Source organism: Halichoeres trimaculatus, unplaced genomic scaffold, assembly GCF_033239565.1.
Source record: "Halichoeres trimaculatus isolate MK-OKI-2021-1 unplaced genomic scaffold, fHalTri1.1 fHalTri1_scaffold_23, whole genome shotgun sequence".
NCBI lineage: Eukaryota > Metazoa > Chordata > Actinopteri > Labriformes > Labridae > Halichoeres > Halichoeres trimaculatus.
In genome coordinates this window covers 13,516,951-13,661,129 of record NW_027437201.1, presented here as the reverse complement: position 1 = coordinate 13,661,129, position 144,179 = coordinate 13,516,951, and the positions used below count along the sequence as shown (strand labels likewise).

The window sequence follows — 144,179 nt, the reverse complement described above, 5'->3', positions numbered from 1 at the left end:
ATGTTTATTATTTTCATTGTAGAGCTGTCATTGTACTTGTCTGCCCTTTTACTCTTTTAATGTGTTGATTGATCAAAGTTGCTATAAATCTACCTATCAGTTGTAAAACTAATAAAAAAGCACTATTTCAAAACCTGAGGTGTTCCACAAGGGTCCGTTTTGGGTCAAGCAGCAACCTACGGGTTTAAAAATAAGAGACAATGCGGAAACATCTCCCGTCAGAATCGCCAATTTCACTATTGGTTTACACTGTATGGTGGGTGAATTTTTTCTAACTTGGCATTTTAGAGGAGATTAAGATCGCAAGTTGGCCCAATCAGAGGCACAGCTTAGCTCATGTAACTGACAGGCGTCCTATAGCTGTACTCAAAGCCCCCGTCACTCCCAATATGGCTGCGATAGCCGATGTGCTTAAAAAAATCTGCTCCAGAAACAGACGGGATGTCAGGGAGACTACGTCCATCATTTATTCACTCCATGTCCATTGGGTCCACTGTTTTTCAATCTCAGGGCAGAGGCTTTTATTTTAAGCTCTGTCCACAAGTTTAGAAATTAAGAAGTCTTTTATGGTAATAGTGATTTGGTTGGTTTTTAACCCTCTTTGATTAACGATGCCCTTAAATGGATGACTGAACCTTCAAAGTATCAGTTTTTCGAATGTCAACTCTCGCAAAACGTCTGCATTTCGGTAAGTGTATAATGTTCTTATGATTGGTTTTGGTGCAAAAATCATGAAATGCTAATGCTTCTTGTAACTTTGCTTTTAAAGTTAGAACTTTGTTTATTAGAGGAAACTTTCTCCGTCCCAGAAGTTGCTTTCTTGACTGTGAAACTTTGCATATTAAAGAGAAACGCTGGAGGGAAGCAAAGGGTCACTGACCAAGCTGCTGCATTTGATGTGTTAGGAGTGGGGATGTATTTTATCTTGTTAACAATAGGTCCACTCAGTCCTCACTACCTGTAAGGCCTCGGCTCCACTTGCTACAAGTCGGAGCAGAATGCTAATGTGCTGCTCTTCAAGAAAGAAAGAAAGCGGAAGTTGCTGTTGAATGTGATCATTAATTCTGAGCCACAATGGCGTCCATATGGGGAGGGCATGGCTGTGCATAAAGAACTTCAGCGCACAATGAGGTAAACATCTCACATCGTCCCAGCCTGTCGAGGGGAGCGAGCCGTACTGTACTGAGCAACAAAACTGATTAGGCAACAAATCAAACATCAACAATATGACATTGTGTGGAATTAGAAGAGGAGGAAAGGGAGGAGGAAGCGGAGGAGCAAGTGGAATACTTTGACCTGCAGAAAGGAAGAGGTGCAGCCCCACTCAGAGTGTAAATTATCAGGGCTGAAAAGCTGCCCCGTAAAGAGGCGGATTCTCACGCACAGAGAGTCTGGAGGACAGAGACAGACAGAGCAGAAGGATGTTTAAGGTGATGCAAACAGTCCACTTTCTTACCACAAACAGCACTGTTACATTCCACCAGTCGTGTTTCCAGTGCTGCTCCTTCAGAGAGGAGTGAAGCAGCCCTCAGAGGATCAGAGTTTGGAGTCAGCATGGAAACAAATCATTCGTGGCCAGCGAGTGGAGGTTCAATTAGATGCACTGCCTCGAACTGACTAGAATTCAATTATGTAAAGAACGAGTTACGGTTGAAGGATGGAAATAAACAAGGTGCTCTGATGTTTTATTCATCCCACACCCCAAAATACCTCCTGCATTAAACAACAGCGGCAGTCGGCTTTAGCTCCAGAGTCAGGCGCTTTTCTTGCCACCGCTGTTTGCATTAGTGCTCAAATTTAAGGGGCAGAAATTCTCTCACTGCCGAGATTATTGTAATTTTCAGTATTGTACTGCTTTAGAGTAATAGAGCTACACAACCAGTGCAGAGCTGTGATAAGAGAGCCTGCACTTAAGAAAGATTACCCTGCACAATAATTCAATACAGTGACAACTTTGAGTAAGGGGATTCTCTCTGGAACATTCATCAACCCCGAGGTGTACATCAAAAGTGGAGCCTGTGTCAACTCTTTCGACGCAAATCCACCTCTGAGTTTATAAAAAGACTCAAAAACTGTTAAATTAAGGTTCAGAATACTAAAAAGTCTTGATTTAGTTTAGTTTTCAGAAAATGTGAGTGTTTATCAAAGTGTTATACACAAACTTTTCATTCTGTGCTGTGAGAAATTCACTCCATTTCCTGTGACAACTAACCACTACAGCCACCTGGTACTTCACGAAGTCTGTGCTTCGAATGCCAAGAAGCAATAATAAGATCATGAAACTGCACAAAAATAATGATGGCAGTACATTCTGCAGAACTCTTTATGATTGACTTGTGTACAATCCAGCACAGGGATGGAGCTACCAGCTGTACTGATGGCTCAACAAACTGCAAACTGAGCTGAAATACATATTTAATCTAAATCTATGAAATCGCATGCAGTGTGTGAAGCAACACACTTTTAGAGCAGAAATAGTCATGAAAACCCAATGTGCAGAATTGTGTACGGACTGGTCCTTTTTTGTGTATGTCTGCATAATTGTAACTCATTAATTTCAACTGGGGCAGTAATTTGTGCCAGCATCACAAAAGCCTTCTATACAAGTCAGCATGAGAGCCTTTTGTGGAGTTATTACCCAGCTTTCTTGGTAATCACCCAGCTGTGGTTCAAATACTTGAATCTGATTGGTAAAAACCTTGAATAACAGTTGTTTATTCCAAACAAAAAGCTCCATATAAAGGAGTTTAAGCACATGCAATAAATGTATTTAAACTGGGAGTTCAGTTGATGCTCCAGTGTCTCCTACTAGATTCTGGATCAACTAGAAACCAGCTAAGAGGCCACAGCTCAGCCACCTGACAGCCAACTCAGGCTTGCTTCGAAAATCTGTGAATGACACTTGATTTTGATCAACCAGAACATGCAAGTTCAGAAATATCAAACCCCAGTCCAGCTGTCGAAAATAAAGACATAGGGTACAAAGACCACAACTACGTAATTCCCCATACTGTAAATCTGCTTTTAAAAAAGGAGCTAAGTCAAACTTTGAATCAGTCAATGGAGATCAGTCAATCAATCTTAATATAAGTTCAGAACAAATATTGTCCCAAGATGCTTTAGACTAAGAGCCAGTCTAGACTTCACTATTATATCATATTATTTACAAAGATGGGACAAGATCCAGTCCCATCAATAAGGCAAGTCTGTTTTATTTCATCTTAACACAAAATGAGTCCAGACCTTCGCAGCATTTATCAAGTGACAGTGACCAGAATAAACTTAAAAGAAAAAAACTTCGAGCAGACTCATGTTAAAAAGACAGCTGCTGAGAATGTATGGGGATTGGAAAGACGAACAGAAAAACAGCAACAGCTCATTAAGATTTACAGTTACACACTCAATCATAATTACTCTACTTGCAGGAACTGAAAATCACTGGTAATAGACTGAGGTGTGTCTCCTACCTTCTGGTAAACCCATTACATGTCTGACCTGACAGTCAGTTTGGCCACACCAACTATTCACATCTAAGTTTAACTCTTTATACTATCTTTATACGATCTCTCCGGCTTTGGGACTCAGCCCTTGGTGGACGCTCACAGGACTGCTGTTTTTCACTTCTCTTTCCACAAAAAGATTGATTATAACACAAATATTTATAAAGCTGCATGCATTAGTTGAATGAATAGTGTTGTGTATTTATTTAATAAGTGCACTTTTAATTTAATAAGATTGTTCATCATTTTCAAACCTCTCCATTGGTGACGAAAGCCATCAGATGCTGCTAAAAGCTCCAGAATAAATCAAGGTGGTGTTTGCGTGTGCATGTGTGGGTGTGCGTGCGTGTGTGTGTGTGTGATATGGGGTATGCTGTCGGCCTGTCTTTCAGCTCTCTCCTCCTGACTGTGGAGTCCTTTTCCTGAGCTCGCTGCGTGCTGACCCTCACCGCCTGTGGCGTCAGTTTAAGATGCACAACAGCAGCTCTCCAAACGCCCACCACCAATGAATCATGCACACTCTTACACACACACATACACAAGTACACACATACATGCACACACACACACACACACACACACACAACATTCAATCTCATCCACATAGCCGACAGCTCGTTAATTTTACACTCCATAAAGGCGTGAAGAGCATCGCATCAATATTGAACACAATCACTTTGCTGAGACCAGCAGATAAAGCACACACACACACCCAAACACACACTCGCACAGAAGTAAATACAATAGTTAATCATCATAAATAGTGTGTGCTGCATGTTGTAAATTCTCTTTGATATAAGTGTGTACAGTATGTACACCTTCAGACTGGTTAGGCTTTCACTTTGATTACACGGGCTTCAGGGGCGAGGTGGAACATGTTTACAGCTCCTCTTCTGTAAATGTGATGCAGCACGGCGAGCGGCAGAATGACTGAAGGAAGCACCCAATGATAAACACTTCCTGCTCGGAAACCAGCACGTCCATCAAGTCCTGACAGAGGGAACAACATGTGAAAGTAAAGGAATGAGGAAAGAAGGAGACACCTGAGCAAAGCCGGCGTGGGACACCTGACAGAGGTGACATGGAAATAAATTCCTCCACTACAGTGGACCTGTGTGGTCTCAAATATTTGTGAAAAAAGCAAATGAATGGGAAATGAACAGCATTTACATAAGGACATGCGGTCTAAAAGATTCATCTTTAGCTAGGATAACAATTTGGTCAGTAACAAGTTTACAAATAAGTCAGAGAAGCCAAATTTTTTATTACAAACCTCAAAAAACTTAATCTATAATTAAAGGCTGCCAAGAGCTCATTTCTTAAACAGTGATTCATCTTAGAATTTCTATTCAATACAATTTAATTTTTTAAAACTAAAAATCAGGAGGAGCTGGTGTCTGTTTGCAGCTTCTCAGATTTTCTATAAATAAAAAGTTTCTCTTAGCGGTTTCACTCAACTCAGCCTCACTCCTGCTGGTTTCTGTTTTTTGTCTTGAGCTGTTTTTCTCCTCCTGGATGTTTTTCTCCATTTTTTTTTTTTTTTACTGTTGCTGGATTTATGAGACTCCACAATGATATAAATCTCAAAAATTGCCGAATTGCTTCTGTATTCTAAAAATAGTATCTCAAATATTTATCATGTAGTTAAGAGGGGGTTGGAAACAAGCCATGGCTGGACACTTCTTTGTGACGCATCCACTGTGTATGGGTGAATAATTTGTCATTTGTCAAATAAATAAGAAAAGAAAAATGAAAAGAATCTTAGAATATAGCATAGAAATGGTTTTTTTTTTCTGGAGGGAAGATTAGAGTATCAGTCATATTTCAGTGCTATGTTAAGCTGTGTGGCTTGCAAAACAAGAGTTTGAAGGAAGAAAAATGACATTTCTGACTGATGTCTTTCACGAACATTCCTTCATTCAAACACATTACGGGATTGTACAAGGCAGCCGCACCACACACTTAACGCTGGGGCTCACGTGAGAAAACGTGATGATGGAAGATCAACAGGACACAAAGGGCATGAATTTAGTCATGCAGCAACAAAACAAGGAAAAGAATCTGGGTAAATCATGCCAAAACCTGCTTTTCTCCTTTGGTTTTCCACTTGGTTCCACTGATTACAGTTCAGTCTATGTTCTCTGCCGTGCACGTGAGCTGAAACAACTGGTTAATGACACTTCACAGTCTGCTCCTCTCATGGTTATTACTCTGTTGGAGGCAGTCCAACCAGGAATCATAAAAACTAAACATGTTTGATATTAATAATTCCAGATCAGGGAGGCTGTGCTGCAGTCAGAAGCGGCAAAGTAGTCATATTTACGCCGCATACTTGAGTATAGAGGGATTATCAGTCTACGTCGTCATAAAGATGCACAGAAGCAGCATTTAGCTCCATTCATTCAGAGGAGTTAGCGTATTTTTAACACTAATTTCAACCTGTTAGAAGCATCAAAATGTACGGTTGTTCTGTGGACAGCTGTCAAAAACAATGCAACACAATAGAGGCAACTTCTGTCAAGTTTTGACCGTTACAGCACAACCGGTGTTTCGGCGTTAATAGCGACCATGCTAACTGGCGACTTTCAGCCAACGGCAGCCGTGATTAACGGCCGAGAGTCACCAGTTAACAGGGTCACACTTTACACTGATACACCAGCGACCAAACATGGACTCAATACAGTAAATAATGAGTGAACCTATAAATAATGTTTAACAAAAAAAAAAAACAGATTTTATGACCAAAGTAAAATTAGGGAATATTATGAAACAATGTTTACATCCTGGTATGTCACAGTCTGATAAGTGTCCATGGATAATGCAGTCATGAGCATCGAGTGAGAGTTGTGTTTCCTTTCTGGGTACACGCTAGGTTTCTCGGCTAAAAACATCTGTCCACCTAATATCTGTCCACTTGATGATCTCTTCTGTCCACTCACTGCTATTTCACAAACCTGGGAGCATTCTGCTGTTTGTCGAAGTGATGACATTAAGTTAAAAAAAATGTTTTTTGGTGGTTAACTCCTCCACATTGGTCGACAAACTATTTTACTAAGTAGTGCTTCTGCACCCAAGTTGCGTGCGCATCCGCCATTGTTGATAAACAAATGATCCCTCTATAGGGCTGCACGATACGTCCTAAAACCAATATCTTGATAATTTTAAGCTACAGCCCAATCCACAACATACATCTTGATATTCTGATTACTCCTCTGAATCACTATTTTATTTTAAAGTCAACCCTTTGATGCATTATATGACACCTGTAAAATGGTTCAAGCAGAACCTTCAGTTGAGTTTTTAAAATTTGTATTTGCAAACCCAAAACCGGCAAGTGACTAGATATGCAAGTTACTTTTACCCCTCCTCTCCAAATACAGACACAAGCATGCACAGGGGAGCCCCCTTTCCTACTCTATCGACTGTCCTCTCGTCTATCATTGAAGGCATGAAAAGCCCAAAAAACTTATTTTTTTTAAAAAGTGTTGTTTGGACAAACAATGGGTTATGTTGACCTTGGATCAGATTATCCTCTGATCACTGAGAGATGCAAATCAGGCCCTAAATCTGGCTTAAAATCATCTGAGATGGATATCAGCTTTCTGAATTAACTCTCCAGGGTTGACAAAGAAACATATTCATGTCTAAAAAATGAATTCTCCAGAGTTGATGGAGAGGAAGCAGGAGATCCAGGGGCACGATGGGTGAGCCTTGAGGTTTGATTGAAAACCAACAGTTGACAGAATCATGAGAGGACTGACCTTCTCTCGCCGCCCTCTGTTCCTCAAAGGCATCTCAGCAGCCGTCAGTGCTGATGATTCATTGGCTTACAAAGTGATAACAATACAAATACACACCACACACACACACACACACACACACTTACACACATGTATTGTGGGAGCCAAGCTGAGAGATCACCTCAGAAGGTCAGTGTATGGAAAGATGGAAGGTGACACCTCCTGACACCGACCGCACCCCCTCGCCACCGCTCTGCAGCCTCTGATCACAAAGGAGCCGGACAATGAGGAACTGAATCTCGCACACACATACACACACGTCCCAGAATGAATCCTAATCAGTCGCCCTGCTCAGCTTGACATGCTCGGGAGTCTCAGGTTGATGCAGAGCTGAAATCCCATCCACTCCATTACACGGTCAGGCAGATGTCAGCAGCTGTGCACAGGGCTGCTCATTTTCCTGCTGATGGCCACGCCAGCAGAAAGCAGCTATTGATTTGCTACAGCAAGAACTATCAAAAAGAGATAATATCTGTGGCCCTGAGAAAAGGCCAGCACATGGGATGAGGGGAGGAAATAACACCGAGTGGATGTAAACACTTGATATGCAACGTGATCTTGCTGAGATGCTGCTGAAATGCCAACTAGTGGAGGAGAGGTGGAGCTGCCTGAGAGCAACAAGCAAACTCTCCTCCACTGCCAGCTGAATAATAGACAGTGTGTTGTATTTCAAATACTCCTCAGGTTGTGTCAGCTCTTTTCTTTTAACCCAACACTTTGAATAAGCAGAGAGAGCACAGACTCTCATCCTTACAATAGTTATATAATCCAGAAACTAGTCTACGCTCAATTTTGCACCTTCCTCTGCCCCTCGGTTAACTCCCTCCACAGGGTTTCCTCTTTCGCCTCACCTGTTATTTCCCTCCCTCATTTCTCCTTCCACTCCACCATGTCTGCTGTGTCCCTCCGTTCCCCTCTGATCTCCTGCCCCTCCACCCCCTCCTCCCCCTCCATCAAATGGTAGTATGTATCTGCTCGCCCACTGCCGTCGGCTAGGGCGGCGCTTTGAACCCAAGGATGAAAGCGCTGATCCTGTAATGAGAATCCTAATGCCGAGGAACTGTTTGGCTCCAACACACACACACACACACACACACACACACACACACACACACACACACACACACACACACACACACTCTGACGCAGACACACACTCTCCAGCTTTGAAAAAGTGAATTTTACAGTGCTGCTCTGCTCACAGCTCGGCTGCATGTCTAATGCGAGCTATTTTGAAATTCTGCTGCTGCATGAAAGTTGAGTTAAAGTGGTTATGTAATTTCAAAGTATCACTCTCTCTTTTCGGGGATGGATAGCACGCATACGTTCGGAGCTTTCTGAAGAAGTAAACATCTGACATGGTTGTTAGCTCTGTTATAAACTAGTAAACACTGAGGCCACACTTATTGGGCATGAGAAAATCTACTCACATCACAAACTCTGGAATATTCTGCCCCAAAGAGAAAAGATAAATATGAAAGAGGATTTCGATTTTGGCATCCACTCTAAATAAAATTGTGTTGTGTTTTCTACATGGACTTCATGTTTTTCATTAAACTCAACAGGATCTCTGGTCAGTAAAAAGCCTGCATCTTGATTTTGTTGGTTTGCTTTTATGTGATGATAATAAACATTGAGGGTAAACTTCTGATGGTGATCTTCTTGGGGTTAAAATCGAGAGGCTGCAACATTGGGTCAGTTTTGGATAGTCTTCGCTTGTAGTCATTATTTCTAAGCAGGGCTGCAGCTAACAATTATTTTAGTAATTGACAACTACATTTACGATTAATCGATAAATTGGGGGGGGGGGGGGGGGGGGGGGGGGGGAATGCACCATAGTCAATTTTGCTAAACCAAAAAGACACACCATGCATCTCACAACATATAAAAGGAGTGTACGTAGGATTTTGCTGTTGAGCTCATTGCCAACTGCTAAATAATCCAACAAAAAGGAAGAAGACAAATAAACTGAAGATACAGTTTCATTAGTGTCACAGCACAGTGCATCGATTATGGAAAAATTGAAAAAAAAAAAAAACACTTTTACTGATCAATTTTTATCGAATGTAAACGGAAAATGAGGCACATTGGCTATAGCGGCCATATTGGTAGTGGCAAGGGCTTCGCATACAGCCATAAGGCGCCTGTCTGTCACGTGACCCTCAGTTGTGCCTCTTATAGGGGAGCTCAGGATCTTAATATCCTCTGAACGGCCTGGTTAGAAAAAAATTCACTCCCCGTACAGTGGTTGCCGATAGAAAAATTAACGACTCAGACAGGAGACGTTTTTTGAGCCAGGCTGTAAATAGGTTAATTTCTGCTTTGAAAATTGATTTTTTGGCTTAGTGTGTATGTGACTTCCGGTACTTTCAGAGCCAGCCTCAAGTGAACACTCTAGAAACAGCAGATTTTAGCACTTCCGCATTGTCTCATATGCTTAGACCAGAGGTTGCCACTTGGTTGCAGCCCTAATTTTAAGACTACCAAAGCATGCAAACTTTTTATGACATCAAATAAAAGTTTGCACAAGCCAAGGAGGTAGAAGCATTGCTCTTGAATGTGTATCAAACAACTGGCTTTCAGAAATGTGGAGAATGCATGACGATGGTTACCTGTGCACTCAGAGTCTAAGAGCTCACGTCATTGTCAGACTAACAAAGGAGAAAGTACTGAGCCCCGGCGTCGTTATGTTTCTGTTATTGTCAGATCCTGTAGATATGTTCTTTCAAAGCTCAGCTACAGTCTGCACAGGATACATGATGTACTGAATGAGAAACAATGTTCAGTATGAGGAGTCACATAACAGCAGCATAGAGAGGTTACAAGTCAAGGAAGACGCTAGAATTGATTTTGGAAAAAGTTTGAGGAGTGGAGATGAAGCTGTCTGTGTTAAGACCTGCTGAGCTAAGATCTGAGGCTGGTGTTCTACGGCCGACAGATTTCCCAGCAGCACTTGCTCTTCAGGAGTCCTAAAAGCAGCACAGATGTGAATCTTTCCATTCCACCTTGACCTTTGCTGAATATCGTGTTACGCATCAGGATGCCATTTGCTCTCTGGGCTAGTGAAATATTTAAAAGATGGGAGAGGGCTGCTCGGTGCCGAGGCCTCTCTACTGTCTTCTCTGAGAGAGAAATATAACTGAAGCCGGAGCTGATGGCCCCGCTTCTATTTTCATGTGGGCCATAAATGAAACATTTCTGTGAGGCGAGAAAGCCTGAACAAGCATCGAGAAACAGAGAATTTGTTTGAGTCTTAACACGAAGAATTCAGAGTAGTTCATTCCTACTGCGGTGTTTCATTCACGTGTCTCCAATCAGCTTTTATTCAATCAGTCATTTCAATTATTAACAGGGACAGGAGACACTGATGGACACTTTCATTCCACTCCTATGAGCGAATGCCTGACCACTCCATCCACTAGAGAGAGAAATGTTGTGGTCGTGAGTCATCTTTGGGCGGATGGCTCTCTGTATGCATACACATTCATGTCACATACAGACACATAGCAACCATCACATCATACTGCGGTTTCTCCGCCCTTCCATTTGACTCAGAGGTGATCTCACGCACTAAATCACAGTGACTTTGCAGGAACAGAACTGGTTATTCTGTTGTCATAATCATTAGTTACCAAAACATTCACAGACATGTGCCTATGGAAGGTGGTATGACCTCTCTGTTGGGCATTTTTGTGCTGGATTTCACAACCATGCCAAAGCCTTCATGATTGTGTACCATCCTCTTTCAGCTCTCCAGGAATCTGAAAAATAGCTTTCATTTAGAGGACAGGTTTGAGTGTTTTCAAATAAGCCACAGCTGAGTGTGGGAAGTATTTTGTACCAGACACATATGGCAGAGCTTTGAAAGCTAACAGGGTCACATCCTAACTTTTAAATCAGTGAAATTCCTTTATCAGGTCTCAGAGCTGCTTTCAACGCTAGTACCAATTACTTCATATCAATCCTCAAAGAATAGAAACTCTGCCCAGAAACAGCACAGATGCACCAAACATTAATGACATGAGGGTTTGGTCTTCCTTACACCAACCACCCCTCCCTCCAAACTGATTCTGTATCACTATTACAATTTGTGAGAAAAAGTCAGCCCGGTGCTGGAGTGACCAAAACAAATGCAGCCTTATCTCTACGGTACAGAGGCAAGAGCAGCTACACACAAACATCCACACACAGAGGCAGAGATTAGAGCGGAGACTGTGCCTGGGCTTCCTATTATTAGAGTGGAGGTTTATGGTCGGAGAGAGCTGCAGGGAATCACTGAGATTAAATTACACAGACGGGGAACATCAAATACAGGAGAAACTTCCCAGGCTCTGCAGAGAGTGATGGGGTTCGGAGGAGTCGGGAATAGAGAGGAAGATATCGACGGGGTGTGAGAGAGATGTACTGTTGCTCACTACCCACCAGACTGTCTCTATCAGCTCCTTTATGCTCAAGCATCAACCTTACAGCAAGGTGACTGTAAAATCATACAAATGTGCCTCAAAACAAGACAAACTGAGTGAACATCTAACAGAGACACCAGCCTGTTACCTAATGTCAGAAAAACTACTCCTCTAGAGTTAGCACAGTGATTTTGTTAGAGTTTCTTAAATCTGAGGTTAGAGTAAATTGACTGTATGTCAGGTGATAATATACAGTATAGTTTTAAAAGTGAAGCCAATTTAGTAAGCTCTGCAACGCACTGCTTCATGCAGGGGATAACGACGAAAAAAAGGGGCTGGATATGATCTAAAGTCTTGATACAACAGTTCATGATCTCTCTTGATTTTTAACATTGGTTGATAAGCTTTTTGACAATATTTTTACCTTAATTCCTGGTTTCAATGCTACATCTTCATGTTTATTATGTAACTTATAGCCCCATCAGTTATTATGGGTAGAAGAAAAAAATGGAAATACTGATTTATATTTTCTATTTTTTTTTATAACTGACAGCATATACCTTCAATATTCCAATGTTATTTTATTGAAAATCATTGAAAAATACCTGTGAAACAAATAAAATCTTTATGTTTTAACTTGGCTGGCTGTCAGACCTTCCCGGAGGTATATAAAATCAGTTTTAAAAAAAAAATAATAAGGAAATTGGCACCAAGATGGATAGGTGCATGTCTAACAACATCAAAATCGTGATTCTTTGTCAAAAAATCATTTTGTTTTTATTTTCAAATTCAAATTCTGCATTTCAGTCTTTTTTTTATAAACTAGATTGGAAAAAAGTTACCACTTTTCTCCAGCAAAGGGTGAAATGTTTTTCTCTGACTCATGTGATGTGCATTTTATGTGAAAACATTGCTCCTGATATAGTCTGTAGACATCATCATGATCATTTAACTTTTTCACATGGCCTAGAGAAAAAAAAGCAAACTAAAAATCACAAAAATTGTAAAATATTGAAGAATCGCAATTTAAATCAAATCGGCAGCCCAAAAATCGTAAAAGAATCAAATCGCAAGAATAGCATATTGTCCCAGCCCTGTTAGTTATATCAAGCAACATCCCGCTGTCACCACTGCAAAAGTGATAAGCACTGCAGTTCCTTGAGTGGCCACTTGAGGCTGGCTGCAGAAGTGCAGAATATAGTCTTTGGTGTCTGTAAAAATACTGTTTCAATCATTTTTCACTCACACTGTATTCTTCTTCTGTAAATGAACAGTAAAAATAGAGATGAACTCATTCCCCTCATCTCTCAGACACGTGCAGAAACTCCTGAGTGTCATTTCCACAGTGATTATCTGCACAGCAGCAAACTCTGGAGAGAGCCTGAAGTGTTTTCTAAACCTCCGCCTTCATATTAACAATGAATCGGCAGAGCTTAATTCAACAGCTCCTCTCTGCTTCAGCGAGCCATTATCAGCAGGAAAGGTGAAGGAAATGTGTTGTCATGGCTACATGGTTTGCCATTTCTGTAGCCAGAGAAACATCTGTACATCGCTCTCTCCTTTGTCTCCGTCCCTGCTCATCGTGCCGACCTGCCTGCTTTTCCAGCTCCTCTTCATGCCTCTGACTTGAGAGGGCAGCATACTCTGCATAGCTCAGGAGCAGGACCCACCCAGGCTGCTGTGGAGAGGAGTCATGCCTCTGCAGGCGTTACGTCAGTGCAGGTTATGATGCAGGTGTGAGGGGAAAGAATTGTTCCATGCCGTATTAGCATACAAGTAGTCCCTGCTGTGAAGTGAGGCACGGTTGGCTGGTGAGGAGGAGGAGGGAGGAGGGTAGAGTGCGAGGCGAGGATTCTCCTAGGATGACGCAGGAACCCTGCAAGGTCTATTTTTAAACCTATTGAAGTGTGCAACACCCTTTCGGTACTGTAACCTTCAACTGTGCCTTCAAACCAAAACAAACAGAGGAGAGGCAGAGGTGCGGAGAGAGAGCAGAAGCAACAATACATTCCTGTTTTCTCCTTCCTCTCTGGCTTATAGAGCCACAAAGACATATGGATTATGACTCCATATTGCTGAGATGTGGAGCTCTCAGGTTGAATGATTGTCTGGCTTGGAATAAGAATAGGGTCGAATGGATGATCCCTACTAAAATGACTTGGCAGCACTTGAAAGCAGCGACTGAGTGAGGTTTGGTCCTGGCCAAACTCAGAACAGCCTGCATTCATTAAAGTCTCAGCTCAGGGTTTATCAGGGAATAACACAGACTGGATGAGGCTTTTTTATATCCTCTTTATCTCCCCCCTCTCTCTGCTCTTTTTTTCTTAATCAAGAGAAATGTTGAGCTTCCCTGAAATTGCAGATGTGCTTCCCGCACGCGTGGCAGTTTCTCCGGACCATGAGCCTCTGAAATGTTCCTGCAGGGCCACACGTGCCAAACTCAATAACCAGGAACAGGTGCTAACCTCTCCTCCCAAAGTTTGTGAAGCAACAGCTCTGATCACAGGCTTTTAATAGAACAGAGAGGGCTGATTAAAGTCAAACACAACCAGCACCTATCTTCTCAAGGTTTTATCTTTATATGTTTAACATCATGTAACACACTTTGCTGATATGAAATCTGCTACCATGCAAAATCCAAAACACGACAGATTACACTCTCTGCTCCACTCTGCGCTGGAACACTTGGACCCATCTGTCCTTGCTGGAAGCCGTATGATCCACAGCTCTGTGATAAAAACACAGCTGAAATGTATCATCTGCACTTTAGTATGACTCACTCCGGTTTGCCCTTTGCCTCGTAAGTACTGTATTTACAACACTTCGGCCATTTAGATCTTCAAATTGAAGCCTCAAATGTGTGGTTGTTTGAACAACAGAGAAAAGGTGAGTGTGTGCAGAGATGTCATTCAGCTGAGCACACGCTGCTGCGGCTGTTTGAATGTGAAATAAGTGTCTGTTTGAGCTGAGTGGTCTCAGAAAATGTCACACAAACAGAATACTGTTAGTGAGATCTGTAACCTTATTGCTCACTCACTCTCCTGCCTCTTCTGATTGGTTAAAGGGGTGAAAAATGAATTTGCCCCAAACCAGGAGCAATGTCACAAAGTCTTCTTTTCAATTCAAAGAAAATTATGATCTTGTAACTGTTGATATAAGATGAAAAGTCATTCCAACGAGATTTACATGAAAGCGATGAAAATCCAAACAGATGTTAAACTTGTAACAGACGTGGCACCTAATCCTGATATAAGGTCGGAGCTACATTCCTACAGCATTAGAACACATCGATACCGGCATAATAACCTAACAGCCAGTTAGCTTAGCTTATCATACCTGAGATCTATCTCCAATAAGATGGACAAGCTAGCCATGCTAACCCAGCAACAGAGGGAATACCAGAAGGCAGAGTAGCATCATGCTATTCACAGACATGGCTAACGGAGCTAACATCAGACACCAACGCCACATTGGAAGAGCTTTACCAGCTGTGAGCAGACAGGATCCAGGAGACAGAGATGGAGCATGACTGAAGAAGCTCAGTCCTGGACTCTGTGGAGGTGGAGGCTGGCTGAACTGGAGAATGATGGACAAGCTGTCATCTATTCTCTTATGGACCTTTTTGCACTTTCTGTGCACTTTATTTTGTTTTCTTGATTGCTGCTGTGACTTCAATTTCTCTGCACTTGTTACAATGACAATAAAGCTCTATTCTATTCTATTCTATTCTATTCTATTCTATTCTATTCTATTCTATTCTATTCTATACACTGGAAACAAGTGAAGACAGCAAGCATGACGCTGTCCAAGTCCTTAACAGCGATCAGTTCCCAAGCAACCAGCCCTGACTCAAGAAAGTCTGCTCCCAGCCAAGAAGAGTTGCACATTCAGTTTCCTCTTGACAATTATTTGTTTATACCACTCAATTCATGTTCAAGACTAAACAAAAACACAAATCGAGATTTTAACAAGTGAGCTTTGGAGATGCTTTTGTCACCTTTTGACAGAGCCAAGCCATCCGTGACCCGCTCTTCCTGCTCTTACTAGATAAGACTTTATTAACCAAAAGGACGTTAAAATGTAGCCAGCGTTTTGTTTTTTGTGGCACATACACCATAAAAAGTATCTTTATTCTAAAACAACTACCCTTTGAACCAGATGCAGCCCTCATCATCTGTCTCACCCTTTGGGATTGTGGCTCAATGATTCTCAGAAAGAGAACAAAGATAATGGGATGTATGACGTGCATGTCAGGTTGCTCTGAGCAACATTGTTCTAACTTTAAACCGGCTCAACGAGAATTATGTGGTGATCTATTAATAGCTGGCTAACATTAGGGAGCAAATGTTATGCAGAGCCTTGACATAATAACCAGGAGACAAAGTGAATCTCAGACAAAGCAAAGGCTCTGTTCATCCTGTTCAAACACTTAGTGAAGCAACATCATTTTTTATGTGAATGTTTTCAGACTAGTGTGGTCTTATATTTTCCAGACTATACATTTATTATAATAATAACCATCTTTTGGTTTTCAAGATGAACAATTTGGAAACATCACATTTAAGAAAAAAAAAAAAAGTAAAGAAAAGATGTAAAAGCATCTCTGCCATGAAAGTAGGAAATTATACCCCTGGTGTTGATTTCGATCCAGTCTTGTTTTGCTTTGGGCTAAAGAATCTAGCATAGATGGTTTCGATCTTGGTCTACTAGACACTGCAGCACTTCTCTAGGATCAGCTGAGCAAATATGGCGTGCTTCAAGGATGCAAGATGATGCATTTGAAATTCATTCAAGCTGGCCTTTCAGACTAAAAAGACAGTCGGCCAATTCCTGAAAATACCAGATCCAGTTAATTCAGAAAAGAAGAGCAGATTTTTGTCTTCTTATGCGAATGCAATATGCTTTTAAAGAACAAAATCCCTGATGTAGAAAACATCACCTTGTAACACAAAGCAAACTTCAGCAAAAACATAGCCCCTAAAAAGATTAAAAAGAGCAAGCATACTATCAAAAGTGGACAAATATTCATGTCTCCAGTCAATGCTAAGCTAGCTCCATATTTACTGTCTACATGTAAATTCTCACTGACTTTTTGGCAAGAAGCAACAAAAACACTTTCATACTTTCAAAGTGTTCCTCAAAACTGCCTCACTGCGTCTTAGTGTCACACCTTAATACTGAGTTAATGTCAATACCTGTCACTGCTGAAGCTGTTTTTCATGTTTACAGACTCAGACAGACTCTGCAAACTGCTCTCAGGCTTTAGCTTACAGCATCAGACTTAACAGATATGTCTTAATATTTATCTCATAGAAGACGAAAGGGTTGGCAACTCATTTAAAAATATGTCAGAATGTTCCTTTAAGCTGCATAATTGCTATAAATAACAGTTTAGTATTTATAAATGAGAGTTATAAGGGACAGTCTTTGCTCTCTTGGAAATCTGTTGCTGTTTTGATCTCACTTCATGTTTAAGCACAGCGTTCCCCTCGGCTTGCAGGCTCAGGAACACCCTTCAGAACAAACACAGGTCTGTGTGTTGTGTGCACAGCCCTGCAGAGCATGTGTGAGAGATACAGTATGACAGAGACCTGCGTGTTGTACGTGAGGCTCGTATCAGGAATGTTTCTCTCTGAAGCAGGGGGAGAGCACGCTCTGGAACAGACAAGATGGAGTCACAGCAAGGCAACACCCCACACCCTGGGAGTCTCCCAGATGGTGTGACACCAGACCATCTGTGGGCCTGTTTATCCCAGAGAGCTCAGCTAGTCATGTGGAACTGCGTGTGTGAATAATTCTGCATGTGTGTACGATAGTGTGTGCGAGTGTTTTGAATATTTTTGACTGCGAGGCTTGAAAGACTTCAGTATTAAAAAGTAGCAAATAGGGCTGAGGACTAAAATAGTTTCTCTGGTACAGGCCGACCCAGTTAATAACAACAACACACACTTTGGGAACTGGACTTTGGTTTGAATAGTTTAAAGCTCCTGAAATAGCACCTGACTGGATTTATACCTCTGAATATTCACTGACCATCACAGCACACTTTAACTAAACTTAAATAAAAGCTGTTTATAATAAACCACAAAGTCTCTTCCCTTACACAGACTGACGGCACTGCTCATAATCACAACATCAACCAGGAATATTTTAGGCACAGCTGAGAAAAACACTTTTCCATCTAATCCTCTGTAAACTCTCAAGAGGTTCAGGAAGTAAGCTGCAAAACTGTGGAGTTCCTGAGAATTTATCTGACTGGCTCATTTAAACTTAGATTTATGCTTCTTCAGCCAAAACACAGATCTAAACAAACCTTACCTGCTAAATAAGGTTATTTTTTTGTACCAGATGTATCTCAAACTTCAACTCAGTGATCTATAACCTTTTTGGTTTGTGATTGGAGACAATATAATGATTGTTTTGAGGTCAAAGTTTAACAATATTGAGCAAGAAACAGGACTTAAATATTCAGTTTGAGAGTGTAGCACTGAGCGTTGAACCTGCTAAATGAATCTTTACATATTTGTTTTGCTTGTGCTTCAAATCCAGTCAACAGTATACTAATAGTTTACCTTGTATCTATCACTCACATGTACCTTACATGTTGCTTCATTACAAATGTAAAGAGTAAGAGGAGTTACATAACAGGGATATATAAATGTATGTAGTGTGTTTATTTGTCTCTGTCAGGCCCTAAAAATGTAAGCACAAGAATTTATTTACAATCATTCAAACAAGCTGTAAGTGTGTTTAGGCAGCTATATTGACTCTTGAGTTGATGAGGAAGTAAAGAGGACGAATGGTCTGAGCTGTTTTCCTCCTCAGACCTTTAAGTCATACATGATTGCGAATGTGATTATGTCTTTGGTGAGTTAGGCTGCTGGAACTCTTGATGAATGTTTGGCTTGTTCTTTGACCCTCTCCGCCTTCACATGACATCCGAGACCATGATCAATTCAAACAGAGTAATTACTAGACTCTACCATACTGCTCCTGGTGTTTTCAGGCTGTGGACACAGCTAACAGTAATGTTCTGTTCAGTGTCACACCATAAGTAAATGTCTGTTGTACATTTAAATCAGAAGCAGAAAGCCCTGATCTGTGTTGTTTGTTCTCAGGCTGATGATTTGTACACTTTGTGTGCATCATTCTTCACAATGCCCATTCCTGATGCTTCAAACTTGTCAAACACTCTTCAGTGAGGTTAAAAAAAAGACAGCTAGGTGTATCCACCTTCAAAATAAACAAAGCTAGAAGCCTTTAATGAAAGGCGATACTTCATAGTGCACCAGTGAGTCGACAGGGCAGAAATAGCGCTCCACCTGTCTTCATAGCAACACCGTCATGTGGCTCCTCCTCCTCCTCCCGGTTACAGTGAAATTAACCCCCACCTTTAAACCCTGAACTGATCCACAGGTGACACTTTATAAGCTTCAGCTTTCTGACTGTTCAAACAGTCGAGTGTACGTTAATAACCTCAAGTTGCCCTCATGACACAGAGAGGCGACTCCAAGCATGTGACCAATACCATCATCATCATCTGCTGCTTCTGACGATTGCCCAACAGCCAAATCCTCTGCTGGTTAAATATTAAGAACAGAAGTCAGAGTGTAAACAAGCCATAAAAAATGAATCCGCTCAGCACATCTCATGTTCAACTGTAATTTATTTTATTAAAAAGACCAGGGTGCAAATATGAAATTAAAAAAAATAAAGACAAGCATATAATTTTTAAGCATTTAATACAAACTTAACAATATAAACTATTTCAGTCCCTCTTGACATGTAAGACACTGACTCAAAATACTTTGTTATACCGTATTTTTTATCAAGTATTGCACAATGTAGGTACAAAATTAATATCCATACGATTACATTTTGTCCATAGTATAGCAAAAATCTTTTTAACCTCTTAACAGAAAATACAATTCATCTCTCAGAAAAAAGCAAATATTCCTACACTTGAATTCCACCACTAAGGAATACTCTGTACACAATCTTCAGAATATTTGATGTATTTTTTAAAGATGGATTTCTTTAACAATTATCTTTAAAAAAAGAAAAATAAGGAAAAGCTGCTGCAGCCATCACAGATCACTGGAGTAGTAAAAAGATATAAATGCAACACCATGTCATAGAAACAATATATACTCTGATATCTTACAAACTCTGTACTAAATTAAATTATACAATTAGAAAAAGACCAAGTAACCCCACTTAGTAGTGCCAATTCATAAAAATTAGCCTTGTCTTACCACCTGTAAAATACTGTAAGAGGCCAAACTTGAAGCTTGTAGGTTTTTTTTTTTTTAAGTTTTTGGAGAATTTTCTCAACATGGTAAAAAATTTTGTGCTTGGTTGGCAAAAAGGAAAAAGAAAAACAAGGATGCATGTTGAATTGAAGTAACCAAGCTTGGATGTGTTTGTACAACAAGCTTTCAGTAGAAACAAACTCAAGGGGGCACAGTAAAAACACCCTTGGGCACATGCGCTTGACTGACTAGACTATATCCTTGAAAGTCCAGTTTCTAAGTGTGCGTTTTGTTTTTCCTTCTCTTTGAGCCACCATCATTCATAAATAACATCTTGATGATGAGTTTAGTTAGCCATGACTGGCTGGAATTGCTGGTTAGAATACTGCATGTTGCTCAGACTGAAGTTGAGGCCATCCATAAGGGACTTGTCATTGAGGCTTCCATAGGCCGCGAACATGTCAAAGGCATTGTTGTACTGCAGGGGGCCGAGTCCCAACGAGCCCTCCCCGGGGAACACTGCTCCGGGGCTGGCCTGGCCCTGCAGGCTGGGGAACACAAACTCCTTGGCGTTGGGGGAGAGAGCAGAGGCCTTCTGCTGCTGCTGACCCAGGCCCAGCCCGTACAGTGAGTGCATGGAGGTGGAGATGGCTTTCTGCTTCAGCAGGGTGTTGACATTCAGACCCAGGTTATTGGTAGGGGAGGTGCGAGCCACCTTGCTGCTACTGCTGCTGTTGGCGTTGTTGCCCCGGCCGCTGCTTTTCATCTTAGTGGAGCCAAATTTGGTGGCAGCAAAGGTGGCAGTGGTGAAGGTTAAAGGCTGGGTGGAGCGTGGCATGAAGGAGGGGCTCACAGCAGCAGACTGCCCGAAAGGAGGGGAAGGGGAACTGGACTCTGAGGAAGCCCCAACAGGGTCGCTGATTGGCATGAAGACCTGCGCCTCAGGATTAAAGCTGTTCTTGATCTCTTTGTCCAGCTCTGACCCATTCTCATTATTATCATCCACATATAGCACCTTGACTGGTCCCTTCTCCCCAATCTGGTATGAAACCTCAAATGGGTCGATCCACACGCTAAGGTCCTGAGGGAGGTTATTCCGGACATCTTCGATGTCCAGCCCGCTCTCTTTGGCTGCCTGCTCCACCACAGGGTCTACCTTCTCCCCTACATGGATGCACCTGAACCCTGAACCTTTGTATGGCTTATCTGGATACCAGTGGCCTTCATATTTCTTCTTCAGCTGCCTCTCAAGCTCTTCACCAAAGATATTCACACGTCGTCGAGGGAGTTTGTTGTATAAATAGGAAATAATAAAATTGAGTGCTACTTGAATTTCAAGCTGCATAGCTGCTTCAGTGGCGAGGGTGATTCTTTTTCTGTCACAGAGTTTCTTTTTACGAGTGTTGCAAAAACCTCCAAGGCAGCAGTGATCGGCTGAAGGAAAAACTGATTGAGCGCTTCTGTCCAAAATGTATATCCTTCTTGCAGCAGGGTTAGATTCAGGATCCTGAAACAGTCAAAAAAGGAAAGAAAAACTGTTATTAATTACGTGGAATTGTTGCAGAAGCCACACATAATGAATTCAACACTTGGGCTTCTAAATTAGCTTCTAGCACTTCGTTTCCAGTGTTCACTCCCCCCGCCTGAGCGCAGCACTGCTCCATCTCAGCTGCACAATATCAACAGCTATAAATAAACAGAGGCCACTGACTCAGAGACGGTGTCAGCAGTGTGTGTTCCCCAGCGGACTACTGTGACAGAATACGCAAGCGAGGTTGACCTCTGCGGAGGGCGGTGGATCTGATAGCAGGTGTCAATACTCATAAGGATTCTCAATTGACTCATTTTGGCACACGGACATGCCCAGGCAGGACCCCCCTGTGCCTTTTTTTCTTATAACCGAACAAGGATATTCTTCTTCTCCTTCTGCTGCTTGGCGCACACTGATCCAGCTACAGTAGATAGAAGAGCACGTACAAGCTTGTTGTTACATAATCCGCATTCAAAGTCTAACCACGACCATAAAGCCAGAGCACAAGACATTCACTTACTGGCATTACGACAGGGACAATAAATGCAAACCTGACTTGCTTTCTCATCACGTCCAGCCTGATACAGCTCTCCAACTTAACGAAGGGTGTGAACAGAAACGTAGCAGGCTAGCTATCTGGACGCCAGATCCTGTTAATGTTTAGCCTGAGCAGCTGGTAATCAGTGTTTCCTCGCTGTGACATTGTGTGCAGCAGGGAGAAGATAAACGAGCACTGACAGCCTTAGGAAAATAGCGTCACTATTGACAGCTGTGATAAAACGGAATTCGCTTTAACCGACGGTGGGCTACATTAAGTAGCATTTAAATAAGCTAGGTGGCTACAGGCTGAGGATATCTCAAATGACTACCGCTCTTTATCACTGCTTTGCGTTATTTCGATGATTAAATGGATATAAATCTTTCGTTTATCATAAAACACCGCTGTATTGACATAAATATTGACTTACATGGAAATTCACAGCAGATCCTTCTTGCACGACCCAAACTCCGTCCAGACAAACGACACGGGTGTAAGCCTTTCGAAATGTTTTCTCCAAGGAGTTAAAAAGGTTGTTTATAATGCTCCAGGCAAATATTCTTCGGTATATACTCGAATCCCGATTCGCAGGCTAGAAAGCCAACTCCCCACAGCCTGGGAGTTTTTACAACTCTGCCCTTTAAAACTTGGGCTGATTTGTTTTTATAGTAGTCCTCCGCCACGGACATGGAGGGGGTGGTGATGCGGCTCGCAGAGGTCAACACCCAGTACCGTGTTTCTATTGGCCAAGAGCTGCTTCGTCATCAACAACCGTCCGATCAACCCATGTGATTGGATGATTTTGTACTCAATCAACCGCACGGTTCTATTTACGGTAGTGCTTTGCCTTTCATGTGCTGAGGACTATTTAACGCAAGCTGTTTTACCGTCAATATATTTATAAAGCGTTTTGAATATACCACATCACCTTTAATGTCATTATTAAATGTCAAAAGACAACACGAATAAAGACGGAGAGATGACATATCTGTTTAATGTGAGGACGAGCTATTTCATAGAGCCCTTTAGTAAATAAGGATTGAACAAGAAGTTCATTGTAGCCTAATGTTATTGCTCAAGAGTTTTTAGAGCTAATATTGTGAAATAACATATGCCTCCTCTCTTTGCATTACAGGGTTAAACTGAGCAGGATAGTCTCTGTGGCGGAGGGACACACCTGACACTGCTTGTGTTCCTGCTCCTCACCAATGACATTTTGATGTTCCCTGAGCCAGCTGAAGCGGTGTGTCTTTACAGCCCTGTTTAATGATACAGCACAATCTCATCCACTTTCTAACAAAGCAGATGGAATCTCATAATTACCATCTGTGTAAATATTGACATTCTTATCCTGCTGTGTACCTGTGATAAAATTCTCTTCATTACAAGGTCTGTGGACTGTGAAAAGGAAATGTTACACAATGGCTTCTCAGTTGCTGTGCTGTGCAGGGCTTAAGCTCTCCCCTGTCAGGCCTAAGGTGTTTGACGCCACAGCCTGTTCTTACCTAACATGGGCTTTTGCTCTGTGTGTTTGCACAATAAACACAATGCCACATGAATTATACAGCTGGGAGGGAAGTGATAGCGCAAGAAAAGGAGACAGCCTGTTTTTTGAGGGGGAGATTAGATACAGAAGTATCTTCTATTGACTCAAAAATGTCATGCTAGTGAATGATGATCTTGAGCACTGTTTTAGAGTCCAGCTGCCTGCTCCTTACAGGCTGGGAGTCAATATAGCTTCAGAGGCATATATGAGTTGTCTAGATCAATAACAATTTACTCAGACAGTCTGTGGTCCAGGTCATGCTTCTTATTTAATTATGATACTAGAAGTAAAAAAAAAATGTAAAAGCTCCTTTCTTCTCTCTGCTGAGCTGAAATGAACGTATTCGCTTCAAAGTACATTATTCATAACAGCAAACATCAGAGTAGCTTTAGACAGTCTGCCATATCCCCAGTGAAGAAATTGGCTCTAGCATATGTGGCGTAGAAAGGGAAGAGAAGCAGGTAGGGATTATTTCATCAGTCACATAAAGCAATCCTCTTCTTTTAAGTGCTTTTCTTTTCTCATTCCAGTCTGCAGTTCTGACACAGTTAATTTTATTTAGGTACACTGTGTATTGAGGAGTATCAAGGTTTTAACACAGCAACAGTGGAGTTTTAGCTTGCTACAACACCCTAGTGCCATAAACAAAGTGCTATAAAATGCAGTCAGATTGTAGCCAAAGGGCTGCAGGATGCTGCAGGTACAACGGAGAGTTCTTCCAGCCTCCAGATTGAGTCTCAGCAGGGGTGAGAGATGACTCCCCCCACCACAGAGAATCTTGTGTGATAGATGACCTGTGCACAAACTTAACACACCATGGGAGCTTTGGAGACACACCAAGGCCACCAGAGCAGGGTCTGTTTTTTTCTCCTCGCAGCACAGGAAATATGTATCTATGACCAAGTGCTCTGACAAGTTTCCATTTCCACTTAAGACCACATCACAATTCCAAGGAATTACATTTTCCCAGGACTTCACGAAATACCAGGAGCAGGTCCAGAATCTATCTGCTCATGCCCCCACTGAGTCTGCTCAGTAGTAGTGTTAGTTTTGGCTGTGGGAGGGTGGTGCTTAACAATGACCTATTTGTTATTCTCCACCAAAGTATGGATATAGTGAGTAGCAAAAGTTTCCTCCTGTTGTTGTGAGTCTGTCTGGCTGGGGCCTGGAGGTAAACACAGCTAATGAAGTGAGATGTTTTAACATGACTCATGCAAATTTTTGAGTGAAGTGAGTTCACAGAGACATTTTTCTCCCGTCTCCTCACAAACCTGTGAAACCCCCCCCCTCTTGTTTTGTAGCTGAGCAGAAGCCCTGCTTGAGTCCCAGATGTGGTCTGTGTGCTTTAATCTGATATGTTAACATCACATGCTCAATAATACCAGGAACAGAACAAAAAAAAGTGCTTTTATGAAAAGAGGCCTGGCACATTGAGCCAAAAGAACTCATCACTGCTCGTGTGAACATGGAGCCTAATGAAAGCTGTCGCTGGCAGCATTCATTTCTTCTGGTTATTTGACTAACAAGAGAGCTCACATGGATTTATGAGATTCTTTTCTTTCTCGTGGACTTCAAAGATCAAAGTGATTGAAAAGGAGGCTTCTCTCTTTCATGCTTCACCAAAAAGGTCTCTCTTGACATTTAAAGATAAAGGGAATACTTTTTTATTACCCTGTCAATTTAAGGTTGTGGGAAATCTTGTACCACTTTATTATCTTGTTGCTTCTTTACTGAGGAGACGGAAATGTTGAATTTAAAATACAGACTAAATAAATTGAAAAATACCAAGGTCTTAGCCTTTAAGCAGTTTTTATATAATCCTGTGACATTGAAAACATTTTTGCTTCATATATTACTTATTTTCTGACTTCTACCACAGTTAACTTAAAACCAACCGGTGTAAAGCTAAAGACCCAGACTCTAAGAACTGACTGCATCAGGAGTCTGAAAGTTTGGGGACTTGAGAATATTAAATACTGACTTGTTTTGGTTTGTACAAGGCTCAGAATAATTTATGTAGTTCAGAGCGAGGGCTAGCATATGTTCACCTTTGCATCTGTTCTGAAAGACACCACATATTTGCTCTGAATGATCTTACTGAAATTGCAAGCAAGGGAAATGTAACATGAGATATGTAAAAGACTAAAGCTCAAACTGAAACAGACATCTGCCCAGGATTCACCACGAGATGCTATAAATAGTCCACTTTGAATGACGGTTATGTTACTGTTGACAAGTTAACTGGAACACTAGTAACTCAAGTGACTCAACCACAGTGTCCAAACTGCTTAGTTGGTTAATATTCTGACTGAATAGCCAATAAACGGGAGGTTTTTTGAGATCTGAGTGATCCTAGGTGGGTATTTGCCTACATTATTTTAAATTATTTGAACTTCAATATTTGCCAACAGCATAAATCAGATTTTAATGTTAATAAGAAATGCAAGTCTACACATCTAATAAGTCCCACCACCTGCCTTTGCTGAAATGAAATGTGTGCTATGTGAAAAAGACAAATATAAAAAAATATATATCATATCAATACCAAATAAGATTTAAAATCTGTTCTTTCAATTTTTCTTCCAAAGCCAGTCCTTAAAACCCATCAACACATTCCCCTCTCCACCTTTCTTTATTGCAGGAGTATCTCATTTAATGTTGTTGGTAGTGTTATTTTATATAACATTTCATATTACAGGGAAAAAACTTTTTACTTGATATCTTGAATCTTCAGTGATTTTCTATCCTCTTACTTTCCATTTTGGATTATTTTAGGCAGAGTTGTTTGCCAGAGTTGTGTCTCAGCTCCTCTCTTTCAATCTGAAGTGTCCCAGCAGCAGGCTTCCTCTCCTAACTTATCTTTAAAGAAGTTCCCCAGGCGTATTTATCATTTACCAGCTGAATAAATGTGATCCTGCGTGCAATAGAAGTTTTACAGCTCTGTTATTGAAATACAATTTCACCCGAGGAAGAAGAGGCGGTGCTCAATTAGTATTCATAGCAGATCTGTAGAGATAGCAATCTAAGATTGTGCTGCTCACTGGAATTTATAGCTCCATGCACACATGCACAAGCACCTACTTTGTTTTTCTCTTCTTTCCAAAGAAATGACTGTCTTAAGACACCAGCCTGTGATGATAAAAGTAGACAGAGAGTGACTTATTGGCAGTATGTATGAGCTGCTTGGATTATTGCATAAATGATTTAAAGTCCAAATCTTTCCTCGGTACATTCCAGTGGTCTTTGGTCGGGTGTTTCTCAGGGCTGGGCATTGCTGCTTCCTCTAGATTTGTTTACAAATTCTGTGGCAGGCAGATGGAGTTTTTTTTCACACCAGAGCCAGGAATGCCATTAATATAAGCAGTGGTAATATTTGCATCCACAGCCCCCCTGACACTTTCTCATACCTGAATGCATGGACAAGCACAGACATTTCTTGGTTAGCCTGAGCCTCAGCTTACTCTCCGTACCTCTGCAGAGGAGGTGAAATGGTGTTTATGTGCAGTAGTAGCATATTCATGCCATGTAGCATCCAGCAGTTTTATATTTGAGCCGGGTTACTCTGTTTTGACCCCTGGAAAGATTCATATCAAGCCATCTGGAGGAGAAGAAAGGTTACACAATAGGGGATCAGCTGTGCTCCTCCCATTTAAATACCATTCTGCTCCACTATTTGGTTTCATGTCGGAGGATTATGTTTAGCATGCCGGGTGCTGTGTCATGAATCAGCCAACAGAACAGAACAGAGTCGCATTAAGCTTAATAACATGAGTATGGCACGAAGACAGAATCACAGAGTGTTGTTGCAGCTATCCTGCCTCAGACGGTGCGCTACATGGCAGAGCTGTGCCCTTGCAGTCAGATCGACTTTTAGAGAAATTCAATTACGCTCTGAAATGAACAGCCAGTGCTTGTGGATGGAATGGGTTTTGGAGTGAGAGCCATCCATAGCAGCAGGAATGTGTCACATTTCCATGAATACTGAATGGAGTGTGCTACAGCAGGCAGGCTGTCCCTGTCGTTGTGATTTGTATTTTTATCCCCGTCTGCACATCTTCCATTCGGACTATAACCTTCTCCCCCGCACCCGCTGCACACTCCTTTAAACAGATTTCTGTCTACCTTCTCTGTCTGTGTGGGTGAGATCCATCCCTGGGCAGGCATTGCACTGGATGATGTCAGATTATGCAAACAACGTGCATCATCATCATCACAAGATATTAACAGAAGCACCGGCTTACACAAGCTTAAAGACATCCTCCAAACACGGCTTTTTCACACGAACCCCCATCAATGCGTACGCACAGCCTCAATTTGCACAGACCTTCTATTGAGAAGCCCTCAGTCCTGTTTGCCAGAAATGATGTCAATGTAGTCATGGCAACTATTCTTACACATTACCCCATGCTCCTTCACAGTTAGAATAGCACTAAAGTGCTATTTTTCTGACAAATGTCAGATCTCATCTCTTAAATGGCAATGAATTTTTCTTCTTTTTACAGTTGCTAGTTGGAAATGCAGAGGTGGGAGAGAAGTGTGTGGGCTGCAGACAAACGTGATGCGGAAGAAAGGAAGCAGCTCTTTTAAGGTTAATCTGTTCCTTCATTTCACCTTCAAAAGCAGTTGACCAGGTTGAGAAGGAATAATGAGCTGGAGGTCGTGTCCACTCATGTGCGGCGAGGCTAATGATGAATTCTGCTCCATGCTCCCTCTAAGAACGCAATAGAAGCATGTGAAATGCAGCTCAATTAGCATATCATGTACATTCAATGTCCTGATTCACATTGGTAAAAAAAACGGATTGTAGAGATAAATATGTGCAGTGTTGTAGCCTCCCCTCCACCCACAGCAGCAGCAGCAGTTGGTGCTCTCTGGTTCAGAAAGCTGACACAGTGCAGTTGGAGTAACTAAAGAAGGTGGAGCCATATTTCGCTGATGGATGTCCTTTGATAGAAATGGAGAAAGGTAATAGGCTGGGCAAAAAGAGCGTGAGAACACAAAAAAGAGCCTCGGTGCAGAAAAACGTGGTGTTTCAGGGAGCCGCTGTACTGTATGCATCTGCATCAGCAGCTCAATGCTGTAATCTCTGGGGACCGGAGACGGAGAGTAATTGTGACATTGCTCTTTGGCTGTGAATTGCTACTCAGTGCAATTCAGCCCAGTAATCAGAAAGCATTGGGGTGAATACTTAACACGGTCAATTCAATCAATTCAGCTGGTTCTGATGATGAATGGAAAGGGCAACACGGAACCGCAGTGAACCTGATGAAGCTGTGGGACTCCTTAAAGACAGCCCTGATGTCACACATGGAGGGAAACACTTCCTTTCAATCTTCAACTTTTAATGTCCCTTTTTATTCATTCTATTTAATCTGTGTTGCTATTTGTTATGTAAAATGGTTTAGGGGTCAGTTTTCTCATTGAGAAGGTCAAATTTTTTCTTTCCAAGTTGCATGTGGATAATTTCTTTTTCATTGGTCCAGCTTTTGACACTCGAACTACTCACTGAAGAAACAGCCTGATATGTCATTTATCAGAGTGAACACTGACAAATAGCGTTTGCTTCAACTCCACCGGAGCAGCAGCAGGAGGGTCAGAGGTAGATACATCTTTAAACACAAACTTTCTGAAAAGATAAATCCCACTAGATGTTCAAGAAAAAGTTCAAGACTTTAAATATTCCCTTTCTATCATCTCTGAAGAAGATCAAATGAAAGAGTTGCATCACTTTAACGGCTATTTGCAAAAAAGGAGGAGGAACCAGGGCTTTAGCTTAGATTGGCCAAACATGAAGAAACAGCTCCTTGTTGTCTTCAAAGTAACATCAGTTAACTTTAGAGAAACTCCAGCACTCATTGCAAAACCTGAAGTGACTTTTAATTCTATTTATTTAAGATTTTGAGATGATCAAACCTCCCAGTTGTTGGTTTTTGGATATTAGCTTGTATCTGTTAAAAGCTGTTTTGTTTAGCTTACACTCCTTATGCCTAACCAAAGACCACATCTTTTAACTTAAGATAATAATCAACTGGAAAATTGATTGGTTGCATCAAATACATAACTTTCAGCTCCAATGTCTTTATTTACATCAACCTGGTGTTTTAAAAACCCTCATTATAACCTCTTTGTGAAACTTTGTTTGAGCAGCTGTCACTTTAAAGCTCCCCACTACACAAACCCCATCCCCTCTGATTGGCCAGCCCTCTGGATGCCTGTCAGGACCTTTGTGTTTGAGGTCCGGCCCTCCCATGAGTCATGAACCAGTTAGGAGATCCAGATCTTGTGAAGGTCTCAAGCTCATTTCGATCAGTTTACAGACAGATTCAGGGATTTCTACAGCATAAGTATATGCGATTTGAAAAGCTGCACATGTTTAGTAAGAACATCCAGCTTTGTTACTTTATGTTTATGCTTAAAATAAAGGAAAGCAGAATACCCCCACTTAAAAAGATTGATAGAGTCATCATTTGAGCAAGATTGAGTTTAAACATAAATCTGGCAAAAGCTAAATCTAATCATGTTTCTTCATTCTGTTGTGAAATTTAAAACCTTTTATTATCAAGCTCTTAAAAGAGAGGATAAAAGCATTAAAATAAAGTAATATATGGTAAAAAAAAAAAAAAAAAAAAGAAAAGAAAAAAAAGAAAAGAATCAGTTCCTGGAAAAGCAAAATCATGGATCACGTTTAGTCGTAAGCACATTCGGTTCATTTACTTCCCCGTCTGGGTGATGACTCTTTGAAGAAACTTGCTGCTCTCCTCCTCTGCTTAGTGAACAGTCAGTGCAGAGAGTCACAGCCACAACAGATATATTGGCAGCTCTTATCAAGAAAGTAGAGTTAAGGTCTGGACAAAATGTAGCTGGCGTGTTCTTCAGAAAAAAGAAAGCAGCTCAAGGGGTCTTAAAAGTTGCCAAATCTAGGAAAAAAAGAAAAAGAGTCACCAACTTGGCAACCCTGGGTCCAGCTTTGTGTTTAACACACAAACATGAGAGTGGCATTCATTTAATGCAGACTGCAGCAGGAATGTTATACAGAGGAAGAAAACTAGTCCCTGAAGTCTGTATATGAGCAGCCTGTTTTCAGGCAAGCTCTGAACATATTCTCCAACCCATCTCAGATTCTCCACGCTGAGTTTGAGCTCGTAGCCTCTGGCGAAAAATATAGTGGACCCTAAATGTAAGCACAACTGTTTCCATAACTAATATGAGCTGCTCCATTCAGGTTTTAAACAATGCTTCGGGCTGGAAAGGTTGTGTAACAGAAATCTTATTTTCCATGGATGTATTCATTCTATAAACTGGGTGATGTTACAGTGACTGTGTTTATAGCAAAGTTTTATACTCATGTAGCCTTTGAACAGTCTGAAGCTTGACCTGAGCAGGTCAGCTCCTCTCTTCCTATCTCTTACAGCCCAAAACTAGCGTCATGTGTCCCTTTGTTACGCCACCTCCCATAAGTACAACACAAAAGGCCACACAAGGCAACTCCAGAGCTCGTCACAATACAGCTGAGCTGTGTCAATCCTACAAAGCTGCCCCTGTTGGGAAATATCCACTGCGTAGCTGGACACAGGGACTCAGTCTCCACACCAGCAGCTTAGCTTTCACCGATAAAAAGGAAATTCCTACATCCTGGTCTTTGATGTGGCACGTTTTAGAGAAAATATGACTTTATTTCACTCACACAGACTTGTTTTGTTTAGTGTCTGTGGCATAGCTGAACACATCAATGTCATCTTTGACTGTTTCTAATAGAAGCATCACAAGGTTATTAATCTAATGTTGTTCCAGCCAACTGTTGGTGCTGTCTCTGTAAGATTTGGGAAGTGGGCTGTTCTGGGTAAGCCCTCTTATGTACACTCAGTCTATTTGCTGCTCTTTTATGTGTAGTTTTGTTTTGACTTAGCGGTAGCTATGCACCACCACACAGATACAGACACACATAACAGAGAGTAACGCAAATAATTGAGCTAGCTGATACTGGGTGTATCCCAAAAAATGACTTGTTTAGAGAACTGATCATTCTAGCTTTCTATTTGTCAAGTTTTCTGCAATTTCCAATGAATAAATACCCAATGGTTCATGATAGATTGTGCTTTTGTAGTAAAGATTATTGGGCGGAATTAGACAGTTATCCTATCATAATGGTTATCCACTGTTTTACCTACAGCACACATTAATCTCTGCACAAAACAAAAATGGTAACCGGACAGTGATAAGACATAAAACTAACTGTCATTCAGGCCTATATTCAGTTATATTGTACACATGACAGTCCACAACTGGCAGGTATTTCCCAATGAGCACAGTGAACACAGCTTTTGCCCAGATGACAGACATTACGGTTTATGCTATCACCCAATAGTTGCTTGGTTGCTGCAACTTTCAAACCAGTTACACTCATTTCGTACTCTTCTTTCCACCGTTGAAACATGGCTACAGAAAAAAGATTTTCAAGACAATTCCAACTTGTGAGTACCCAGTCCCCGGATTTGGGAAAAAGGATGGTCTAAAGACCTGGTATACCTCAAATGATTTAAAAAATCAACAATCTTTACTTCCAGTTAACATGCTAAATATGCTTCTTTTGTGCACTATGAAACACTTGAATGTCAACAAAGATAAAAAAAAAATCCAGCTAAGTCAGCTACTTGAGTATATTTTTTACTTTTCCTGCCAACACATCACAGAGTGTGTCTTACAGAGAGATTAGTCCTGAGTCCATCCTGCAAAACAAGTGTTAACTTCATGTGTGAATAAGCGTTAAGAGCGTGCCTCAGCTTACAGAGGTGCAAATAAATAAGCTTTCTGTGCAGCCTGGTGAAGCTAACCTTTCCCTCAGAGCTGAGGCCTGACAGGCATTTACTTAGCGCTGTGTTTACCGTCTGCCATGACCCGCAGTGTGGGCGGGGAGACACCCACAGCTATGAACTGGGATCGGTTCTAGAAACAGACAACAGATCAGGAAGAATGTCACAGGGAAGTGGTGAGTGATTCCATGTTGGTGTGAAAACCCATTAATCACAAGTTTGCCCTGATTGAAATGAAGAGGTCAAAGAAAGAACCTAAACATGGCTCTGGATCCCCTTCTCAACTGCCTCTCTGCACCTCTTTGTCTGTTCTTTTCTATTTCTTCACTTTGTGGTGAAACCGGCTTCTTCTTTACACTTTGCATGCAATATTTGTTCTTATCCTGGAGACAGTTTGCTCTTCTTATCAGTTCTTTTTCCATAAAATGTTCTATATTTTCCCCTCTCAGCTCCTAGTCACAGTGTGAGTGGCTGCAGTCTGGAGCAACGCCAGTACAAACAGCTTGGGCAAACCTGCTTTCAGAAAAGGGTCCACGAGAGCATTTCTCCCCCACTAACTCACGAGTCTGTGTGTGTGTGTGTGTGTGTGTGTGTGTGTGTGTGTGTGTGTGTGTGTGTGTCTGTGTGTGTGTCTGTGTCTGTGTGAGTGTGTGTGTGTGTGTGTGTGTGTGTGTGTGTGTGTGTGTGTGTGTGTGTGTGTGTGTGTGTGTGTGTGTGTGTGTGTGTGTGCGTGTGTGCGTGTGTGTGCGTGTGCATGACGCACTCCTATGACTAAGTCCAGGACATGGTGCCATGAGTCTACCGGGTCAACATGTACATTCTAATTTGATTTAAATAGAGCAGATCATCTACTCATACCAGTCTACATGAGCTCCCTTGGCACTGAGCTGCAACAGGGTGTATGTGTATGTGTGTGTGTGTGTGTGTATTTCATATTTAGAGTACATTGCACACACATGCTGTAATAATAAACTGTATAACTGATATCTGCTCAGAAGTATGCGCATAACTCAGGAATATAGCCCTGAGATAAGAGAGAAGCACAGAAACACACCGTCATGGAATAACTCTTCAAAGAACAGTTTTCAAAGAACTTAGAAAGATAAACACCAATAAGGGCTGTGTTTAACAGTCTATCTGTGTTTAAAATATACGTGTTCATTAGAAGAATTTGATGCTGAATAAAATGAAACTTTTCACTTTTGTATGCATAACTCAAACTGTTCAAGTACCTCAAATACTTTTCAAAACTATCCATTTGAAAGAATATAATTTGTTGACAAAGTACATTTTTGGATCACATAAGGACTGTCAACAAAAGTCAATATCACATGATGTTATCGTGGTGCCACAGAATAATATTTGCATTTACAGTGAGTGAACCATGTTTCTGGCAGCTGGATCATATTTTTTATTCGTTTTAAACCCTGCACTGGTTTTTATGGGATGTTTTTGAACACCTGTCCCTGGTGTTAAAGCTTTAGTCCTCATTTCTAAACCAGAACTAGTTCTTTTATAAATTCCAGTCTCCAGACTCTTGACATCTCCCATCTATCCTCTACACCTGCGCATGCAACATGTGCGATGTGCATCATTTGAGACCAACTGTTTTGGTCTTTATTGGCAAGAATTACTGAAACTTAAGCAGTCTCTTTTATGCAGATGATGCCTTACTCTACCTGTCTTATTTCCAAAATCAGGAGGAGATAAATGAATTACCAAACAGTCTCCCTCTAGTTTAGTCACACTCTTCTCTGCTTTCATGAAAAGAATTCTAGTCCATCCTTCCCCTCCTCGGTTTCACTGGCACTCCTTTCGTCCTCCATCAGAGCGAATGTCAAGAACCCTGGAGTTCGAATCAAAGTTTGAGAGTTGGGAAACTTGGGTTAAACTTCAGCTCAGTGTAGGACTCTAACATCGACCTCTGATCCACAGAACGGTCAAGGTCAGAGGACTGTGACACCCTCCTCTTGTGTATTTCTCAGGTTGTGGTTTCCTGTTTACAGCTAATTCAAACTGCAGCTCAGGTCCTAACAATGGTTCAGGAAACAAGACAGCATCAGGCCTGTTGGAACTCAGTTATCAGTGATAACATCAGAGTTCTGTGGATGTCTATCAGTTCCTCCACGATTGTACATTAAACATAAAACTAAACATTATAAACATCTTTCAGCTTTGTTGCTTGTTATTTTGAACCATGATTGATTTTGTATTTTGGGTGAAAAATTTACTTAACTTAGAGCTATATACTGTTTGCTATCTGGGTGATAGTGTGCGCTTGAGATCCTTTAGCTAAAACAGACTGATTTAAGAGCTGAGACTCACTAAAAAGAGAAAAGTTTAGCTGAGAACGAAACAGGAGCAGAGAGTTGTGAAATGTTTTGTTGAGTTGATTTACTTATCCTCCCCAGGGTTCATCAGGAATAACTTTGCATATGAATATTACTGCAGTTTTGGTTCTGTTTCACATAACTGGCTGTTTGCTGGTAAGAAGCTGGTTGGGGATCTTTTTTAAATGCAAATTAAAGCCTCCAAACGTTGGATCTGTCTCATATGTATACTAGCATTAAAAATTCTTTTCAAACTAAGTTTTATAACTTTAAGATGATTTTTATTTCTGCTAGCAAAAATGACAACGACTTAATATTTGAGTGGGTATTTTTGCAGTGTTGTGTAAAAAGCTGAGATGTTGGCACTCTCATCTCTCCCTGGAGATAATTCTGCCTCTCAATCAACCTGTTCTCTCTTTTGTAAGAATAATGATAGAAATACATGAATGCGGCTCCTGAGAGTAGTAATCACACTCAGCAATCTGCAGCCTGTCTTCAAATCCAAACCTGCATCTGTGCTCCTCAACAAGACAGATTGCTATCATTAATGCAAAGCACAAATAAAAAAAAAAAAATAGCAGAAGCGGGGATGTCACTCAAGCTGCTTAAAAAACCACCTCCAACAACGGTGAGTCATCACGTCAAACTGTCCGACTGCCGAGAGGAGGAGGGAGGAAGAGAGACAGACTGTCACATCATCATCAACACCCTCGACTCAAACACAAGGGTTTGATTATTATTTGTAATAACACACTCAAAGCTACTTTCTCTGCTTTGAAGTTGGAGTTTTGGCTGTGAATTCTGAAGCAGCTTCTGAGTGTAAATTTTCCTGACATGAAAACCCAGAGGGCAAACTCAGCCCGTGAGCTGAGAGAGGGAGCTTTAGTCCTCACAGAGAAACCCAAACAACAGAGATGTTACATCTTATTTCATGCTGCTAAAGCCAACACTGCATGTTCAAGATTCATTTAGAGGACGACAGCCTGACAAACAGGAAAAGCACCGACTCACAGTGAAGACGCACACTTTCTCAGCTGGACAGTGAGCAGCCTGTGCATACTGAGCTGTACTTTCAGCAGCTGTTTGTGTATCCATGTATTCATCATCGAGCAGAGGGCAGGATCAGCTCAGGATCATAACTGTGTGCAAGCACTGGTGAATGATTTCAGGAGGAGTCCTCTGCAGCAGAGTGGAACCGAGTGGCCACAATGCAGCATTGTTCTGCTGTGTGCTGATATGAGCTTTCCTCTTATCCTTTTTCACCTCAGCAATAAAAAAAAAATATGGAGGGGTCGCAGAGAGGAATCAATAATATGTTTCTGGTGGGAATCAGAGTCTTTGATGAGAGAGGTTTATATTTCACCAGGCCAGACCGGGGTGAAACTCCAGCCCCGGCCCGGTCTCAGAGGGACTGAGGCAGAGCAGGACTGAATACTCCCTATTCATGGATGATGTCCTCTCTCTGTCTGTCTCTCTGACATGTTAACTGTCTGATGCCTGCGATGGACTTAAGTGTGATTGGTATGGGGAAAGTTCAGGGAAATGAGACAGTTGGTGTTTATGGGCTGAAAGTTTCACAAAGAAGAGAGGCCTGGAGACATTGGCGATAAAACAGATGAGAAGGTAAGAGACAAAACTGAGTGTTTTTTTTAAATAATTTAACATTTCCAGACTCAAAGCTTTCCCAGTTTTTACTAATAGTAATATCATACCAACACACTGGTAAAAAAAAACAGACTGTATCCTGACCCCAGCTAGAATTAGAAAAGCACTCAGAGAGCGCAGACCTCCACTAAGCATATTGTGATTATCGTGCAAAACTTTAGTCCTACTTTAATGTTATACTCTCTTTCAGCAGACTGTCTGCTACAATTTGGTGTTAGTTGCAGGTTTGTATGATAATTTGTTTCCTGACAGTGTTGAAATTATGTTGATCCATACATATTTCATATTCCGGATCTTAGTATCCAGAAGATTTCCAGGATCTGGATTGTACTTTTTCATCTGTCAGATATTATTGTGACCTTGTCTTGTATTGTTTTGCAAAGCAATCTGACCATTTATCATGGCGTTATATACACATATGATAAAAACAGCCCTATCTCACAATGATAAAGAATCCTTAAAAAAATTCAAGGATCCAGACGGTGATCCAAAATTTAATCATGTCTTCCTTATCCCATTTTGAACATTTCCTGATAACTTCATGAAGATACGTTTTTTAGTTTTTGAGTTATGTTGTTCACAGACAAACAAACAGACAAACTCTCCCCAAAACACAACAACAACATTACTGACTTGTTATAAACTAGGATTAAAATGTTGTTATGTTGCGAACACGAACATTTTTAACAGCTTTTTGCACATATTTGACCTTTTGGCCCACCTTTAGTTGATCACTGCAACGATCACAGACTGAATGTTTTTATCTTAATGTTCAAATAATCTAATTTACTTTTCCACAAGTAACTGCTTACTTGGAAATTACATTTATTTACTAAGGACAAAGCTGTTGGACAAGGAAACAGGTTTATTTCTGAGCCTGGAGAATCAACACATGCTGACTTAAAGTTTCTGTGAGGACTATATGCTTTTCTGGGACGAGAACTCCATGTCCCATGAGCACTGGCCAAGCCAGGCATTTGTTTTGGAGAGCAGATCTCCTTTTTCTACTTCTTTTCTTTGTTAAAGACAAATTTTCCCAGGATACAAAGAGACAAGGTAATATACTTATTTGAAGTTATATAGCCCTATTGTTTGAAACATGACAACAAGCAAACACTGGATTCTTAAAAATGATTTATCAAAACAAACTTGCAAATATTTCTACAAAGTCTGCTTTGTTCTGTGCTGCTAAATGTCCACTGTACCTTTAATGCAGTTGTTTGCATGTTTTTGTTCACTTGTCTTAACTTTTAAACTTGTAACCTGCTTCTCCTTATTAATGATTGCTCAGGCTGTTGCAGATCTATAGCCAACAACTGAGGAAGTTACTGAGCTCCGGATGGTGCCAAGCAGGTGGTTCAGGGTTGTTTTGGAGCTGAGGTTTGCTGCATAGTGTCTCTATGAGCTACCTCCTTCATGTTGCAGATTTCTTTATTGCTGATACAAAAGTGTATGAACTCATATAAGTGCTGCCACAAGGTTTATCATAATGCTGAAGGCTGATCTTCTTTTCCTAAATGGTGAAAGAGCTCATGACAAAAGCTCAAGGATCTACAGAGACACACCGTCTGCATATCTGAGTACACCCTACACTCTCATGTGCGTCTATGCGTGTGCGTGTGTGTGTGCGTGTGCGTGTGTGTGTTTGCAGCGTTCAGCATGAGACACTGGCTACCTACTGCGTCCCTCTTTAGTTTCCACCCTGTGCTCAGTTTCACTCTATTTCAGAGTTGGCTAATTAATCATGCATTATTGAGAGACAGAACCAGGGAGTGTAATAGCCTTCACTGCAGTCCCTGCACAATACAGAACCAGGTCTTAATGACTCCAGTGTGTATATGTGTGTGTGTGTGTGTGTGTGAGTGTGTGCGTGTGTGAGGGGCACTCAAGGTCAGGCTGACAGTAACTTTGAGTGCTTTTATTTTTCCTGGTAGCAACCATGAGAAGGTGAGTTTCTTTAAAACTGATTAGATTCAACAACATGTTGTTGAATATAGTTTTCAGTGTGTGTGTGAGTGTGTGTGTGTGTGTAGGCTGCTCTCATATTGTTGGTGTTTCCTGATAACATACTTCTTTGTGCAGACTGAAAACAGGAGGGAGGGACTAATCCCTCTGTGTCGTCTTGCAGGCTGTGGTTAGCTGTCCATGACCAGCAGCCTGGCAGTGCTTGAGGTCACTTTCTGTTTTATGTGCCTCCTTCATTTCTCTCTTTCTCTCTCTGAGCTGGCTGACAGACTGAGTGTCCCCCACACAAACACACTCACACACTCACACACACCCCTCCCTCCCAACCTCCTCCCCCTTTCCTCCCCTCTCCCCTGGTGGATAACGTGGGGCAGCGTACACGTGCAGACAGAGCTGCTCCGTGCCTCCCCTCCCCTCCCCTCTCCTCTCCTCTCCTCTGCCTAACACACAGACACACACAGACACACTCTCTCCTTCTGTGCGCACACAGGGGTTCTTGCCAGGATGAAGACCTTGCTTCAAGGGTTTAATCAGACTCAAAGGGACTCTCGTCTGTACGCCATCGCTCTGAGAAATAACACAGAAACCCGGCGGTGGAAAGAGTTATGGCCGCCCACTTTGTAATCAGACAACATTTTGAATACTAATCTCACATGAGGCAGAGACTTTGGAGGAGCTGTCTGCTCCATCGATTAGCAGGAGACCACAGACACTCCGGGCTGCGATGGTGGGCATGACGTGCACCAGAATTTCAACTGACTCTAGTGTAAGACAGGAAGTCTTATGAGGTCTACATGTAAACAAAACTCATTCATTGATTGTTGGTACCTTAAACAACTTAGTCTCAAACTGACAGATCTCCAAAGTCTGACTAACTCACAGAATCACATTCTGCAAAGTCTCCTGCAGAGATTAAAACCCATCCTGTTGTGTCAGGAGTTTACAAGAAGAAAAAATTACACTGGAGCAGAAACAGGAGCAGCGTTTGTGTCTGCCATGAAATACTCAGAGCTGGCATCATGAGCTAACCGCCTGCTATCAAACCTTGTTGTATGTACAAATCTCCCTCCTACAAAAAGTTGCTCCTGTTCACAAAACTTGCAGAAAATTCTTAGAATCATAACATTTTCTTTGGTTTTGCACCAGAAGGTAAGATAGAGATAAGACTATGATTAATTCACAAAGCATCTTCGCCCTTAAGAGAGCTCGTAAGGTGAATGTGGACGATCGAAAAAGTTTTTCAAGAAGAGGAGAAAATAGTTACAGTGAGATTGAGAAGTGTTCTCCACTGAAGGACTGTTAGTTTATTAATACTGGAGTTTACATTGTGCAGTCATCAAACAACATCACCAGTAAGGGAAGTGACCAAACATTAAGATATTTAGCAACCAGACAAAGGCGACAGTTTCCCTTCAGGTTTCATTCTAATGACACATAAGCCATGCAAAATAAGTCTTGTTATTGATGATGCAAAAACTGAGTGTGTGCAGCAAAAAAAGGAGGTAACAAGCTGCACAGTCAATGAAAATAATGTCAGGAGGTTTGGCTTTAACATGAGATGTGGCACAGTACATTTAAGGAGAAAGAGTCATCAGCAGAGAGGTGCAGCACAAGTACGGATCACTTGGTTAGTCTGATTTACTGATCTAAGAAGCTAATCGTATGTAGTCTTAGATAGTACTTAGAAACCAGGGATGGGAGACACAATGGAAATTGATATATTTGTATTGTTTGTTTGACAATATCAAAAATTGAGATTCTTTGTGGAAAATTGTTTTTTTTTTTTTTTTTCAAATTCAATTTCTTCATTTCAGTCTTTGTTTACAAACTGGACTAGAAAAAAGTTACCAGGGTGAAATGTTTCTCTCTGACTCACATGATGTGCATTTTATTGGAAAATATGACTCCTGATATAGTCTGTAGACATTATCAAGATCATTTAACTTTTTCACATGGTCTGGTGTTAAAAAAGCAAAGTAAAAATCGCAAAAAATCCTAAATATCGAAGAATTGCAATTAAAATCGAATCAGCACCCCAAAAATCACAAGAATAGCATATCATCCCAGCCCTATCAGATACAGGCAATGTTCACATGTAGTATCATGGAAACCTCATCTATTTTTATACGTTCAGGCCTGTCATCCACACAAAACAGCAGTTTTACAATACTAAAATCGATGTTCTCTGAACACTCCAGCTAAAGTGAAGATTTCTGAGAACTTCCGTGAAATGGTTTCATGTATACACTGGGAAACAGAGTTTTTAGTTCTTGAACGTCTGTCAAATATGGGTTTGGCATACTCTGAGGTGCACTTATCGAAATATTTTCCCAATGCGTGTGAATAAAAGTATTTCAAAAAACAGATGAGAGGGAGGTATTCGTTTTTGAAAATACAGCGCTAAGTGTGTACAAGGCCACAGACTCACCAGAGCTAGGCCTAATCTCTAACAGGTCTAGTTCAGCTCTGAATGTACTGAGGCTGCTGGTTTGACTCTGATCCTCTGTCTTCCAGTCTCTGATCAATAAAGACAAAAATGAACTTATACAGCTGATTTAACTCGAATGAACTGCATCCTAACATTAAGCATATTACATCAAACATTTATTGCATGCTGATGTTTAATTCCTACCAGCTCTAATCTGAGAATTTTTATAATTCAAACCCTTTTGTGTCAGATTTCTAAATTAAAAACCTGCAGAATGAAAAAAATCAAACTCCCCAAACTGTCAAAATAAATACTTCTTGTAAAGGTAGAGTCAAACATGTGAGTTTTAAAGTGGAGCTCCCCTCTGTGTTGGTCAGTAAAAGCGTTCTCTCTTTGTTTACTACCCTGTTTTTTTCCAGGCTCATCAGATGACCTTTGACCTCTGATTCACATGATCCCTCACAGCTAAAGTCCAATCTATCTTTCACACTCCAGCTTCCCTCCCTGCCTGTGTGTGCTTTTTCCTCATTTGTTCAGCTGTAAATGAGAGGTCAGGACCGTGTTTGGAGAAAGCCTCACCCGACCTCACAACACGCAGGAGGCACGCAGCCCCGCTCAGCTCCTCATAATCTGCAGTCAGGAGCCAAAGTGGAACAAAGTCAAGCTCACAGAGCGAAGCGGCTCATCTATATGTCAGGATCCAGTTACACGAGAGGTGAGCTGGCTTCACGGTATTTCTGCCTCGCTGCTCTCCATCTCAGGAAGTGGTCAAACGGATCGCTGACAGGGGGAGCGACCTGGAAAACGTGACTCGCTAATAAACACGCCGGAGTGTCGACCTGAGTGTGTAACGTGAGCCGCTGTTGTTTTCTGCTGTGACTAATTGTAACCTCTGTTCTCCAGCTGAGGAGAAACGTCACTTCAGAGGAATTCATGGAAGAACCAACGGATCGCTCAGCCTCAGATCATGAGGGAGGTGTTTTTCTGTCTTTTTATAGCGCTGAGTGGAGATGGGGAATCCTATTCTTGCCAGCCATGTGTTGGGTTACCGCAAAAGATACCCCAAACTCACTGCTGCTGACACACACATCAGGCAGCGTGGCCCCCAAACAGCCTCATGAGCTGCTTACAAGACTGTAAAAGATATATTACAAGCATTTGAGCCATAAAGCTGTTGGAGCTGGAGGCCTGAGTAATAATGGGCTCCGTACAGCTGTAGGCAACACTTCAGACATTAATGAGAATATGATTGATCACATGTGGAGTAATTGAAATTGATTAATCATTTGAAAGTCAGAACTTAATCTCTCTAGGAGTTATAGAGGTTATGGACACCGGTGAGGCCGTGCATTATCATGCATGTCTTGGGAAGCCCAACAGGCCGAGGGAGCAGACTGTGATCAATAGGAGCAGAGACAGAGCTGAGAGGATTTAAACTCATCAGAGGATTGATAAACGGAGAAGTTATCTGTTGTCGCCCTTGGATTAGACACACAGGGTGAGCTTGGATGTGGCCACATGCTCAGTGTTGACCGCACCAGGTTGGTTAAAGTTGTGTAATTTGTTGCTGCATGCCAAAAGTTGAAGATTTGAGAGATAAACACTCGGAAATATACACCCAGCACATCTGGCTCATCTGGCTCAGGCCACAAACTCCAACAGGAAGTGGATTAAAGCACCCGTAGGCCCAACGAGGACGAACCCACAGAGAATATCTATAATCTGCACATCACATCCAGAGATCTAATGGAGATCATGGCAGCCGCCTGGAGCCGCACTAAGAGATCTGAATGAGGCAGCCAGCTGTTGAGAGGCACAGACAGCACAGCAGCGCTAAAGACCCGAGTTTACTCAGCACTCTGTCAGAGGACAGGGCGGATTTAAAGCAGCAGATATCTCTTTATAGCAGTCATCTCTCATGACATTATGTCACAGAACACCATGACAACATCACCTGTGCGCAAACTGAAACAGCAGGCAGCGTGTTTGATGTCCACTTCGATTGCTGGGGCATCCATTTGCGTTTCAGAGTTGCTGTGTTTTCTCAGTCCCAGTCTGCTGGCATAGGATCAGACCCCGGCTAAAATAAACCATCTGAAAGCTCCGAGGCTTACACCCCGTCTGTCGATTACATATTAGGTGGGTAGAGGAAGCATGACTTTTAAGGATAATTCCTTTCCGTTGGGACAGAAAACCCTCTCACCCAAACGGAAAATACGCCGAGAGAGGGTGAGATGGTGAGAGATAGGAAGAGCTCTGAGAGTTCATGTTCAGCTTTCAGTGTTAGCAGATTCTCTCATACAGTAGACAGTAGGGATGCAACGATATGAACATTTTGGCCGATATCCAATATTTACCAATATCAATATAAAAAGCATTCTGAGATGATGTGTCGAGGTAGTTCAGAGAGAAAGAGTGGCAGGATCGTGAAAAACCCTGTTTAATGATTTCTAGCTTGAAATTTTACTGACTAACTGAACGCTCAAAGAAATCTCTCTCACAAGAGATTCCTCTTCAATACATTAAAAATAAACAAAATAGCGCTAGCTTGATGCTAATGTATACAGGAAATTGCATTGATTCGCTAGTGGTTAGCATACATTGGTACAACTTTGGCTTCAGAGTAGAATTTCAACTTTCGTCACAGAGGCATATCACAGTTACTCTTTTCAAACAATACTGAGAACTCCAAATGTTAAAAATACTTTCAGGCAAATGAAAGAAAAGTTAGGCTCATCGTTGGCTTCATAGCTACGGCAAGGTTCCAAACAACTTGAAATAATGTCATAACCACTTCAAGACACTAGATGGCCTACCTGAGTCAATGACATATTACAAAACTGTACATCAACGTCACGTGACGTGCAATTTTTACTGATTTCTTTATATTAACGCCGGGAGATATCCAGATCCGGTGACCAATTACATTTTCATTCACTTGAAAAAGAAGGAATTGATAAAGGAATTGATAAAAAATTGAATCGATAAGCAGAACCGATAAGGGCATTGATATTGATAAAATCTTATCAATGCCCATCCCTACAATTGGATCTTGAAAGATCGTTTAAGATGCTCTGAAAATGGCGGGCAGCTAATGAGTAAATATCATCCAACTTTTACACATCGGCTGATACCGATATTAATACTGATATATTGTGGATCCCTAGTAGACAGACTCCTACACTTCTGTAAAGGAGAACCACAATGCTCCAGAGCATATACATGTTTTGTATTGTGGTTAATGCTACATTGCTAAGATCTGGGGATTCAAGGATATTTCTATACAGAGCCAAAGGAGCAAAAAACACAAGATCATAAAAAGCAAGCAAATACAGCTTTAGAAGAATCTCAAAATTCACCGCAAACTTTTGTGCACTTGAGGACAAATCTAAAGTAGAGATGGGCTCAGGTTGCTTTTGAACAACCTGCATGACATGAGAGACTTTTTATCTTAATTCCAAATTGCATTATGATGAAAAATCTTGAGCTCTGAGGCTTACCTAACCCTTGACTTTCTAATGCATTGATGCTCAAGTTATATCTTGCAAAAATGCATGTAAAAAAAAAACACTAAATGTGTCCATTTTTTTTACTTATGATCCATGATTGTAAGTTTTTCCCTGCAGCTTTTCTCTGCTTCTTGCACTCTTGATTGCACCTACATCTGTGAATCTGATACGTTATGACTTTAACCTTTTCAAACAGCTTTTGAAAGACAAAGAGAGAGAATTCAACCTGAAAACCCAAGTCCCAAAATACGAGAGTAATCCACAGTGAAGGTCCAGACAGGCCCAGGGGCTATTTTCATAAAACACAGTATCAGATCACAAATACACAAAGAACTATGTCCTTGTTTTTCTTCTTTTATAAATTTTTGCATGATTGTATAACAGCCTAAATTCTGAAATCATCTCCTGCAGCTGTCACCACCTCGACTATGTTACAGCGACACTGTTTTTGTCATTTCCCTGCAGCATGTTCCTCAAAAAAAGAAAAAAAAGAAGCTTCCTCCTCAACCCGTGCTCATGTCCCAGATTCAGGCTCATCTCTGTTGCTGCCTTTTAGCCCCAAACCTCCGCCTCACTCTCACGTCTCCTGCTCAGGAGCTGGATTCATCATATGTCAGAGACAAGACGAAGAGCAGCAACCAAAATATCTCAAACAAAGGTTTAAGAGGCTGAGTGGTTTTCAAACACCTCGTACATTTGATATATATATTTGTTGATTTTCAAGCTCTAATCACCAAGATATAGTGGAACTGAAGTAAATCAATCATAAAGCAGGCTCTCAAGGACAGGTATGACTTTGAAGACTTCTGTTTATAAATAACTCTGCCTGGTCAACAAGTTTCACTTTCATTTAAAGTCCCAGCGTCCTTATTAAACAGCTCCTGCCTGTAAACAGCCTGATCACTCAGGCATGTGGCTCATTAGTCCATTAAAATGACCCGGTGTTACTGATCCCTCCGGAGTCCCTCCCCTCCTAACTAACTGTTCCCTGACAGAAAGAAACAAGAACACGCTGCTTCTGTTTAATCAGGTGCCACACAGCGGGGAGTCCACCAGAGCAAGCAGCGGATACTGGACGGGTGAGAACGGAGAAAGAAATCCAGTGAAGCTGCTTAAATACAGAAAACCGTTCTTGGTGTGGAGAAAGGTCTGACAAAACCAGGAGTAAATATTGATCCTGGATTGCTGAGTCTGTGGTCTTTGGTGGAGGCTTCTTGGAGCTGTATCACAAACACACCACAGCAACCGCATCAAATGAACTGAGTCATGTTTCTTTGTTTTTAGTCCTGGAATAGATCAAGAACATTTTGTTGAATTGGTTTAGGGAAGCTATTCAGTTAAATCTGACATCACCTGTGACGTGTGGAAGGTTTCTTTGGCTAGTGAACGCTCTCCTTTGCTCTTTGTGTCTGTTTAGTGGTGAATAAGAAGCTGAAAGTTTATTAAAACTCAGGGTAGCTTGTAGAGAAGGAACATCCCCCAGTTATCCTGACCTCTTCTCCTCATGGTGGCCTCAGCTATCTTTGGGTACACGCTGGACAGGTCGACAACCAATCACACAGCCATTTTGAGCTGTGCTGTTTTTGGAGTGTTAAGTCTTTTAGACACTTATTAGTTTCTGTCACATGTTGGTAATTTCAAAATGTGACAGTTCAAGTCCAGCTTAAGTCCAGTTCAAGTCCAATTTAAGTCGATGAAGATTCAAAAGTAGGGATGCACGATACTATCGGAACAATATCGGTATCGGCTGATAAAAGCTTAAAAACACATTTATCGGTATCGGCAGATATGAAAATTTCTGCCGATATGCACAGCCGATAAGGTGCTATTCAGTTAGGATTATTATTATTTTCCATCTGAAAAATAATCTCCTTAAATAAAAGGTAGCACTTCATTTATTTGCACTGCAGAGCTCTGTGTTTGTCACCAGGTTGTTACAGTAGCTCTAAAATAATCAAATGCAACTTGGTTATGTTTAAAAATGCATTGTACATTTAAAGTTCATGTGATCTAAAGAAATTATTTTTCTGTATTTCAATACTGAATGTCTTGAGTTAGAAAAAATAATACATTTCTTATTTATAGTAAAATCACATTTTTTTTGTCTTGTTTTATGTGTGTTTCTTAAACAAATAAGACCGTCACAATAAGAGTAGCATATAAATTCCAGTACAGGATAGACTTAGCTTTCTTTACAGTGAAAAAAACAAACAAACCAGTGATTATCGGTATCGGCCAAAAGGGGTTTCGATATATCGGCATATCGGATATCGGCAAAAATCCAATACCGTGCATCCCTATTCAAAAGGTTTTTTTTCTAGATTTAGTCAGTTTTTGTTGGGAAAAAAAGGAAATATTTATTTTTTTTAACAAATTAATTTAGGTCAATAAGAATTGGAAACTGGAATCAAGGTTCCAACAAGAGATAACTAACATTTTCATCTGTATTGTCTCAATCAACTGAAATATCTCATTAAGATTTAGTCATCAGAGTCATGTTTAGCTTGTCACCAGCTTGAACAACATCATCATGAAAAAAAGGAGCATCAACCAAATAGTTTAGACATCCTTAATGAAAACAATACTGCCGGTAAGAAACCATGCATGCATGGGATGAACATGGCACCACACAGAAAGGTTCCTGCCAAGCCGAGGGCTTGCACCAGTAAACGTGAGTTTATCTCATGTAGAAATTTGTAGTGAAAGAAATTCAATGCAACATCTGAATTGCCTCCTGACCTCTTTCCTGTCTCGACACTTCTGTGATGTGTTCATTCTCTTCTGCACGTGCAAAAAACAAATGAAAGCAGCATGATAAGAATGGGTGGTGCAGCAACACTCCTCCCTTCATGATGCAACATGAAGTGACGACCAAACCAAGAAAGAGAAGGAGATGTTGTCATGTGGTTGCTGTTTGCATAAGGCCATCATTTATTATGTTGTTTATAATGCAGTCTAAACACTGAGTTTGAGATGTTTTGGTCTTGCCAAATCTTCCGCCCCTGCGACGTCATGATGATTGGTCAAGTACCCCTGTCACAAATCTCTGGTCAGGGTGACTTTCATGACTGATGAAGAAACATCATGTTGTCCAACCTCAGCTAAAGACTCTGTCCTTGTGATTCCACGCCTCTGTTTTTGAGTTTTCTACATTAAGCTAAAAAGAGTCATAACTCTTTAAACTGAAGGCTCCTTCAAGGTAAAGCTTCAAAATAAATCGAGCACTTCTTACTTTACTTTCACTCAAAATATTCCCTGAAGTGTTTTTTTCAGTTTCTTCAGGCTAAAGCTCAGGAGGAGAGCCAGTCTCACACTGCCATGGTAGAGAAGTTTGGACTGACTGTTGCGTGTGTGCGCCTGAATACATCAAAGATGCCGAGGGAAGCCTCTGGTGACTGGGTTTTCATCAATAATTTTCAAGTTTTCAAGTTCAAGTTTTATCCATCACTACTGGAGAGTGAAGAGAGAGGGTGAGGCAGCAGAGAGGAGGATGAAAGAGAAGGAGCAGGGATTCAAAAGTATGAGTTCAGGTGAGGTTTGTTTACAGTGTTATGAACTTTGAGCTGCCTGACAGTCGGGTTTCTTTGTGGTTACAAAATTTATCAGATGGGCTTTTGTAGCTGCTGAGCCGAACAGTCTTACAGGTTTATTGTATGATGGAGGGATCTAATAGAGGAAGAGAAGAGGAAGCATTTAAAGCCTGGCCTTCTGTGCTTTTACCTCCAGCATCACTAATTAAATCAGGTCAGTCTCCCTGTGACACCTCCATACATCAGAAATAAATACCTGCTGGCTCCATGTTTGAGAGGCAAAGAAGCGCTCAGTCCTCGGAGGCTGCGAGAGAAGCTCTGCGTCGCCTCAGAGGTTCACAAACAGTGGGATGGAGGCTGACAGCCTTCTGTGGGAGCGGTCTGAGGAAAACAGAGCAGCAACAAGGTGAATCACAAATGTGACAGGGCGCTGTAAGAAGGAGCCAGTGATGAAATCACAATATTCCCCTTTCCCCCAGCCTGTCTGCCAAGGCCGTGCTGTAATTGGACGAGCATTTCAGGAAATATTCCTGCCGATATAAACGTGGAGGGTGACTTCAAAGAGGTGACGCTTAATTTAAACTGCATGTCAGCAGCAGACTCAAAACAAAGGAGGATTATTTCATGCCTCCAAAATTCCTCTGACATTGTCTTTCCACCTGCCAAAACGAATGACTCCAGCTCTTCTGGAGGAGTGTAACCATCCAAATATGTGAATAAATTAGCTCTACGGGGACCATTTGATCAAGAAAACTTATTTTGCATACAACAGCCCCCTCTGCTTCTTTATGCATTTTGTGAAAAACAAATGTGAGGCATTAAATGGATTTCTATGCTACGTAAGCAAGGATGTGCAACAAACAGGATAAAACTGATTTGTGGCTTCAATAAAAACACATTTTCGATGTCAATTTGTTTGAGTGTGCTTAGTTTAAGTCGACTGACCCAGTCATCTCTAACCTCTCTGAAACAGAGTCTTAAAGATCTGCAGAAGTGGGTCAAAGTCATTTTTAGAGTCACAGATGTTCCCCTGACCTCTGACCTCGAGGTCTCTGCGTCAGAGACTTTGGACATAAATCACATGAAGTTAGAAACCCAAAACTCCAACCAGTCTGTGGGCTCTCTCTGCGTGTACATTAGGTCAGGCTAAAGGTGAGCATGAACATGTGACCATCCTGAACATTTCAGGTCAAAACACGAACGTTATGGAAAAGTTATCAAACTATCAAGAAGCATCTCACCAAATAATTTAGAGTTAATAGAGCCTTCGTGTGTATCCGCTCACGATTCCCCTCACCCTCTCCCTCCTGAACACTCAGCCTGTTTGTGTAAACCCTGTACACCTCATCACTGTGGCATTATAACCATAAAAGACCACATTAGCACATGAAAGGGCATCAAAACAGGTGAATTACAGCCCTGCCGCGCTTTCAACATTTCCTCTTTCTTCTGTCTCTTCACAGCCTTTCCAAGCTTCCCTTTCTCTTCCTGTTTTCTGATGAAGAAATGAAAGCAAAGCATGAAGGGAAAGAAGTAAAAGCTATTCTGGTCAAGGCGGGATAGGGTAAGCCTCAATGAGAGGAGAGCGCCGTGCGTCACAGGTGTTTGTGCTCTTGTCATGTGTATCCTTGGCTGTGCAAGGACAAGATTTGACTGCGTTTTGCTTTTGCTCCAAACTATGCAGAGAGTACTTTTGGCCTTGGGGCTGAACTGTTCAGTGGAACAAAGAGGGAGGGAGGGGAGGAAGAGTGAGTGAAAGGGGGAGGCATGTGAATGAGAACATACGTTTACTGAATCTCTGAATAAGACATACACGTCAGGAAGCAGGACTTCACACAAGAAACATCAGAGGAACAATGACTCCAGCCATTAGAGACACAGCACTCAAACACTATTCAGATCTGAAGCTGGGAGAGAAGAGACATCACTGAAACAGCACAACGACAACTATTACTGCTCATTTTTTCCATCGACTCATATTGTTGTTACAAAACCATTTATTCCAGCACAATATTTATGAAACACAGAACCACAAAAGCTCAGTGTTGGGGACTCGGGTGGCTTAGTCATCAATGCTAGACATTTGTGGTAAGATCATAAATTATTCTGTTTTTAAAAGTAGACACATATTTGCATAGATTTGTTTTGAAAACAGCAATCTGAACCTATCTCAACATCACTTTTATCTTCATTTTAAAATCCATAAACCAAAACCTTCAATTTCCTTTAATCTGACGTTTATTAGACTCATATTTGTTAAATGAGAAGGGTTTTTTAATTCATTCAAACACATTCCCTCTCACGAACTATTATCTAACACAACCCTACTGTACAGCCTGAAGGCAGGGGACTCGTTTTTCTGGTGTTGACACAAACTGTGGATGGTGAAAAGATAACTGAGGCTAATGCAGCAGCTGCTAGCTCATACACAGGTAAGTTGGAGGTTCCACTCAGGAAGAGGTTTTACAGACACTCCTGTGAGAGGCTTGCTTGCTGGCAGGACTACAAAGCAGGTAGAGGATTGAAAAGAGAGCAACAAAGGAAAGCAAAGGAGCTTGCTATTCTCCAAAGTTGGAAGGATAAATTCATGGCAACGTTGTGGAAGAATATCTACAGACACAGGATAGCAAAGCCGAGTAACCGGTTGTGTGAAAAGAGCCTGTCATCATGCATTTGATCAAAGATGGTTTAAAAGATCCTTGTACCTCTTGGTTTTCAACACAGCGATGAAAAGAAGTGGTCTTGTCATGTTTAAGACTAAAACATATCTATATTTTAAGCTCTATGTTTGCTCAAACAGAATTGTCATTTGCCTTCTATGCTTACAGTAAAAAGTTTGACACATGGTGTGCTTATGTTTTGGTCAGTGGTCAGCTCTAAGGCAGCAGAGCACAGTAAACTCTAAACAATATTGACCTTGGTGATGTGAGAACTGCGCGCTGCACCTTTAAAGTGTAAGCTATCAAATAGAAGACATGTTGTACGCCCAAAGTCATAGTTTAAATTACTGAATAAAGAAATGTGCTGAATGAAAATGCCAAGAGAGCTGTTGTAGCAAAGCCCAAAGATGTGATAACACGTCTGACAGGGGTTTAAGGCGGGTCCTGAGGTGGCCAATCAGATTTCAAGGAGGCCAAAGCCACCTCTGGCCAGCACTCAGGATCTCTCCCTGCAGATATTCAGACTGACTTAGCATTTTAGCTCACTCAAGGTTAGGACAATCAGAATTATATTACTAGAAGAGATAAGATCCGAGCTGTAATATTCGATTGAGAGATGGAGTAAGTGGAGGTTTCTGTGAAAGGACCACAGACTGAAGCAGTGTGTGTGTTTGTACAGTGTGTGTGTTTGTGGAAGGACAATTCAGCCAACCATATCCGACCCGTAGCAACTGTCCCCATCAGAGACAAGTCCCCTCGCTGTCAGCCAGAGTAATCTTCAGCCAGGAGAAAGAGAACCATACAATGTTCACCCCAACGTCATAACTTTGTGACCTGGAACTTTTTGATTGACCCCGGGGGGATTTGGGATTAAAGTGTGGGGATAATGTGTGTTGGGAGGCTGTGTGTGTAGCTGTGTATGTGTGTGTCAGTGTGTGTGAGGGGTGATCTGGGTGTTAAGGTAATCCTGCGGGAATCTGTGGTTAAAGCCCCGTTGGATACACACTGATGGCCAAGCAGAGACAGAGAGGGAGATGATTGTGTCCGTGTGGAAATATTAAGTCTGGAGTTATGTAAGAGACATAAACACCATCCCACTAACACTACCTCATGCTTTCTTTCTCCCCCACTCTCTCACACTCCTACATGTGCAGAGTGAGCAGGACCCGTAGCGCTCAGAGAGGTTAATATATTATGACCGATCACCAAACCAACCTACACATAAACCTCAAATAGACTCTGGACTTCTGCTGTGTTCCAGGAATCAGAGCGGATGGACGCTATAAGCCTCAGAAAGATCCCATCGTATGGCTGCTTCAGGCTCCAGAGTGAGGCTGAAACAGATTTAGGATTTGTCATATGTAAATCTTTTGATCAGTAGAACTCAGTGAACATAGGGTCTGTCGGGCTGATTGTCTATAGAGAATCCTTTCATGTCACTAAATATGACAGTGATCTTATCTGGGACGAACATGTCAATGCTATATGAGCCAATGCTAACACTAGCACAGGCTGCAACTTAAATGTTTCTTTAAAGACACTGACTTCGGTATGTGTATGCATGTATATTTATATGCCTATGTATTTATGTATGTACGTTTATGTGTGTATGTGTATGTATGAACATGTTTATATATTTTTGTAACTTTCTTTTTACTTTTATTTTTTTTAAATATTTATTTTCTTAAATCTTTTACTATATAATTTTTACTTTATTTACATAACTTAATTTTAAGTACCATGTCATTTTATTTTGTTATTATTATTATTATTATTATTATTATTATTATATAATTATTATCATTATTATTATTGTTATTATTATTATTATTGTTATTATTATTATTGTTGTTGTTGTTGTTGTTATATATAATAATAATAATTATTATTATTATTATTATTATTATTATTATTATTATTATGAATGGTAAATTATTTTCTTGTTTTCCTCTATTTTATTTAGTTAGCCTTTCACTCATCTATTTCATTTATGTATGTTTTTTATGTCTCTTTTATTTCCTCTATGTATGCCTTTAAATTTAAGCCAAAAATCAAATAAAAACAAAGTGGGGATAGAAAAAAACAATGACTTCAGAGCTCCTTTTGGATAAAGACCGCACACAGTTTAACTCTTTCCTCTTCAAAGAGCAGACACAACCACGAGGACAAAACATTATGTCAAAAAAATAAAAATACCCAAAGATGAAAAATGCTCCTCAGTTTAAAACTTAAATTTATGCAAGTATTTTTCTCTTATTTTTTAGTGACAACTGTCTTAGTGGTCTTAACAAGAGCCAGATTCACCAGACAATACTGTATTTGAAGAATTTAAAAGACCAAAATGACAATTGAAATGCTTAAAAATCTATCAGTATGGTAAAAAAAATGACCTTGTTTAGTTTTTTTAAATTAGAATAATGTCTTTATCTAAGAAACTAAAAGGACACCATTGTTTTGTTTTTTTACTCTTTAAAACACTCAGGCATTGTATTTCTCTTTTAATATCTTGAAATAAGAAAAAAATTACAGCCTTGTTAGGTGAAGGTGGCTCATATAAAGTCTGATAAGATGATTTTTACTAAAAATAAGACATACACACTTGATTAGACTAGAGTTTTTACAGTGTATTCAGGTTCTTCTATGCATGGTACAGTTTTGACCTGGATATAAGATGCACTGACAAATTGTGTTCACAAAAACTGGTTACTGTGAGTGATTCCATGCCGATACAGTGACTTCCACTTTAGAGTTTTGTTGTTAATGGGACACAACTCAACCTAAAAAGTTGGGAGATGTTACTCAGGGTGGTTTTTGAGCAGAAACTTTTTGGCTTCTTGTCTCTTTAGTAACTCCTTTAAAATGTGCTAGCATGTAATTCACAAGGAAGTTGTGTAGAAACAAGCTGTATTTACACATGAATGTAAGAGTTGTTTCTTTTTTGTTGACATACAGTGAGTTTTTGATAATTTTCAACATATGAGTGACTCCCCAGTCGCAGTGGCACCACACAAAGGGTTTATTTACCTGGATCCTGCTGATAAGCAGTATAATCTCTTCCATGTGACTTTGAAACTCTAAACCAGCATCTTTTTTTTTTTTTTTTACATTTATTCAAATGTAAAAAAAAAAAAAGATGCTGCTCTCTGCTTACAGACTAAGTCCCCTTCCTTCGCCAAGTGTCCACTAAGTTTGGCTCCTCTTCATGTTTTTATCTCTGTGCAGGTCTGTGTTCAGGGGGAGGGGTTGGTAGCGACATGCCACTTAACACAGTAGCCCAGTGACGCGCTGAGCCTCTTACACAAGTCCATTAGCAAGCCAGTCACAAACACACATACACGGATTAGGTGTCGTCACACCGAGAGGCAACCATCACGGCCTCTGGAATGTGGACAGGGTTTCCTCATATGAGTCGGCTCATGTTAGGGCCGAGAATAAGAGGGGACGTCAGGTGGTGCTTCGACTGAAAGGTCAACGATATGAGAGAAGACCCCCAAAGCACCCCCTGATCCCACTCACACTCACACGAAGCAGCTGTGTATCATAAACAAGCCGAAGAGCTGAACCCAGAGGGGTCAAGTCAGAGAGGGGCACAAACACACTCACACACACATCTTCCCTTCTCTTGTTTAATCACATTGTGTTCATAAATTTGCAAAGATTCATCACAGCCTTCATCCTTCAGCTCTTTATGCCTGATGTCTGTTTGAGTATTCAGCAGCTGCTCTGCTCTGCGTCTTTGACCAAGGTGAAACATGACTTGATGGGATTTTTCTCTCTGTCTGTTGGACTCAGAGATACACAGAGTCAGCGTGTAGGTTCAGCTGTGCTGTGTGAAAGCAGCTCTGTGGATAAAGAGAGGAGAGGAGTGCAGCAGCAGGTGGAATCTGGTCTCAAACTCTGTGTCAGATGATAAAGTAAAATCGAGGCTGCACTTTCCACACCGCCGTCCTCGTGATTTACTGCATTCACCTTTTGGTGCAATACAGTCGTTCTGTCATCGGCTGAACCTGCTCAAAAAATCCCTCACGTCGACTTCTTCTCACAGAAAAATGACTCTTCTCTCTCCCTCAGCGTGTTCTCTCAAACCCAAACATAAATCCCCTCCAGATTTCTTTTCTAACACTCTGCTCTTTCATGACTGTTTTCATGGGATTAATGCAGAATAGTACAACCACGACCCTGAACCAGCAGCTTGTAATGTAGCCGATCTGGGTATTTAATGTTGCATTCATTCAAAGTTGCCCCACATAAGAGGAATTAACTGATCAATGCCTCTAAGCTGCTTCAAGTTTAGCAGTTTTTTTCTGTTCCGTGAGAGTAAATCAAATGTTTACTACCTGTCATGTGATTTTTAGGCTGGTATGGTATTTACTCCAGTCTGAATCAACAACAACAAGGAAGATTAACAGAATAACACACAGCAGAAACAGAAGAAATGATCAGAAAGATTTGGAGGGGCATCCCAGACATCTTTATCGTTACTTTGGGACATTTTAGGAACCAAACAGTAAACATACGAGTAAAAAGAAGTCATAAAATTCTAAAATTAAAGTTTTTCTTCATCATTGCTGAAACAATCTCAATACTGGCTTTTTGGTCCTGCTTCTTTTATAAATGAAACTCTTTTCCAAAACCCATGAATGCATCATCTTACAAGTGCAGGCTCATTATTTAAAAAAAAAGAAACTATTATTTAGAATATATAAGGCTTTTAAGTGTCTAACAGGTTCCCAGTAAATCACATCTACTCCAGAAAGAAATCAAAATGTTTATGAGTCTGTGTTTGATTTATATCCTCAATGAATTCTTTCAGAAAGATATTCAGCGTTTGAATCCCAGAACAATTTAAGTGGAAGCAGATAATAAACAGGGTTTGCCTCAGGGTGCGTCTCACGTTTCATAGATTCAGTCTGATGTCCTGAACAATATTTCTGCAGCAGTTAGCTGTACGCAAAAACACTCAGGATTTCTTTTATTTTGGGTTAATGCATATATTGCATTAACTTAAAAGGTGTGTTTGAGAAGCAACAACAAGCTTTTTAGTTGATATCACAATTATGAGGAATTACAGAAGCACAAGTGTGCAAAACCATTGACTGTATAAGACATGGACATAGACTGTCTGTCTAGGGCTAAACAATTTTTGGAAAATAATCTAATTGTGATTTATTTAGACACATATTGCGATTGCGATTTAGCATGCAATTAATTTATTTTTTTTAATTCTATTTTTTGGGGGGTATCTTTTGCATTATTTACTAAAACAATTAATAAAATAATTCTATATCATTCTATAGTATGAAGGCTAGGCCTACATGTTAGGATGAAATGAAATAGACTGAATGTTTCTGTACATGAAACTTTTTTTAAATTTAATTTTTATAAATTGCAGACTCTGCGATTTGAAAATTGCACTCTGTTACACTGTGATGTCTGTTCAAATTTGATTAATTGTTCAGTCCTAGTCTGTGCCTTACACAGCGAAATGAAGCCAATCCATGGATATATAGCCACAATGGTTATGACGCCAGCTTTGCACTTTCTTTCTAACAACTACAGAGCCCCTGTCAGTCACGTGACTTGAGCTGTGTCTCTGATTGGACACTCAAACTATCCTAATAATTTCTAAAGTGCTGTGTTAGAAAAAACATTCAGCCATCTTACAGTGTGTGCGGATAGAGAAATCAGCATTTCAGACCCAAACTGTTTTTTTAACCAGGTAGTAAGTATGCATTTTCAATGCCATATAAGTCTGTTTTTATGGCTGGATGTGTACATGACTTCCTGTCTTTCTGTAGCTAGCCTCAAGCGGATTGTCAATGAACAGCTACTTTAATCACTTTCATACAGGCTTCATTTTTCTACACCGGATGTTGCCCCTTGGCAAAAACACAAAAGTGCAATCTGGATTAAAATGGTTGATCTGGCTCCTCCTCAGCTCTGCTCTCCAAACATGGTCACTTCTGGCTCCAGGAGCAGCATGACGAAGAGGTTAAGTGTCAAACTGAATTCTTCGAGCAGCGACGTCACAGGGTCCACTTCTCTGTGCAGTCTGAAAACAAGCATGAGGACTGCCTCTGCTGAACTTTGGGACGCATTTGTGTAGGAAACATGCACGTCAGGGATCACAGGCTGTGTGGACAGGAGGAGGGATTACAATAATGACTGGGTAAAGCTTTTAATGCACTTTGTTTGGCAAAGAAATGTGCTTAGACATCATTTCAGAAGGGAGCAGAGTTATTATTATGATGCAGTCTGAGATTTAAGGGAGATCTGGTGAGATAAAGCTGTTAACATGAGATTAAGTAACGTTTTAATGTTTGCTGTGGTTAAAAATGAACCTCATGAACTGCTCCTGACTCTCCAGGATACTGTAGTTGTCAGAGGGACCTGTACAGTCTGTGTGTTTTGCCCTGCTTTCCCTGGCCCGATGCATAAACAGAACGCTTGTTGGAGGCGAGGCGGGCCCTGGATGCCAGAAGGAGGGAGGGAGTCTGGATGCTGCAGCAGACTGCCTTCTCCTGGAGGACTGCACGAGTCCATCTCATCTCTTAATTACTGTCATCCCTGAGACCCAGCCTGCTAATAACTGCCCCACTACTGCAGCGGGCTGGAGACTCCACCGAGCACGAGCAGATGGAGAGAGAGGAGCGCTCGGCTTCACAGACAGGCACAACGCAGAGGGCTCAACTAGGCCTTTCTTGACCATCTGGACTGATATGAAAAAGCACAAACACACACACACACATACCACACACTCTTTATTTTTGTAATAACACAGGCCATGCTACACCCTGTTCTCCGTCACAGCTGATTTGTAAGAACATTTGTCATCATTATCAGCTCCAAACACTTCCATTAGAGACGCCTCCGTCACAGAGCAGGCAGCTCAGCTACCTGCAGGAGGAAGTACACTACATATGCTGCACAAAACAAGAGCCAATATTAGTGTTAGGCCTATTACTGTACTGTGCCATACAAGGCTGGACAGATAACGTAGCGTCCGTGCTGGAAATAGCCGTGCATTACTGTAAATACACACAGCTTTAACCTGGTCAGTGTGCGTAACCGCTCAGCGCTTCCCTTTCTGGGAGCATATGGGCTGATGAGGATCAATGGCAGATATGGGCCAGTATTAGCACAGACACTAACTCGGCTAATCGCTCTAACTTTCTAAGATGTTCTCCTCTCCGCTGTGGACAAACACACACACATATACACACACGCTGACCTCAATCCTCCTCCTTCTGGGCCTGTGGATCCAAGGACACAGGTTTTATTTCAAGGTACTCTTGATTAAAGTCTGGCCAGCTCACCACAGCCACAATAGTTCTGGTTTATAGTGAACTTGTGACACTTCCTCGTCCCGTCGTCAGGAAGAATGAGAGAAAGTAATCACCTTAAAGAGAAGAGTGTGGAGGTGAGAGAGAAACAGTGAAATACTGCAAACCTGCTGTGACCCTGACCTGAAATCTTCATCACAGTGGAATAAAAAATACTCAGGATATTTACCTCTAATGAGGAGTTTGTTTGTTTGTCTGTGAACAACATAACTCAAAAAGTTACAAACGGATCTTGATGAAATTTTCAGGAAATGTTCAAAGTGGGATAAGGAAGAAATTAATAAATTTTGGAGGTGATCCGGATCACTGTCTGGATCCAGGACATTTTTAAAGGATTCTTTATTATTGTGAGATAGGGCCGGTTTCATCATATGTGTATATAACTCAACGATAAATGGTTGGATTGCTTTGCAAAACAATACAAGACAAGGTCACCATAATTTCTGACAGATGTAAAAGCACGATCCAGATCCTGGAAATATTCTGGATATTAAGATCTGGAATATAAAATATGTACTGGGTCATCATAATTTTCATCACTATCAGGTGACAAATTATTGTACAAACCTGTAACTAACACCAAATTGTAGCAGACAGTCTGCTGAAAGGGAGTATAACATTAAAGTAGGACTAAAGTGTTGCGTGACAATCACTATATGCTTGGCGGAGGTCTGTGCTCTCTGAGTGCTTTTCTTGTAACAAGATAAACAAGGAGCATGCGTCAGATAATATGAGACATAATAAAAGTGAACATTGCAGAATCCAGTGCCAGGTATAATTAACCCTTCCCTTGAAACTGAGTCGTTTATTAACTTAAATAAAGAGAATCAAACTGAGGCCTCGGTCCTGCGTGCAAAACCACGTGACAGGACCACTAACTTTGACAAGATAAGATAAACCCTCCATCTTTATACTTCACTGGAACGCTTTAATGCATGCAACAGATAGAAGTCTCCAATCCATCTTCAACAAGTAACCCATGCCTGTTTTTACAGCTTTTGTTCAACCTTGAACAAACTTTCAAAATAATTTATAAGACAACAGCAATCCAAGAAACTATTGCAGGGAGGCAGAGAGAGAAAAGCTTTCATTTTCTGTCCCAGTGTCAATCCCACCTCCTCAGGAATTTTCCATCCCAGCTGGTGTCAGTTCAGGTCATCTGTCAGTCTGCAGATATTCCTCAAGTGTTCACCTCTCTGCTGTCATTTCGGGATCAATCATGTGTGCAGATGGAGTTGAACCCATCAGATGTGGTGTGTGTGTTTTTTTCCCTCTACCTGTGTCTGCACAGTAATGTTTCTGACTCATATCACCCGGTCTGATGAGAGGATGAAAAAAGTGCAGCCAGCTGCTGTGCACTGCTGCAGCGCCTGCCAGAACCTCTCAGTTATATTGGAGTGAACAGCTGCTGCAGACTGGACAGAACAGAAGCATCACTGGTGACAGAAACTCGATTTGAGCTCACCTCAGCCCACCTCGCACACACAAACAATGTCCCGTAAAAAACAACAGCAGCTCAGAGTTAATGCAGATAAGTCCCATTAACCTTTGTGAGCTTGCACTCCGCATCTCCGCCTGTCTTTCTGTATCCCTGGGTCCACGCTGTCCTTCACAGTCTTTCCATCTCTCTCATGAATGTTTGATGGCTCTGCCAGCTGCTCTCTAAGTCTGAGGGCGGCACGTGTTCTGCTAACAAACAGGCATTGTTTCTGCCCTCTGTGGACTTCCACAACAGCAGTACTATCCTGTGTTTCTGTGCGAAAAAGACAAAGGCTGTGTCGAGGTAGAAGGTAAATCATACAATGAGTTATTTTACATTTATAGGAAAGTGAGTGTTTGCAGTGAAAATGCTGCAAACAGCAGCTCCTCAATCATTTCAAAAATCTTACTCAAATGAAGTGTGGGCAACTCTCTCCCACTCAAATCACCCTGACTGTGTTTTTGTACACAGACATTTCATTTTCAGCAGTTTTCTCCTCTATTGTGAGAGCTTCTTTGTGACTGAGACGTTCTTAATCATCATTTCAAGCAGCTGTTTGCCAATACAGATCAGCTGAAGACGTGTGTTTGTCGTCGATGGGCACACAGGGATGTTTCAAACGCGCAGCAGCAAGCTCTGCTCCATAAAAAAAAAACTGAGACATCTCTCTCATTCTGCTTTCCAACCTTGCACAGGCCTGCCCACTCAGCGAGAGCTTCCACCTCTCCTGACACCCTGAGGATTCTCTGAAAGAGCCATATGTCTCCTCAGCGTCGTCACAGCAACAATCTCAGGTTCATCATGCAATTCTCTCTTATCATGAAAATGAAGCAGGGATGCTGAGCAGAGCCCTGCAGGAAAACAACGAGGGGGAGCACGAACCAGCTGCCTGATAGGCTCACAAGTTCAGGTCAGACTTGGTTTAGTGTTTGTAATGTTAATAAAACCATAAAAACTTATTTTTCTGTCTATTATGTGTCGAAAATCCTCTTCTGCACAGTTAATATTGACCCTCAAAGCTCACCTAAAAGACTGGCTGCAGTACTAGCCATGAAGCCTGTCCTCTCTGTGGAAATGTGTCAAAAAAGCATTTTCATGTGTGAGTTAACAGTGTGGTTTGGTTAGTTAAGCCAACCCTGCTGCTTCACCAGCAAGATTACTTCTGCACACAATAGGGATGTGTGATATTATCAGCACGTTATCGGTATTGGCTTATAAATTTTGGCCAACAAACCAAATTCTGTCGGTTTAATAAACCGATAAGTTATGGGCTGCTGCTCACTTAATTAAATTGCACATCAACTCTCCGTTACACAACATTTGTCGCTCATAGAATTGTGCAGTGTAGACAGAGCCCACCTATTTATTTATGCCCCGATTAGGGACTGAAGCTGTATATATGTTTGTGCACTTTTTGTGAATCTGTTTGCTCAAGACTAATAGAGTCATCACATATTTGGCTCCTCTTCTAAGTTTAACTCGAAATCAAGCAGCAGTCTGTAAGGTACATGCAGTTAACCAATTTAGGCACATTCACTGTCAAAGATTAAACCAGGGGCAGGCAACCTTTTCCATGACTCGTGCCACTTTAAAGTCCACTCATGTCAACAAAAAGTGCCAACACTTACTTCTTTCACAAAATCAATGTCAGTCGACAAGGAAGTTTCCTTGAATGGTTTTCCATGCTTAGATATGCAGTGAGAAATGCTAAAACTTCCTTTCGTTGCCTGGTTTTTAACAGTACAGAAAGTTTTGAACGTGTTGCTTTGTTTTGCATACATTGCTTACACTGTTTTGCTGCTTAATAATTGTGATTGAAAGCTAGTAGACTGACGTCCCAAGAGATTCACTGTGACGCACTTGCAAGACACATTGTAACGTCAGTGATTTGAATTTATTATTTAAGTTATTCGTTACATTTTTACATTTTTACATAAGAACATTTATAGTGGGCTCAATTTCTTGTTAAGCGTTTTCTTATCTATTTTTTATCTATTTATTTATTTATATGTTTTGTCCTCTGTCTCATTGTAATTATTCATAGCGTGCCAACATAAATAGCCTTGTGTGCCAGCTATGACACCCTTGCCCGAGGTTGCCTACCCCTGGATTAAACCATTCTGTTTAATTTGGGTTTCATTTCTGTACAGTTGCATTTCTCATATGCTTCCTGTAAACAGAGGTTATTCTTCTGTCAAATGTTTGAAATTGTGAAATTGGCCATATTTCTCGGGTTGTCAGTACTGTTATTATTTTCTCAATGAGAGCATCCTCCAGGTTTTAAGTAGGAGTTAGCTTTTGTTTTGGTTCGAAAACAATTTTCATAAATACATACACAGTTTTAAGTATATGTTTTTATTTTTTTGTACAAGAAATGAATTATACATAACAAATGTAATAAGAGTATGCATTATAATACAATATGCTACTCCCAATACAGTAGAACTATGTGCGTGGAAAAAATATCATATTGATATCTGTGAACGAATTGGAAAATATCAGATATCAATATCAGATATCGGCAAAAAAAAACAAATAATGTGCATCACTAGCACACAACTTGGTCAGATGCAGTTATTCTGCTGCGACAGGTAGGGGGGATTCTGAGGGACTGTTTTTTAAGATGTTCAAGTGAAATTTAAATCCCATCTGATTAGCACAGAGCTAAAAAAATGCTCTTAAAGTGAGTGCACAAGATCACAAAGTCTGCGGGTAAACCATGATAAATTGGTCTGCAGGGTGTGGCTAACAGTAGCTGGGTTAGCTTCACCAGCCTTCAGTTTTATTTGCAGGTTAACATTTGAATCCATTTGCAAGTTGCTCATTGCTAAAAGTTTAATCAAACAGTCTCTATACAACTTTAATTCTCTTTATAGATCAAAATTCTGCTCTTTATTTCAAGCTACAGCTCAGATATGACATACAACCAGCATAATAAACCTGCTGAGCCTCATATTAATGTCTTTAACTGACCTGTAACTCTAGTAACTAAGGGTGACACTGTTTGTGTAGTCGACTAATTGAAAACATCTTTTTCTATCTAATTCATTGAAGTCATCTCCAAGATATGATGATGATTATTTAATGAAGTGAATCAAAAAGCCTGCTCTTGGTTAAAATGACTGAATTTAAAGAAATTCTGAAGCCTTCCCCATGTGTTTGTAATATGATTAAATAAGTCTCTCTGAAGATGAGGTTGAAAAGCTCCACCAGGATTATCCCGTCCTGTGACTGTCTTCATCTGTAATTGTCCTCTTTTTGTCCTCCTGCACTAAGCTGGATTAGATGTGTAACGTCTAAATACTCTGAATCTCCAGGTGGAAAAGTCTTCTGTTTTATTTACAAAGAGAGCGCTGGACACTGGCACGACTCTGATCAGCTTCTGGAGAGGAAACTGTTATCCTCATTTAGGAGAGAAAGGCAGCTCTGGTTGCCAGTTTAAGGAAAAGTAATAAAGTATCTGCTGCAGAAACAGAAACTGGATCGATTGCTTCTGAAGGAGTAATAAATCATTTTTAGATTATGAATAATTAGAATGTTTGAGGTGAGTAAAACTCCTTATGGGTCTTCAAAGTGTTTTCTAGGCCACATAGTATGAGACACAGGAATCAAGTGGGTTTGAATCAAACTAAAGTCTTCTCAGGTTTCTCTTCTCTTCGGCCAAATTCTTATGTCAGCCGTCTGTCTCCTCTTCAGTCCTCCTCTCCTCCTCCTCCTACATTGTCCAGGCAACATACAGACAGAACTGGGTCACAGAGAACCTGAGGCCAGCAGCTCTCATTTCTTTACCTCCAGAGTCAGGACCTTGCGGCCGTGAATCGGACTCAAGCATCAAACTTCAGACCTGAGAGATGCTCCAAACGAACAGATCAGTTCACAGAAACGGCGAGTTACGGACACACTCGTGGGTGATGCAGAGGCTAAAACAGCTTATTTTGAGTTCAGTTTGTTTATGTGGGTCAGAGTTGTGCAAAGCTTCTGCTCTTGGCTGTAGAATTTATTCACGCTGCATTCAAAGGGCGAAACACTTAACTGCTTCAAAGCCTGAAAGGGTTCGTACTGAAAAGTAGAAAATAAAAAGCTTTCACAACATACAGTTCTGACATAGTACAGCGTGGTCGTTCTGCTTCTACTAATCACCTCAGAGTTATTGATCCAACACTGGCTCTTTGTTACAGTTACATTCTGGACGTCTCAGTAGCCTCTAATGAGGATAAATATTAAGAAGGATTAATGCCAGCATGGGGGAAAATGATTTAGGTATATTACATGTATGAAACACTGGAAACACTTGTTTTCAGGCCATTCAACGGACAGCAGAGCTTCACAACAACCTGATCGACAAAAATGGACAATCACCATAGACCTAGTCTAGTATTTGAGGGATGCTAACAGCCAACCACAAATATGCAAATTACATTAATGAAGTCTAGTCGAGTAAAAATTAAACACCATCCAGAACAATAAACCAAACACACACTTACACAGGCACTGTGTTTTTGAAATAAATGGCACATGTGCAGAGCCTGTCTGAGTTTTTATTTCATTTTCTTTCTTTTTTTTTTGTCATCAATGTCATAACTTATTCTGCTGCACATTTTCAGCTGAGAAATTTGCAGCCAAATTCTGAGACCCATCACTAGACATATCAGTCAGCTGCTGGGTGTCAGCAGAAACCCACGCTCACATTTACTGGCAATGATAAAACCCAGCATGGAAGGTTCTGGAGCATTTTAGAGCAATTTAGAAGAAACTGAGACGGAGTCATTGTGTCATTTAGGCAAAGTGAACAGATGTGGTTTATGTAAACTGTAAAAGAACATGGATTTTGTCTCCATAATGTTGCCTTCTGGCCAACTTTGACAAGCCGAGGAACAAGAACTCAGGTGAGCTGGGGCACCTGGTTAAAAACACAATCCATCCACCTGTCTGTAAAGACATGCCACTAAATAAGAAACAATTTATCTCTTCCCCTTAAACGATTTAAAAATGTGTGCGTGTAACCCTTTCAACCATCAGCTCAGTAAAATAACTCTGAATAACCACTTTGAACTCAAAAACTATCTGCAATAAAATAAATATCTTCATGTAAAATATGTGTTTAGGGTAAATTAGGTGGAACACCTTCATATAACAGACGCGCACGCACCTCCTTGTTTACTTTGAGAAAACATAAGCTCAGCATTTCAGCTTTGAGGTTGTATCAAGTACTCCAATTCATATAAACTGCAGAAAACACCTTACAAACCCGCAAAATAAAGAGCCAAGCGTACCAAGTGTTGAAATACCTTAAAGTTTGCTTGTTCACTGGGAGGCGCACTCAACATTGTGGCCCATGAAGACCAAAACAACAGCAGACCTACCTGCGTCAGGTGAGTTGTAAACAAATCCGTCCAGGTGGAATCCCTCTGGTGTTGCTCAGCCTGCAGCAGCACATTTAGGTCCATATATCCTCTACGTGTGGAGAAAAGCATCCTGGGTTTCCTCCGGTGACCTCCCCTGGAGCTTCACCTGACCCCGGCCTCCAACCACAGCTAGGACAGGTGGAGTATCTCACTTTTTACAGAAACGGGCGCCGCAGATAATAGACGGTCACAAACTAGCATCACCTTACAAAGGGTGATACAAGGAACAATTTGCAGTCCAACATGAGCGGAAAACAAAACGACGAGAGCTCATCATGTAACGAATCTGCGCGAATTTTCACTTTCACGCTCTGCGGCTCACTTCCGGTCGCTCGTTCCACACAGGATGTCAACCGGAAGCTGAAACTTTTTAATGTACTAAAATTATTTTTACAGGTTTACTGCTTTCTCAGTACACTTGATCTTTTAGATTGTTTTAAAAAGTACATATTTAACAGCAAACTTTTTTTGCATCTAACTAATTATTTCACGAATTTAATATCAATTTGGCATTTAACACATTTGGTTTATTTTCTAAAAACAAAATCAATAAAATACATTTTTTTCATGTCAACCTTTACTTAAAATTTTGCATTTTTACATCAAACCTGATGGGAATTCTTTTGTCCTTGTGGATACTGCAGGAACTGTACTGCTTTGCATGTCTTGCTCTATTTTTCATCACCGGAGACTACCAGACAAAACTCTGCAGAGGTGTTAAGTTAAGATTAAAGAGAAGAGCTGATGTTTGTCTCGACTCTGAAAGTAAAGCAGGTTTTTTTTTAATCAAAGTAGATGCCAAGAGCAACCTACACTTTAGAATTACATTTGTTACATGTGTTAAATCAAAGCTTGTCGCATAACTTTGACTTTACCCTAACGAAAGAAAAATATATGTATCAATATATTTTTTGAAATGTATTGTAATATATTGCAATATATTGTTTTTTCAATATATTATATATTTGATATACATGGAATAATAAATTGAAGACACATGTACAATATATTATATATTCATGAAATATATTGCAAAATATACAAATGATTGCCGCTTTCTATATATTGCAATATATTGGAAAATATAAATACTAATTCTCATATAGGGAATATGGGAATATATTACCTAACATATGACATGAAATTTTCCAATATGCTGCAATATATTTTTCTTTCGTAAGGGTAGGCTACCTGGGTTTGATGAGCTACAAATTTCAGCACCGTATTTGGTCAGTTTGGGTTGGAAAAATACTTTTATTTGATTATTTCAGCTTCAATATCACTTTAAAACATTACATTAAAGGTTATGCTTTTATAGAAAACCGTTTTGTCAATATCCAGCCAGAAATAGAGGACCGCTTGTGAACCTTAATGTGTATGTGCACCAGTGTTTGTGACAATGATCTTTTTTGTACTATTTGCAGCCTCCATATATGGAGGTGTGTGCTGGGATAGCCTCCTGTTTCTATTTATAGGGATAAGTATGCAAAAGAATGGAAGTGATGCAGAAATAATGCAACATGTGCTCTTAAGACAGTTACAGAATACAGGAGAACACGCAGTTGTGTGTGAGAACTTTACATACTTGGCAGTATAGTGCACAGGAAACATTCATAAGAGGCTTATAGTCGGGAGCTCTGAGTAATCTGGAGCACCAGTATTCCATAAGGTGAGGTAAACTCTTTTAACATTACCCAGAGAGGGAAGTGATGCTTCACTGTGACTCAGCAGACAGACACACTGATGCTATAACATTAAACAGACCTCCATATACCCAGTCTGCACACATCCCATCTCTCTGTAGTTCTCCACAGTCATGTAAGGATCCTTCTTTCATAGCACATTTCAAGATTAGCGCTCAAGTATGGAACACACCCTTAAAGAGTCTCTACAATGCCGTGCAATTTCCCTCCTCTAACAGGAACCATTCATGGAGGATAGAGCCTCACCTCAGACGACCTTTATAAATGTCTCTCTGTGATGACACACTCACCGAGGACTTATCAGGAAGGTTGCATGTTGTTTTTCCAAATCAAACGCTTTGTTTCCGACCTTGAGACTGTCTCTGAAATGGAAACAGGTGAAAGTGTCAGTGATGCAGACATCTTCACAGCACAAAGCGCCCTGGCTTCATTGTGTTTTTGTTCAGAAGCCTGCTGCAGTCATGTAAGTGCACATCATGTCCTCAACTCCTGGGCAACTTATCCAATATAAACACTGATGTTTCAGACATCCGGATTTGAGGGTAAATCTATTCCTTCCTCCTTAGATCAGGGCTGTGTCCTCGGTAAGTCACCTTCCTTGGCCTCTCAGAGCTGCTTGGTTTGGGATTTTTGGTGATACTTTTCTTGCAAAATCTGAACTGAAATGTCTTTGATGCAGGTTTGAAAACAGTAAATTTCAGGATCTGCATAGCCTAGTGTTGCTCTTTAATAGTGCTGTTCAGTCATTTAAGCAATGTTGTTGCTGGAAATTTGATGCTGCCCAGCTGACCAATCACAGAGCTTGATGCATCATTTTGAGATGCATTAACCTCATAAAGGAGTTGCACATCACGTTTGTGCATCAGAAAAGAGCTACAGAGACCTGTGGCATAGCTATGGCATTGATTCGAGACAGAAGTATATAACTAGGCTTTGTACACACACACACACACACACACACACACACACACACACACACACACATATAGAAAGCAGTGTGTCTCCTGGGCCTGCGGGGCTGAGGTAAAGAGAAAGCTCTCTTCTCTTCTACTCATACTTCCTCACAGCAGTACTCCCTGCAGGCCACAGCCACACCTCTGTGTGAAGGTAAAACACACACTCTTTCACATACACACACGCACACACACTGACACAGAAGCCTCAGAGAAATTCAGACACACACAGAATACCAAACAAAGCAGAAAGTCGAGCTTGGATGTGTTTTTCCACCCTGGATCTGTTTGAAAGCAGACGTCATGAAGGACATCCTTTGTGGGTCGCTGCGTCACATGTGACCGTGTGTCTGATAATGTGTGTATCAGGGGAGACACACAGGACAGGTCAGTGAGCAGAGAAACATGGTGACTGCATGCAGAGTTCATATAAGAGGATACTTTGGTGACTCTTCTGAGCTCCAGCCTGAGGACGGTCTGTGTGGAGAGCATTCATCGCCGTACCTCGACAGCTTCCTCGTGAGGACACACAGCCCTGCATGTGATGTAAGAGCACTGTCTGGGACAGATTTGTAAAGAGAAATAGAGGGATGATTGTGCCTGCTGTGTGTGTGTGTGTGTGTGTGTGTTACATAACTCACTGCCAAAAATCCTCCCTGAGGATTAGACTCAATAGAATGATATTCATGCTTTAATGTGTCTGAAAATGGGAGCTACAAGGACAAGTCGACTCCTTTTTATAATCAGAGGGATGCGGGCAGATGTAATTTTCAGCTTCATGGTCATGTACCGCATCATTATTTACGTTTGGTAACGTTTCCAATGAGGATTCACCACAAAAACACTCTGTTCAGCTGACAGGTTGAGTGCAGCTCTTGTGGGTTCAAGCGAGCGCAACCATGCATGGATGAAAGTTGGAGCAAGGGTGCAAGGACTGTGTATTTAGGAGGCTGTGTGTGTATTGTGTGTGTGTGTGTGTGTGTGTGTGTGTGTGTGTGTGTGTGTGTGTGTGTGTGTGTGTGTGTGTGTGTGTGTCTGCAGGCTGTGTGAGACCCCATTGAGCCCAGTTCATTTGGGAGGGCAGGGTGACTCATCTCACCCACTGGCTCCACTTCTCAGAATACATTTTGTTCTCTTTTCTCTTTCTCACCTTTATTCCTGCCGGTTCATCTCAGCTCATCAGGGCTCCACTCATGACGTTTGTGCAGAAATGATGTGAAATATTTCATTCCAGCCCTTTCTGTTTTTCTCTCTCTCGAAGGCCGGCCAGTTGGCTGACAGACGAGCAGCAGCGAGGGCAGAAAATCCAGAAAACACAAAGACAGATTTATTCTGACAATGTTCACGGCCTCAGATGGAAGAGACACACGATAGAAACACACACTGTCTGCACCCGCTGACCCCCCGTCACCTCCTCTGTCCAGACAGCAGGGGGGCTGGAGGGCCACTTAGCTGTTTGTCCTCGGATACAGGCCCCTATTCAAGGACTCTTCTGGGGCCTGGTGGCAGTTTGATCCAACAAAAGTGAGCGGCTAATTTCCCTGTTGTCCCAGGGAACTCCTGACTAAATTAGTCTGAAACTTGTTAGGTAAAGTATGCAACTTTAACCCCTTAAGCCACTCTTTTTGATGTGAAAGAAACATCTGGTGGGACAAGTAAGGATGTTATGTGATGTGTGGTAACTGCAGGTGATGATTTGTTGAATCTTAAAACTGTTTTTGATCTGTTAAAATGTGTTTTGTAATGAAGGTCGATGAAGGCCGAATAGAGATGGGTGCTGCAGCTGGAGTTTTAGGATCTCTGACAGCATCACACACACTGTCAGCTCAGTTCCCAGTGATATAAGTCACACACACACATACACACACACACTTGTACACAAAAAAAGGGAGAAACCCTTTGGTGACAGAAACAATTGTCAGAGGAAGGGGCTCCTTGCATCAGAGATGGAGAACAAACAGAGGGGAGCGACAGTGAGACGGAAGGAGTGTGAAAAAAGTGATGAGAAATGATGAGGGGACAGAAATAGATTCTGTTTGTGTGTGTGTGTGGTGTGTGTGAAGTGTGTGTGTGTGTGTGTGTGTGAAGTGTTAGGGGACTCCAGCTGTGTGTTTATCCTGCACCAAGGAAGACTGTGTCAAGCCAGCTGAGATGACAGTGCAGATGTGGACGGTGTCACACACACAGACAACAACACGTGAAGGTGTGTGTTGTTTGCCTCTCTCTGGAGTGTGTGTTTGTGTGTGTGTGTGTGTGTGTCTGTGTGTGTGTGTGTGTGTGTGTGTGTGTGTGTGTGTGTGTGTGTGTGTGTGTGTGTGTGTGTGTGCATTACTCATGATTCAAGCTGAATAGATGCATCACAGCAGATCTGTCTTGAGGAGGGTAAATTTCTCCGAGCAGCGATTTCTACCCCTGTGCGTTTGCCTGCTCATGGTGAAAATGTGGCATCTGGCAAAGTCAGCATCCAACTCATTAGACCTGTGTGACCTTCTGTGAAATCTACAGAGCACACACACTCATTCACACACTCATTCACACACCTCCTCTTACAGCATGTTGTTGAGTTTTACCTCAGGGCAGAGTGTTACTGTAAACAGACAGTTGTATTAGCTGGCCCATTCACCTGGAGCGTCCTTGGCAGCGGCTTCTCTTGCAGGATCGAGAGGTTGTGGTTGTCGTGGGACCGGGATCACCTCCTCCTGCCCCACGTTCAACCCTTGAGCCACCATCTGGCTAGCTTACATAACCATGGAGCAGACTGTAAAACAGTACGGTTAGGTTATGCAAACTGGCAGAGTTGATATTTCTCGTGTTAGCAAGGTTGGAATAAATGCTTCTGACCTTTGAAAACATGCTGCAAGTTAGCACAACTTGGATTTCTTTCTGAACAAAATTAAACATGACATTTTTTTTGTTGCTTATAGTTCAAAAAGAAGGCATAAACAGGAAAAATTAAACATCAAAAGATTGAATAAAAAACTCATTTAACTTATAAATCATTTAAACAAGGAGCTATAGACAGCTTTGCCCAACACCAAGAAGTTTTGTGGAGTCTAATGTTTGCTAATTTAGATAACGTTACATATTTCTCAGTGCATGTAGCTACTGCTGCCCACTAATCACAGTTTATGTAGCAGAAATATGTGCATAAAACATGCCAACAATACTGTTTTGACCATGTTTCATGGCTGACAATAACAGCTCTTGCTCACAGTTTGTGTGCACATCTTGCATCTCTACCATCAGATAACTTGAGATCCTTCAGTAGTTGGAAGTTTCTCCACTCTCTCCTGCAGTTGCCTGAGTCTCTTCTCCCTCTGTGAACACCATCTCTTACAGGAGTGAAAATAAATCTTATGTCTTCAGTACCTGGAGTGTGCTTCAGGTGGAGGAACACTTTTAGAGACTGAATTTGGATCATTTTGACTCCCTGTTTGTGTTTTCATACGTATTTGCATATTTATTTATTCATAGCACATTAAAAACACTGTGTACTGTCATTTCTCAACCTGTTTACCTCTCTTATTCTGAATTTTTATTTTATTTTAAATTAACTAATAAAAAAGTAATATAGCCATCTAGAGACTTACTCCAGTATTACTGGGTATCAAAACAGTTTAAGCCATGTTGTCTGGACCAAGCTTAGCATTTCCTTTAGGAAAAATATAAACATAATATAAATATAAGCCCTCATATTTTTTAACAGGAAATGCAGCTCTACCTACTTTTGTTTTTTCAAAGTTTGGTTACAATCTGGAAACTTAGAAATGAAGACAGACATGTTCACTGAGAGCCAGCTGCTCAATCTGCAGAGCATGACGCCCCGCTCTATCTGTGTTACTTAACCTCTTCCTCTACCATCATGACTGTGATCCATGACAGCCAGGTGTTGAGCCGAGGGCCTGGTTCAAACTAAAGCCTCTCTCTGCCCGTTAAGAGCTGCACAGCCTCATTCAACAGGCTGAAACCAAGGCCCTGAATAGAACAGGAGGCGACCAATCACAGGCAGGGGAGGGGTGCTTTTGTCCTTCTGATAAAGTCACTGGGTGAGGAGTTACTGGGTGGTTCAAACACGCCACCTGGTGGTGAACAGGAGAACTGTTGCAAGGAATGTTCCTCTGAGGAGAAAAAAATATAGTGAGGTTGTAAAATACATAAACAAGTCTCCAGTATAAGAGTTGGAAATAAGGGAACTATTGATTATAAAGTACAAAGATCAGATTGTAAACTGGAAAGTAGAGCTCATCTTGTGTATTAGAAGACCAACTCCTTTCCAAAAGCTTCTTTAATTTCATTTCACGAACGTTACAGGAGGAATAAATTAAAAGCTGTTTACTCTGAAGACATCCCACCTCTAAAACCAACACAGCCTTGGATGAAGCACCCCTGGAGGGAATATCTTCAAAGTTTGTCTAAATGTCACAGTATGACACATAGAGATCTTTTTAGATGCCTCTTGTAAAAGGTCAAACTCTTAAGCTGTTGTGAGGCATTTTCAGAATTCAAAAACTCAACATGATTATCTCAAAACAAAACAGATGAGTGTGACATTGTGTAATTCAAACAACCTTAAAGTGTTCAAATATAAAACAACTTTTTTTTCTGACTGGATAAATGCACCGTCAAGAAGTTACAGTTATGTTTAATCTTGTTTCTCATTTGTTGTTCTGTTTGGCACTACAGGGATACCTTGGATCTGACACTCCTGTAATTCACTTTCTGGATTAAAGATCTAGAGATTATGTGTTAAAAATGTAGCATTCATTTAGAAATTTTGTGGTTTGTTGTGTTTTATTTTCAAATTCTGGAGGAATACGGCTTTAAGAATATTTACCACATTGACAACCAAAAAGCCGTGAATATTTCAGTGAAGCCAAAGAGGATCTTAGTAAATCTCTTTAGGAGAACCTGCTCTTAAATACCCCTCACATACAGTTCTGCGTTGTACTGCTCCTAGAAGAGTCTCATGACAATCATGTGATCTTGCTAAGCTATGGTTCATTTCTGAAGACAGATAAATCATTACAAGCAGACAAAGTCGCCCAGAAAGATCGCTTTAATTTACCGTTAAAAATAAGTAAGGCTAGAGATGCAGAAGAAGTACAATATTCAGGTACTTCACACATGGAAGACAGGAGGTCTTCATGAAGTTGATGATATCTATGCAGATGAGAGGGGCTGACTGACACAGACCTGCAGAGGAGGATGAAGATGAAGCTGCTCTTTTGCTTCAGAGATCCTGTTTAAGAGTCACAAACTGGTTCTGTGGACAAGCTGCAACAACGAAAATAAAGGTCTGAAGCCCTGCCCCCTCTCCTCTGAGACACAGTGCATAGCTGAGTTTTAAAAAATCAGATTAATCCAACAGAAATAGCTGTTTTTAACACAATTAACCCAAACTCACATCTCTCTTTTATATATAATCATATATATTCATCTTTGTATTCAATGTACAAAGTTACATTCTGAATTGCAAAGGCTCAATCATTGAAAATAAATACTGAAATGGCTACACTGCAGTAACATTACCCTCCCCTCCAAGACAGCACACACACACACACATACATACACACACCAAAGCCTCCTCAGTAATACACACTCATATGCACTGTAGTCAGAATAAAAAGGTCATAAAAATAGACTTAACGTTTTCTGAAAAATCAGATAGCAGGTCAGGAGGGGAGATCATTGAGTGCGTCAGATAAACATGTTTTTATCATTCTGTACAAAAATGGGCAGGACAAAACAAAAATGACTCTACAATCCTGACCTCTGAATGAAAACATGAGGGTTTAAAGATGGGGCATGTAACCTTAACTGCTTGTTTCCTCCTCACTCACTCTCCTCTCTCCTCGTTTCTCAGTATGAAAGTTTAAAAATATATCTTATCTTTACACAAGGATCTGTTACAAAAGCTTGCATGCTATCTACAGGGAGGCAGACTCGTACATGCTGCTCTAAAGTGCCGTGTTAGACGAGACACTGCACGTAGCAAACGATTAATCTTTAATTCCTGATCCTTTGGTAGCAAACACATTCTTCCGAGCAAAAATAAATACTTTGTCACTCTTGAGAAGCCTGTGAGCGAGGCGTCTCTCCCCCTGATACGTAAGGCAGATTTTTAAAGTGTTTACAAGCTTGAGCTGGTCAGCAGACGAAGAGCAGAGGACGGGACAAAGCCTCGTATGATGGTTGATTTCATTCAGTTTTTCAGCACTGAACATAAAACAAACTCAAAGAAAGAGGGTGGAAATTACACAGTGGTACAAGTGTAGTAGATTCAGCTTTTCATTTGATTCTAAAAGGTTTTTGCGGCTGTCATTTTGACTGTCACTCAGTTACTGAACCTCTAATTTGTGCTGTAATCGTTGCATTCAAGCCACAGAGCCAAGCTTCAAATTGGATTGAATAAATACCTGCAGATCTCTGAACTAAAGTCTGCAGTCATGCCAGGGATTACATGAAACTATGCTCAGCTTGAAGCCAAATGTTGACATGCTAACAGTTTCAGAAGAAGCACTAAACAAAAAGAAAAGATGGAGTTGATGGACGTTAATTTAGCAAGTATCAGGTGAAAACTATGGGCAATAAAATTTGACCTGATGTGACTTTGTGTTCTTTGTTTTGACATAATAATGACTGTGATGCTGCTTGCAAGGCTAAAAACTGTCTGAGGATTTGCAGCAGCTCTTAGCCCCTGGGTCAGAATCTCAGACGAAGTACACCTGCTTCAGATATGTTACAGAGAGTTTTCTGTAAAAGCTGCAGAGTAGTGCAATGATATCAAACAACCTTCAGGTTTTTAAGCTCAAGAAAATGTCCTCAGCTTTGTCACTGGAATGAAATGATTTTAAGCACTCAAGAGGCATAAACTGGGCCTGTTTTTGTTTTTGTTTTATCTCTGAAGTTCTGCTGAGCTTTGGGTCGTCCTCTGCTCCCTCAGATGCTAAACCTGATTCTGATGAACTGCATGTGACGTAAACAAACACGGACAGGGAGACAAACGGTGATCTGGGTTACAATCAAGAACCAAGTTCCCAAAAAGATGAAAAAAAAACATGAGACGAACCAGATTGATTCAAAGATGACTTTTGGGGGCTCACACATGATTATGTTATGTCGATGTAACATCAAAAGACTTCCTGCATGATAATTGAGCTGAGAGAAGGGAACTTTTAGACATCAGAGTTTGTTGTATTTGCTGAGCAAACAAAACGTCTGCACTCACAACAGTTTTACCTCGAATACGATTAAAAGAAAGAGAGAGGCATTATAACAGGATGAAATCCATAAAATAATTAAAAAAAAACATCTCAAAATGAAATAAATTCATGCAGTTTTTCATCTCTTTGCACCGCTTCAGTGCAGTATATCACTGAGATCGCTCCCAGAGCTGTTTTTGCTCATTTGTTCAGGTTTGAGGAAAAAAAAGTGCTGATTAAACTTGTGCCTGCAGAGCAGAGTCGTCCGACTGAAGTCATCGTCCTCGGCCGGAGAGAAAAGGCAAATCAGGCCTCAGGAGTCTGAGGTCGGAGTTCAGTCCTCGCCGTCCATGACCTGCCAGACGATGAGGTGGCTGCGCTCAGCTTTAGCGAGGAAAGGCTGGAGTTTCATTTGGGGGTCGTCGCCATCTTCTCCCTCACCGTCCTCATCACCTAAACACACACACACACACACAGATCACGTTTATCCACAGCTGCAGCAGCGTTAACGGCTGTTTGTCCCCTGGTTCATGTCGTAGACTCACCCATCCTGAAGTCGATGTAACCTTCTCCTCCACTCATCACCAACATGGACTTGGTTCCTTCCTGAGTCGTGGCATCTGCTGCTTTGTCGCCTGCTGCTTCTCCTCCACAGGCTGCAGATGGAACGGCGTGACCTGAGAGAGCACAGAGTCACAAACTGTAAATATCACCAAGAGAGGCCAGATTGTGGTTTTCTGCTCTGAAATTCTTCACATGAGATCTCAGCTCGGCTCAGCTCTGGATCAATAGCTCTTAAAAGATGTGCATGCATGTGTGTAATATCACCTGAAATTACAATCCTTCTGTTTATCTAAAAGCTGATCCCAAATATCTGCCACTCTGCAGTCTTAAGCAACTCTTAAGTTTTAATCATCATCGTCAGTCCCTTCAAACTGCAGATCATGTTTACCGGGGACAGCGGTGAAGAACTTGACAGCATCTCTGTGACCGTGGAAACAGAGCTGAGCATGCGCCATGGAGCAGTATGGAACAAACGTCCCAGCCGTCACTTTGTCAGTTGTGTCATCTCCGTAGATACGAACTACACTTCCTGGATGGCTTCCTGCTCCCTTGGTCACTTTGTTTGCTGCTGAGAAATGTGATAGACACAGAAAGAGATATTTTTAAGAATACAATTTGTGTAACTAATCCTGATCATAAGGAAGGGACAGCATTACACTTACTCTCAGTCAGAGGGATGGAGATGATGACTCCGTTCCCAGTGCCGATCCACAGACGATTACACGACACCATGAGGGCCGTGATCCTCACAAAAGAAAAGCCTAGTTTCCCCGTGCCTAAGAATAATAAGGTGCAGAAATGCATTCAAAGACAAATCAGAGCGAGTCAAAGTGTCTAACGATGGCTCAGACAGAGAGAGTGAACAGACCCAGCATCTTGCTGACGTAGGGCTCGATGTCGACATCCTGAAGGTGCTGGAAGGTGTGAGCGTGGAACAACCTGAGAGTGGAGTCCAGTCGGATGGAAACCCAGATCCCATCACCATCCCAGGCCAGCTGACGTACCTGACTGTCCTTACGAGGGTGGGCGTCGAAGGATTTCTGTGTAAGATAAGGATGATGCAGACAAGAAGAAGGGATTTTTGTTTTAAGCCTTTTTAATTTAAGCATAAATTCACTTCGAAGATTTTGAAAATATAGGCTGTGGTCTGGGACACTTTTAGGTCTCAATTAAAGCACTAATCCACGTCTTATTCCCTTGATAAACTCTGAACAGGACTCGTTTTCTCTACTTTGAAAAAGTGAGGATGATCTTTTATCTTTACCTCTATTTTCATTGCTTTTGGCTGCACCACATAGATCTTGTTCCTGTAGCCACACCAGACTTTGTCATGCACTACCGTCATGCAGCGGATGGAGTGGTGAGGTCTGCCCAGGTCTAACAGATGATAGTTGGTCAGGTCCCACTGTCCGTCTGACAAAAACAAAGACAGGAGTCATGCTTTGTTTTATCTTTTGCCATGTTTATATGATCAGAAGTATGTTTTATTTCCTCACCCTCTCCTCTGTGGAATATAGCTAAAGTGCCGTCAGAGAGGCCGACCAGCACACGTCCTTTTACGTGCCTGTCAGAGAGAAACAGATGTTGTCAACCAACATTCAAACATGAAGCAACATGAGTAAAACAGGAGTTTCATGCTGTACTCACACTATGCCGAGCACAGAGTCCTTCAGCTTTATAGAGTGAAGGCACTTCTTCCACTGAGCCACAGAGGAATGGACGTACACGCTGGAATCAAAGCAGATTAATCAATAATCAAATTAACGATGGCCAAACTATGTGAGCGTGCACGGCAAACAGAAACTCACCATCCATTCTGTGCACCCAGCCACATGGTCGGCTGAACGCTGCTCATTTTCTGAGCCTCTTCTCTCATCAGGTCCTGCTCCTCTGCGTTAGGGTTGGAGCTCACTCCGTCTTTCAGCAGATCACTCTCTCTGAAATAAGAGACAACAAAAATTAGTGTTGCTGCTTTGTCTAATGCCACAGTGGGCAGACATTTAGGTAGGAAATCAGTCAAAAAGAAAAGACTATCTGCATTTTTCTGCACTGAAAGGGTTTTCAGGACTTGGTGCATCGTACGGTATTCTAGTCCAAAAACTCCAGCATCAGTAAGTGATGACACTGGACGCATACTTAGACCTTCACCTTGTTACAGACCATTTAGTCGACTTAAGAGCAAGCTGAGAGCAAATAACACGCTCACTAAGTGAAGTAGCAAAGATTAATGCGCTGGATTAAGAATGGACCTCCAAACATATTCATAACTTTCACGACCGCAGCAAACAGCTTTACGGTGATGTGATGTTGTTGCTCGTTCACTTTAATGGTTCTAATAAAATGAGCAGCTTTATTGGACCCTCTGTAGTCAGACGACGCTGTGCTGGGTAATGGGGCTCCTGATGTTACCTCTGAGTGTAGTTGGCCAGAGCCTCCGCCGTCTGCTGAGCTCCGAGTGGATCTGTGAAGACGTGTTCTGTGTAGACTCCCCTCAGGCTCTCTCTTTGGTCAGCAGATCCTGCACTGGCCTCTGTTGCCTCGGTGGCTTCCTCTGCTGTTTTGGATTCTGTGGGAAGGATTTGTTATCAGTGCTCTGTGGAGGTTATAAAGGATGATGATGATGATGTTTCAGACCTTCACCTGGGCTGTTTGCTTTCTGAGGAACAGCTGAAACTCCCTCTGCGTCACATCCAACCACAGTGATACCTCCCAGCATGTCGTCGCCTCCTGCTGAGCTGTCATTGGTTGATTGTGAGACGCCTTCTCCGACTGCTTCTGCCTCACTGTTTGGAGCCACTTCCTCACCAGCGGGGTAGTCGGTCTCTCTTGCACCTTCATTAGTGCACAGATGAACGTCAACACTTGTAGGTAAGCAAACGGATTTGCTTGCACACTGATTTCTATGAAATCCTGGAAATTAAAATCCATGTGCTGACCTGGGACACTGGCGATGCAGAGGACATGGGAGTTACACACAAAGAAACTCTCCAGAATGTTCCCCGGTTGGTTTGCATCAATGACAACAGCTTGAGTCGTGGACTGGGTGCTGGTGCAGATCCAAACAAGCGACGACATCTCTTCTTGCTGCCGCAGCTCCTTCTGCTGCTCCTGCAAACATAAACAAACAAAACGAACACTGAGCGTAAATATTGAGCATTCCATATGTAATAAGTGTTTTTATTACCATCTATCCTTGTGGCATTGGAGTAATAATACCTTGAGTTCCTGATCCAGTTTGTCCAGGCTGCTCTGAGACCCTATCTTTCTTTTAGGGCTTTCTGGTCCTGGTACATCACTGTAAAAAACACTGGCTCCTACAATGGAGCCTCCATCTCTGGTTTTCCCTCCAGAGAGGTTCACACCAGCAGCACACCACAACTGAAAGACAGACACACAGTCAAAGCACTTAGATATTACGTTTGCAAATTAGGATGCATACATTTGAGCAATCAAAGAGAAAAAAACATCTTGATGTCAGTTTATTTAATATTCTTGCAGTTTTTTCAAGTGTTTCTTGTCTTTAACACTCTAGTTTTGTATCAGCTAGCAAAACGGCATTAAGCTACTCTCTAAATGCACCAGCAATCCTCTTGGGCCTTTGCTCATGTCTCAAGAGAAACTTACAGACAGTATTCCTGTATTATCTAAGTCAAAGCCTTTGCCTTCTAAATTAATCATATCAAGTTTTGTTTTCTAAAACATAACCATTAAAAACTTCCATTTTGATCTGTTAGTGTGGTTGGTAAAAGACTAACTTTATTCAAACTACATTTTGTACAAATGTTTCATGATGTTGATTTATTTGGTATGGAATGATGCATTTTCAGGACAAACCTTCATAGAAGCATCTTTCTCATTCAGAGGCCTGAGGAAGACAGGAACAGGTAGATTCTTCACCTTACCCTCTGCATTACCACCATTAGTCTGAAAAAGATTAAAAACCACAACCTTTCAATTAATCTCTGTAGATCAATAATCAAATAAATCACTGTAGATCAACCACAGTCTACAGAGGAAAAGAGGGTGTGATCTCCTTACTTTGTATTTCTTAGGGAGACTCCAGCCGTAAGCCTGAACTCTGCCGTCCTCCTTCTGGACGTGAGCTTTGACCTGCTGGTACTGAGCCCTCTTCTGTTCCCGCCTGGACACCACATTATCTGCTGCCACTCTGTGGGACAGAAAAACAGCTCTATGGATATGCCTTTCATATGCTCATCAGGTTGGGTTGGAAGATGAAAAAGAGGAAATAGTTGCTGTTGTGTGCAAAAGAATTTGAACTGATAAACTTGACAGAGGATCAAACGTAATGTGCTTCAGACACCATCCCTTCACTGAAAAAGGATGAATTTAAACTTTAGCTGACCGCTAAATACTGCTAAATATTTTTTTCTTCCTGTTTCTAACCCCCAAAAAAGTGTTTGTTGCTGAAATAAAACATCCATTTGTGTAGAAATGGATTTGTTGGTGTCTGAAATCTTCCATAAGCACACACGTGTTTTTCCACTTACTCCTCATTGAGGAAATCGAAAGCTTTGCTCTTGTCGCTGGGCAGCTGCTGCAGAGTGCTGCTCCTCTTCTTAACGGACGGTTGAATCTGAGAGGTTGGTGCGTTGTACTTGACGTTCACTGGAGCCTCGACCGCCGGCTTCTTGGCCGCCCCGCCCGACGAGCTAAACAAACGGCTGAAACTGGAGGTGTAAGGGCGGGGAAGTGGGGAGGGATAAAGGGGAAAAAGCACACAGACAAACATATAGAGGGGTGGACACAAGCAGAAGCTCCAGCGACAGAGGTTGGGTTCAACAATTAAGGATAAAAAAATCACTTCCCCATGCCAACACACCATGCCAGCTTCACACACAGACTCAAATACATCTCCCATGAACTCTGAAGAGCAGATAGAGCAGGGTTAATGATGGGCACTGACTGGGACGTTAGTTTACAACACAGAGCAAAACAGACCCGACAAAAACACTTCCCACCCCCTGACCCTGTGATCAGATTATAAATAATTTAAACAGAATAACTTCAATTAACACAAAAACAAAATAGGCTATTACTTTTTTTTCTTAATTAAAAGAAATATACTCAGCTAAATGTTGCTATATAAATACATTTTCTTTGTATTTGAGCAACATCATCCACCATTATTCCTCACTCCCCTCCCCCTTTGCACAGAAACCTTCAAAACACACCTCCTGCACACACACATAACAACACCAGGCAGAGTATGGAGGGACACACACAGAAAAAAAGGGGCAGGAGAGATGGTGGTTTTATCAGATTTTGCGCCTCTTATAAAAAAAAAAACCTGTCCCAATCCCACAGCTGAAAAACCTGCACCCTCAGAATGAAGACACGCTCATTCCTAATGAAACTGAACAAAGGAGAGTCTCATTCAGCTCGACTGTGAGCAAACAGGTGCATTAGTACAACCTCAGATCTCACCTAAGCCTCTGTTTGGATTCACTTTACAGATTTAAAAAAGATAAAGGTGACAGTAAAGAAGCTCAGATGTGAGATCAGAGGTTTTTCCTGCCTTGCTCTCCTCTGTTAAGAGTTTGTTATTAAGATGAAAACCACAGAAGCCCAGTCAAGATGTCAACATGTCAAAGATTTACCTACATCCTGGAGAAAACAACCACATGAAGTACAAGGAAAAGCAAAATGAAACAAGTAAATAACAAAGACGTCACACTGCGCTTGGTATTTCAGAGAAGAAGTGAGAAGAAAAGAGGAGCTTACAACTGCCAGAGGCTGGATTTCTTTTTCTCTGGAAGAGCCGGGTTCTCCTTTGAAGCCCTGAGACAGAATGAATCAAACAGACTGAGGATGAGAGTCAGATCCTGAGTTAGATAACAGAAACTGAATTATCACAACACAGTCGTTGATGCTGTTACTATTTATTGTGCAGCTGTTATAAAAGACCACTTTGGAATGACATGATTTTATTCAAGTTTTATAGAGTCATAACCAGTTAACCTCTAATAATTCAGTTGATCTGTGCTTTATTAAATCATGTTTTGTTTACTTTTATAACTGAGGCAAAGTGATGCAGAGACGACTGGCTGTTCGTTCTGCTTTACCTGATCATTTCTGTCCATCTGACCGCCTCCTGCAGCTCCATCAGCCGCTCCTTGTACTGGTTCCTCTCCATCAGCACTCGGGCCATCTCCACCCTGGTGAAGCGCTTCCTCTGAGCAGTAGGAACGTCACTCTGAAAGGAAAAGAAGCAGTATTTCACACAGAATAATATACGTTAGAAGAGCACTTATTTTATCTTTGAAAAAAAAAAAAACAGATATATGACCCTGTGAGAAGTAATGACTCACATCATCCTCGTTGTCATTCTTGACCTTCTGTTTGGCCTCTTCAAGCTGAGCCCGAATTCTGCAAGCAAGAGACAGATTACAAGTCTTTAGCAGACATGCTTTTTCACTGTATAAATGTATGTGGAGGGAAAGAAAGCTGGTTAACAACTCACTTCTTGAGTTCTTCCTCCAACTCTTTGTTCTTCTCTTCTAATTTGGTTTTGGACTGAGTGACAGCTTCCAGCTCCCCGCGCAAAACCTCCTTCTCACAGGTCAGCTCGTCCACCTGTGCTATCAGGTCGTTTTTCACCACATTCAAAGCATTTCTAAACAAAAAGTAAACACATAAGAGTGTAATAACAGCTTTAGACACAGGGTGGCAGCACTGTCCTGTTGCTTGAAGATGCAGCAGGAAGATATCTCTATTCATGTGCATGATTTTATATGAATTTAAAACGAGTACTTACTTGGTCTCTAGCAGCTGCGTGTTCTCTTGGATTAAATGCTCGACCTCCCGACCCATACCTGCAAAGAGGCACCCATAACATGGGCGCAAAGTGAGAGGATGCCAGCTATTCATGCTCTAAACAACAAAATGCCAAAAGAAAACATCATGTCTATCCTACACACTAATATCATTCTTCGGTCTTACCTAAAAAGTTGTAGTCTGAGAATCATGCAAGAGACATTCAAAGATGCTTGATAAGTCAAATGTGTGTATTTAAACAAATAAACATGACACACAAGTGCCACTCTAAATTAATATGCTGATAACGATTTGCTACTACCAAAACAGAGTCACAGAGGGAACTAAAGTAATGATGAGTAAGAGAAGCTATATAATATAAAACTATGTGGGGTAAAATTATTGATACACACCAGAAAACTCGTCTGTGAGACAATTAAACCAAAGACAAAATAGTTCAGAGAATGTGAGTAAAAAAAAAAAAGAGACATAGATCAGATTACAGTATCAAATACCGTAACATGAAGCTTCTTTCTTACCCAGCAGATCAGCTCCTTCGTCAACATCTCCGATCAGATCATTTCCAGCTGAGGACAGCTCCTCGAACAGAGAGTCAGTGTTACGGTCGAACGCTAGATTCTCTATTCCACCTTTAGTCGGTGTGCTGGATGGTTTGACACAAGAAAAAGAGAGGAGAAGAGACAAAAGATGAAACATGATGATGCAGGAATCATGAAGGTGCAGTGTGATCTCATTCTGGAAGAAATATCTGGTGTTAAACATAAAAAGCTGACAGAAAGCTGAGAAAAAAGATCATTTTCCACAAACCAGGCCAAATACCAAGTGAAGTTAATGCCCAGTTTTGATGCTTTCACAACAGTTTTTTACAGCAGTTGTTCTTCAAAACCCAACCAGCAGGTTTTGCAAAGTCATATTCAAATTCAGACTTGTTGCATATTTCTGATGCCAAAACTTTTGTTTCTCAGTCTATTCAAGGATCCATCACCTCACATCTCTAGCCTCTAATCCAACAACTAGTCGTAGGCCCTCTACCTCGTTCCTCTGCAGCCTCCCAGATCCATGTCCAGCTCAGGTGTAGACTCTATGATGGCCTGCACCTCTGATTTCTCCAGGTCCTCAGCTCCAGCTACAAACACAAGAAATACAAAATTAAGAATAAGTAAGCCTTCACTGTCTAGCTGTGAAAGTTTAACATGACAGGTTAGTGGATGAGAGACCAATCCATCAGCTTACCCATCTGCCCTTCCTGCACAGCAGAAATATTCTTACTGCTCTCTGGTTTCCCGCTGTTTCTGTCCAGGTTCTTATTGAATCCATCTGAAGCTTCCTGTTCCTGAAGAGGTGTGTTCACCGACTCCATGGCCACATCTGAAGCATCAGTAGACAGGGTCACAGAGGCAGACCCACCTCCAACACTGGACACAGGCCTCGTTCTGGCTGACTCTCCGTCATTAGGAGACAGAGTTGTGGGTGACTGAGAGTTAGCGCTGATTGTAGACGGAGTGTTTGATTTAGAGGATCCACCCTGAGAGGACATGTTGGATTTGGATTCTCCAGCTTGTGAGGACAAGGGGGTTCCACTTTTGGAGGCATTTCCCTGGTTGGTTGGTGTGCTGGGTTTGGAGCCTGCGCGGTTTGCACCAGCCAGTTCATCCTTAGGAGGACAAAGACAAAAGAGAGATGATAAAAAGATGAAAACGACTGTATTAAGAGAGGTAGAAGCCTTGGGGTCCTCGATTTCTTATCAACTTAACCATGCAGCGGTCCCTCAACATGCAACCAGGGGTCTTTCACAAATCTTACACAACTTGTTAGAGCTCACGTTCCACATCAACAACTTAAATATTTGTGAAAGTACTTTTGCAATTTTGTTTAAATCACACCACTGCATAGTCAGAAACACAACTCCAAGACAAGCCGAGGTTTGTGGATGCTGTGTTAGATTTTGTCTTCGGGGTCTACCTGGTCCTGATCAGCTTCCAGACTGAGCAAATTCTCCTTCACACTTTCTTCTTCTGCTCTCATAGAGAAGAGCTGGTCATCAGGCTGAGAGATTTTAAAGATCTTTTAGGCACAACATAAGTGACACCAAGACGGATAATGAACCATTCATTAAAAACAGTATTTACACCTGGACACAAGGTCACCTATATGTGAAAAGCTTCCCGTGCAAATTAACAAACATAGAGTGGATTTACAGCACAGATCAAACTCTTTTGTTTCATCAGCTCTGAGCAGCACTATGCGGCATGCCTTCTAATTCTGTTTTGTTTTGATCCAGTCATTCAAGTGGCTTCATTCTATAAATAGCACGGCCTGATGGAAGAGAATCAATCGGGATGACAACAAAGCATCCACACTGATCCCTCTGTCACCTTGAAAACAGATGAGTGCGGGTTGTAAGACTTCAACAACAGGAGAGGACTTGAAGCTTTCACAGAAGCTGAATGAAACAATGTTAGATAATTGCAGACTGATTTGTTCTCTCAAACGGATTCTGATCTTTGTGTGTCTATTTGTACTGCTGGGAGGATTTCCTTTCACATGCCTTGTCTGAATTTGCATCACTCTTTTGTTGCTATAGTATCCCTGAGTCGCCATTGTGGGGAAAGCTTCCCTCTGCTGATGAAGACTCTTCTCCAACCCTCAAAAACGCAAGTTGAGATGGGAGGAAAAAAACTATCAAGTCAGAGAAAGAAAAACATAAAAGTCATGAAATAACAAAACCAAAACCCTGAAACTTGTTTCTAAAATTAAAGTGACTCAATTCAGTTCCAAGTCTTTGGATGTCCATGCCACCATGCTCGAGTGTAATGAATACTTATGAGGAGGTTATTAATATTCACAATGGAGCCTTGCTCGAAGCATGGTTTCCAACAGCAACAATGAGAAGACACTCTGTCCTTTCCACCCTCCCTTTAGGTGAAAGGAAGGCCCCAAATGGTACCACTTCCTCTGCCTGCTGGGCCCTAAGCCACCCTGTTACTCACACACACACACACACACTCTCTGACACAAGCTGCTAAATATTCTGGACACACTGAACAATCCTTTCTCTCTGAATGGAAATGTAGTCTTTCTTCGGTGTTTACTGGCATCGTGTGTTTGAATTTCGTTTCCACAAACTCTTCTAAATGAGCCGGGGATGATGTCATTGGTATGATCCGTGGGAAGCTCAGCTTGAGACGGTAACTTCACACCCGATAACTAGTGACAGGAGGACATTTTCAAAAAAAGATTTTAAATGTTTGTGTGAGTCATGTTAAGTTCGTGTTGTACCTTGAGGCTGGTGTTGGACCGTGGATGGCTGAGGTTGTTAAATCTCCATGGTTCAGAGGAAGTGTCCACAGGTTCTCTCTGGAGGTCTGGGGTCATACCATCAGTCCCAGGGAGCTGGAAAATGCCCATGGAGATGGGACGCTCCTTTCTGGATGCAGAGTCAAAGAGAAAGAAAGATGATGCAAAAAGGAGAAAGGAAGGGAATCTGATCTGGCATTATTCAGATATTCTTACTGACTGTGCCTCAAGATAAAGATTTCTATGGTAGGAAACAAAACTTCAAAATAGAAACAGTAAGGAAAAAAACATGTGAGTTATCCTGGGTAGTAATATGTGGATGGTATGGGACTTGTCCTTCAGGATGCAGCAGGTCACACACGCTTTCATTAGTCTGAGTGCCTGTGCACAATCTCCATGTTGGAAGTGACACCTCACAGAAAAGCTATAACACAAAGTGATGAATGAGTTTCTGTTTGTTGCACAGTCTAAAGTCATTTCCAGTTTGCTTCAGCAGGATCTTGTTTTTTACATCAGCATGACACCACAGATGCTAAACGTGACACCAGGACTTCACAAAGAGGTGTTGCTGCAGAGATTCTCCCCACACAGCTTGGCACCAAAACGATGGGGAGGAAAATAAAGCTGGTTGTCTCATAAACTTCATCACCTCCCACCTCAGCTCAGGCAATAACACAGAGCCACTTTAATCTGACTCCATGGTGAAGATTTACTCGCCCATGTGCTGCAGGAGGTCAGCGAAAAGACTTCACAACACAATATCCATCTCTCAAAATAACTCTCTGACCAGCTGACTTCTAAATTAAAAGTTATCTCATAGTGATTTATTTATTCACTGACTGAGCAAAAATCTGTTGGACGTTAATTGGACTGTAAACCATAAAATGCAGATGAGATTTTGAAGACACATGGCTCTCTCTTGCAGAAAGGTTTTCTTTTTCAAATTAATGCTCAATGTTATTTATTGAGAGTTAACAACAGACTGAAGTGAGCCTTGGTAGCATAGACTGGCTATAAACCAGAAGCTACTCTAAAAATATAGCACGAGGCGAGCACAACAATGGGTGCCACAGTGAAAGGAGCAGCCGGCCGGCCGGCAGCAGTGAAAATCAGCAGCCTCAAAACAATGGACACACCACCATATTGAGAAGAGGAGGTCACATGCAGGCCACTGATGGTCACCCTCACTGCCTTTTGTTTTTTTTTTGAGTCGAGAGATGAGGGGAAATATCACATTCTCACCATCACTTCCATACCACAAGTCTGTTTTTGTAAAATTAGGAATAAAATGATGAGATCAGTCATATAAACTCAGGTGAGGTGGATGCCACTAAGATGCTGTAGTCTTTCAGGTATGACTCTGCCATTTTTCACATCTCTCTCTTGACCTACTTTCAGCACGCTGTCTCACACTGTAACACACCCACATGAGAGGAGCACTGCGACTGCATGGCCACCAGCCGGCAGCTGGTTACAGATACACAAAATAGATACAATGAAATAACACAACTGATGACAAAATACAGACAAAATACCTGCAGGCTTTGGGTAAGGAGGGTAAGGAAGGAAGGGCAGGTAAGCCGCCAGTAGAGACAGAGTAGTGGACCAGCAACAGCACCGACAGAGAGACCAGCACAGCTGAGTTGATGACCACCGCTCCTCCAACAAAGCCAAAAACAAACAGCAGCATACAACCGGGGCTCATGGCCCCCCCAGATGATGGCCCAGTGCCTGAACAGGGACCAGAAGATGTGGGGGGCACAGATGATGGCAGCAGATCAGGTGGGGGTCACTGAACCATCAAACTGGCAGACCTCTGACTGGACATCAGCAAGTTCATGTAGCTGAGGTCAGAGAGCTGTATCCTTGTAGCAGTGAAGCAGCAGCCTCTGAACGCAGCAGTTAAGCAGACACAGAGCAACCTGCCAGCAGCGGTCACAACAGCGGTAATCCTGGTGGCATCAGCAGCAGGGACTGATTACAGCAGCGCAGCGGCGAACGGAGCAGAGCAGCGAGAGGCTGTTAGCAGCAGCAGCAGCAGCTCCTCTTCAAGCAGGTGATTCTGTTATCCTCCTTCACTCTCACAATCCTCTGCAGAGAAGCAACATGTCTGCTGCTGTGCAGTCGGGAACACTCTGACGCTCTCCCTCTCTCTCTCTGGTTGCACCCAACAACCCTCCCTCCTCCCTCTGTGTCTCTCCCCATCTAACACCCCCCCACCTCCCGCCCCCCCCCTTTCTCTTTTGGATGCTGAGGCAGCTCGTTCCATACGCCTGTTCTCAGACTCTGCAGCTTATTGGCTGCAAAGCAGGGAGACTGATTAAAAAGAGTGAGTGAATAAGTGAGTGTGGAAGGGTTTTCAGTACATCTCCTTTAACTGGAGGGGATGCGAAGGGTTTGTAAGTACACAATTGGCCTGGAAACACAAACATGCAGAGTAAAAGTGGTCAATGTTAAATAAAACTAGAAAAGCACTCAGAGATCACAGACCTCCGCCAAGCATATTGTGATTGTCACGCAACACTTTAGTCCTACTTTAATGTTATACTCCCTTTCAGGGAGTATAATGCAGTTACAGGATTGTACGATAATTTGTTGCCTGAAAGTGTTGAAAATTATGATGACCCAGTACATATTTCATATTCAAGATCTTAGTATCCAGAATATTGCCAGGATCTGGATCGTACTTTACATCTATCAGAAATTATTGTGACCTTGACTTGTATTATTTTGCAAAGCAATCCAACCATTTATGGTGGAGTTAAATACACATATGGTGAATACAGCCCTATCTCACAATGATAAAGAATCCTCTTAAAAAAATCCTGGATCCAGATGGTGATCCAGATCACCTCCAAAATTTAATCTCTTCTTCCTTATCCTATATTGAACATTTCCTGAAAATTTCATCAAGATCTGTTTGTTACTTTTTGAGTTATGTAGTTCACAGACAAACAAACAGACAAACTCTGCAAAAAACATAACCTCCTTGGCAGAGTTGATAAAACAAGTTTCTTCTTCTTGAAAGCATTTTTCACCAAACATCCCATCACTTGCCTCATAATCAATGGCGAACCACAATTTTGTTGTTTGGAAAGGGTTTATAGTCATGCTTCCTTCAGGTGCTGATAAAAACTTGACAAAGTGTCATGAGATTAAGGCGGTATTAAATTATGAGCATCAAAACAACCAGCACAAGTAGAGGCACAACAGTTGTTAAGGGAAAAAAAACTCTAATTCACAAACAATACTTATGGTTTCATGCTCCCTTGCCTCAAAGATTCCTCACTACGGGATGATTTTCACCGTTTCAATAATGGTTTCTTTGAGTAAACTGGAGAGCAAAACTGGGTGTGTTTGAGATCAAAGCTACCTTTTAAACAACACAAAAGAGTAAAGTTGCTGGATCTGTCTAGTGAGACAGGTTCTCTGACCTAGTTCTCCCTCTTGCCTGTGGGAATATACACTGAATTTGTGTGGGAGTGGAGCCTTCAGTGGTTAAATCTGCACCAATGCAGAGCTTTGAGGATCAGCCAGGAGTCTTAAGATCCAATACGGTGACCTACATATATTCCAACAATGTGGTGACGCTGTCAGAAGTTTGCTTGGGATCTATAGATCTTTATTTACACTGTCAATCACTCTCCAGTGATCATAACGACTCTGAAAAACATCCCTGAGAAAAGCAGTGACATCTCAGGTTATCTCACCTTGTCCTGCCTGATGTGCTTGTGGCTGTGCCTGCGTCTGTGGGCTCTACCGGGGTCACTGGATGCTGGTGCTTTGTTCGCTCCAAGTGCTCCATGTAGCTGTGGATCATCTGTGAGCACAGTGAGTCATACATAGTGTTGGTTTTATAAAGGAGGCACATGTTTAGATTGAATAGCTTGTAATGGCTGTAAAGACATATGTGAACACATGATTTAGGAGAGCATACTTCAGTGTGTCTCTGATGGAGAGTGTTGTACTCCTTCTTGAGCTCTGCTTCCCTCTCCTCCAATCTGCTGACTGGAAAAAAAAAAGAAACAGTTGTTAAGATTAAAAATATTAAACACATCAAATTAAGTTTACTTATGTAAATACTCAAGCTGTTCAACAAAACATGGATCCATCTGATTGTTATCTGAGGTTTGGGAGTAAAGAGTTGTTGCAATGACATTTTCTGGCCAGAAGAGGGCCTCAAAGCATCAACAAGCCCTAAGTCTGATACACAGACTTCACTTATGGATCAAATTCTCAACATTACCAACATTTCAACCCATTTAGATGCCATAACACTAAAACTTATAAACAGCTGGTTTGATTTAGACAACAATAGTCACATATATAGTTAAATTCGAGGAAAAAAAAGATGGCAGAGTTGATTTTAACACATTTTTCTATAATAAAAGTCCAAAAAATGACAGATTTAAGAATCTACAACCATCAGCCTCTATCATACCCAGTGAGCAACGTTAGTTATCCATCATCTGAAGCTCTCAGGTGCTTTGAGTTTGTAGTCAAAACAGCACGCAGCCCTTTGTTTGTGATTTCCTTTCCAGCTAAGCAAAACGATCCACTCAGAAAGATTTACACCAACGGAAATCTACAGTTGTCCATGCACTGAGCGCCAAACGTTTCATACAAGATGCATAAAGTAAAAAATACCAGTTTCCAACCAGGTTAGAAAACCCCTTCATAATCAGCGAAGAGTGTCAGAATTCAGACAGCAGCTGCATGGAGTGATGGAAATGATGGTTCGATGGGGTTGTGAGAGCTAATAGAGGAAGTAGTGGTTTAGCGGTTCATCAGAAATAACTCAGGTCAAAAACAAAGGTGTAAAAATGAAAGTCTCACATTAATAAAAGAGTGAATTAGAAGAAAAATTCTAATTTAGATGCATAAATAAATAATTTTTGAACAAACCAAATTATCTTTAACTGATTCTTTATTGAATCTGTTTGTAACTTCAGTGTTCAGGTGGTTATGACCCCTCCTTTGCACTGATGTGTGTTCCGATGTCAGGATTTAAGGCAGCTCATTGATTTCAGTCCCACTGCTCCAAATGTGGTCTTTGAGCTGAGTTTGAGACAAATGAAACTCCTAAACAGAAAAAAGAGGAAGTATCACATTAAAAAAAGAAAGAAAAATAAATTATCTGAGTGCTCTCAAGTTTTCCCTGAGCGTAAATGAAGCATGTGGTTCAGTGCTGTGGTGGAACAAAAAAGCAGTCACACACACTGACGACTGCACAGTCATGCACACGTCATGTGGATTTCTTCTAAAGCCCTCAAACACACCACACTCACAGTAATTCTAGAGGGCACTGCTCTTATGTTATTTGAGGTTTTAGTGTTCATGTTTGTTAGACTGAGATTTCGTTGCATGAGGAAAAACCACATGGTCAAACAAAAGCACAAACGCTATAACAGGCCATGCAGCTGCAGAACAGAAACTACTGAAAGGATTGTTTTCATCAACACTATCTGCTGGTTTTAGAGAGATCACTGTAACATGCCTCTAACCTAATCGAGGCTCATTTAAAGGATATAAAACGTGTATCCTACATATATCCTGAGAGATAACAGTGTAAAAATGATTAAATATAAACTTTCATCTCTTTTTCATATCAAAAAATAACTTCAAAATGATGGAAAATAAAACTGTACTGAGCATTTACAGGGTCATCTAATTCCAGGAAATGTGATAACAACTCAGTTTTCCATTCATGTTTCAGGCTTTTAGCTCTGGTTCATATCTTAAAAATACAAGATGCCCTCCATAAAGGATTCGTTTTGCAGATAAAGTTAACAAGTTTATCAAAGCCTAAGCTCCAGAAATCCTCCAGTAATGCCCTTAACCTTTCTGAGCCTGAAACAAGTTTGATCTATTCAATTACAGCTCATTTAGCCGACTTGGCAAGCAAACACTCGTAGTATGTTACTAATGGCCTTTATTCAGTAACAACATGGCAGGCCATCTGCCCTCTGGCACATCAGGCCAACAAACAGTCACAAGACCTGCAAACGGTCGATGGTATCTAGTCTGTGTGTGTGTGTGTGTGTGTGTGTGTGTGTGTGTGTGTGTGTGTGTGTGTGCGTGCGTGCGTGCGTGCGTGCGTGTGTGTGTGTGCTTTCCAATAATACAGCCAGCACAGCCCCTGTAGTGAGATGTTGACTTACTCTGATCTGCATAGTTCTTTGTTTTCAGCTCTATCTGACGAGTGTGTGACTCCAACGTCAGCACTCGACACTGGAGGTCCTTCTTCTCTCCGTCCTGGGAGTCTTCGAAGGCGATGTACCTCTGCAGACACAGACAGAAAAAAAAGAACTGTTTTGAATAAAGAACCAGGGTTCCTGCTTATATTTTCAATTTTAAATTCAAAGAAAAAATAAAATGTTTATAACATACAATAGAATGGCTCAGTGGCCAGTACATTTTTTGGGGTGTCCCGATACGATTTAAATTGCAATTCTTCAATAGTTTTTATTTATGCAATTTTTCCTCTGCTTTTTTAACACCAGATCATGTTGAAAGTTGAATGATGAAAGTTGAGTGATGATAATGTCTGGAGACTATATCAGGAGCCATATTTTCCCCAAAAAAAGCAAATCGTATGTGAGTCTTTTTTTTTAAGATTTATTCCGGGGACATCTAAACTTTTTTCCAACCCAGCTCATAAACAAAGACTAAACTGAAAGACTTAAATTTTGGGGAAAAAAAAAGACTTTTGAACAAAAAGATCACAGTTTTATATCATTGAGCAAAAAATCCTGATATAACGATACATTGTTTTTTTCTCTCATCCTTACCTTAAACACACTTTTTCTTCTGCTCACTTACTAGGTTTCTAAATTTGAAAACTCCCTTTCAGGGACTGTTTAAGAGATTTGTTTTTTGTTGTTACAGCAGAGAAGAGATGCATCACACGGCTGTTAGTTCCTCTCTGCCAGTTCTGACATCTGCTCAGCTCTCACTGACCTCATCGTCCCCACTGTCTCTGACTTCACTCCTTTCACAGTGTGGATGAAAAAACAGTGAGCGCTGAAATCGAGATGTGTTGGACCACGTCCTGCAAGTGCATGCGTGATAAGGACGTACTCATGCCAGCAGTGTGCACACAGCATCTGTCTTCTGTCCATTGTGAAAGTCATCTAACCTCTCTGCACAACAGGTGCACAGCGCTGGCTTCCTGACTGACGCAGGAGAGGTTCAGCTTTTGTGAGTCTATACAGCGACTTGCACAGTTTACTCTGCAAGTTAGTAACACATGATGTTTGTGTCAAGGTTGTTTTCTTGATCTTCACAGCAGCGGTTGTTGCTAACCTCAGTCCTTCTCTCAGGGTTTTTAGATAAAAAAGCTATGACTTCTTTATATCTGCAGACTCAGAAGTAACAACCCCTCAGGACCGAGGGCTCGGCATGATGTTTACAGCCACTAACTCAAAATTCTCCAAAAGACTAATCCAGTTAATGCCGGGTCAATCACTGCAGCCTGTTGGCAATTATGAGGCTGTTTATGAAACACAGCCTGTCAAGACAGATCAGAAATTACATGAAAAATAAGAGAGTGAATTTAAAGCACCTTTAGGCCTCATTTCAATCCTGTATAAACCTTGTTGTGTATCTCACATATTGATACAAGCACTACTGATAAATCTATCGGCTGGTCAGCTGATTCAGGTGTCTGATGCCAGGCGGGGAACGTTTTTGCCGTGCCTCTGAGCTTGCAGTCTTATGATGCTGGTCCACATGTTGGATGAGCTGCCCTGTGGCTGGGTCCTGAGCAGAGGATGGATCTTATCTGCAAGTAGATGAGGATCACCTGAGAGCCCAGAAGCCTTTTCTCTAGAGGTGTTCACAAGAGGATGACTGAAAAAAATGATTCTGAAGAAGGATTATTCTAACATTATTCAACTGTTCTGTGCATTTACTCATAGTCATTAAAGAAAATAGTTTAAGTATTTTTTTATAGCAAAGACAGAGCAAATCATAAAAGTGAGCGCCTACATCTAATAGTTTTAAACCTTCTGAGGCCTGATAGAAACTTGTTTCCAGACAGCATTATCCTTAAATTCTAACTTCATTATCCAAGAGGCTTAATACTAGTTGTTTAAGCGTTGCCAACACATGAAGTGTTATAATTGTTATAAGTGTTGTATTAATGTCACGTACAATTAGTGAATCATTAGTGATCTCATAAAACATGACACACAACTTTAGCATTTCACTGCTTGCAAGGCACATTTAATCCATTTACTAAGTAAAAAACACTCCCAAACATCACTCTAAAAAGTAAAGCTGCAGCTGTGCAGATCTGTTTTGAGTTACACAAACAGAATGTACAAAGGCGTCCGAAAATGTAAAAAAAAAAAGGGGAAAAATCAAAATGTTTAATGTAAACAAGTTAAACTTACACACAATTTGTTTTAATCAAAACTAGGAATGCACCGATCCAACTTTTGTGGTTACGATACCGATTCCTGGGCCCTGGTATCGACCTATACAGATACCATAACCGATGTTAAATAATAACCTGCATGCCCTACTGTCGGACAAGACTAGTAATGTTTGGGTAAAAGGCAAAAAAAGAGTATTTTGAGTTACTGGAGTTAATATTTATTAGAGGCAAGAAATATTTAAATTTTTACCAGCAAAAAAAGCTTCAGAATGTACCAAAGTTCTTTTCAAATGTAAACTTTTATACCCCACTGACTGGCAATGGAGCAAAAAAAAAAGCAAGTGCATCAGAGGTAACATTTCAAATCAAGTAGCAAAGAGCGCTGGTAAAGAAAAAAAAGGCATAGAGCTGTTGCCTGGACCAGCACCATGGATCTCTTCCCACGGATACTGAGGGGCACAATACACCAATAACCGATATCACCGATCGGTACATCCTGAATAAAAAAACTAAAGAAGACTGGACTGATTTCTCTGTCTGGACTAAGTTCCTATGACTGGCTCTTTCTAGGGCAAAGGGTGAAGGATTTGTGGGAGGCCTGGTGGGTCTGCAGGAGCATCTTAAGAAGTAACCTGTTGATAGTTATACAGCATTTCCCATGCAAATCTACTAAGAGCATTAGCTGAGCACTGGGCATAACTGAAGACAGCAGGGTTCAGAGTCGGGGTGTGCCCACTAATCTGCAAGCTGGACTTTGTTTTGTTCATTTTAGACAGCAGACAGGAATAAATGATAGGAATGCATTATTCTCTGGACACTTCGAACGATTAAAACCAGCAAACTGGAAAGCACACACTGCTGCATCATTAACTGAGCAATTCCTAACATCTCCCTCTCACACCCTGCTGCTCATCATATGACCTCAGAAGGAGGCTTGTGCATATGACAGCGCTCCAGAGAATGAGTGTCCCAGCGCTTCAATGTGCACTCTGCCCTCTTCCCCCAACACTGCATGTATAATGCTGCCTTTGTCCCTAAGTGCCAACACACACAGACACATGTGGCTCGTGCACAAGAGTGAGCACACCCACACAGACAGGGCTCCACTGTATTGGAAGTCAATTGACAGAGAGTGAAATCAACTCCTTTTAGTGTGTTTTGGGCTGTTAGCTATTAGACCTTGGATGCTGATAACTGATCGAGAAACTCCGGCAGAAAGCCTGGGAGACTTGTGCATTATAATCAAAGGAGTGTGACAAAACAAACAACCTTTGGTGAAAAAAAAGTGAGTCTGCAGCAAAACGATACTGGTACTAAAAGCTGCTAATATGTGTATCAGTTACGGTGGTTAAACACAGTGGTTTGATGTGTGCTCAACAACAAACAGGGGACTGTATGAGGAGAGAGTTATTTGACATTTTTCACATTATCTTTGGAGCTTGGTGTTGTTATTCCTTTTTCTGTTTATCATTATGAGTCCACAGGGTGGAGAATTCATGTTGGCTTCTGCAAAATCAGGATCCATAAATATTATGGCAGCTGTGACAGGCTACTAGCGTTAGCATAACCTCCATTTTTGTTATGGCTTTTAATCCTTTAGCAACATTCTGCTCATGTCACATGAGGTTATTCTCCTGAGTGTTACTCCACACACCAACTCTCCTGAGCTGTTACTTTATAGAGCTCACAGTAACGATAAGTGATGATGAGGAATCTGGCATGAGCCTGGAGCCTTTACATCCCTGACTTGACAAGGAGGGAAGTTCTGTTTTTCCCAAAGAATTTCCTGCCTTGCCTTTTCCTCTGCTCTGCTGAGACAAATTACTAAAAGAGGTATTCCTCTGGGCCTGCAGCAGCTTAGAGCCGGGCTTACAATGAGTTTGTTTGGTGAGATCAGTCTGTTTCTTTGCTTCTGCAGTGACCTGTTGCCCAAATGAGCTGCTTAGTATCCGAGTCAGTGCCAGGATACTGATTTACCCCACTTGACTGGGCAGTTGCTACACTGTGAACACATGTGTCCTGAATGTAACAAATTCCAAATCTGAAGCATTATTCACATCATTTCTGAAAGAGTCTGACTGTGTTTTCTCCTATTGTGAGATCTTTAAACTGTGTGGATTGCAACAGGTTAGTCAGTAACTACGGGTTGACATTGACAATATGAGGTATTGTTGAGTTGTTGCATGTGAGTCTATACGTGTGGATTTAAGCACGCACAGGTATCAGGTTTCTGAATCAGGAAGTACAGGTGTACATCTCAGAGCTGTGTCATGATTCTACAACAGACAGTTGGCATTGACTGAAGACTGTTGAGTCATCATTTTACTTTTTAGTCAGAGCTTTTTCTGCACTAGCAGCAATGCCAGAAAATAAGTTAAAGTGAATTTACATTCTTCTTCTGAGTCTATCTCAGGGAAAGTGCACTGCAGACAATAATATAAATAAACCAGCGAGCTTGAGAAATAAAGAAAAGGATTTCCTCTTGACTTTCAAAAAAGAAGTCCTGCAGGTGAGAAATAAGCTCAGCGAGGATCCTGTTTCAAGTGAAAATATTCAATCTCAAGTCAGATTAAGTTGCACACATAAGGATTTCTGCCTCTGGCCTTTACTATTAAAACTGAACTCTAACACACTGTCAGGGTACTATCTGCTTAAGATACTGATTCGTTTTGCTTCTCTCTATGACTGGCATAAATGACTTTATTTCCTCTTTTTTGCCTTACAGGCTTTACTACTACTTTCAGTAAAGTGCTGTGTCCTCATAAAAAGCTGTTTGGTGATATAATTGGATGCTGAAGACGTAGTACAAACTTCGACGGCACAAGCGTGGGAAAAGATGCTGTTATGATCCAGCTGTGTTCGAATTAACCACTAAAGATTTCCCATGCATAACAAGATTTGACCTTTTAACCAATCAGCATTTACAGAAAATGCAGAAGGACGTGAGTTTTATTGGGTGACGGCCAGGAGCAGAAACTGACATGACTTCTTCATACTTCCCTTTAATTTACATTACTTTGTAAAAAAAAGTTTGCACAGAAGCCGTCTGCAAACTGAACCACTCTTTTCAATAATCTCATCTCTCTGGCTTCCTATAGCTGCATCCTGAAACGCAATTGTTCATTCATGTTGCTCCACAGACATGCACCGAGGCTGACCTCTCCTATAGAGAGGATGTCGAGTAAAAGGACAAGACCTATGACATCATCTCAGCATGAACGATATTACAGCTCACACCAGCATGACACCTGACTGGTTATATGTATGTGGTATTTTACACACAGGAGCCAGAGGAGACGAGACAAATTCAAGTCCATAACATACTAATAAAGCGTCCAGTGAGCTTTGGCAACATGTTGTGACTTGACATAAATAATTCACACACTGTTTTGTGACCTGTTGTGCTTGTCATTCAACATTTAGCTGAAGAGTTCAGTGCTAACAGAGTGGATAAGAGTGAGGTGTGGCATAAACTGACATTTATCCCAGACGGAGTGGGAAATAAAACTCTAGATCTGAATTACTACTGTTTTTTGATGTGTTCTTATTTAACAGAGGTCTGGTCTATTCTATATTTTGATCATTTTCACAATTTATACAGGATTAGCTATTTATTAGGTTTCTTCAGGGAATCATTGAGGATGTCATGACAGTTTTAAGGCACTTTGATCACTTACAAGTGCACAAAAACAAAGCATGGAGTACGTTTATCCTAAATATTGACTCTAGTCAAACACATACAAGCGTAGCTTTCATGTCTCTGGCGAGCCTGCTTGTACCGTGGTTTTAACACAGGCTTAGTCTGCTTTCAAGATTAAACACTAGACGGACAACCATTGTGGAAAACTCTAAATAGTTTCAGCCACATTTTTAGAAAGACTAGCGAGAACTGCAAACAGCAGTGACCTAAAAACGATGTAATCTCATAGAAAAGTTGGGGAGGCTTGTTACCACAGCCCGTCAGTGTGACACCCAACAACTGTATGTGTCACTGTGCAAACATAGACCGCTCTGTTGGGATGAAGTATGACTGATGACAGAGCTGCTACACTAGACTGAATGAATACTTTAATAAAAATGTTTTCATGATTTTTGAGAAGTCTTTTGTTATTTACCAGCAAAAAACTGTATCGTTTTTGATTGTTAATAATACAAAGATAATAGTCACACAAGGTACTTTAATGTTATTATTAAACGATTATTAAAAAATCAAAACTCATCCTTACTATTTATGAGCAGTAATGAATATCACACCCATTATAATTAAATCCCTGCTTGATTATATGAGTTTTTTTGTTATACGTGTTGCAATCACAGCTACTAGGATGTGATTTAACCTTTGTTATTGTTATGGTGTTAACAATTCTTAACAATTCTTTCTATCGAAGTACAATATGTGCTTAAAAAACAAACTCTAACGATTAAATGTCATGAATGGCCCAGGTATGGTTTGGTATGGCAATCCACCCAATCTGGTATTATGACTCCTAAAGTTTGCAGGGGTTAGCCTCTGTCAAAAAAAACAGTAACTGTTTCAGAATGAGTAGCTTTAGTGTCCAAATGTGCTTCCTGCATAGTCCCGAAACAAATAATATTAAGAGGTAGTGTATACTACTTGTTATTAACTGTGTAATAACCTCTTTAAGGGCATCTCAAATGGGAAATGCCAGATTTTCGCCCCAGATTCGTGATTAAATCTCTCCATAGCAAAGCACCTGAGCCTGTAACTGTAATCCGGGCTGCAGACAACTTTGTCATTTTTAGTGAAACCCACCTCTTCTGCGTGTTTTCTGAGTGCTTTCTCTCTCTCATACTGGGTAACGAGCTGCTCGTTGTCCTCCTTCAGCAGCTCCAGCTCCACTTCGTGCTCCTGGTTGACAGCGAACACCGAGTCCAAGTTCTCCAGGACTGCGACGACCAGCGGCATCAGTTCCTTCACCACGTCCTCGTCGTATTTCTCGATTAGCCTTTCAAACTCTCGGTATATCGAGCTGGCCAGACCCGAGACTCGCTCGGACATCATAGTAGAGTTCCCAGACTCGTCCTGATACAGGACTACTTCGTCCAGCTCCATTTTCTTGCCTCCACTTGCACTTATTTTCCCCGCTAATGTTAATAAGCTAGCCGCAAGCTTCAGCTGGACTGAGGCTGTCCGTGTTGTTACTTTCGGCGCAGAAACAAAACAGTGTTCCTAAAACACAGCTCAGTGCTGTCTGATTTATAGAAAAGGCATCTCTCTTCATTTACAAACTGTATTCCATGTTCCCTTGGACGGCTGACTTTAACAGCTTGCTAGCCTGTGAGCTAGCAGTACTGAAAAGACTTTACTTCGCTCCTGATTAGTTTCCCTGTCCAACAGATGAGCTCCTGCTGCCTTCAGGGGCCGTTGGAAACATGGAACGACACAGCGAGAGAAAACTACCAGTCGTATTTAACTTGTTACCAAGTCGTGAGGAAAAAAAGTGTGAAATAAACCTTAAAAGCGTGAAAATGAGTCGTCTGAAAAGTTGATTTTGAAATCTGAAACAGAAACTCTTGAACATAAAAGAATGATTTCATCCGTCTAATTTCCCGCATAAATAGTTGGTGTGACGTTTAGGGGCGGGATACGTACCCTTGGCCAACATCATGTGAAGAAGAAACAGACACTGCCTCTTGTATTTTCTATGAAAGTCTGCAAGGTAAAAAAAAAAATAATAATAATAATAAAAAATATAGCAACTTGCTTAATAAATATAAAATTATAAATATTTTAAATACATGCCAAAAGGAAAACATAAACGAAAATATGAGAAGTTGTTTTATCATTATATGGAAGCCTGTTTCCACCAGCCAAAAAACGTAACATATTTGTTATTGTACAGAATCCAAGCCTGAGTAGGGTATCAGGATTTTACGAGTATCACGTGAAGCGCTCATGTGTTTGTTACGGGACGTCGCGCTTGCGTCACTTGCTCAAACGGGTTGATGAAGGATGGCGGAAAACTGTGCTCAATCCGTATAGATCAATTTATGGGACACATTTTTGTAGCACATGCTCCCGTATATTCACAATTAATGCATCAAGATTACCTTAATTCAGACATTTAAACACAGTTGATGTGGACAGTATGAACTTGTTTATCTACTCTTAAATGGACTTTACTATACAAGGTGTTTGTTTCCCAAAAGCTTTTATTCAGATCAGAAGGTTCAATGTAATCTGTCGAGGGTGTGAAATAAGTACGCAGGCATCAGCTGGATCAAACTGATATTATACAATACCTGAAACAATAAGTAATATCCATGGCAAGTAAATAGGTTCCCACAAACTGTACAAGTACAATCTTCCTAACTTAGCTATCTTTCATTTTTGCCAAACATCATGCAATATTAAAACTGCATTGTAGAAAATGCATAACAAAAACGTGTTGTAAACACACTGCACTGATTACTGTCACTCTTTAAAGCAATTTGTGGACTTGTTTTTTTCTGCATAGGCACTGTTCATCCTGATGTAAGTAGACACTGAAACACAAGACGCACAAGTTAAAGATACTATACAATAAAGACATAATGTGTTCATCCACATTTTTAAGTAAAACCCTTAGACCCTCATATTTCAGCTCAGACTGCTCCTCAGTCCTCTTAACCAGAAAGGAAGACAGCTTTTCACCTCACCACTCATACAAACATAAAATGTTAAACAATCACGTTACAGTAAAATTGCAGCACTTTCAAATACTGTACACGACAAACATTCAAAGGTCATGGCATAAAGTCGCTCATGGAGGAACTCAGATAAAAAAACAATAACATAAATTAACTTATTGAAAAGTGCAATTTTACAAAGTACTTGTGCTCCAATATGTTTACAAATCAGATGCATTTACGGAGATTACAATACGTAAATCTCTAGGTTCATGTTGTTCGTTACAATCCAGCCGGGGAGCACACAAACACACACATACACATACACACAAAAAGTCAGACATTTCAGATTGTATTGTGCTGGCTGTTGTTTAAAGACGATGGGCAGAGGGGAAAGGGTCTGTCGCTGGTTAGACTGTTCAGTGCTCGAAGCACAGCGTCAGGCATGTGATCAGCAAGCATCCTGGGACTGATCAAAATGCTCCTGAACGCCATTTCATTAGACCAATCAGCACGGTACCGGACCTGGGAAAAGCAAGACCTACGAAAAAAAGATAGAAATGAGTGACAAATCCAATTTCAGTACATCTGTTGTCTGGTTTGAGTAACTGCAGACAGACCTCCGTGACGGTCCATCTTCTGTGATATGCAGAATACGCCCAGGCAGGAACAAAGGTAAATGTGCAGCTGTGTGTGCAGGGGAATCGTCTGATGCCAGGCTCTGATAAGATGAGGAGTGACGGATAATCAGCGACTCTTCTCCTAACAGAGGCTGGCTTAGCTCCTCCTCCCTCCTGTTATCCATCTCAGTGGGGAAGTCGTCAGGGTCTCCTCCAAACAGCTCATACCATAACCCTTGTAGCAGGATGCGATACTGCAGTGCAAAAAGAAAACGTGAGACATCAGTTATGTCTGTGTTTTAAAATATCAAAGAGGGTCTGGATGTTTAAAAATAAATAAAGTCCTGAGCCTTGGGTTTATTTACCTTTGGCTTATTGCAGTTGGAAACTATTTTCAGTATCCTCCTCTTCAGATCCTCCATATTGGGAATGCTCAGTCTGCACAGAAACAGTGAAAGCAAATTCAGAAAAAAGAAAATACAACCTAGAAAGGAGCAGAAGGGGAAAAAGCAAGTCGCATGCAAGCTGGACTCATTCTCTCCTTCCCTGTGCTCATAATAACAGGGCTGAGCCAAATATAGACTCTCCATCACACAGCAGTCTATAAAAGTCCAGCACATTCATATAGGCCACTTGAAGACCAAAGAGTGAAGCACAACTAGAATGCACGTGTGTAGCAGCCTTCAGTGGTTCATACTGAATAACAATAAACCAGACCGCATAAATATAAGACTGGGTTTGAATGGCAGTGCGGAGTGAGAAGCTTTTCTTACCTGGGAACTAAATCCTTTCCAAGCACAACAGAAATGACAAAGTCCTTGGAGTAATCAGCCAGAGCTTTACTGTGCAAGAAACAAACAGAACAAAATAATCAATGTTTAAACAAATACTGCAGACTGAATGTGAGTGATACGCTTGTTCAAGTACCAACGGTGGGATCATGAATCTGATTTTCGGGTTTTTAAATAATGAAAGACTACTCAAAGTATTACATAGCTGGCATTACAAAATATTGGCTTTAGAAAAGTTTTCCTACTGCTGGCCTCTTTATCAACATTATCAAACAACTCCAGGAACAAATGGTGTGTTTATTAAGCCAGTAAAAAAAGGTCTTTGTGGATGTGTATTATGAAGTTTGCATCTTGCACAATATGGCATTCTTTCCTTTGTATTTCTCTGTCTGCTCGACACTGATTGCATTTCACTGTTTTAAAAGTTAATACAAAAAGTTTTAAAAATTGATGAATGCTGTCCAGCCTTTCTTACCTCAGGAGTCCCCCTGGTGGAGAGAAGGCGTAGCACTGAAGGGTGGGGAAAGAGTTGCGCAAGAGGATGGCGAGTACAGCAGCAGTGCCAGCTCCCAGACTGTGACCAGTGATCACCAGTTTATACTCCTACAAGCAAAGAAAACATACTGTTCACCAAGAGGATTCTATGTGCTCTTTGCCTCAGCCAGACAACAAATATATGCTCCAACACTCAATCAAAACTTAAATTATCATGGCTATTCTGCATCCACTTTCATACCGTCACACAGAGTCTGAATTGTTATGGTAATTGGAAAGTTTGAGTATGCCACTCTTTACAACTTATAGACTGCAGTTACCACCATCTCTCAGCAGAGGGTAAAAAAAATCCCTTATGGTGCATGTTGCTGTTGACCGTGTCTGTTGCTTTACTCACTGGTGCAATGGAGAAAGCTTGGTTCAGGATGCCATCATTCACCAACTTCTTGTAGATATAACCTGCTGCTTGGCAGATGCCCTGTGTCAGAAATGACAGTTAAGAATGAAGCAGTCAAATCTAGCCTGAAACTGTCAGAGTAAACAGCTTATTTGATCCAGAAACAGGTGAAATGAGATCAATTCAACCACAATTTTCAAGACTTTAGAAGTTTTAAAGATATGAGGGTTACATAACACATGACATAACGCACTTTTTTTTAATATGCTATGAGAAAATAATAAAACTAACAGGTACAACAACATTCAAAGACAGGTGCAGTGTTAGGTCTAAAAGGGCGCTCACCTTGTGAGCATAGCTGGCTCCAGTAACTCCTTCTATGGGAAGGTTCTCACACTCAGCAGACAGGTCTGTGAGGACATCCTGCAAGACGCAGAGAGATTTAAACTTGGTATAAACTATAAAATTAATGAACCAAATATCAGAGCAAACCAAAATTATAACATTAAAGAGGACATGGGCAATTCTTGGGGATGTATTATACAAAATGTACATGGAATGAGTGTTTAAGTTGTATCAAACACTGGCAACAATATTGCTTCAAATAAGTGTATTGCATAGGGATGACAGTTTATGTCCTGTTACACACACCCTCACTTTTCAAAACACTTTCACTTCCTGCGCATCACTTTTTTTTGTTTTCAGAGCTATTTCAGCATTATTCTCCTCTCAAGAAGTAGCCCCGAAACCACAAGGCAGTCTGTGACTTTTATACATCAGCCGTCTTTTTACTATTGACAAGCCAGCTGTGCAGATAGAGAAGTTATTCTGAAGTGAAACTGGGAACAGAGCAAGCTGTAAAATGTACAACAGGTGTACAGAAAGAGCTGGGACAAAACTGAAAAAAAAACTTATCTGTCTTTCCTACACATAAAAAGGAATGTGTCAAGTGTTCTGAAAGAGACTTTTTTAAATGATACAAACAAGAACAAGCAGTCTAACAGCAGAGTAAAAAGAATAAAATACAGCTATTTTGTATTCAAGTACATCCAAAATGTAACTCACCTTGAGTGACAGTGTTCCTCTGACAGCTACCAGAACAGCCTCCCTCTTATGATCCAGAGCCACAAAGAATGGGATCTCATAAATCTGAAACAAATGATTGACATCAATAAATAATGAGAATCATTGAGATTTTGGTTTCTTTAAAATAGAAACAGAAATTCTTTACAGATTCAACCAGTGACATTACTACCTGGTTGTGAAAGCTGACGTGAATGAAGTCTCTGTACTGCAGACCGGTGCTGTGCAGGATGGAGGAGAAATGACAGCCCAGGTGGTCTCCCCCCACAATGTCATACTCTGCAGCACGACTCCTGCAGCTGTTAAACAAACAATCATTCTGTTGAAGGGTGCCTAGTTTGTTTCTCCCTGTATTCAGAAGCTGGTAACCTAACCTAGATGCGTGTTTGTCTGATGTCTTACTGTCTTGGAGAAGTTGAGAAGCTTACCAATCTCCACTGAGTTTGCAGGGTCCAGTGAAGAGGTTGGAGTAAATGTACAGTGGCCAGCCATATGCTGCTGCAGCAAACTGCATACAGTGAGCGGCTTTCTCCAACTCTGTCTCCAAATCTTCTCCCTTCACATGAACAGGTACATTCAGAAGATAGGCCTTATGTTAAGCAGACTATTTTACAACAAGGTGAGCTCATATTTTTACTTCTTTGCAAACTATTATCATAAAGCAACAGACTTCTATGCTTACAATCGGAGAGGAAGGGCTGTGATCAACTCTGACATCAGGGTCTCTGCTTAGCTCCATTTTATCCTGCTCCTGGTGCAGCAGAGCCAGACCAGCTGCTATGTCACTTGGGACTAGGTCTGTGTCCTGCAACACATACATTCACTCATGTTTATTACATGGTTGATGTACATTTTACAATACACACCTTACTAGGGGCTACATATCCCCCAAGTTGATCAAAAGAAATCATAAAGGAAGAAAAGGTTCCTCTTACAGAGAAGAATCCACTGAGGAGCTGAGAGATGCTTGAGAACGCTGCTCTGCGGCTTTCATCCTGTGGCAAACAGCAGCACAGGAGCCGCAGCCGGCTCTCCCACACCTTTGCAGCCAGGGAGCGAGCTGTGGAGAAGAACTGGGTGCCCTCACTGCTCTGCAGGTCTCGCACCCCAAGTGGCTCCATGGCAGCCGGCCTGGGACGTGGATTCCCCAGTGGGTCAAACACAAACACCACGCCTATAGCAGTGAACAGCAGGATGATCCAGCTGTTGTGACAAGAAGAGGAGAGATGTTTGATCAAAACACCTGTTTGGGAAATTAGTAAATAATGAAACTATAAGCTTTTACTTTAGTAGAACTTACCTGGCAACTACAGCTGCAATAACAGCACCCACTGTGGCAGGATCACAGCCTTTGCTGTCATCAGAAACCCAGACAGCTCCAAGACAAGCCCACACCAACTCAGGTAAATACAAAATAGCACGTAAGTACACCAGGGCTGGCATAGAGCGACGTGGGCCAGGGTTGGTGATGGTACCTGAGAAACAATCATTGATTTCTGTGTGTTCAACAATATTTGTTCCACAGGTGAAAAGGCTGTCTATCACTGTCTGTCTGCAATATATTGAACATGTCTGGAACAGTTTTTAGTGATGATAACCATGGAAGAGCAAAGGTCACTCCAAACAATTTCTTTAACTTCTGTAACCACAGAGGGATTTTAAATGGAAGACAAAACATTTTCAAATTCCCTTAGTCAAGTTGCATCTGGAATAAACTGACCAGATTTGCCTTTGAAACAGTTAATCCTGTCCATAAGAATCATCTTCCAGTAAACACAACAACCTGTACTAACATGTTGTGGGTTCACAAAGAAGATATTCACAATATGTGTCTTGCAAGTTTCCTTTCCTTGATGTTGCTTCAGAATTTGTGTTTTGAAACCTTTACTGCTGCAGGCAAAATAAGTGATAGCATTGCAACACTGGGATTTCCATCTCCTCAAATCTGCTTTTCTTTGAACATAATGCTCGTTCAGATGTGAGAATTCAATCTAGTTTACAAATTATAGGTGTATTACCTTGGGCGCTTACGTAGATAATGGCACACAATGACAGGATGATGAGTGCCAACACAACCAGCAGTCCCACCAGATAGCTGTGAAGAATTCCTATTCCGTTACAATCAAAGTTTCCTTTATGGTAAGTAAACAGGATCATTGTGCCCGTCCACCTGAGGAGATATCAAGATGGAAATGGGAAATAGTGAATAAAGTTCTGGTGTTAATTCGGTGATATTAGGATACACCACTTACCAAAGTACACGGAAAAATAGTTCAAAGCATCCGGGGAAAACAAGATCGTCACTGGCGATCCCCCACCGCCGTCCGAATACTACCATCCCAGGCATTTTGGAGATTTAAAGGCCGTGATGACCTACAGATGGAAGCTAACCTACTTCTACGTTACACGAAAAGACACTTCCAGTTTTGCATGGCTTTGCTGCCAAAGCAGAAGCTACACTGACTGATAACCAGCTTCAATCAACCACTGTTGTCACATTATCAGCCTGTGTTGCTTCACAGATTGCACAACAGTGTTCTTCGCCAACAGCTAGCCATGGACGGGGAATTCCAGCAGATGTCTGTGTGTGCGCGGCTTAATTTTCCATAGGTTTATCCGCACTTCGTCATAAAACTGACAGACCCGTCAATGCGTAAAGCGAGCCACCTTGACATGCATTAGGTAATGCAGTTAATGCGGTTGCGTGTTCAGCTTCAGTATTAGCGTGTTAGCTTGCTAAAAATACTTAAAGGCTATAGCGTAAAAAATAACAACTGTTTTGGAATCGAAAATATTGAAGATCCTCTATTTTATCTATAATTTAAAAAATAATCTGTTTCACATGTAACCTAGCATTAATAATAGCGATAACGCTTCATTAGCCAGGGTTGAACAAAGATCGGTGGTTTGTTTTGGTTAGCACGACTAACACATAGCGTCCGTCCCTTAATGGTTCCCTATTCCCACAAATAACACTGACCAAAAGATCCGGTTCCGCGTTTTCTCTCTTTCTAGAAATAGCCACTCCAGATTTCCCCTCTCTACTGCCATAAAGCCTAATATTTCTGGGAACTTCTCTGGTTTCAGCAGTGCGATTTTGAAATGTCCAGCAGAATATCTACTCGTCCAAACATTCAATGACAGACGAATGACTAACATTCAATGCTCTACTTCGATACCAGCCTAGGACACACCTTCCCTGATACATAAACTCTCTTGGCTTGCGATACAAATCATGGCTTGTCTCATCCTGTTTTATATTAGGAGAACATTTGCGTAAATCTTAAAACTAAAACGTTTAATGGTTCGCGTAATAAGGGATTACAGCACAGCAATTTCGTTGTACTTGTTGCAATGACAAATAAAGTTCTACATTATTCTACAAAGAGGGTACTCATAGTTGAACTTCCCGCTTTTATACAGCAGATGGTGCTGTTACAGTTTTTTTTTACTGTCTATGCTTTGTTCATGTCAACCAAGCTCATCGCGTTCACGTTTTTATCCTTTAAGCAGCAGAGGCCTCAACACAAGACTGTAATGACTTAGGTAAGTTCTACTGTCCTCTGCAAATCTTTATCTTGAACAGAAATTATATGATCACTATCATTATTCTGTTTTTTTTAGCCTCCTGCTGATTTGTTGTTTATTCTATTCTATTCTGCGCTAGTGACTTTAACCTGCTGTGCAATACCATTAGTTTCTGTCCTTTGTTTCTGTAAGTGTGGGACATAACGTCAATATTCTCGTATCATTAACAGGACTAGGTAAGAAGTAAGCTTTCCCCTTAATTAAGGGTTTTAATTAAGACACGTCACATGAATTCTCATTATTGATAATCAACACTATCATGTTAGTGAAAGTACTCTATTGTAGAAGTTTGTGCACCCTGTCAGTGTGGAGCTATATGGTTCCATGGTGTAATGGTTAGCACTCTGGACTCTGAATCCAGCGATCCGAGTTCAAATCTCGGTGGAACCTATCTTTTTGCATTATTCTCGTGCCATTTTTATAATCATAGCATGTATGTGTTGCAAAAACACAACAACTATGGTAAGGTGGCAATGGTATGGTATGGTATGGTATGGTATGGTAATGTAGATTGCCTCACTCGGAGGCAACGACGTAAAATAGCAGTTACGACACTTTCTCATCAGCTGCAGTGACGTCAGTCCAGAATGGCGGCGCGCATTGCAAGACATTCGTGTATACTTCTGCGGGCTGTTATGTTCCCACGGGAAGGTAAACTAAGGAGTTCTGTTATAAATCATAAAAATCATACATTACAACTAAGTATTTACTACGGTACCAAACGGACAGACCCCACACAGGTGAGTGAAACGACAACATAGTTTAGCTTTCATCCATCAAGCAAACGCCTTTGACTTCTTATAGCACATAGCCTGTGTTAAGTTGCATTTAAGCTTTTAGTATTCCGACTTTTAAGAGTTGCTATGATAATCATTATAATTCTTGGCACTTCGAATGGCCGAGAGGTGCATTGGCACAGCCCCAGACGCTAACTGTGGTGATGATTGACCATCTCTATTTTCTATTATTCTTGTGTGGTCAGGATTTTGACAGGAATTTGTTGTTGCATCAGAAAAACAGTGAAACGATATCTTAAAACTGATACAACACGGGACATTTATAAACTGGGCCAATGCCCTGTATGTAGATCCTCCTAATAAGACTGCCTAACTTATTTATTGTTTTGCATTTTCAGGAGGACCAAGTGCACATTCCAATAGGTAAATACACAAAAATAAGACTGAAGAAGAAAGTTATGTCCTTGTCTTTTTGTATCTTTTGACTTTATATATCCTCTTCAAATGGAATTTTAGATCGTCTGACAGTATCTTACAGCAGAAGCAGTGGACCTGGTGGCCAGCATGTCAACAAAGGTTCCTTTTTTTTTTTTTTTTGCAAAGACAATAATGCCCAAATCTTTTCTTTCATACACAATACAACCCTTTTGTGCACTAACATCTAAATTCACAGTCAGCACAAAAGCAGAGGTACGTTTCCATGTACTAACAGCAGAGTGGATTCCAGAAGATGTTCGGCAGAAAATCTTTGATAAGGTTTGTTTCTACATGTTTTGAAAAGCAAGACTCTAAATTATATATATATATATATATATATATATATATATATATATATATATATATATATACATACATACATACAGATATATATATATATATATATATATATATATATATATATATATATATATATATATATATATATATATAAGTTCACAAATTTCATTTCTCAATACTCACAAGGTCATTACAAATTAACCTTAGATTGATCCCCAGTTTTGAATGTTTTATTCTGCTATATTGGATAGTTTTGAGTGATTTATATCAGCTTTATAAGTTTATGGTTTGGTGGCACAGAACAAAAACCGCATTAACAAGGCTGGGGAGCTTCTTGTGACCTCGGAAATGAGCAGGAGTCAACACAGAAACCTTACTGATTGTATACAAAAGATTTCTGCCATCATCGCTGAAGCCAGCATCAAGCCATATGAGCCAACAGAAGAAGAAATTGCTCTCAGAGCATCCAGGTATTGCCCTGTGTACCAGCTCTTTTATTATCTATCCTCCTTGATTATAAGTGATTTGTTTTTGACGTGAAATTTGCTCCGCAGGTTAGAGAAGAGGGACAAGGAGAGACTCAGACAGAAAAAGATCCTCTCTGCAATCAAGCAAAGCAGACGAATGGATTTTGACTAATTGTTTTGTGGTTTGTAAAATAGCGACCTCTCATATGTGAGGGACAAAATAACATTATTAGAAATGAACAAATAAACAAAGAAATAAATGTAAATATAAATGACTAAATGAATGATTAAAAGCCTAAATTTTATGTTTTTGTGACCGTGTTATTTTTTGTGTATTTATCTATTTCCCCAATAATGCATGCTTTGTGAGATTAATCTATGTATTTTTTATGTACTTCTCTGTCCAATTTGTGTATTGTGTAAACACAAATGACATATCTTAATAAAATAATTAATTCATTGACATCAAAAGATGCTACTATATATATATATATATATATATATATATATATATATAGTATATAATATATCGATAGATAGATGGTTAGATAGAGAGAAAGAGAGAGAGAGGGAAAAATTACACAGATGGATTTAAAATAGCATTCATAGTGTACTCATTTATGTTTTCATCGGAGCATATATTCATTTGTTTAGGTATTTCATTATTGTTCCTTTCTGCATTAAGTCATTAATTCATGAATGTTAATGTATACATGATAAAGTTTTGTTGCTTGTTGGCGTTTTTGCCAGTGTCGCGAAAACACAAAAGGCTTAGCAGAGGATGGTTTCGATCCATCGACCTCTGGGTTATGGGCCCAGCACGCTTCCGCTGCGCCACTCTGCTTACAGAACTTTCAGTTAGTCAAATATTACTTATATTAATATTATTTATTGCTTCTGTACCTGTTTGTATATGACATGCTGGTGTGAATAATCAATTCACGCGTTTGCCATTCCACAACTGTGATTTGAAGCCTTGTAGACATATAAATACATGAACAAATAAATAGTAATTCGACATGTACAATAGTGCATACATTTACAAATATATCATTTCATAACAATTTAAATTGATAAATTCATTGATACATAAATTAGTGAAAGCATGACTAACTGAGGAAAAAGACAAATGAATAAAAATAATGATAAAAAATAAATAAAGGCATTTAAATATAAACAAATATACTATTTTTTTTATTAATTTGAACACCTAATGATTTGTTAGAATATTTATATCATCGTTCATTTACGATAGTCATTTTATTGTTCCTTTATACTCGTGGATCGTGTAATCCCGTAGCAAAAGCCGACCACGAAGGGACTCGAACCCTCAATCTTCTGATCCGAAGTCAGACGCCTTATCCATTAGGCCACGCGGTCGAAGTATCAGAGCCGTCCCCCTCTACTGTAGAAATACTTTAACTAGACGTGTTATGTCTAGTGAGTGGACGGATGCGAATCATGACGAAACGCAGTTTTAAATCATAAAAAGCGTAACTGTGCTCTAAACTCTGTTGTTCAGTTTGGTCGTTGAATAACCTTTGAGCAAAATTGAGCCGAATGAATAAATTTAGGAAATTGTGTGCAGCATAAACTCTATATAAATATTTCTATTTTATTGCAATTATCACATGAATGGTGTAAACGGGTCAATGCGGTTATCTCTAAATATGAAATTAAGGTATTCAAAACGCTTTTGCATTGAATTTCTGCTTATTTCTCTCAGAAGTACGCTTAAAACAACTTTTTGAAAGTTTAAATTTCCTGGTCAGTGTTCCTATGAATGCAGTTGTAAGAAATTCGGGTGAACTGTAAAAATATGTTATTGATATTTCTGAGTTAGTTTTCTTTAATATTTAAAAAATCTAATACCATAGCAGGCTTGAATTTGATCCTATTTTAGTACAAACAATAAAAACATACAAAATGAGAATTTAAAGTAAAGATAATTAAATAAGTTTATTCTGACAGTTTGTTAGTCACATTCACATTTAGGCACTGAAAAAGAAAATTGTCATACATTCACACACAAATAAATACACAGGTACATTGTATATGAGCTATTCTAAATATGCAAAAGATGAGGCGTCAAACACTTCCAAGTGCAATAGGTAAGACATTACAGTACAAAAACCCTGTGAGCCTTTATCAGTGGTAAACGGCTCTGGTTTGGCATTGTTTTGTCCAGGCTTACACCTATTCTCTTCTGTACATGCTTGAGTCATTCAGCGGACGAGAGCATTAACCTTCAATTCACCTCAAACATCACAGTCATTTGTTCAACTTTTACCAAACATCCGCTATTCTCTCTTTTTTACACACATCAAGCTCACGAGTGTCGAGTTCCCCGTATGTCAGCGGTGCTGTATGTGAAATCTTTCAAGCTTGGCTACTCTGCTGTAGAATCAGACATGGAATTAGCAGTAATAACATTCATCAGAACAAAGGTTTATACATGGTAAGTTAACCAGGAGAAGGCAAAGGTATTGTACGTTGTGAAAAAGGTGCATTATATTTGCAGGTTGGTTTGAAGTTTGGTAAGACTGCTAGGTGTTAGACAAAGCCCTGGTTTGAAGCCTTCTACTGATTACAGTTCTACTACACGTGTTTATCAAGCTGTTAGTACATTTAAACAGTTTCAAAGCTTGTATAAAAAAGCTCCAAAGAAGATTTCACTCACTGCTGTAATGTTAGTTTCTGTATTGGATAATTTTCTTAAAAAGGATTTAGATCCCTGTGTGTGTCGTATTGATGCTGTCTTCATCCAACAGCCTGTCTCACCATCATCATGAATCGCCAGTTATGCCCCTGCCTCTTTTTAACTGTCTGATCTACTGCATGTTGAAACAAATATCTCCCTCAAAACACAACGCTGTCTGTAGTGTGTTTGGTCGAAAACTTCACTTGACATCCCAGCTCAACCGTTTTTATATTGTGTACGATGAAGTGTTCATAATGCCCAGGAAAGAGTGACAATAACAATCCTCAGAGATTGTCTTTTGCAAGACAGCAGCGTCTTAGCCTTACACAGTCAATCACAGGTTAAACCGTCTAAACTATAGACTATACTCTAGATATCATCACTAAAGTAGATAAATGCATCAGTTATCTAAACTAGAATCTCTACTGTTGCCCCGATGGGCTGATGTAGTCCAGTTGAAGTGATTTCCACAGTGTGGGGGAAAAAGTGAGTTAAGACTCCACACGGCATAAACTGAAATCTAAGGAATTGTTAACATCTCATTTTTAAGAATTAATTGTCTAATTAGACTTAATACGAGCCTCACTCACCTGACATTAAACACGTAATCTTGTCTTATCCCTGTGGAAGATATTTCTACTTTCAAAAAGCCATTCAGGCATCATTTTAGTCTTTTTGTATCTTGAAATGAGACATTTTCCTGGTATTGACAGGTGAACATAGATCATGCTAATTTTTATTTAAAGATAAGACACAAACATTTGATTAGGTTCCAGTTTTTGCAGTTCAGTTTTCAGATTTCATTCCTTGATTTTTGCAGGTAGCACTTTATTTTTTTCTGCCTTCCTCAAAGGCATCTGATCACTCTGAAAACAATGTAGTGTAGAGGTTTTCAAGAAAATCTCAGCATAGTTTGAGGAGACTCTAAAAGCTTTCTCATGGGAATTGGGTGACAACTACACCTATGTGCGTCAAGTCAGTTAGTTTAGTAAGCTTAAAACCACAAACAAGGAGTGCACAGGTAAATAAAATGTAAAATTTTTCATGTTTTCTGAACTGTCAGATGTAAACTCCTTTAACTCCAACTCATCACTCACAACAGTTTAAGAAACTGTTCCTACATTGCTACACTCAATGTATGCTAAGCTTACAGACTGCTGGGCATTGTTTGATGTTTTTAATGAAGACATGAGAATCTCAAATCAAACTGTGAGGAACAAATCTCTGTCTCAAAAATCTCAAAGGTGAGGCACTGCAGACATTAAAAAAAGCAGTTGTAGGTCAAACACAGACACTGGTGCAATTATTGATATTGAAGGCTTATTTAAATTTGAACTGCATCCATTATTGTAGTGATATATGTAATGAGTGAATAATTAGCACCTACAGATAACTCTTGAGGCAGACAGCACTGAGGCCTGAGAGGATTACTTCCTAGCTTACTATAATTATAGGAGTTAGTAGAGTCCATTATAAGGAAACTAAAAATAAAGTCAGTGATAATATTAGATTAAGTTTCCACTTATGATTGCATCCAAGGTGCAAGTCTCAAGTGCATGTTTTTCTTTTGTGAAGCTTTAACAATTAGTGCACTTTAAGGCTCATGAGAGGCGTATCGCTATAACTGCGTTACTGTGGTGTGAGCCAGAAGCAGTAAGGCAGAGAAGCCAGGATAGTGTGTGTTTAGAAGGGCACTGGATAAATGAGATAACAAGCTCTCCTTAAGGTCATTCCCTTCACATAAAAACTGGTTCCTCAATTTTCCACAATTCAACATCTAATGAATTTGTGATAGTTTTCAATTTTAAGATAAAATCTCAAAGATCTTACTTTTGGAGCTTTCAGACTCCCCATGCCTACATCCCTTCACACACAACTCTTCATGGGTCAGTCTGCCCTTCTCTACGTATCTGACACCAAAGGGAAAATCTTTGCAATTATATCTTAATTAAAGGGACATTTCAGTGTTTTTGAAGCTGGTTTGTATGAGTTACCTGTCACAAGCAACAGTAGATGTTGGTCAGCTCTGTCCTTCATTGAGGATGCCTCACAATTCGCCTCAGACGTCCATACTTCAGAAAACACTGAAATTTCCCTTTAACGCTTGTTTTTGAAACAGTACCCAACATGTAACCTCTGTCCTCAAACCTCAGCTCTTCACACTGCTCTAGCACGTTTTCCTCTCATGAGCACACATCAGTACATCATCACTGTTTACTGGATTTGCTGGATTTGCCGGACTTGCTGGCCTTTGCAGCTTTGGTAGCTTTGATGTCCATCTTGGTCTTCTGGATACGGGAGAAGATCTCTTTGAAAAGAGCCTTGTACTCTGGAGTGTTCTGTCCCAGCCTCTTATCCACAGCCTCCACTTGCTTGCTGATGCTCTCGATAGCCTCAGGTGTGGAGGGTGACTGGGTGGGGGTCGGTGGAGGGGCCGGGGTGGGGCCCATGGCACAGTCTTTCATGGATGGGTCACGGGAGACGGGTCTGGAAGTCTGGACTCCAGCATGACATAGATTCTCCTCATGGCGCCGACACTTTCCTAACAGCTCCTCATATTTCTCCAGTAAGGCGTGATACTGCTCATCCACCTCCCTGAGGATGGACATCCCCCTCTTCCTCACGCTGTTGGCATGAAGAGCGTAGCTTCCTCTCCTGCGACCAGACGCATCCCGAGCCACGATGGCGTTGAGCGCTGTGTCACTGCAGCTTTTCCTCACAGGGCTGGAGTCAGGGAGTGCTTGTCCTCCCACACCTCCTCCTCCTTCTGTTTCTTCCCTCACACCTCCTCCAGTCTCCCCTACCTCCACCTCCAGGAAGGTGTCCGTCTCAGGGGTGCTGTTGAGGACAGTCTGGGTGAGAGTCACACCATCATCCTCACCACCCAGCAGGAAAGTCCGAGCACGCCGATGCTGCTGAAGCTCTTGGAGCTCCAGTTCCAGCTCCCGCACTCTCCCCTGGCTGCTCTCAGCATCCTGTGAGGAGAGGAAAACACAAGCTTACAATAAATCTGCAGGATCCTTCAATGCTAATGTATCATCCAATCCTGTGCCTACCTGGACTCGTGTTTGGAGGCGGGAGAACTCTGCAAGTAGCAGGTTGCACTCTCGCTCCACACCCTCCCTGCGCCCCCTCTCAGTCCGTACAGCAGCTCGCAGAGCTGACACAGCCTCCCTCAGGTGCTGGTTCTCCTCTTCAAATGGTTTGGGCTTTACATCTGCAGAAAAGCTCTCAGCCCTGCCGACAACAAACTCGTCCTCATACCTGAAAAAAAACAATGCACAAAAATACAGCCACTAAAGTGCTAACAAAATCAGATTAAGTTGAGTGATAGGTGATAAAAAAATCTACCTGGGTGCTGTGCAGAGCTCCCTGAGACAGGGGAAGGAGTGAATGGTCTTGCGTCGCTCTCTCTTCTCTCTTCTGACTCGCAGCTGCTCCATGGAGCGAAGCTGCTCCACCTGCCCTGAGAGAGACTCTACCTGGTTCTGCAAAGTCTCGATGGTCCCTGTCAGCCTTGGCCCAAGAAGAAGAAGCATTAAGTTTCTGTAGGAAGGAGGAGGAATGATCAAACATGAGTCTGTCTTACCTCTCTATCTTCTGCTGCGAGGCCTTGCTGTCCATCACGAGTGTGTGGTTGGTGCGCTCCAGCTCTCGAGCTGTCCCATCCAGCTGCTCGTACACTTTGGCATGCTGCTCATTCATGTCCCGAAGAACCTCCAGCTGTTTGGACAGATACTGAGGGACAAACACAGACACATGCATGTCTACCTGAGTCTAAACACGATGAATCAACGAACAGATCCAGGAACAGAACAACAGACTCAGAAGTCCATAACAAAACCAGGCAGCGCACTCATTTTCTGTCAAAAATACTGTACTTTTTATCTTTTAAGATTTAAATGTTCATGTTTTCAAACCTTAAAAGTTGATTTTGAGTTTCTGTTTATGTCTGCAGAGTGATTTTTGCATTTCTATAAGAAGTTCTTCTTTCAGACTCAAGTTGTTGCAAACTCTTTGTCAGTGTTGTGCTACATTCTCAATATTCTTCATTTGCACTTAATTTTTCTTGTCCTTTAAAAGGAAATTTTAACAAGGCACGGAAACAAGGAAATTCTTCTGCATGAAGTGCATTTAATGAAATGAGACACTTTACCACTGCTTTTCAAATATTTCCTTGTCTCTCTCCAGCACTGTCTGAAGCAAAACAGCTTGAAACAGGGAGGCGACACAGGCCTCCTACATACTACAATTTTGGAAGCAAGTTCCACTATCATTACACCTTTACACTTACACATTACATCCTGAAGCGGCGTAACACTGGTGTCCATGAGTATAATTACACACTGTGGCTTATTCACACAGCTTCAGGCAGAGGAAGAGCAGGGTCTTCCTAAGCAAAAAATGTCCAAAGAGGCCGTGTTGAACAGAAAGTCTGTAGTGTAGGCATGGTCTGGCCCATGGTAGGAAAAAGGTATATGCCTGTAGTGACAAATGACTTTCTTGCAGCTTGCAGTGAAGACAGCAGTGATGGATTAAGAGCTTCCAGTCATTACTTCTGTTTGCTTGCTTTGCCTTTTTTTAGTCTAACTAGCATGTTGAGAACGGGGGGGTGGTGTTGGTTAGACGGTTTCATAGAGCAGATTGTAGGCTGCACTTTTTTCTGGCCTTTAACACAAAAGTAACACCAGACTCTGAATGGTTTTCTGAGACTCAAAGACAAGATTTGTGTCTAATGTCATAATTTAGGCACTCAGAGAGCTCAGACCTCCGCCAAGCATTTTGTTATTGTCAGACAACACTTGAGTCCGACCTTAATGTTATACTCACTTTCAGCAGACTGTCTGCTACAATTTGGTGTTAGTTACAGGTTTGTAGGATAATTTGTTGCTTGACAGTGTTAAAATTTTGATGACCCAGTACATATTTCACATTCTAGATGTTAGTATCCAGAATATTGCCAGGATCTGGATCATACTTGTGACCTGGTGACCTTGTCTTGTATTCTTTTGCAAAACAATCCAACCATTAATCATGGAGTTCTATACACATATGGTAAAAAAGGGGCCTATCTCACAACGATAAACAATCCTTTAAAAATAATCCTGGATCCAGACGGTGATCCAGATCACCTCTAAAATTTAATCACTTCTTCCTTATCCCATCCATTTCTTACTTTTTGAGGTACTTTGTTCACAGACAGACAAACTCCCTCAAAAACATAACCTCTTTGGCAGAGGCAAAAAAAAAAAAAAACAGCAGTTAGCAGCCTGTTGCAACACAGTTCAGGGGGGGCAACCCCTGAGTGTTGACCTCTTTGGTGATATCTGTCAGTCATACCTCTATCTCCTGAACTTGCTCTTCATTAGTGATGTACATCTGCTGCAGGGAGTCCTCCAGCTCCTTGTTCCTCTCCAACAGAGTCTTCCCCAACTCTGCCGCCAAGTGCAGGTCTACAAATTGGGACATATGAGAGATGAAAAGGTCAGTTATGAGTTTTGAAACAGATAATAGTAGAAGAAGACCAGGGATAGACTGGAATAGGAGGACAAATTAAGAGAACACAGAAGACAGATTTAACTCCACAGAATCTAGACCCCAGCCATGCATTTTAGATGACCCAAAATTGAGGCCTTTGTTCTATTTCAAGCAAGGTTATAAGAGGGTCTGACACAGTATGATGAAAAGGGCCATTATCCTGTCTCCTTCTAATCAGCAGCAGTTCATTTAAAGAGAGAGGAGAGCAGGGGGACAGAGACACAGCACTGATCCCTGCAGCATGTCTCTCTGCAGCTCCTCTTCTCTCTGCTGACTGAATATGAAGGTCAGAGTTTGGTGCCAAGACTATTCAGAGAGACCTCAGAGAGACACGTCTCTGCTGAGATTTAGACAGAAGAGCAGGAGATTTTATTCTGCCTATGAGTGTTCAGAACAATGGTGGCTACATTTAAATTACTGCACCAAATTAATCAGTGCTTCATGTGCATTAAAATTAAGACAAGTCACTGTCATCAGATTGTATTCTGACTCAGCGATACTGAAGGCCTACATTTCAGGCTCTGAGTCAGCATGATGTGGTCTATGACCTCTCAGGGAGAAAGCAGAGGACTAAACAGAGCATGCGAGGAAGTCATCTCTCATTCAGCCCTGGCCCTGTCTTTAATAATGGATATTGCTCACCAGGACAGATGCCAAGCCCTGACTTTTATCACTGCAACATTCAACATCAGGGCAGGCGATGGAGCAAATAGAGACATCATGCACTAAAGCAGAAGCTAATGAGGATGCTCAGGTGTTTTACACTCAGGTGAACAGAGAGGGAGTTGCTGTTGACAAAATGATTCCTAATTCATGCAGTGCCTCTGGTCGTCTGTGCATACTGGATACTGTTTACTCAGCCAATATTGAGTTAACAGCTTGTTGGCTTATTTGCACTGAGATTTTTCTGCTTTTGTCTTTTTCCCTGCACTCCAGCTTCTGCTTCCCTCTTTACTGTCCTTGGCTCTTGCTCCTTTGCACTCTGGCTCTTACCCCTTAAAAAATAGATGTGTGAACATCTTTGTTTGAAGGTAGGGATGGAAATGTTGCAGATCTGCTGATTTTGAACTAAGAGGAAAACACTGACACTCCTGCTTCAAGGCTCATTTGGAGATTTAGTTTTAAGTGTTACTCATGAGCTGGAATGTGGGAGTGGAGTGTGAGCTGCAGAGGCAGAGCGCTGCGTCCTGTTTGGATGAAAAAGTGTGGGAGACTTGCACGAAATATTTTGTTTCCAGCACAAATTCAAAGCTGGAGTATTAGCTGATTTTATGGCACATACTCAACAACCAGAGACCTCTGACAAACCCTTAAAACCTCTTCTATATCTAAAAAACACTGAAATCATTTGTCAGAAATTCAGACAACTTGTCTGTGGCGAAAGTGAGCTCTCCAAAGCCAAACAAGAACACAAAAGGAGGAGGAAGATGAAGTGAGAGTTAGGAAGAGGAAGACGACCAATCGATACGACTGTAACTGCTCGCAAACAACATAGCAAGTCAATATTCCCCACAGATGATATCAGTGTGCTCCAGACAGACTTGAGGCTTGACCCAGACAGGATGAAAGCACCAAGGCTCGGGCTCCGATATAATCACATCATGTATGACAGATGCATTTCCTGCATGCTTTAGGAAACCAGCTGCTTGAGTGCTAAGCTGCGCTTTCCATTTGAGATTTTCCGATCTGTGAAGCTTTTTATTTGTCTTGTTTTAACATGGATATGTGTGCACATGTAGAAACAGAGGGTTATTTCCACAATGTCTGCAGTGATCTCTTCTACAGGCAGTGCTGTTTTTGTAGGTGCATCACTCCCAAGAGAATCACAGGAATGTGCAGAACAAAACTTCTCCTCCTTTTCTTTTACTGTTTTTGCAAATGTCCTTTAGAGAAGAAGATTTAGGAGCAAACAGAAGCCAGAAATAAGACAGCAGACAAGGTTTTCTGTTTATTAACTTACTAATGTTTGAACTGCATAAAACATTCAGCTGTACAATGAGAATTTGAACAGCCGCTCTTTAGATTTGTGTCAAGCATCAAGTCTCAGCTGGTACAGACACATATCTGCACACAACAGGCCCAAACAAAGAAACATCCAAACAGCCTGTTGGCATTCCTCTTTGTTAAGGAGAGAAAAACAACACTTCAGCCTTGTTAAAGAGCCTTTTTTCTGCTGCACTGATGTAAAATCAGCAGGCAGGGGATTCCTGCATGTCAACAAAGTACTGTAACACAATAAGAGCAGAGTCTCTCTCTATCTGAGGGGTCTGGCATCCACTCTGCTCATGACAACACTGATGATTATCACAACAGCCATCTTGACATTTCAGCCTTCTCTTGCTCTCCTGCCACTGCATCTGTCCAAAAAAGGGCTGTCTTCATCCTCAAATCAAGTGATTAACAGCATGTAAAGAGGCTGCTGTCCTAATCCACAGCCCCATGAGTGCAGGTGCACATCTGCCTGTTTTGTCTCGGAAATGTACCACTATAACTACTCGCCATGATGATGATGAGTGTAAGTGGTTAAGAGACAGGGATCAGCAGGAAATGAGGTAAGTGGTGCATCAACAGCGAGGATCTTTGTCTTCAATTAGTTCATTCTTAGAAATTTGCAAAATGTATTCAGAAGCTCTGCGTACTTACATGATGGGGATGAAAATTTAAGAAATGTATTTTGCAAAGCTTAGTTCCAATGATCCATCAATGGATCCTTCATCATCAGGATTTACTGGATATCATACAGTGAGAAACCTGCTTAGTCAACTCAGCACCACAGAATAAAAACATATTGTGCTGATTTGAAAATCTTTTAAAAGGTTGCTGCATGCTCATTTGACTGCTCATCATGTTTGTCTATCAGATAGATTCATTAGTGCAGCTAAAGTAGAGTCAAACACACCATCAGCTCATGGAGCAGGTGGCCTCGATGGAAAGAGAGGTTAATGAGGACTTCAATCAGGTTAATTAGACAAGGAGTAATGAGTAAAACCTCCAGTTTTCTCATTCTCTGAGGTTTCTTTTGCTATCACTTGAATTGTAAATGGTTTGGATGGCAGATTGTTGTCAAACTTAGGAGGTGTCAGTAAATTTCTGTTACTCTGATGTGTTTTTTTCCCCCATTTACGAACAAGTTTATTGAACATAAAATTAACAAAGGTTATATTTTGCTCGACTTTCACCAAAGATATTGACATTTTTGATTTTTCTTATACTTTATCTCTTTCAGTTATTGTTGATATAAATACAATCTGTGTAAATAACAAACTGCATCCTTCGTTGAAATTGCACAGCTCTGTCAGTAAGGCTCTAACAGTCAAATGCTGATCATTTCCAGCTCAGGCCTAGCTTGGCATGCTTTCAGTTCATTGTTGTCAAAGAGGCACAGTCTGCTCTTTAAAGCTCCACCAGTGTTTGACTCATAACATGGAAATTCAGAGAAGACATCTACATGACATCGCTGCCGTCTCTCTTCTCGACAGAGAGCCTTTGTTCGGTGCAGGCCAGCTGACCGGCCGGTGCCAGCAGCTTAAAGACAGAGAGGATGCTGCGCACTGGAAGATGATGTCTGATCTTACCCTGCTCCAGGTCCTGCTGGTCGTACCAGGGCTCTTCCTCTTCGGTCACAAACTCCTCCATTCTGCCTGAGCTCAGCATGGAGCACCACCTGGAACCCGCGGAAATGAGCCCCTCTGTGTGAACAATAGAGACCCAGCTCAGGCTGGATCCCGCAGAAAGCTGCAGCCGCTCCTTCAGCTGAGGCTGTGCACAGGCTCCTCTTGGCCGGGGACTGTTGTGTGTTGGCTCTACGTGTTTCCTCCGTTTCCTCGGTCACTCCCACCTCTCTCTCTCATCCCCCCACCTCCACCCAGCACCGGCCCATCCCGGAGGCCTTCAGTCCATCCGCTGCTTCTCCCTGTGCTGCAGCAGAGCAGCCTTCAGACGTGGCAGCGATGTTGCAATAGCAGCACTTCCTTTCCCCCTGTTTACAGACGGACCCGCGATACCTTCAGGTGCAGCTCGGAAACATCAAGCTACGAACCCGCACGCACAGTGTCCTTCGTATTTATGCATTTAGATATTTAAAAAGTCTCATTTATTACACTATGTTTATTATACAATCATGTAAGAAAATAGACAGCTTCTTAATATAACGTCTTGAGGAGAAATGTTTTTTTTTTTTTTTGGAAAATATTATAATATCGAACAGCATCCAACGACACATTTATACATGATAATTAATTACTCGGAATAAATGATGTTCATTTTCGCGTTTGAAAACAGAAAAAGCTGAGAAATTTAACGAAAAAGCATTATCAAATAATTAAAAGCTAATAAAAGATTTCATAAACCAAATTCATCTTAAAATCGCAATATTTCAAAGCTGAGCATTAAAAAGTGATTGCAAGACAAGGAAACAGGACTAAAATCACCTCTGATGTATTTTACTGGTATCTGTTTTTGACACTGAAAGCTACTGACACAATGTAATCAGTATCAGAGAAGTACTAAGTAAGGGAAAGGCTGTTTTAGTTAATATGATGCCTGAAAGATGCTAATCACAATTTGGGATGTACCATAAAAATACTCAACTTCACCAAGGAGGCTGTGATGTATTTTACACCACTAGAGGGCAGACTTGCATTTTTATCTAGATCACAGTGACATCACCGTTATCATCCATCTCACAGTTTAATCTTGTTACAGTAAAATGTGACTTTGGAATAAATAAGATCAGAACCAAGCAAAGAAAAAATCAAGTACAAATTTGGTTTTAAATCTTCTGTTTGGTAAAATGTGGAATAAATGACTTTCAAGCTAGTCCTCTCTTAAATATAACTATGTGCACTACTGCTACATGTCTGTGGAAACACAAAGATGCAGTGCTTTTTAACACATGAACCAGAGATAATACTGTGACTTGTCAAATTATGCCAAGTGATACAGGATAATTAGATTATTATCAAAATAAATTAAAATAAGTTACAGCCATTTTTTTGTCCAACATATTGAAAAACTTCACACATATTGAGCTAAATTTGTGTTTAACCTACTCTACCTTTTTTTATTAACACGGCTGAGGTGCACTGATTAAATTTACTCATCTTTCACTTTGTTCATTGGCATCTGTCACAGTTGAAACGGTTTCCATGAACTCTGAAGCTGCAGGTGCAGTTCAAACCAGCACCCTTGACAATTTTGATGAAATAACTTGACATACAGTCAAATATTTGCTTTATCACAACCATCTGTGTGAACAATGAATAGAATGAGACAAGTTGAGGGTGCAGCAGAGGTACGGTTTTTATTGCATAATCCTGCTATTGAAAACACAAATTTGGTGCAAAACAGAGCAATTCAAATGTAGCTAAAATTGTTTTGCTAATCAGCATTTTATATGATGAAGGCATAAAGTCTTTAATATCCCTCATGTCATAAAAGTGGCCTAATGGATGAGCTCCTGCAGCTAATGGAGCTGCTGTGGTAAAGCCTAAGAGTTGAACACAGAAAAAATAACCATAACAGGGGTGACATGAATGTTTTAGAACAATATAAATAAGATTAACTCATTTCTTCTTTATCATTATTTCTATCCTTTGTTCAACAGACCTTCCGAGAAAACAGACAGCAGTCAGGCCGTGATGGCAACACTTCAGGTCAGATCAAGTGGGAGAGCGAAAACACAGAGGACAGAGAAACAAACTGTCTCTTCTCCTCTTGTCATCCTACTCAACATGTTGCACATGTAGACAGAGACACTAACACAAAAGGGTAAGGGATGTAACAGAAACTATTTGCAGCATGTTTAAAAATAACCCAGAGACAAATGTTTTTCATCACTAGGCTGTCTGTATTTCAAATGAAACTAGGGATTATCTCAGCTTTTACACAAGATAACACAAGAGCAAATCATAACAGTATAGTGCAGAAAGGAAAACAGAAGCAATGCACTGGAGAAAGCAAAAAAGTTGGATGTTCTTGTTGAGGCTCCAAATAAGGCTTCAGAGATTGAAGGAATCTGTCTCTCACAGGGGTCACAGGGTTAAAGTGCTATCATGTTGCGCATCCACTCATGTTGAAACAAAGAATGAATGGAGACTGACTCAACATGTCTCCTTTCATATGACCAGCCCACATCCCATCACACAGGAGTAAATGCAAATCAGCCTTTTGTTACACACTGTGCTCAGTACTTACTCAGACAGCTCTGACCCTTTCCATCAATGCCAAAGAATCTCCACAGCAATGAATCGGCCTCTTTTTCTTCAGTGTTCACAATGAAGATGAGATGTAAATTTATAACAAAGATGAGGTAATGAGTGGATCCTCTCACTGCCCCAGCACAGTTACCATGCTGTAAGGGCATCAACATTATTTTTGTTGCACATTGTTTAAAACAAAAGTGATACACTGGAAAAAAATTATATATATATATATATATATATATATATATATATATATATATATATATATATATATATATATATATATATATATATATATATATATATATATGCACGTGAGACAAAAAAAAATCTTTGAAAATCTGTCCTGACAATGAAGTAAAACAATGAAAAAGAAAATCTGATTAAAAAAGTGTGTCAAATAGATTTACAGGAAGCTGCCTGGAGTTGAACTATTGCACAATTGAGACTCAACATTAGATGCAACATCTGTCATTTGGCTTCAAACAAGACTAAATGGTGTTTATGGCATTTATGGAAACTTTTTTTTCTAAGAATCTGGTTGATTAGTCAGACTTGACATCACCTACTAAAACCTTAAACTTTAATAAACTTTCATCACATCAACTCTCAAGTGATTTTCTGATTAACTTTCTGGGAAATGAGGAACAATTGTGTGGACATGATTCGCCTTGAATTCCTCAGAATTTTCTGTAACGTATGTCGACATCCCCTCATTTGACTTTCATCAGACCACACAGCAGCCAGGCTTCATGTAAGAAAATAAACAACTACAAAGAGAAGGAACTGCCTTCATTGTTCTTTCTTGTATTCTTTGAGAGACCCTTTCACTGGCTCAGGAGACCCCACCTCTGAGGAGAAACTGTCACAGCTACAGAATCATTTATCTGTGGAACGTCAATACTGGAAAAGTCAGTTCACAACTTCCCATGTGTACATGATGTGGAAATAAGACAGCAGCAATGCTAATGTTCATGTTCTTGAGTAATAGCTGGCAGGACACCAGATGGATGCACACACATGCACACACACAGAGACACCAACACCACCCCCCCTACTCCTTTTGGAAGGAGACTGGTATCCAAGGTTACCGAGAACAAAAAAAGAGTCTCTGGCACAGCTGGTCTTTAGCAACCACAAGTAAGAGAGGAGGGGAAAATAACTTGGAAGGGGTACTCAGATGTAGGGCCGGGGCAGAGGCTGAGGGGGAGTGGGAGACGAGCGTAAGAGGCAGTGAACACCTCTATTTGGGGACTTTGTGGCAGGGGGAGAGGCAGAGAGGAGAAAGAAGGAGGGTTAGAGAGGAGAAGGAGGAGGAGGCACTCAAACTTGCTGCAAACAGGAGTGGAAGTGGAAGAAAGTGAACACACTCTGCAGGAGGAACAGTTGCCGACAAACAGCTGCTGATCTGCAGAAAGAGTCAAATTACCTCCAAACATCCAGAGCTGGTTTCAGTCTAAAGTGGAGCTGGCTAATTAGATGTAGAGTGGGTGAGACCAGCAGGCACCACACACAACCTCAAGAAAACGCAAGAGAGGAGTGAAAAGAGGGGGAGGGTGAGACCCAGAAGGTCTGTGAAACATCTTTGGGAAGTTTTGTGTACAGCTGAGTTTGGATCTCCTCACAGCAACAGATAACAAGTGGAAAGTGACGCTCTTAAAGTGGAGTTGCTGCAGAGGTAAGAGCCTGCTTCTGTGTTTATAGTCAAGAACTTCAGTTATCTTTAACATCTATTTAAATAACTAAATATATCATTTCTGTAAATATAGACAACCAAATAAGTAGTTTCAAAGCCAGAAAAGTGTGTTTATCTGCATGAATGACTACATTATGAGGAAGTTGTGCTCTCTTCTTTGTTGCAAGATGGTTTGTGCAGCAATGGATGAAAAATAGTGCAGTATGTTTTGGTCTCTGAATAATCATGACACACGGTGTAGGAGTGCTGTAGAAGGACAAAGACGAAAGAGCAGAGAGAGCCAACAGCAAAGGTCAGACATTTTTCAGATCAAAACAAGCAGGTGGTTGACCTATAAAAACACAAGTTTGCATAACCTTATGGACAATTGTAAAATGATTCATATTCAGCTATTCTAATAACTCTTGCTGAAAAACAAGTGTTTGTTTTTTTAAAAAGCATAAAAATGAAAAAAATAATAATAATAAACAAAAGATCCATGGATGAAAGGTTTAATACAGTTTTGCAGTATTCAGTACACAGTCATGTCAAGAAATCAGATTCCTGTTGCAGGAGATGCAGACTGTTGTGTTGTCTCCAAACCACAGACTGAGCTAGTTTACCAACCACTTAAAAAGTAAAGACCAAAAGGAGGAAAAAAACAATGATAAAAGATAACATCTCTGTCTGGTGTCAGACTTACACTTCCTGAATAACTAATTCAACAGCTGTGTGCAGATATACATGTCTACGAGTTTACTATGTCAGTATGGTGCAGTAGTACAGTATAGAATTGATTCACCAATTAATTGAATAATCCATTATTGGACTATTATAAACCATAGTTAAAGCTGAAGGCAATGTGACTATTACCCATTAAAATTAATGAAAAAAAAAAAAAAAAAAAAAAAAAAAAACCTTTTTTTTATTTTTGTTAATTTGGTGTATCAAAGTTATCTGTTGTTGTTTTTTTACCCTCACTAATGTTGAGATTTACTTCATATATATAAAAAATAACTGTAGGGAGAAAAAAACTTATCCCAGTAAACAATTACTGCAGTTGATATTAACTGGGATGACATCTCAAACAGAATAGATCTGTAACTTTGTTCTAAGTCTGGTTAGTTAATGCAACGCTTATTGGTAAGTTACTCACTGTTAGCCACTTAAGACTAGCTTTTTGTTGTTTTTCTTGGTGTTGATCGAAAACTTTATCATACAGCGGAAGTAATAATGATTTGCTAACACATATTAGTGGCCGAGGCATAAAGATACTTGAGGGTCATTGTTAACGACGTTGTAACGTTAGTTAGCATCACGTTAGCCACAGTTAGCATCGTAGCAGTAACTGACATTTCTGCTTTTTACTATGGGAACATACAATAGGTTAAACCCTTTGTTAGAAATCATTAATAACTATGCCGTACTTTATTACAGAATTTTTAAACGTATATAATGGCAGAAAATTGGAAATAATACCTGTAATATGTTTCTTTTAATAGTTGGTGGTAAATAATCAGAATATTGTTCAATTTAGTGTATGAGGAAGCTATATTAGTTAACAAGTTAACAGAAGTTCCCACCCACACAGCACATTATTTTACCTTCACTATACTCTTAATCTTCACAGTTGTCTCCTCATTAATGAATTTAGTTGCCCGGCTATGGATTTAGAGTTTACTGCAGGTGACTGGCTGGTGATCCTGCTCCTGTCTCCTGTGCAGCCTGTGTCAATCTGTGTCAGTCTGTGAGATCTCACCCACACACAGCTGCTGCTTCAGTGACGATGACAGGCCTCAGTCTTGAAATGCCATGCCTGAAATAGTCTGTCTTGTTTATAATTAAACTGAACATGCAGGACGGCTTCTCATGGCCGTGGGTACAAATGCATCCAGGGGGTAAAATGATCACACATAAAAACACTAGCCACGACCACATGGTGAATCCACACACACCTGTGTATGAAATAAGTTTATCAAAGGTCTAATTAGAGGTGCTGATACTTGATGATAGGGTACTCCTAGAGCAAATAAAGTACTGAAAGATACAGATTGTATATGCATGGGGGTAATTGCAGGGTGGGAGCTTAAAATTGCAGTACTGAAGGGTGGAGCTGTGGATGAAAATAAACCTCTGCATTCAAACCCTCTTTTCCCATTCATTCAGTGTATAATTCTTTATTTACAGGTGCAGTACTGCAAGTTCTCCTTCCTGAAACCTACCAGCTGCATTTCTGTTGTACGTCTTACTGGGACCTACATTTCAGAGTCATCATGGAAGTGCAAGAAGAAGTTATGGATATTCTTGAGAAGGTCTGGATCAAACTGCAAAGTCTACCTCGAGCCAGTCCTCTAGAGTTGGGAGCTTTCTCTGTGCTCATCCTGTTTGTTGGTGAGTTTCTACTTGCAGATTTAGAAATATAATTATTATGGTAAAAATTCGAAAATATTATCCAAAAGTCACCCAAAGCGTTTGCATATTAAACTTTTACCCTTACCTTGTTACCCCTCTTTCCCTACCTGTCTTGTTTTGCAGCCACAGTTTTCTTCCTGATTGTGCTGTCCTGTGTGCACTGTTGCTGCTTTAATAAGCCAAAATACCAAGGATCCAGGGTTCTGCCTCTACAACCCAACTGAAGAATGGATCTGTTCCTCTGTATTTTGAAGCAGGAAGAGGAAACTATAGGATGGCAGCTTACTGGCATGATGTTTCAAGTTCTGTGATGAAAACTGGATTCACATTTAGAGAGCCATGCAGCTGTAATCCACAACAAACAGCTGACCAGGACAATGAAACTCTGTGTGACAGAGTTTTCCAACAACAAAAGCCCTACAGTGGAGCCATGGATTAAAAGATGCAGTGAGATGCTGATTTGAATATCACAGTCTCTCCACTTTCACTAATGAACTTGTGTAGTGCCCTGTTGACTCATCTGGAATGTGAAAAATATACAGACTTCCTGACTTTTTTCCTTTGTTCTTGTGATTCCATGTTTTCAACAGACTGTAAATACATAGAAAGTAAAGACAGAGCCCCCTCTGCTGGTCAGCTAAAAAGCTTATTTCTTGGCAATGGTGCTAATAAAAGATACGAGCTGGTCTTTGCCCACAAAATAGTTACAAATTTATTTTATATGACAACATAAAAGTGTTGCAGCACAAACTTTTTACTAACCTGAAATGCAGTAAATCTTCTATATGTAAACCAAATATAAACCTTTGTTTGTTATTTGACTGTTTAAAGATTAATGTCTGTAAAACTTTACTCTCTGATGTCAATATTACCAGTCCTCATTCCCTTTTTATTGCATTAAAATAATTTCAAATAACTTTCCAGTAAATGTTGACTATGACATGCACAGCTTATCACCTTATCACCTGATCTCTGCTTTGCCTTCACAGTCTGTATTTCTAGTAAACATTAACCAGAAGCCGTTGCTTGTTTGCCCTGCCCTCACAGAGTCACTCACATTCTAAGCTAGAAAGGGAACTAATAGTTAACTGCCACAAGTGCTCTGAATGTGTTCACATAGCTCCAGGGCTGCCAGTGGATCACAACAGTAGCTGAAACAATCAGTCAGACACACCACAATGTATTCACACTTTGTTGGGAGTCACTGAGCCGTGAGTGGATCTTTCAGCAGGACATGGCTATAAAGAGGTAAGTTTCCAAACCGAAACATGTTGGGGGACAACAACCTGTATTATCGGCACTTTTCATTTGAGGCATGTTGATTAAAAAGCAGCAGATTACAGCTACTGTGTCTAACATTTTGCTAACAATGTGGCTCCAGAATCTCTAACCTTTCTATATCTAAATGACAAATACTCATAATCTCCCCAGCTTAACATCCTCATTGTTTCGCCATGAAAGCTTATGTATGTTTTATATATGTTCAGTGTGCTGGATGAGCTGAAACCATCAGATCCACCTGAAGACTGGGTGGAATGGTTTCTGCATCGACTGCACCAGGAGCCATGGGCGCTGGGCGGTGCTGTGGTCATTGGAGTGTTTGCGCTAGGAACTATGTCTCTAATTGTCTTTGCCCTGCTATGGGGATGCTGCTGCCAAACCCCGAAACGCATCCAGATGAAAAAGAAGAAGAAACAGTCAGAGAACATGGTGATCTAAGAAAATGTGAAAAATATTGACTGATATAATGTCAAGGAACACTGATAATACAATTGAAAACTTGTTGTAACTTGTTCCTCTATAGGTTATAGATGAGACAACATTGATCTTTGTTTTCATTTGTTTGCTCCCCCCCCCCCCCCCCCCCCCCCCACACACACACACACACACACACACACACACTTTAATGTACCAACAACTGTGAAATGTTAGGAATTTCTTTGTTACTTTTATTTTTCTATATTTGTGCAACCAAAGAAGAGAGCAAAGCTAAATTACTTTAAAATCTTTGTGTATTTGATTTGACAGTTGACTGACTCCACTTCTGAGTAATTTGCATAAATTATAAAGCCAAAAGGCTGAAAGATGTGTGTGGCACACTTATTAAAAGCTGGTGAAAGGCAGAAAGGTGTACATTGTACTGATTGATACAAAATGTTTGTCAAAAAGCCTTTTTTCTCAAAGTTTTCAAGGTATGTTGACTAAAATAAAATGTACAATTTAAAAGCAGCATATGTCTTGTTGAGATTGTTGTTGTTATTTTTATTATTGTTGTTGTTGTTGTTGTTGTTGTTGTTATTATTATTATTATTATTATTATTATTATTATTATTATTATTATTATTATTATTATTATTATTATATTAGTAGTAGTAGTAGTAGTAGTAGTAGTAGTAGTAGTAGTGTTAGTAGTAGTAGAAGAAGTAGTAGTAGTAGTAGTAGTAGTAGTAGTAGTAGTAGCATTCAGTCAGTTCCTGAGGGACTTCAAATCCCTTGCTGCATAGGCGGTTGCGCAGTGCAGTCTAGTGACGTTATTACTCTGCGACCAGGCGTTTATGCGACGCGCACAGCCATGGCGAGCGGTAAAAAGAGTGTTCCCCTCTCCTCTTTGGCAGATTATGGAGACGATTCAGAGCCGGATTCTGACCCCGAAGTAGAAGAGACAGGTTTGTGTTGCATATAATCATCAGATCATTTCTGTAGCGGATGAAGAAAAACATAATCCTGTAATTCTAACTCCGTTTCTTGTGGGCTCGACGACGGTAGCTTTGAAGTTAGCTTGTTATGCTAGCATGTCTAATAATATCAAAAATACTAAATGAATTTTGTTTTAGTTCAAAGGAAAGTAAGTACTTTCAAAAATTATTTTTGATATTTGCGTTAAAACCATATCAACAATAAATTTAATCATGGTAGCATTAAAGGTAGCGTCAATTGTTTTACCGTCTCCTAGTCTCTAATGTACTATCTTTTCCGTTTCTCAAAAAAGTGTTTGTTTTTTGTCTAAAATCTGCTTACTTTTTGTGTTCCTGCTTTTATCTACTCCGTCCTGTCTTTTCATAGCAGAGGGTCCCAGAGGAGGTCTGGTGTACGGGTACGGTGATGATGACCTGAACCGAACTGAGGATGTAGAGGACAAAGTGTCTGGAGATGAAGACAGCAGAGAAAGCAACTCGGTAAGTACTTGAATTTTTATCTATTGAAAAAGATATTTGTCTGAGGAACACTGTCAATCCGTTTATTTTTACTGATTTGAAAAGTTGCATTCGTGAAGCATTGAGTCTACCCTGAACATTTCAGCCTTGTAGTATTCAGTACATAATGATTCATAAAGCAGAAAAACTTGGTTAACTCCTGATTGGAAAAAACACAAAGCAAGCTTGGAGTTAAGAACTCTCTCATGTGGTTTTAAGCTTCAATTTAAAGAATTTTTTCAAAAAATCATCCAGCACTCTCTTAGAAAACAGGTTAATAATGGAAAAACAGCGGATAGATGAGTGAACTTTGTGTTGCTGGAACTACAAATGAAAATGGCTAACCAGATTATTTTGCTATCCACTGGAGGCAGACTGTAACTTTTACTTCCCCCTGCTCTGCTCTCCTCTTGATCCCTGCAGCGTTAACCTCCTTCATTTTTGTTTTATAGGAAATGGAAGAGTCTGACGAAGGGAGGGACGCAGATGATGTTGAGGTATTTGAACAGATGTGTGGGAATGGGTTTGAAAGGGTGTAACACTTGACTGATTTCTCACTATCTGACTAACCTCAATAATTGTCACCTTAACATGCTATGATAAAGCATGTGCACCAGATGGCGCTGTTGTTTTAGTTTTGTGAGATTAATTTTCACAAATAACAAGGCACCCTATGTTTGTGAAACAAGGGTTTAACCTATCCATAAGTAACTTGACTTGTGTATTTTAAAGTAACTTTTCAATGCAAGTGAAGGGTTGAAACTGCATTTCATTTTAAAGCACACTGCTGGAACTGCACACCTTACCAACCCCACCCTGTGTCTGGGTGTGTGACTGTTTCAAAAGAGTGTGAGCTGGACCATGTGCCAGCTTCCGTTTTGTATAAGTTTGTGAGGTCGGCATGAGTCACAAAATTTAACAAGTAGGAACAGTAAAAGTATCTTTTCTCTGTCTGGAGCTGTGTTTTATTGCAGCTTTTTGATGGCTTAAGGTGTGATAAACTGTTTCGTGTCCCGGAGAAGAGATAACAGCACTTTCAGCTTTCAGTTTAAGTGATGTGGTTGTTTTATAATTTGCATCATAATGTGATTTCTCAGGAATATGTTTTATGTCAAAGTTTACACCCAGAGGAGACAAACAACACTTCCCGTCAAGCTGTGATCACAACAATGATTACTCTCCTAAATGATAATCTGTGACGTTCAAACTGTGCTTCAAAGTTTGGCTGAGTTGTGTTAAGCAATATGTTGCCTAAAGCAATAGAGGAGTGATGTTCAGCTGTTTCAGATTGAGATATACGATATGACACTAGTGAAGTAAATGTTTGTGTTGGCTTTCACTCTGTCCTCCACCTCTGTTGTTTTTTTCTTGCTGTTATCTTATCTTTTTACCTGTGAATGATTCATGTCAGATGTTTTTTTAGTGCAGATCAGTGAAATGATTATTTCCTTTATTGCTTCTTCACTTCTTTCTGAAACAGCATGTGTATTTTTTTCTTTTCTTTCCTTTTCTTGGGTTTCTGCCAGTGAGCTCTGCTGTGCTTTCATGTCACTCTGCCTTCTCCTCCTCCTCCTCCTCCTCCTCCTCCACCTCCTTTGATTCGACCACCTTCTGGACATCTCTTTGATGTGCCAGTGGGGTTGCTAGGTGACGTTGTGATGCCTGTGAATAACAGCACTGTTCCTCTGTGCTGAACCTGTGTTATGCCCACAGTGCTGGCACAACAGGCCGCATATTTTAGAGGCTGTGTGAGACTTCTCCTGTTGGCGAGCCCAGGCACCAGAAACAGCCAAGTCTTCCTCTCCTGGTTCTTATTACTCCTTAAAGTCTCCTTACAGCTTTTAGACTGCATAGCCTGATGATTTAGCGCCTGGGATTTGTGGGATTAAGTAACACAGTTCCATATCTGTCACAGGAGCTGCTCATTCACCACCTAGAGACTGCTGTGAAGAAGTTTGTGCTGGCTGGTGACATGGTTTAACATTGATGCTTCGAATATTTATTCCTACCAAAGGAACGTAAAAACTGTCTCTGTTTCCTCTTCTCTTCTTGTCTTTTTCTTTTTTCTTTACAGATTCCAGAATCAGAAAGAAAGGACCCCAATGAGCTGGTTGGTGAGTACACACACATCCACACACATCCACACCCTTGTACTTTTGACCGACTCTTTCAGGATAAGGCTTGCAACCTTTTTCAATAAATTCCATTCAGAGATCTAAAAAAAACAATGAAATGATCTTACAGCTACTGATACGTGTGCACCCAAATCCTGTTCAATCTTTTCTTGTCCTAGAAAACTCTACTCTGACTGAAAGCTCTGCAGTCAGCCTCACTGTTGCACATAGTGATATGTTTTATCATTAAATTAGCACAACATTCACATCACAGTCCACCTGTCACATGGCAGCACTCTTGTTCTTTTGGGTATTGATAGATTTATAGAAACTCTGTTAGATCAAGCTTTAGGGGGGAAGATCTTTGCTTTTCAAATGATTCAGACAAATGGATTAAAGTTTGAACCAACAGGGTGGTTGTTATCAGACTGTTCCAAGCATCTCCCATCCTTAATTGCACCCTTGGTGGTATTTAAAGGGTCTTTTTTAACCTATTTCATCAGAGGCTATCCAGAAGCAAACAACCTAACAGTTATTGGAAATAACGAACATAATTTTTACAATCTAAACTTTAAGTTTTTTCTTTATTCAGACAGTAACACCTCACTCCAGGCTGAGTGCCACAGATGTTAAGGGACAGATAACTTAGACTTTCCCTTAGTGGTTGTAGGAAACAAAATGGAACTAGTATTTGAGGTTAATTTACGCATAATAAGATATTATGAGGAGGTAGATTAAACAAGCAGTATGATTTTAGATCTGTAAATGTATGAGTCACACCCAGGAGAGTTATAAAAGCTTCTTTGACCACTGTTGATAGGGTGATAAGTGTAGCTCAGGAAGCTGGCAGAGGTTAGTGAGTAAGAGCTGACCTGTGCAGGTGTGTTAGTGAGTACAAATCAGACAGGATATGAGTGATGTAGGGAGTGGCACACACACAGATACACACACAACAGTCTCTTAGACCACCAACATGTGGTTCGGTCTCTGCTCTCTGTTTATGCGGGCCCATAGCTGGATGCAGATGAAGACATTAATGTTGAAATACAGCACTCATCCTAATCCATCATCTGACTTTAAAATAGTGTACAAAAATGATTTATATCAACATAATATTTTGCAGCCTGGGTGAGAATTAAATCATAAAGAATGTGTTTATCAAATTAAGTCTTGACTTCCAACGCTCTTCACTTACTATATGCTGGTAAAATTAGAAACTCACGATTCACCTCTTTGATATTTCTGTTTTTTAGTGAAGCTTCTGCTTGATCTATCCTTCTTTTAACTAGACAGACAGTGACTGTGTAAGTTTGTCAGAGAAAATGTAAAACAAAGTGTTGTGTAGAATCAGCGCTCCAATCTGTGTCTTCCTGTGATGGATGCTTGAGAAGCAGCTAAAACCTGAAATGAACAGGATGTTGCATCGTCCTTACCCACACTCCCTCCTACACAGACAAGGTAGACAGTAGTAGTAGTAAAATAAACATTCAGGCCTCTGCTCCCTCCATTAACACCGCCCTCTGGTTCATAAAAAGAACTGAGAGGGAGAATCTCTGAAGCTGCTTCTAGACCTCATCATCCTCATCACTGAGCTGTAGTGGCAGAGTGACTGACAGCCTCTGACACTCAACATGGCTCAGCTCCTCTTGTCTGTCAGTGAATGCCACAGTGAGTCTGGCAGAAGGCCTCCTGTCAGTAGGCTCAAGACGGCTCTTTGTCTGCCCGCTGAAGGGACTTTCATTGTCTGTCCAAAAACGACCCTGGGGCACTGAGACTTTCTGTTTTTCAGGACAGATGGAGAATGTCATGCAGAATCTTTCCTCTGTTTATGACTTTGTGTCTCCATGCACTTTCTGACAGTGCTCCTCTTATGTGAGAATATTCCATAAATTCTTCGTCACTCAGGCTGTGATTTATTCACACCTCATTTGCTGAGTTTATTTTAGTGATTTGAATCAGAGTTTGTTCAGCACAGCCTCAGAATTATCACCTAAATCCACCCTTTGTCCTGAGTGGATTAGCAGGCTTCACAACAGTAAACCCCCACTGCTGCTACAATGTGTAATTGTGTGTGACAGTTTGTGCATGTGTGTGACGCTGAGAAATAACACCACCCAAAGTCGATGAGTCAACCGGCATGCCTTGTCAGGTTTTATGTGCCTGCAGGCTACAGTCTCTTCTGTTTTCACAATGAGGGTTTCACAAAACAGTTACATGTATGGAACCGTTTATGTTCATGTAACCGCATACCTGTTCACTTTCTGCCGTAATGAAATGTGTGTGCATGCACATGTTTAGCATAGTTCACGAGTCAAGCCAACGCCCTGCCACTCCTTAGACTTGGAAAGAGTTAAACTGAAGCCGAATCAGCAAGGGAGTTTCAGAGCTGATGGAAGTCAGAGTGACAAGTGGGTTCACATGTGTGGTGTCATTTGGTTTGTAGATCGAGGAAAATAGCAAAGCTGCTGAAGGGAGGGTGAGAGTGTGTTCATATACAACGGAGTGCTGTCTGCACACAAAACACTCAAAGTTCAGCTCTGGCACAGTTTCACGGGTGGGGACTGGCAATGTTTATATCAACAGTCAAACTGTATCTGACATATAGACATGACACAAATTAATCCAGCAACTAAAACTCATCTGGGATGGAGCTGTGTCAGCAATACTTAAAGGGGACATATCATGCTGATCCCTGATTTAATACTTACATATAATATAATAAAGTTGGAAACAAGACCTTACACTCCCTGAATTTTCAAAAAATGAGATATTGTATTTTTTCTGAAATCCTAGAACGAAGATTTGATGCCTCTGAAAATAGGTCATTGCCAGTTGGCCACGAGATTTCGACCTTAGTGACGACACGAGGATCCTCTCTTTTTATTGGAGTAATCTGATAAAGCAGCTCCTCCTCTGGGATGTCAGTTAGTCACACAACCGCCATCGAGGGATACACCCACCAAGAGCCGAGTATCCCCCCTCAGATGCTGGATGCAGGGACTCTGCTCTGCTGAGCAGCTCGGCTTTACATGGTGAATTAGCAGTTAAAACACTGTAGTTTTAGCAGACATCGCAATACTTGTGAGACTGTGATATTTGCATGCTTGTTCTGACATGCACTGTGAACCTGGACCACAATAATGCTGCGGTAATAACATAGTGACGAACTGACGGTAGAGGCGATCTTTAGACTTCACTTTCAGCATGATAGATAAAACAGACAGAGAAAAGTGAAGGAGCAGGATGGAGCCCTGTTATAGAAATAGTTTATTGGTGAAGTCTGCCTATTTTTCCATGTATAAACTATACATGTTACAGTACCGGTTTGACCCACCACACTGAAGCATCCTGAGATGATCTGTGTCGATGTGAATTTTCTTCCTCCTGAGCTGCAGAACCGTCCAGGTCTGACTCGGGTCCAATACAAAAGGACGTATCCTACACATCTTACCATTTTATTAGTGCTATCAATGCCTTGCGGTGAAGTTTTGGCAAACAGCAAACTCGCTCAGTCTTTCCCATTCAATGTGGCAATTTTGTAAATACTGCCATGCTGCAAAAACCACCCCCTGGCTCCACCCCCTCCGCCCCTCTGATAGAACTGACCAATCAGAGCACAGAGGGCTGTGACGTTGCGAGGTTACTGGAGGTCATTCTCGAAACGGAGCGTTTCAACAAGATGTTCAGAATGGCCTAAAATGAGGATATTGAGAATGCTATTGTGGGGCAATGAAGGGACTAAATGACTTGTACTGAGGGCAGAAATGCTTTACAGGCATCCTAGTCTGGCATAGTGAAAAGAAGAAACAAGCATGATATGTCCCCTTTAAATTTTTTGCAAGCAAACATTGTGAATATAGATATATTTTAACAGATAAAGCTCAAAGTTGGTGCATATGCTCATGTTTTGCAAGATGAATTTTATTTGTATCTTTTTCCAGGCACTTTGAAATTGATTAACTATAAGAATCAAATTTAAAGGCAAAAATGGTCAAAACTAGAGAGTTTTCTGTTTGTGTGTGTGTGTAGAAATTGTCATGTTAGCACTTAGCTCTGAGTGTAGTTGTCCTTCTCACAGTGCTTTAAAAAACAAACTTAAGGGTTTCTGCTGAGTTGTCACAAATTCCCTCACATTTCTGCAGTATTTGCCATTTTTTGAGACCTTATAATACTTAAGTTTAAGGTTGATGATGCTTAATGACGCTGGAAGATACACAATTAAACAAGATATTGAAAAAGTCTCTTGAAAACTCCAGAATGTAGAATACAAATGCTCAACTGTGTTGAGTCTGCAGATTTTCCTTCTAAGATAAAATGTTCAGCCAAGAGAACAAGCAGCACTTCAGAAAATTGTCTTCTCATGTCCAGTCAAGTTCTCACTTGTGCAGAATGTCAGCAAAATGAGCCTGTGTTTGCACAAACACACACAAACACAAAGACGCACACACACACACACTCCGCACAGCTTGCAGCACTTATTCTGCGCTTGATTGACGACTATCTGCCTGATTTGGATACACAGTGACACTGAAGAATTCCTGGCCTGCTGTCAGAAAAAGCAGAGACAGACAAGTCAAGCAGAGAGAGACGATCAAGTCAGGAGTCCAAAGGCAGCGAGTGATTGAGGGAGGGAGGGTCGGGAACCTCCCTTCTCCTTACAAGCCCCAACAACAGCCACTCCCTGCCCGGGATGTGCACTCTTCATACCATACTGCTGTGTTAAACCACAGATGTACACGTAGAGCTGATGAACAACAGGATGCTCAGGAATCCACAGACATCAGCTTGAACCTTTGTTTTATCAACTGAAGCCTTTCCTCATACATATTTACATCCCAACCCCCCTAATGTTTGTCATCTTCACACTGCAAACAATGTGCTTTGCTTGTATAACAAACATACCTTCTTATTCCTTATTCTGCATGTAAAGACAGGCTGGACAGGGCAAAGAGGGAAAGCCACTCAAGTGAAAACATGTAAAGAACTCATACTCATGTTTGTATTTTTGTGTTTCCGCTAGCTTTGTTCTCCGAGAAGGTGAGGAACATGTCACCTGATGAAATCAGAATCCCTCCGGAGCCCCCAGGACGCTGCTCGAGCCAGCTACAGGTAGACACACCTTTCCTGTTTCACTGTCAGTGTCAAGTCTTTCACTGCGGCACACTTTCAAGGTTCATGTGGTGCCAGGGTAACACAAAAAAAACCTAGATTCAGACTCTGAAAGTTGACGTGACACCCCTTCAAACATTCATTTGAGTTGAGTTGAAACAAAATTATGGTGCATGACTTGCCAAGTTAGGAGATGCGTCATCTCTTGCAAAAGCGGTAAAAACAAATGTTGGTTCTGACTGAAAGAAACTTGAGTAATTCAGATATTGCATCACATCTTTTAATCTTTGGGTTTTTGCAGATTGAACCCTCATTCAAAATTTGATTTTTTATCATTGCACAATTTTGGCCTTTTTCAGGTGCAGCCTCATATCACAGCCCTCTATGTATGTGCTATATTTTCTAGGTTATGTGAGTTCAGAAGTCCCTTTTTTTTTTCAAACCTAATTGGAGCCCTCGTGCCCTGTGTTGTGTCCAAACATGTCTGTTGGTTGGTTTTATGTGTCTGATAAACCCTTTCCAGGTAGTAAAAGCTTTCCTGACTTGTCACTGGCTCTTTAAGCGAGATGTTGGTTTCATAAGCAGACACGCCGTCTGCACTCGCTCCTTTGGCTTCTGCACAATGGTTAGAGTTTGGAGTTAGAGATCCTGAGCTGAAGTTTGGAGTGTGAAGTGCTGAAAGCTTCCTCATCCTGACACCATTCATCTTGGTGTAGATGCAAAATGACCCGTTCTCTCTGCCAAGTGAAGACTTTCTTTCGCTCCCTCTGGGGATAGAAATAAACTCTGGTGGCTGCATAAATTCTTTGACTCACCCCCTGTAATTAAACCCGCACACAGAGTCATCCTCAATCTATTTAGTATCACAAGTGCTGCTTCTCCTCCTGCTGCGTTAAACTGCAATAAGGTTTGCTCTGTGAGGAGCCGAGGCAGGTCAGGACACACACACCTGACTTAGCAAGTGAACAGCTCAGCAAGAATCCCCGCTGGGCGAACACTCCCTGCACCCATCAGATCAGAACAAATAATGATTCACCTTCACCTGAACAGCCTGGATATCCCAGGCCTGGGGTCAAAGGGGGGCAAAAACACATGTGAATGTGCAGAGGAAGGAGCTTGAGCTGTGACGTTACATCGATGAGATTTTTAAACTACAAGTTTGTGAAATTACACTTTGAGTGAGGTCATGAGATAAGACCAAAACATGGACTTCAGTGGGCAAACAGAAAGCATCCGTCAGTCATAACATATTTACACAATGAACTGTTAGTTTGAGTAATTTATTGAACCAATAAATGAGTAGGATCAGAAAGATCTGTGTTTAAAGATTTTCCTTTTTTCCTCCATGTTTTATCTCGCTCTGTTAGCCCTCATTTTTCCCCACGTACACCTCTACTTCCCCTGCCAGCTCTGTGTGGCTCGGTTGAACCTGGTTGTGAAATATTTCTTGAAATAGGAATCCTGAAGCTTAAAATACAACAGCTCCATTCACACCGACCCCAAAACTAAGAGAGTAGATCCCGCTGGGTCAAAGTGGAGATGACCCGTATATGAAGAGATGATCCATCTCTTCACATTTGTGCGTTTTTTTTGTTTTTTTTTTTTGCAACAGGACAAGATCCACAAGCTTTACGAGAGGAAGCTCCATGGAGATTTTGACACAAACAGCCACATACAGAAGAAGAAAGAGTTCAGAAACCCCAGGTATGCAGCTCAGCTGGAGCAGAACAGACAAAGCAAGACCTGTACACCAACCATCATGTTCTCTGCCTGAGAAACAATCGACCGTTTCCAAATGAAAGGAAAACACACCTCCTTACCGTTTGGAGTCTCTGCTTACAACATATTTTGTGTCTAAATGACACGAGATACAAAATTTCCTCCAGCCTGAAGTGTCTGCAACCCAGGAGATACTTTGATACGGCACATTTATCTTTGCATGTTTGTTTTTGGTGTTCACAGGCTCAGATTGTTGTTCTGTCCATCCAGCAAAATATGGAGAGGATCCTTTAGAGAGACACCTTTTTATTAAAGTGGTGCACACATTTTAATACAACCTACTTTTTAACAGTTTTATTTGAGTTTTATCTCAAAGCATGTTGCACTTAAAGACATTTAGTTGAAAAAGAGTCTCAGCTCCCCCCCAAAAAGGTCATATCTAAAGGGATCATATCTGTTATTTCTCACAAACATAAAAAAACAATTGTAGTCCGACAGACAAGAAAACACTTCAGAACTTTTGTGTTTACCTGCTCTTAGTACAACTTTTCTGCACCTGGTTATAATTTTTAAACAAAAAAAATCTGTTTGGATTCTCTTTTCTTCCAGCATTTATGAGAAGCTCATTCAATTCTGCAGTATAGATGAACTGGGAACCAACTACCCTAAAGACATGTTCGATCCTCACGGCTGGTCAGAAGACTCTTACTATGAATCTCTCGGTAAGCTCCTGAACTTCTGTCTCATGGCTCTTCAAGATGAGATTATAACTCCAACAACTGTTTTCTCTTTCAGCCAAAGCCCAGAAGGTGGAGATGGACAAACTGGAAAAAGCCAAGAAGGAGCGAACAAAAGTAAGTCCAACATCAACAAAAGGGAGGATTATTCAGGAGTCACTTATCTGCTCCGCCTGCGTCAGGGGCAAGTCTCCACCAGCTGTGCTTAATTTCTACTTTATGTCCTGAATCCGATGCAGCTAAAAACTGATGTTGTCAGATTCACCTGTGCCAGAGTTTCCATGTAAAAACACATGCTCAGGAGACGTTCAGTAAAAGAATCTCTGTGTCTTATTCTTCTCACACTGTTATTTTCAGAGGTGATACATACTGAATTCATCAGCAGCATCACTGATGAGAGAATGTTGTAAAACTCTTCTCATCTCATTCAAGAAACCCTTTTGTTTGACATAAAAGGCACAGAGAATAATTTCTAATGCTGTGATGTTTGTGTTTCACAGATTGAGTTTGTCACTGGGACAAAGAAAGGCACCAACCCCTCCAGCACAGCAGCCTCCACCACCAGCAACACCACCACCACCACCACAGGTACACACCCATCCCCACACACACACACACACACACACACACACACACACACACACACACAACTGTTTCCATATTTTACACAACCTTTACTTAGCGTAATGCCATACAGTGAGTCAAATCCTGCTCACAAACTACTTCTTTTTCATCCAGCAGAGGCTCAGAAGAGAAAAAGTAAGTGGGACTCTGCCATCCCCGTCACACTGGCCCAGCCCACACTCATCACCACCACTGCAACTCTGCCCGCTGTTGTTTCTGTGACGACCACCGCCAGCGGCACCAAGACGACTGTCATCTCTGCAGTGGGCACAATCCTCAAGAAGGCAAAACAGTGAACACACAGACATTTCCTTTTTTTTAAGCGTAAAGATTTGAAGTGGGAGTCAAAAGAGGTAATGGACACTCATTCATTTCTGGCCTCTTCTTACACGGACAATTCCAAGACTGCCTTCCTTACATGGGATTGTATCAACACCCGGACATCTTCAGCTGTGCACTGATGAAACACTGACTGTACGTTCTTCAGTTTTTCACGTCTGCTGTAGAACAAGAGCACGACAACGGTTGAGTGAGGAAAGGCTCCTAACATACCTGCAAGGTGTGAGATAACTCTTACTTTGTCTATGCAGATTCTGGTGCATCCTGCATCCTGCAGCAGTTATGTGTTTTAGATCTATGTGTTCACCATTTTTCAGTGTCTTTTTTTTCCTTCATTGGCAGATTCAGTCCACTAGGGTAAGATTTTTTACACTTGTACATATGTATTGATAGAAAGGTGAATAAATGGATCAGATGTTGCCTTTTCATTTGTTTTATTGTTGTCTTTTTTGTCACTTACAAAAAACTTTACACACACTAGTTCTCTGCTAAAAAACCTTAAACCTAAACAAGTGTTTTTATCTAATTCTTGTACATAATGCTATAAATGCAATAAATGAGGCCGATCCGCTAATGATATTTTTTAATCTTTACAAGGATTTAATGCATTTTTCTCTACTTTTCAGTCAGATGTAGCTAAAATTAAGTCTTTTTAGACTATTTTTACAAGAAATAAAAAGACCAAGGAAAAACTCATTGACTTTTGCCTCAATAGGAAGCAGCTGTGCATTAACTTTACTGTAAAATCCAGACATGAGCTAAATAGGTTGTAAAGAGACAAACCCTGCCCTGAGGGGAAAACAGCCTGTCAAATCCCCAACCTGAGGCTGAGTCTTAACATTAACTGGTGCTAGTTAAAAACATATGATTGACAGTATGTCGAGGGACCATTACAGCACACTATGGTCAGGGAAACTTTGAATTTTTTTGTTTAAGCAGATGAAAGAAACAAAGGCTCCACTTTTATACAATACAGAGTGATTGCTGAATAGTGAGGTGTTTTTCCCTCAGGTGTGGGTGCGACTCAGTGTTGCTCCTGATTGTTTTACCACTTTAAACAAAGCTCCACATCTTTGTGTTTTACTTCATAATGAAAGGAGAGTCCCTTTATTTCCAAACTGTTGACTGCAGGCGGAGTCCTTGAATCTGGCCTATAAAACCTTTGGCTCTACCACACACACACACACACACACACACACACACACTGCCTCTGTGTTTTCCTCTCTTTGGGAATGCATGTGTGCTCCAGGTGTACCTGTGACTTATGCTCGGCCTCCACATCTGACCTCTATCCTGGGGGTGCTCTGATGGGTTGATGATCTTCTGACTCATGGCTCAGGGTGAAGTTAAGACAGAAGAGTTCAAGGTTCCTCTGAGTTGTGGCCAAGAGTGAAGGGTCATTAAAAAAATTCCTTCTTGTTTACAAAGCTGACTTTTTAGATGTAATTCATGTAGCCAGCAGCCATCCCTCTATTTTACTGTCACTGGAACTGGAACTCGAAATTATTGAATAGACACATACATTAAAAAAAAATCAAAAATTTGAAATTTAACCTTAAATGTAAAAAACTTTTTTTACATTTGCAGAGATTTTGGATTTTCAAATTACAAAAAACAAAAAACCTGTCCATCAAATTTCCATCTATTGAAGTTGGACTGGCTCAAAATGAAAGTTTCTTTTCGTGGGATAAAGGACAGAACAAAAGTCGAATCTAACTTTTGAGAACAAGTTGTGGCCTAACCCCTGAGTCATTTGACATGAGCTGAATCATACCCACATTTGGCCGATGTGTCTGTACAGTAACATTTGGTACATTACACCAACAAATGTTTACATTCTTCTTGTAACCTGACACGTTTCTTCCCTCCTTTCCCAAGAAAATCAGCCTGACATGTCATGCTCAGGTGCTCATTGCAAAATAACAACTTAACCAACTGGGGAAAATGAACCGTGAGGTCTTTTGGTTAATCATAGAAGTGTTGTTCCAGTTTATGTATACATTATTTAAGATCACTCTTTTTGTACAATTTTGCAAATACCTGCCTGGTTCTGTTCAATTTATTCAAATAAAATAATCTATTCAGATTTCTCAGTTATAACAAATTAATGCCTTCAATGCTTCTGTTTTTCCTCTTCACTTCAAAAGTATTTTTTATCTTTTTTTTTTTTGTTGATTACACTTCATCTAAGGTTTATTTGCATTGCTACTGTTATATGCTTTTGTTATGAAGTTGTACCCTCTGAATGTCTTGTATTGTTCTGTTCTCCTTGACAATGAGAAAATACACTTTTAAGGGTTTGTCCTGTGAAATGAATCTCAGTTTCTAGATATTGAAGCAGTTTTAGCATGTCTGAGGTTGTAAATAATACATAATTATTAGTTGACAATATAAAACGACCATCATGACAAACTCAAAGGTACCCAAAGCTGGTAAAGGGCTTGAAACTTCAGCAAATCAGGTTCTACATTTCTCTACATGGTCTTATTATAGTTTGGATTTTCTTATAATCTCAAACATTTTGTTCCAGAAACTTCATGGATTTTAATCCCAGTTCGTTCACACTGATGTGGGAATAAAACACCAGTGTATAAAAGTGAAACACAAAGTTATAATGGCGAATAGGCTGTAAACGACAAA

At 40.8% G+C, this 144,179-nt stretch overlaps 6 protein-coding genes and 2 non-coding genes across 11 annotated transcripts; 3 read left to right on the top strand and 5 right to left on the bottom strand.

Annotated features, from left to right (window-relative positions):
- Positions 1-19,390: 19,390 nt before the first annotated feature.
- Positions 19,391-22,672, bottom strand: LOC141785586 (protein Tob1-like). Its single transcript, XM_074663967.1, has 2 exons — positions 22,455-22,672; positions 19,391-21,462 (listed from the first exon to the last, which is right to left on the bottom strand). Exon 2 carries the CDS (start codon positions 21,298-21,300, stop codon positions 20,302-20,304), a length of 999 nt encoding a protein of 332 aa, XP_074520068.1. The 5' UTR covers positions 21,301-21,462; positions 22,455-22,672; the 3' UTR covers positions 19,391-20,301.
- A 49,315-nt stretch (positions 22,673-71,987) lies between these two features.
- Positions 71,988-98,976, bottom strand: spag9b (sperm associated antigen 9b). Its single transcript, XM_074662771.1, has 29 exons — positions 98,364-98,976; positions 91,371-91,491; positions 89,147-89,217; positions 88,920-89,029; positions 85,192-85,339; positions 83,146-83,566; positions 82,945-83,038; positions 82,431-82,555; positions 81,893-81,950; positions 81,599-81,751; positions 81,447-81,504; positions 81,201-81,331; positions 80,860-80,916; positions 79,626-79,805; positions 79,156-79,285; positions 78,952-79,041; positions 78,334-78,495; positions 78,054-78,225; positions 77,758-77,949; positions 77,527-77,683; positions 76,926-77,054; positions 76,765-76,845; positions 76,614-76,681; positions 76,382-76,530; positions 75,986-76,157; positions 75,780-75,893; positions 75,506-75,685; positions 75,099-75,230; positions 71,988-75,006 (listed from the first exon to the last, which is right to left on the bottom strand). Exons 1-29 carry the CDS (start codon positions 98,661-98,663, stop codon positions 74,888-74,890), a joined length of 4,074 nt encoding a protein of 1,357 aa, XP_074518872.1. The 5' UTR covers positions 98,664-98,976; the 3' UTR covers positions 71,988-74,887.
- Positions 98,977-99,754: 778 nt separating this feature from the next.
- On the bottom strand, positions 99,755-106,750 carry daglb (diacylglycerol lipase, beta). Its single transcript, XM_074664075.1, has 15 exons — positions 105,858-106,750; positions 105,624-105,775; positions 104,906-105,080; positions 104,541-104,808; positions 104,288-104,410; positions 104,034-104,161; positions 103,778-103,904; positions 103,588-103,671; positions 102,868-102,945; positions 102,523-102,603; positions 102,106-102,233; positions 101,613-101,681; positions 101,205-101,277; positions 100,840-101,093; positions 99,755-100,760 (listed from the first exon to the last, which is right to left on the bottom strand). The coding sequence occupies exons 1-15, from the start codon at positions 105,950-105,952 to the stop codon at positions 100,565-100,567; spliced, it is 2,031 nt and encodes a 676-aa protein (XP_074520176.1). The 5' UTR covers positions 105,953-106,750; the 3' UTR covers positions 99,755-100,564.
- A 761-nt stretch (positions 106,751-107,511) lies between these two features.
- trnaq-cug (transfer RNA glutamine (anticodon CUG)) lies at positions 107,512-107,583 on the top strand. Its single transcript has one exon. It is a non-coding gene; the product is annotated as a tRNA-Gln (tRNA).
- Positions 107,584-107,648: 65 nt separating this feature from the next.
- mrpl58 (mitochondrial ribosomal protein L58) lies at positions 107,649-109,479 on the top strand. The gene is made up of 6 exons (XM_074663464.1): positions 107,649-107,933; positions 108,329-108,353; positions 108,447-108,506; positions 108,604-108,686; positions 109,008-109,177; positions 109,262-109,479. The coding sequence occupies exons 1-6, from the start codon at positions 107,781-107,783 to the stop codon at positions 109,344-109,346; spliced, it is 576 nt and encodes a 191-aa protein (XP_074519565.1). The 5' UTR covers positions 107,649-107,780; the 3' UTR covers positions 109,347-109,479.
- Positions 109,480-110,481: 1,002 nt separating this feature from the next.
- On the bottom strand, positions 110,482-110,554 carry trnar-ucg (transfer RNA arginine (anticodon UCG)). The gene has a single exon. It is a non-coding gene; the product is annotated as a tRNA-Arg (tRNA).
- Positions 110,555-111,114: 560 nt separating this feature from the next.
- Positions 111,115-121,325, bottom strand: LOC141785276 (cerebellar degeneration-related protein 2-like). Its single transcript, XM_074663473.1, has 6 exons — positions 120,989-121,325; positions 117,216-117,328; positions 115,465-115,613; positions 115,227-115,391; positions 114,932-115,139; positions 111,115-114,850 (listed from the first exon to the last, which is right to left on the bottom strand). The coding sequence occupies exons 1-6, from the start codon at positions 121,065-121,067 to the stop codon at positions 114,083-114,085; spliced, it is 1,482 nt and encodes a 493-aa protein (XP_074519574.1). The 5' UTR covers positions 121,068-121,325; the 3' UTR covers positions 111,115-114,082.
- Positions 121,326-130,222: 8,897 nt separating this feature from the next.
- On the top strand, positions 130,223-141,990 carry sap30bp (SAP30 binding protein). 4 transcript variants are annotated; one of them, XM_074663557.1, is made up of 10 exons: positions 130,223-130,369; positions 130,770-130,879; positions 131,350-131,394; positions 132,972-133,011; positions 138,032-138,120; positions 139,733-139,824; positions 140,449-140,561; positions 140,635-140,693; positions 141,077-141,164; positions 141,318-141,990. In XM_074663557.1, the coding sequence occupies exons 1-10, from the start codon at positions 130,276-130,278 to the stop codon at positions 141,494-141,496; spliced, it is 909 nt and encodes a 302-aa protein (XP_074519658.1). In that variant the 5' UTR covers positions 130,223-130,275; the 3' UTR covers positions 141,497-141,990. The 4 variants fall into 4 exon arrangements, with proteins under 4 accessions (XP_074519658.1, XP_074519657.1, XP_074519656.1 ...); XM_074663556.1 differs by having other exon boundaries at positions 130,224-130,369; positions 130,767-130,879; positions 141,318-141,987; XM_074663555.1 differs by having other exon boundaries at positions 130,225-130,369; positions 141,315-141,981.
- The last annotated feature ends 2,189 nt before the right edge of the window (positions 141,991-144,179 follow it).

What these genes read in the sequence shown, in the direction of transcription:
- LOC141785586 (XM_074663967.1), bottom strand. Translation starts at nt 21,300, where the DNA reads ATGCAGCTTGAAATTCAAGTAGCACTCAATTTTATTATTTCCTATTTA.
- spag9b (XM_074662771.1), bottom strand. Translation starts at nt 98,663, where the DNA reads ATGGAGCTGGACGAAGTAGTCCTGTATCAGGACGAGTCTGGGAACTCT. An exon ending in CTGCATCGCCAGTGTCCCAG is followed by an intron (nt 77,950 to 78,053) that starts GTCAGCACATGG and finishes GCACTAATGAAG; the next exon opens with GTGCAAGAGAGACCGACTAC. An exon ending in TTACATCGACTTCAGGATGG is followed by an intron (nt 75,007 to 75,098) that starts GTGAGTCTACGA and finishes GTGTGTGTTTAG; the next exon opens with GTGATGAGGACGGTGAGGGA.
- daglb (XM_074664075.1), bottom strand. Translation starts at nt 105,952, where the DNA reads ATGCCTGGGATGGTAGTATTCGGACGGCGGTGGGGGATCGCCAGTGAC. An exon ending in TATCTACGTAAGCGCCCAAG is followed by an intron (nt 105,081 to 105,623) that starts GTAATACACCTA and finishes ATTGTTTCTCAG; the next exon opens with GTACCATCACCAACCCTGGC. An exon ending in GAGCCAGCTATGCTCACAAG is followed by an intron (nt 102,604 to 102,867) that starts GTGAGCGCCCTT and finishes TTTCTGACACAG; the next exon opens with GGCATCTGCCAAGCAGCAGG.
- mrpl58 (XM_074663464.1), top strand. Translation starts at nt 107,781, where the DNA reads ATGGCGGCGCGCATTGCAAGACATTCGTGTATACTTCTGCGGGCTGTT. An exon ending in AACGGACAGACCCCACACAG is followed by an intron (nt 107,934 to 108,328) that starts GTGAGTGAAACG and finishes TTGCATTTTCAG; the next exon opens with GAGGACCAAGTGCACATTCC. An exon ending in ATTGCTCTCAGAGCATCCAG is followed by an intron (nt 109,178 to 109,261) that starts GTATTGCCCTGT and finishes TTTGCTCCGCAG; the next exon opens with GTTAGAGAAGAGGGACAAGG.
- LOC141785276 (XM_074663473.1), bottom strand. Translation starts at nt 121,067, where the DNA reads ATGCTGAGCTCAGGCAGAATGGAGGAGTTTGTGACCGAAGAGGAAGAG. An exon ending in AGCAAGTTCAGGAGATAGAG is followed by an intron (nt 115,614 to 117,215) that starts GTATGACTGACA and finishes TTTGTCCCTCAG; the next exon opens with TATCTGTCCAAACAGCTGGA. An exon ending in GCCTCCAAACACGAGTCCAG is followed by an intron (nt 114,851 to 114,931) that starts GTAGGCACAGGA and finishes CTCTCCTCACAG; the next exon opens with GATGCTGAGAGCAGCCAGGG.
- sap30bp (XM_074663554.1), top strand. Translation starts at nt 130,276, where the DNA reads ATGGCGAGCGGTAAAAAGAGTGTTCCCCTCTCCTCTTTGGCAGATTAT. An exon ending in CCCCGAAGTAGAAGAGACAG is followed by an intron (nt 130,370 to 130,766) that starts GTTTGTGTTGCA and finishes GTCTTTTCATAG; the next exon opens with CAGAGGGTCCCAGAGGAGGT. An exon ending in CCAAGAAGGAGCGAACAAAA is followed by an intron (nt 140,694 to 141,076) that starts GTAAGTCCAACA and finishes TGTGTTTCACAG; the next exon opens with ATTGAGTTTGTCACTGGGAC.